At 41.1% G+C, this 126,794-nt stretch overlaps 4 protein-coding genes across 9 annotated transcripts; 3 read left to right on the forward strand and 1 right to left on the reverse strand.

Moving 5' to 3' along the window:
- The first annotated feature begins 6,823 nt into the window (after nt 1-6,823).
- On the forward strand, nt 6,824-7,503 carry LOC117439618 (leucine-rich repeat-containing protein 23-like). The gene is made up of 3 exons (XM_034075607.2): nt 6,824-6,946; nt 7,051-7,255; nt 7,352-7,503. Exons 1-3 carry the CDS (start codon nt 6,849-6,851, stop codon nt 7,379-7,381), a joined length of 333 nt encoding a protein of 110 aa, XP_033931498.2. The 5' UTR covers nt 6,824-6,848; the 3' UTR covers nt 7,382-7,503.
- A 14,567-nt stretch (nt 7,504-22,070) lies between these two features.
- On the forward strand, nt 22,071-35,242 carry gtf2a1 (general transcription factor IIA, 1). 6 transcript variants are annotated; one of them, XM_071201863.1, is made up of 11 exons: nt 22,071-22,330; nt 22,469-22,533; nt 23,903-24,004; nt 25,718-26,000; nt 27,301-27,365; nt 29,142-29,217; nt 30,089-30,231; nt 30,698-30,802; nt 31,962-32,270; nt 32,537-32,626; nt 33,757-35,242. In XM_071201863.1, the coding sequence occupies exons 2-11, from the start codon at nt 22,504-22,506 to the stop codon at nt 33,862-33,864; spliced, it is 1,311 nt and encodes a 436-aa protein (XP_071057964.1). In that variant the 5' UTR covers nt 22,071-22,330; nt 22,469-22,503; the 3' UTR covers nt 33,865-35,242. The 6 variants fall into 6 exon arrangements, with proteins under 6 accessions (XP_071057964.1, XP_071057963.1, XP_071057966.1 ...); XM_071201862.1 differs by having other exon boundaries at nt 22,071-22,287; XM_071201865.1 differs by having other exon boundaries at nt 22,071-22,533; nt 30,089-30,213.
- A 6,813-nt stretch (nt 35,243-42,055) lies between these two features.
- On the reverse strand, nt 42,056-70,665 carry tshr (thyroid stimulating hormone receptor). Its single transcript, XM_034075352.1, has 10 exons — nt 70,496-70,665; nt 60,355-60,426; nt 58,278-58,352; nt 51,923-51,997; nt 50,381-50,455; nt 49,727-49,804; nt 49,087-49,155; nt 47,591-47,668; nt 44,694-44,882; nt 42,056-44,267 (listed from the first exon to the last, which is right to left on the reverse strand). Exons 1-10 carry the CDS (start codon nt 70,663-70,665, stop codon nt 42,827-42,829), a joined length of 2,322 nt encoding a protein of 773 aa, XP_033931243.1. The 3' UTR covers nt 42,056-42,826.
- Nucleotides 70,666-71,362: 697 nt separating this feature from the next.
- On the forward strand, nt 71,363-119,983 carry LOC117439619 (centrosomal protein of 128 kDa-like). Its single transcript, XM_034075608.1, has 18 exons — nt 71,363-72,071; nt 72,191-72,277; nt 72,816-72,948; nt 73,122-73,240; nt 73,556-73,647; nt 74,514-74,586; nt 76,855-76,977; nt 79,208-79,288; nt 80,525-80,599; nt 81,732-81,864; nt 87,088-87,227; nt 92,342-92,413; nt 92,602-92,787; nt 101,865-102,053; nt 103,184-103,645; nt 114,970-115,134; nt 116,834-116,998; nt 119,852-119,983. The coding sequence occupies exons 1-18, from the start codon at nt 71,904-71,906 to the stop codon at nt 119,981-119,983; spliced, it is 2,595 nt and encodes an 864-aa protein (XP_033931499.1). The 5' UTR covers nt 71,363-71,903.
- The last annotated feature ends 6,811 nt before the right edge of the window (nt 119,984-126,794 follow it).

Below are 126,794 nucleotides of genomic sequence, written 5' to 3' on the forward strand. Positions count from 1 at the left end.
AAACGCTGTGATGAAGAGACTGCATGAGGCTAATTTAACACTCAATCTGAAGAAATGCCATTTCTTCCAGCAAGAGTTAAAGTTCCTTGGCCATATAGTGTCTGAGAAAGGGGTTCAGGTGGATCCAGAGAAAACACTGGCAGTGAAAGAATATCCTACTGCCCCAAATATCAAGTCACTGCAACGATTTCTGGGACTTGTGGGATGGGACCACAAATTCATTTCCCACTTTGCAGATATGGCAGCTCCCTTGCATCGCCTGGCAAGGAAAGCGGTGGAGTGGATATGGAGCGAAGAATGCCAGCAAAGCTTTGAACACTTGAAACAGGCTATGGTCAGCGCTCCCATCCTAACACAACCTGACCACTCAATTCCTTTTGAGGTGCACACAGACGCTAGTGACGCCGGTTTGGGTGCAGTCTTAATCCAAGCTACTGAGGAAGGGGAGCAGGTGATAGCTTATGCTTCACGGGGATTGAGAGGAGCCGAGTGTAACTACTCCACATCAGAAAAGGAATGTCTAGCTGTTGTATGGGCTGTTGAAAAGTGGCGACATTTTCTTGAGGGAAAAGAATTCACGGTATACACAGACCATGCTGCTCTGACTTGGGCCTTCATCTTCCCGGCTGACTAGGTGGATCTTACGACTCCAGCAATTTCAATTTAGGGTCCAATACAGAAAAGGCCTGCACAACATAGTGCCTGATGTTCTGTCCAGAGCGATTGCACATCCATCCACAACTGCGTATGTTGCCTCAAACACCTCTCACTGTGCTTCTGACTTACCAACCACCCTATCAGACATACGAGAGGCCCGGGAAAGGGACCCTGAAATCAGTGACATGGCAAAACAGTCTGCTGCCATTTGTAAGCCAGATAGGATAGGGTACACTGTGTTACAGGGTATTCTGTATCGGCGGTCGCCTGTGAGAGTAGGGGGAGACAAATATCAGCTAGTGGTTCCCAATAGTCTAGTAAAAACTTTTCTTAAGATCCTTGAGGTGGCTTGGTGGCAGTCTGTTAGGAAGGATGTGTGGGCCCATGTAAAGTGTTGCAACACCTGCCAGGCCTACAAAGCAGATAATCAAAAACCAGCGGGGTTCATGCAGCCTACCCCGGTGGAGGAGCCCTGGGAAAAGCTGGGGACTGATCTTATGGGACCTTTTCCCCGCAGTAAAAAAGGCAATTGCTTTCTCCTCGTGGTTGTGGATTATTTCACAAAGTGGGTTGAGATGTTTCCCCTAAAAGACAGCAAAACTCACAAAATTGTCGCCGTCTTGAAAGATGAGATCTTCACCCGTTTCGGTGTCCCAAGTGAGTTGGTTTCTGATCGGGGAGCACAGTTCACTGGCCATGAAATGGCCAACCTATGCAAATCCTGGGGAGTCACACAAAAGTTCACCACCAGCTATCATCCTCAAGCCAATCTCACGGAACGGTCCAACCGGACCATCAAAACGATGATTGCTTCTTATGTGGGGACACAACATAAGAACTGGGATCAGTGGATCAGGGAATTTCGTTTTGCCGTCAATGCTGCCTATCACGAGATAACGGGGCAAACACCTGCAGTCCTGGCACTCGGAAGATCCCTGAAAGGCCCACTAGAGAGGTTGATCAGCCCTCCACCTCCACCTCATCAACCTACATATACACTAGGGGTGTTGAAAATAATCGTTTCTACGATGCATTGTGATGCGGACGTGGACGATTCGGTCTCGATGCAGTGACGGAAGATAATCGGTTATAGAGTAGTAACGTTGCTTCCTGATTTTCCGGCCGCGGCTTTACTATAACGTTTTTTCTGTCACTTTAATATCAAATCGGTCGGAGATCAGGGAACAGACGTGACAGCGGCACAGCAACACGGAGCAGTCTGCTTTATCCACCAACACAAGAACACCAGTCCAGAACTCACAGCAGAATGACCCGCTCTGAATCACTCCCTGTGTCTCTGAGCCGCAGCGACACGGAGTGTGACAGGGATTTATGTTTTTCAAAAATAATCGTGTAACTTACAATCATGTCAGGTTTTTGGTGGATTTAATTAAGTTTTGGATTGCAGAGTATGAATGCCCTCTAGCAATTTGCAGACGATATATACGTGTTTAAAGTTTGAAGGCAGGAGGAAAAAAGCTTCCGCGATCACCGTCTCCTCTCCGTTCCTCCAAGCCCCGCCCCCTCCCTGAAAATAATGAGTGACAGGCTGACAGTGACCCGATTGAAACTTTATTATTCACTTAATCACTGAGATATAATGAAGCTAATTTAATCTCATGCATTCATGGGATTCATGTAACAGTGAGACAGAGAATGTGAGTGTGCACCCACATGCAATATTTTAGTTTGTATATGCTGTTGTACATACTCCTGTTGTCTGCTGTGTTCAGACTCAAGTCCTGTGTGTGAAGCCACATTCAGGACATTCAGTGTCCTTTCTTAACAGAAGACCGTTGCTAGAAGCTGCAGCTAGACTGCAGAAGCATTAGCTTTTTGCTTTTGAGGATGGAACAACTTCACACACGGAGGCTAGACCTATACAATTCATTTAATTTGGTTTATAAATTAATGTCAAGACATTTATGTTATTGATTTCTGAAGCACTTTCTAAATAATAAAAAGAGAGTTCATATGTATTTACTGCATGTATGCATTGATGAAAAATAAGCCATGTGCAGTAATATAGAAAATTGAGGATGCAACGCAGTGGTATGAATCGTGATGCACCGTGATATCCAACCGAATCGAATCGTTGACAGGATAATCGTAATCGAATCGAATCGTGAGACCAGTGAAGATGCACAGCCCTAATATACACTACTGGAAAGACAACAAAAGATGGTGGAACAAGTAAAAAAGAGAGTTGGAGTATGCCAAGCCAGACAAGCCAAGTATTATAATACCCACAGGAGAGGTGCACAACTCCTGCTGGGAGACCTGGTCTGGGTCCGCACTCACCCACTCTCTAAAGCATCAGAGAACTTCTCAGCAAAGCTTGCGCCTAAATGGTCGGGTCCAGCTACAGTGGTGAGAAAATTAGGCCCTATCAATTACCAAATAAAGTGGAACGGCCAAAACAAGAAAATGGACACTATCAATGTGGTCAACCTAAAGCCCTACTTCGGGGTGCAGCCCCTCATACCTCCGGTGTGGGGGGGGGGGGGGGGGGATCTGTGGAAAGGGTTAAGGCATGTAGTTTAGATTCAAATGACATGAAAATCTATGATGCATGTGTATTATCCTCGCAACTACAGTCGTTAAAATGTCCACTTTTATGTAAGGTTTGAGGGTGTGGTTCGGCAAGCCTCATTTGCATATTCACCTGTCGTGGCGCGCCCAGAGGCTTTTTAGTGGGCGCGTCAACAGGATGCCATCGGTGGTTCTCACGGGAGGAGGAAGCCTGTCTGTGGTGAATGCGGGTATTCAGCGGGATAGTTACGTGTTCTCAGCATGTATATATGTTCAAATGCAATGGGGAAGTAACTGAAAGTAACCGTATGTGGATATTGCATCGACCATTACATTACATTATTACATTACATTGCATTTAGCTGACGCTTTTATCCAAAGCGACTTACAATAAGTACATTCGACCAGGAAGACACAACCTTGAAGAAAACAGAATCATATAAGAACATCAGGTTTCAAAGAGCCAATCGTTTCAAGTGCTACTCAACTGGCTTTAGATAAGCCAGTCCTTTATTAGTATATAAGTGCTCTGTTAGCAGTTCTTTGTTAGTCATTCTATCGCTCGAAGTGGAGTCGAAAGAGATGAGTTTTCAGTCTGCGCCGGAAGGTGTGTAAGCTTTCTGCGGACCTGATTTCAATGGGGAGCTCATTCCACCATTTTGGAGCCAGGATAGCAAACCCACGTGTTTTTGCTGATGGGAACTTGGGAACGACCGACCTGGAAGCACGTCTCCTTGGAGAGGACGCGCACAGATAGAGAGAGATTCTCTCCGACACAGGGTGAGATCGCTCCTTTGTGCCACGCTGGACCTCGTGTTTCCTTTTTTTGTGGAATATCAACACACTCTCACTCCCTAAGCGTCCAATAGCGACGTTTGGTCAGTGTCCGTGGCGTCCAATTGTGACGCTCCTAGGCTCCTTCAGCGTCATAAAGGGACGCAAATAGCTTTCAACTGATTGCAATGTATTCCCATCTGCGTCGGGATTTGACGCTCATGGAAGCACGGCATTCGTTTATGCCGGCTGCCCTTAAAGGCAATGTGAGCATCCATTCCCATTGGATAACGGAGAATTTTACACCCGGAAGTAAGTACTCCTCTTACTGTCGATTGATTTTACAGTGATATCTGCACGACTCATCGACTAAAAAACACCAGATTATCCTTGTTAATTACACAACATTGATTGGTTTAAATTGTGTACAATGCTTTTGTATTTTTCCCCTTCGATTCGGAGAAACAAATATGTTTTCTGAGTAAAGGATGGCAGAAGACACTACACTACCCAGAATCCCCAGCTATCGTTTGGCCTACACCATGTGCTCTGTTTGACAAACCCCGTTTTTTTCACCATTCATTCCGATGGCTGGCGTCTATGTCACGTGATCTTCAAATGTCTCCCTGCAGAAAAAGAAAACATGGCCGAACTTCGTTTTATTCTGGGTGTAAAATGCCTATTTTAAAGTTAGTTTGGCCATTCAAATGCGTTTTGATGTCATTTGATGCGAGAAATATGAGTTGTTATTTCAGATTATGTGTGCAGTGGATGTACATGATCTTTAGTTTGCTAGTTATTACGAAGATTACTTCAGGAAATCGCGACGTTTTCATTGTTACCAAGGTGGTTGCTAGGGACGCTGCTATCGATATTATTTCTGTTATGTTGTGTAACTGTTTAATGGTGTTATCTTTATTGCTACCCCCTTCCCCGTCAATGTATAGTGTTGGTCCACAGCCTAAACATATTAGTTTAACAAAATCCGCATCTAAAGATAGCCTACGTTATTTCCCCCCTGTGCAATTCCAGTCTCACATCTCAGAGCACACCGTCATTAACAAATACCGGAAACAGACCGAAATAATAATAATACCTTATTCCGAGTGTGCTTGCTTTTCTCTTTGAAAGTCATCACATAACGGCATTGTAATACACGGTTCGGCTGCATTACATATTACATATCTGCCGTAGTTCTGTATTTATAGAGCCCTGATGAGAAGACAAACATGAGGAACTGAAAACGTGACGTGGATCATAAATATATCAGCCATTAAACAACATCTTACATTTCTTTTCACACAATGCGTCTCCTTGCAGTATCAACACTAATTCGGCTCACTTTTATATTTGATCCAATTGGTAGATAGGCTGTATTTACACCATAAAGGTGCACAGATTATATAAAGAGACACCTGGTGGTTAAAGCATGTTATTGAATTTCAATATTTTTATTATTAGATATTAATACGATCCCTATAAAGTATATTCATTACTCGTTATTCTCTACTAATTGTTAATTAAAGACCGTATGTAATGACTATTTTGCACATCCCTTTCAAGATTTCAAGATTTTCTAAGGTTTATTGACATATCATATAGGCCTACACAACTGTGGTGTAGTTCTGCACTGAATGAAAAACTTGGGTTGCAGGTTCCTCAATAGTGCATTACAAGACATCTATCAATATTTGTGCATACCTCCAGCAATGTTAACTATGTTGAAGCACTTATTGTAACTGATATTATACATAATGTATTATACTCTTATAGATGTATGTAGATATTTCATCTCCGGCCTTGTCAGGTATTGAACAATCAATAAATAAAGAACACAGAATTGTTGAATATAAAACACAGAATTTATGTGATTATACTAAATGATTTTCAAATAAACACAACTGCATATTTAACTGCTACACATGCTGATGTAACGCAAATGTTCCAACTTGGGATCAATAAAGTATATCTTATCTTAAGCTGATCGATGGCTACTGCCATATTTGCAAAATGTGCCTCTGAACCTTGACAAGTGCACAGGCTTATCAATTAATGTAATGTAATGTTATCACAGGGGTCACACACATAAGACCAGCTGTTAAATACAGCTCTTCTGACCTTAGCTGGCATGTGGGTATATATATTAATACTGCCTATAATGGGCACAAGCAATTTTCACCCATTTATTAATTATATGTTTTAAATGTGAGTGTTTCCTGTCCCCTAAACCTCCAGGGATGTACACAGTTTAATACTGGCAACTTCTTATTATGGGAAATACGAAAACGTCTTTTAAAACTACAACTCCCAGTAGAGACGTGCCATAGAGAACATGTTGCGAAACAGAATAGCCAGCATGTGTAGTTCTGGGGACGGGGTGGGGGAGGGGGGACGCGGTGGACCCGTTCAAATCCAGTTTTGGACAGTCTGCCGTGGTTCCATCCCATTTCAAGTGCTGTTCGAGAATCGCCTTAACCCTCGGAGCACACTCTCCAATCACAGAGCTTGAGGACTATCACGGGGTTTGTCAAGAGCACATGGTGTAGTCCAAACGATAGCTGGGGATTCTGGGTAGTGTAGTGTCTTCTGCCATCCTTTACTCCTGGGAATGGACGCTCACATTACCTGTGTTCAGAGTGGCTGTTTTGCCAACTTGGTAACTCTGGAGCTGAGGGGAAACCAGTTGGATACCACTGATGGCATTAACCTTCCCAACCTGCAGTAATTATATCTGGTAATAAAAAATTACCATTTGATAAATATAACAAAAACATTTGATGAGGTTAAGCCATTAACACCAATCTCATTCAGCCGACTGCCTGTAACTTGTCTTACTTTCCATTCAGGCCCAACATGTTATCAAGCATCTGGAGGGTTTAGAGAGGATGGAACGCCTCACCACACTTCACCTTCGAGACAACCAGCTAGAAACTCTGGACGGCCTCAGTCCCAACATGAAGTGTCTCCAATACCTCAATGTCAGGTACACATGTGAACAACATAGACTGTCATCAAGGCAGTAAAACACCAAGGAAATCTATATATCCAAGATTGTTTATCCTAAATGCTCCCGTCTCTCTCCCTTAGAGGCAATGCAATATTAGAAGAGAATGCCCTGAAAAGCCTCGCACTTGTGTCAAAAACTCTCCGCACTTTGGTGCTTACTGATAATCCTCTGGTGGAATCGACAGACTACAGGCTGAGTGTACTGATGCTCCTGACACAGCTGGAGCGAATAAACAAAGATCCTGTCTCCCCTGAGGAGGTGGCTCAGGCCAAGGAGAGAATCAAGGTAAAGCTAAGACACACCTTATTTCTCTATTTGGCATGGTCAGGCATACATTTCTGCTCTATTGTTTTTTTTCTTACTGCATGTATTTCATTCCAGGAACTGAAGGAGGAAATGTCTGGGACATAAGATTGCAATGAGGAAGTGTTTTACCTTGAAAACACTGGGTTGGTGTTTGTAGGTGGGTGTGTTGAAACGTATTGTAGTATACTGTATATTTTGAGTTTCTTGTATTTGTATCTGTAAATGTGTTGCCTCCATTATGGATTATTGTTGTCATGTTCTAACAGCCTATTTATTTTTTCAATAATAAACATTTGAAAACGTTTATTTCTGTGGTGTTTATTGACATAAAGTGAGAAAATGCTGACAGTCAAGCTGTGACAAAGCAACCTTTCAGTGACTAGGCAGAGAAAAAGAGTGTGTTTGAACCTTGTGCTGCCTGCGGCATCCTGAGTAAGGATGAGAGGCAGTGGCGTAGCGGAGGCCCCCACTCCCCCGCGGTGCGGGGGAGCCCCGGAGCTTAGGGGGCCCCGCCCCCACTGTAGGCTATCCTCTTAGATTTCGTAACGCGGGAACAGGGCGCAGAGGGCGGGGCCCCCCCTCCCTGCTATGTTGCTACGTCATGTGTACGCTGCCTGTAGTAGTACAACAGTGTATCATTATAATTATTTGCTCACCTGCGATAGGGCTAGCCGGCTGATAACTAATGTTCATTGGCAGGCTGGGCAGCGTTCAAAACAAAGCGGGAAGTATTGCTCATATAAATAACGTTCATTAGTTGCGTTGCCGGTAAACATGAAAAATGAAGCGCCACTACCCAAGCGGTGCTCAGAAAAGCAAAATGAGAGCGAAAGCCGAACAGGAGAGGGCAAAACTACCTAAAATAACGTCATTGTTCCGGCAGGCATCAAAGGTAGACGTAGACTCTAACGTTACTGCAGATAGACCGCTAGCAAACCCCACCGGCCCCCGGCCGTCAGCTCCGAGTCCAGGCAGACAGCCCAGCAGCCCCGTTACAGCCGAGCCAGCTAGTCGTGCCTCGCGCTTCGAGACAGGTTAGACATTAGAATAATAGAAAGTTTTATTCGCCATAACCAGTAAGAGTATGCTACAGGTTACATTGGAATTGGAATCTAATCCGTTCATTTTTGCAGGTCAGCAAGAAATCAGCTGTGCCCCCTCCGAGGCCAGTTCAGGCATAGCCAAGGCTGCCCAGCCAGCTAGCCGTGCCCCCACAGACCCCAGCAGCCCCGTTACAGCCGAGCCAGCTAGTCGTGCCTTACGCTTCGAGACAGGTTAGAATAATAGAAAGTTTTATTCACCAATCGCCATAAACAGTACGAGTCAGTATGCTACAGGTTACATTGGAATTGGAATATAATCCGTTCCTTTTTGCAGGTCAGCAAGAAGTCAGCTGTGCCCCCTCCGAGGCCAGTTCAGACATAGCCAAGGTTGCCCAGCCAGCTAGCCGTGCCCCGACAGTGACAGCAGCTCCCACCCACCCCAGGGACACGTTGGCCAGTGACAACTCTGTGACTGAATACCCTACTGATAGGGGGAAATTCCCGGTAGATTTAGAAGACGATGATGTTAAACGGTACATTCTGAATAACGGGCCATGCAAGCCTGAAGGGCCATTCAAAAGGGATGGGAAGGGAAGGTGCTTTTCAAAAGAGTTCTATAACGAAACATCCAAAATTGGATGTAGAATTCCACGCAAGTAGCTATGTTACTCGCCATCTATGGACCGGGTGTACTGTGAGCAGTGCTGGCTATTCGGTGAGAGACCGTCTGCCCATCACCTCCACCATGCGTGGAGAATAGGAATAAATGATTGGCAGGGTCTCTCTAAAAAGATTAAGGAACACGAATTCTCTCGCTCTCATTTGGCAGCATGTGTCGTGTATGATACGTGGAAAAATAATCTGACCATTGACGCGCAAATATCATCTGAGTTTAAGAGAGAGGTGGGGTTTTGGACCGACGTCCTAACCAGAATAACTGATGTTACACTAACACTGGCCTCTCGCAACTCTGCTTTCCGGGGTCACAGAGAGAAAATAGGTGATATAGATAATGGTAATTTCTTATCTACCATAGAACTTATGGCGCGTTATGATCCAGTTCTGCAAAGGCTTATTGAAAGCAAAAAGAAGGTGCACTACCTAAGTCCTCAAACTCAAAACGAAATAATTTCATTGCTATCGAAAAAAGTGCAGGACACAATCATTACAGACATACAGAATGCAGAATTCTATTCGATTATAATGGATACTACCCAGGACATTTCAAAAGTAGACCAACTGAGTCAAGTGTTCAGATATGTTACTATAGCAAATGATGAAAATGGAAACCCTACGGAGGTGAAAATAAACAAAAGTTTTTTGGGCTTCCATGCAGTCACAGACCAAACTGCTGCAGGTCTAGAGAGAGAAATTCTCGAATCGATGGAGAGAAAGGGGATACTACTTGGGAAGTGCCGCGGACAAGGATATGACGGGGCTAGCAATATGAGTGGAGTCTACTCCGGTGTACAAAAACACATAAGGGATAAAGAGCCCAACGCAGTGTACATTTTAAACCTTGTACTCTATTACGTTACCATTGACTGTTAGCAGGCTCAATGTCGAGTCAAGGCAACATAATCAAGGAGACGGTAGCCGAAGTAATCAAAAGAAGAATTTAATTAATAATTACCACCCTGGTTGAATGAAGGAAATATAAAGTAATGACAGACAAGAACACATACTGCACAGACAGGATCAGCCACAGACAAAGGGGAACACAGAATCCTTATACATGAGGTAATGACGAGACAAGACACACCTGGGTTAATTACAAATGGGTACACCTGGAGGGGAAACGATAAGGACTACAAAACCATAACAGGAAACTACAGCTAGACATGACACATCACACTAGGAGCGCCTGATCAGGGCACAAACACATAACACCCCCACACCCAACTTTATGTCCATAACCCCAAGGCGAAATGGGGGAATGAACATAAACAGAAGAAGGAAACAAGAAACAATAATACTGTCAGCATAATAAAAAATACAAATTGTACTAACAGCACCGGTATGGACGGCCATAACCCCACACCACCTCATGGATAAATAGCACCCCCCCCCCACCCTGTCGACACAGTCCTCCATTCTGGGCAATGGAAAACTATCAGGCCTAATCACGGACTCAGTGTTTGTCAACCGTCCCTCCACGACCGCCTTGGACGGAATAATGACGTCATCTTCCAGTTCTCCAACCCCCTCTGAAAAACAAAGACTGTCATTACTCTCATCAACGCTAGATGGGGACAACATACAAACTGACACCGGCACAGTGGACACACTCGCAGAGGGAACAACAATACTGTCAATAGGATTCACCAGAGGCTCCCTCACATAATATGGCTTAATCATATTAACATGACACAAGCGAGTCTTCCGCCCACGATCCGGTGTCTCGATCAGGTAGTCCAAATCCCCTACTGTCTCTCTAACCAGGTACGGCCCACTAAACCGTGCTTGTAAGCTGGAGCCTGGGACAGGCAACAGCACTAAAACCCTCTCCCCTGGCACAAACGTTCTAACCCGAGCCTTCCTGTCATACCAGCCCTTCATCCTCCCCTGTGTGTCACTCAGATTTGTCCTCGCTAGTTCACATGCCCTCTTCAGCTTCTCCCTAAAGCAGGGGTGGGGAACCTTTTTCCTCTCAAGGGCCATTTCAATTTTTACAACATCCTTCGAGGGCCGTACAAATTATTGAACTCAACGTCTGCTTAAAAAACTAAAATCACAGCCCATTCATTTCGCCTTTCTTTCATGCTGTGCAAAGAAAAAGCAACCTCTTAGTCCAGATATTTGACCATGACTCGCGCATGCATGCACCGTGGCATGACCACCAAAACAGAAATATATGGACACAAGATGTGTGCAAATGTATTTAGTTTCATATCCATGCGGACATGATTTAAGTGTGGGGGGGGGGCTCTAACCTCACCTAGCGGGGTTTGGGGGCATGCACCACCAGGAAGATTTGTTTTGAATGTTGAAGTTAAAAGCATCAATCTGGAGCACTTTGAGAGTAAAATTAATAGATCTATGGATACATCTCTCAACACCCACATGAAACAGAACTGTAAGCAGATTTTTTTCTTTATGGATATTTTACAACTTTTAAACTGTATTCTTGTTTAATAATAACTTTTTTTTACTGTCATATAGTATTTTATACCTGTTTACTTTATTCTCTTGTTTTTTGATAACTATAATGATCATATAAAGATGTGCCTTTACCTCACTGGTAGTAGAAAAAGCTTCTTGTATTCGTTAGCATAGCTAGCTAACCAGATGCTAATAACAACAAAGTTAGATGGAGCAGGCTGGACCTGTATTTTTCAGGAAAGGAGTGAGCAGAGGGTATAGTTGTCGATTCTTGTTCTGTTTTCTGTGACTATCGGCTCACCCTCTCAGACTTTCAGATGCGCGCGCTACTAAAGAGACGCGCTACCACGGAAACCAAACAATGGTGTAGCTGTATTAAAGTCTGAGTGGAAACAGTCCTGAATAAATCTGATTTAGTCAGAAATCGGGAGAAATGCGGGAGAAATATGACCCCGGGAGGAAACCGGGAGAGGGCAATGAAATCGGGAGTTTCCCGCGAAAATCGGGAGGGTTGGCAAGTATGGGCTGGAGAGATATCCTGTTTATGAATAACTCTTTGTATTCTTTCAGTGTCTGCACCTGACCTTGCTACTCTGTATTGCAGGCTAAAGACTTCTATGTATTCCAAAGTCACAGCCACATAAATGAGCACAATCTTATAATAATAAGAATCAGTCTTTCTAATGTTATATAAAAATAGCCTCCACAGTAGCTGCTGTGAAAATGTCCTCTAAAAATAATCTTGAATTAATAGAATACTCTGACAGTGATGTCCTGTTTTATGTTTGTTTAATCATTTCATTTATTTTCATTTTGTTTATTTGGCAGGGACAATGCACAGTAATGAACTCTTAAAACATTCAAATGTGTCAAGCGTAACAGTGCCAGATTTAGCTTTGAGCTACTTTCCATCCGCAGTCCCTCACATAAAACATTTAAGAAAATTACATTTTACAAACATAGCAAAAACAAAATACATGATATGCAAAAAGTGCAAAAGAGCAAGAGCAGCATACACAAGTATTTACCACATGGCAGTACAAAAGGCAGTCCTCTCAGCTGTGCAGACCCTCAGTGGGATGCAGACCTCAGCTCACCCCGGGAATAGGCAGCATGGTGAAAGACGGAGTATGCGTCCAGGGGTTAAAATACATGAAGCCTCCTGTTACTCAGGCCCGGACTGGCCATCGGGAGGACCGGGAGGTTTCCCGATGGCCTGGCCTGTTAAAGAGCCTGTGACACCATCCCAACAACTGTTGTGCAATGAAATATTGGGCTACTAGTAATCTCGAACCGTCAGTTTAAAAAAGAAAAAGCGATACCCTTCCGTTAAATATCAATAATTTCGAACATCGCGGGGAAATTCCTTCGACTCATTTTGAAGTTTTGGGGAAGCCGGAAGTGACGTCAATGCGGGAACGCTTCGAGAGCCAAACACGGACAAAGTGTGTTGTCATGCGTAGAAATGGTGAATTACTGAGATTAGGCACGTTAATAACGTTTTAATGAAGTTGACTACAGTATATTCATATTTGTCAGTGCTTTCATGTCAATTCGGCGACATAAACATAAATGATCGTGGTGAAGATGATGATTACATTAGGATTAAAAATCGGGAGTGAGAGCTGCTGAATTTCCTCCCGTCGGATGTGATATAAAAACAAATCGATTATTTTTGTGGTTGTAAACTCAAGTGGATGAAACTACATTTATTAGTGCTTTCATGTCAATTCGGCGAACATATGATACATTAAATGATCGTTTGTTTGAGACGGTCTGCATTTCCTGATGAGAAAACAAACCGATGCTTTTTGTAGTTGTAGTACACCAACAACATGGATTAAACGTGTGTTTTTTTTACCACAATGTTGGGGAAATTAATGGATAAAATGCACGGATTATTATTATTATTCCCACTCCGATCGGGACACTAGGTCCACCGTTTCCCCGCAGCGAGGCTCCCCCGTTGACAGTTTACGTGGGCTGGGTGCAGTGGCGGACTGGCCATCGGGACGAATCCCGATGGGCCGGTACCGAAGTGGGCCGGTCGGATAAGTCACCAGCACATCCCCCATAGGCGGCGCGTGAGGCTCAGGTTTGAGAAGGCTAAATAACTTCTTTTACCTGACGCTGCCCGCCTCCGGCGTCTATAGAAAAGAGATGAACTCAGTGTGCGGAGTTTAAATCTCTCAAGTCATATTACAGGATAAAGGAAATACAGTTTAAACTGCCGTATGCAGAGAAGACGCCGACGTGTCGCACTTATCATTCATATTACATCATCAATCAAATCATCGATCATATAATATCATAATATATCATATATTTCCTTATCTGAGTCAGCTTCTCCAGCCTCATCTGGCCGTGCAACACTCACAGTGTCACAGACTGGATGCAGAAGTATTATTTTAAGCAACACATTATGTTGACGAAACACTCGAGACAAATGTAATTAAAGTCAGATCCACGCGTGTCTTAGACGTGAACGCGCTCTCAGCTGGAGAGAGAAACCCTGGCTTGATTTACCGAGTTGATAACCAGCGTCGTCGGACCGCTTAGCGAGATCTCGTTTGTTAGTTTGTTGTTGTTAGTTTGTTTGTTACTCAAACATATCCAGGGTCTGTTGAACTGGCTTCGTAGTACAGGGCACAGGTGGCTAGCAGCGCTAAGGTCAAAGACACAGACATTATACATTATATTTGTATTTTACCAGGATGCAGTGACACAAATATTTACATTTACTATATACAGCACCTGCCGCCCCTGACATCCCCACTCCCCCCGTTGACAATTTACTAGCGGTACCGAAGTGGGCCGGTCGAGAGTCCCGGGATGATTTTTAGTCCCATTCCACCACTGGCTACATGACCATATGATCGCCCATATTGACGCACCTCATTCCTAAACTTCTAACAGATACAACATAAACCGATCCTTCAGCCTCATATGAGCTCTCAGACACGTTCAACATTAACCTGTCATCGCTGTCTGAGCTTGCTGCTGTGTGCGCCGTCGTGCGTTTACATCTGACTGTATATATATAAAGGTTTACATGCAGATGCTGGGATCCTGGACGGTGCAGCTGGAGCGCTGTGCCCGCAATGACGTCACCCATCATTTGGCGGGACTTGAAGAATCCGCGAGAAGATCCAGAAAATTGTCAACATTGAAGGCAGATTAATGGTTATCAAAGTACAAATATCCAAAATCAGTTCAGTAACGGTTTTCAAGGGGACAATATGTACTCAAATTGATGGGTTTGGATGATGGGGGAAAACCGTGTCACAGGCTCTTTAAGTGGCCTGCTGGTCTGGTGATCTTCTTTTAAGCCCGAGAGACCCCGGTTCCGGGGGCCTCCTGCAACATCTTGCAGAAAACAGTGTCTGAGGGCATGTTCATTTAATAACCTATGAATGTTTTATATCCATGTAACGGAAAGAAACACATCTAACTGATCATTTCAACAACAAAAAAAACACAATGCTAACGCTGAGCCTCTGAATTAGCAACGAGCGAAACATGCTAACAGATGACTGCACCGAAATTCACTCATAAAACCTTATTATTTATCTTTGCTGCACATCTCAACCCATCGTTTCACATCGTGAGGGGACACAGAATCGATGGGTACCCTCATTATCACTCAAGTATACGAATTCTCGGAGATAATGACAAGAACACACATCAAAACATATGGAGCTAGTTAGCTAAAAACGGCAAAATGGCTCATCTGTGTGGTAGTCTGGTCAAAAGTGGTCTTCAATGGCATTAAAACGATGCTGAAGTTAATCCATAGGTTAATCCAATGTGTCTGTGTCACTTTGAATGATTTCTGATAATCCATGAGCAATAAATCTGCTTTTCGGTTTTGAGATGTCAGACCTAGAGACAGCTTCACTCTGGAGCAAAACTGGGTGCACGAAGACGCCATCTTTTTTTAACATGAGTGTATGCGGGGAGATTTCCCTTCGATTCTATTGGCTCTAATGGTCAGAAAGAGATGTCACATGTCAAAATCGAAGAAGGGGGGCCAGAGATAAGGAAAATCCACCCAAATGGCCCCAGAAGAGGGTTTTTTTGCTAAATCTGTCTAAAAAGGTCATATCACTTGTTGTGCATCAATCTTGATACTGGGTACTTATTATATGTTGTACTTTGGATTCCTAAAGCTTTTAGGGTGCGTTCACACCTGCCTTGTATAGTCCGGTTGAATCGAACCCTGGTGCGTTTAGCCGCTTGGTGCGGTTCATTTGGGTCGATGTGAACGCAGTCCGAGACCTCTTAAGTGAACTAAACAACCGGACTCTGCTCCGCTAAAATAGGTGGTCTCGGAGCACTTGCTTGCGAACTCTGGAGCGGTTCATTGCTGGTGTGAACGCAGTCCGCACCAAAACATAGGAAGCGCAGTATTTACGTGTCACAAGAACCCGGATATCTTCAAAAATCTTTAGCGAAGGAGTCTTTCAAGACATCCGCAGTTGTTTAGTTAAAGAGTAAAGCAGAATTAAGTGTTGAACAGTGTCGTGTAAAGTAAAAAAATTCCGTCAGCTAGATAAAAGTAAGAACACCTGTCGTCGGTGAAACGCCCCTCCTCTGCAGAACGTCTCTCATGGATAATGCTGCACATTATCCCGCGTATTACATGGCCACATTCTCAACAAAGTAACGACATGATTCCCAATATTAATTGAAATGCTTTTGTGGATTTAGAACATGATTTTATTGATTTAAAAAATAGTTGTATTTAAATTGACATGCATCCGCTAAGAAAAATAGTCCGTTGTTACTGTTTGAACTAACGTAGCAATGGCAGGAACTGCTTCGATAGCGTTTTTGAGGAGCTTTTTGAATACAGATTTGAAAAAATCGTTGCTTGCTTTAAAAGTAGCACAATTCATTATGTCAAACCTTGAGAAGTATCTAGATATCCCTGCCCTAATGCCAAAGTAACTGGCAGCTGAATATGTGTCGCCGTCTGACCTATGTCTGGACCACTGCGTAAAAAGAAGGGTTTCTGCCCGTTACTTCTCCGCTGTTTTCTTGTCGCTCTTGTCTTGTCAGTTAGTTTCAGCCAAACTGTATACAGTTAAATCGAACAGACTTCTTTGTGCAGATGTGAGCGTCCTTAACAATGGTCAATACATCCTTGACAGCGGTCTGTCTGTTCTGGATTAAAAACGTGTCACGTGTTTTGAATTGACCAATCAGAATCGAGTATTCAACAAAGCCATGTAATAATGTTTTTTAACGGACGTTGTCTGATTATATAATCATATGCGCGGGACGCTAGTGTCTGTTGATCTCCAGACTAACAGCAGCATGAGAATAACCTGCCGAAAGTGCCGATGCTCCATGGCTTAGGCTCCGCTAGAAATTGCCGGGATTTGCGTTTGTACCCCCTTAATGTCTGACCAATGGTTGAACAGCATTTCCGAGCACATGACTTGTGTTCAAAGTTTATAGTCCGTTTGAGTTTTGCCCGTGTGAACGCAAACCGAACCTTCTGAAAAATGAAACAATATAACAAACTGTTGTCTGGTGTGAATGCACCCTTAGTCTACTAACCCATCATCCAAGGGTAGTTTTCACTATAAGTACAAAATATTTTTGTAACCCTTTTAGAAGGGAAGATATGGTCATTTGTTCTGGGAAATGTCATTTTCGAGCCTGAGACCTGAAAAGCAGGCTCAGGGCTTAACAGGTTTAATGTATTGTGAACGCAACGCTGCTTAGATGTGAGTTTGCCTCACACAGGTTGACTGTCTGCCTGTCTACATGATGTGGCCTGCCGACATGCACACTTCCATACACTCTTAGAAGTAATGTGTCATTTTTTTAACACACTGCTGTGTCAAAGGCAATTCAACACATTCAGTGTCATTTCTGAAGCATTTTACACACACATGTGTAAAATAAAATGCACATAGCCAACACATTAGTGTGTCCACTGTCCTGCCCAATCACGGTTGAGTTATTTCAAATGTATCATTTTTCAACTGTCCAACTGTACATCAAATATCCAAACTGCCCTTTTCACCTCTGGCTGCTGTGGAGGATGGATATGTCAGTGGAGGAGAGTCTAACACTAGGTAAGTTGTTACAGAAACAAAACATTTTTAACAAAGTGAGCAGATATTGTCATAATGTGAGGAAGGGGTCTAAATAAATATGTTTTAACTTAAATAAATATGTTTTGCCAATGTTGAACAGCTAAATATTGTTTGAGTTTAGCTGCCTGGATGACAATTATTTTCCTTTAGGCCCATCTTCTTTTTTTATTATATTTATTTTAACTTAATTTGGCTTACACTCTTTTCTGTGACCATCATTCTTCATTTGGCATTATATTGATAGCATTAGCAGCTATATGTTTAATGCTATCTAGCTACTTTGGCTAGGTTTCATTGTTCTGCCAGATGTGGCGGGAAAGTGAGAGTGAGAAGACCGACAGAGGCTGCGTTAATATACAGTCTCTTACAGTGCAAATAAGTAACTCGGCACTAAAGTTATTTATTAGTAGTAAGTGTACACTACAGTTTACCTGTTTCTGACTAAAAACATCAGCCACTACTCTATACTTGCAAATATTATATTGTGTAGAAGGGAGATATCAGATCTGCCTCTTGTCGCTACGGCAGTTGAGACGCAGCGTCACGCACGTCAGGCCTTCCCTTCCGACGATTTCACAAAAATGTAAACGGCATGAAATAAAATCACCTAAACATAAGAAAGTAAGGCTGAAACATAACATGTTTTCTCTCTTGTCGTCCAGCTGGAGCGGGTTTTGTTTGGGTGGGGGCTGAGGCAGTGTCTCGCTGGGTCAGTGCACCGCTGAGGTCGCACACTTCTCTCTGCAGTGGTGGGCCGACCCTTCGTCTCTCAAACACCGGATCAACACAGAGGGTGAGTCCGTGTTCTTCTGTATTCTTGAAACCTCAGTCTTATGTTCTGTGAGACTAAACCATCTGCGTTTCTCGTTCCTGTCCTCGGGATACTCCGAGCTGTGCTCCCAGCTCTCCTCGCCTTCTTTTAAAGGCGTCGACTCCTTCTACGTGCGGGTCAATCTCAACATGGAGCCTAATGGGGACCCTCCGTCTCTGGGTGTGTCCTGGGATGATATTGTACACGTCAGAGACGCAAGACACAACCCTGTCCTCAGGAAAATATTGCAAAAACTCTAGCTCAGAAACATCAGGTTCAACAGATGTATCATTTCCAGCTTGGTGACCCGTTCAGTAATAAGTGCAACGTCGACAATGCCTGCCCTGTAAATATTGGGTCTCTGAAAAAAGCTGATATTATACTGGAGGGACTGATATCAGCCCTAGATGGAAATGTCACGATGAATAGCATCATTTATGTCACACATTCGCTGACCATACAGGGCCAGACATACAGGACTGGATCTGTGCTGCCCCTTCAAACACAGCATCAAGGGGAGCACTTATTTGGGGAAATGATTCAACTTATACCCCACTGTGAGGCATTTCACTCTCTCATTAGAATAATACTGCAAGTTCAATACTTTGATGATCATTTCTTTGCATACGTTATGCAAGAAACTGAAGACTTTGAAATGATAACATTAGGCGATGTTGCACCTCTTGATCTACTTTCGGATTTTAGCACTGACAAGCTTTATCTGAATCCGAGGTATAAGATGTTTTAGGTGGGCTTTTATAAACTGATCTGTTTTAAAATTCTCATGTTTAAATTACTTTCTTAATGAAATATTGTGCAAATTAAATATGTGTATGATAACAGCTGGATGGAAACACATCGCAATGTCAAAGACTTCAAATGTTTTGGCATTTTCATAATAAAAACTCTTAAGTACTGTATATTTAATATTAATATTTAATAACATCTGCTTGTAGTGACTCTGTGATATTAAACATTTGACGATTATGTTCATACAACAATAGTTTGCTGCAGATTAAGTGTGTTTTAACCAAGGTTTTTTTAGGTGTGATTTTATGAATTATCTGTTCTGTCAACATTTGATGAATTCGAAAAATATTAATGTTTTTAAATGTTAAAAATTATTTTCTTAATGAGATATTGTGCTAATGAAATCCTTGTAAATAAATGTCCAATGAATGTATTCTTGCATTTGATTTTTAAATAAAAACCATATCTACCACCTGGTACTTCCAGTAATCGTCATTGACACACAATGTGCAGATATAACACAATCAAATGTTAATTCTGGTTAAAGAAATATAACACAAAATGTTCAGAAATAAGAAATTAGTGTGTTCATCTTGGTTACACATTTATGACACACAATGTGTGTTAGGGGCATGTAACACATGTTGTGTGTAAAATTATTTACACATAAATTAACACAACACTTGTTGTCCCTGAGCACACTCTGTAGGTGTGTTGAAATTCAACACATGTTGAGTCATTTTTGACACATCCCTTAGTGTACCGATCATGCATCAAAGCCCTCGATTGGTCTCAGAGAGAGAGAAAGAGTGAGAGAGCGAGAGAGCGAGCGAGAGAGAGCACCGGTTAGCCTACTTGTATTTTTGTTGTTAGCATCTGGTTAGCTAGCTGCTCTGATTAAGGAGCTGATATAAGGAGCTGTTTCAACAACAAGGTGGAGGGAGAGTCCTCTGCTGTCAGACTGAGAGAGATAACTACAACTCAGGGGGGTATACTACGAAGCAGGATGTTCGCTTAGCCGGCTAACTTCAGGGAAAACTCGGGGTTTCCGGTCCTACGAACCTTGTTCTCTTTTTAGCAGGCTAGATCTCCATGGTAACTTATGCTGTGCGGCTAACCTGGGGGGTATACCACGAAGCAGGATTTTCGTTTAGCAAGATAACTTCTGGGATTTCCGGTACTACGAAGCTGGTTCACTTTTTAGCGGGCTAGATCTCCATGGTGACTTATCCTGGAACCTAGTCTGTGCTCCGAAGCAGGATAGGTTCCAGGATAAGAGATCAACTCAGCGAAAGCACCACGCCTGCTGACCAATCAGAGCTCAGTGTGAGGAGGAAATACAGTTTAAACTGCCGTTGCAGGAAAGACGGCCGGCAAAAATCACCGACTGTGTCAACGTGAACATTAATAGAATATCACCTCCCATCTTCAGAGCAATCTGACTATTATAATATTAGCGTTAAGAAAGCTTACTTAAATATCTGCCACACCATAATTAACCGGATCAGAGTAACATTAACAGTCCGCGGCATATCACATCATAATGTATTATATTTCCTTATCTGAGTCAGCTGAGCCGTATCTGGCCGTGCAACACTCAGTGTCACAACATACTGTATGCAGCAGAACAGAAGTATTATTTTAAGCAACACATTAAGTTGACGAAACACTCGAGACAAATGTAATTAAAGTCAGATCCACTTGTGTCTTATGTGATATCATACACCTGTTGATGTGGGCATTCAAACATTTGTTCTTTTACCAGCTGTATTCACCTTGCAGGTGCAACTATGTGGCTTTTATCCTGGATAAAGTGTTTAAGTTATGTAAGTTTAACGTCTTCATATTTGTCTAATTATATAGTTGACTTTTCATTCAGGAAGTGTGACGCTGCGCTGTCAGTAAGCTTGTCTATGTTTGTGATTGGTCGAATGCTCCAAATACCACCCCTTTCATGTGAACGCGCACCTAACTAGATAGGACACTGCTGGCTTGAGAAATCCACTTGATAACCCGCGTCGTAGGACCGTTTAGCGAGAGCGCGTATGTTTTGGATTAGGCCAAACGGCTAACTCAAACATATCCAGGTTAGGTTGAACCAGCTTCGTAGTACAGGCCTCAGGTGAGGTTAAGGACTCTCGGAGTGTTTAGATAGCCTAACTTTAGTCTAAGTTATCTCAGTGGGTCATCATTTATTTAAACACATATTTCCATTTGAGGGGGGAGTGATTAGTAAAATATGCATAAATAAAAAGAAGAAAATGTTAAATAGGTGAAAAAAGGCAAGACAAACTTTAACAACTTGTTGAGAGCTAAACGTCTTTGCTGCTACCAACAGGAGAGGGGGAGACAGGAGAGGCTGGTTCAGGAGCACATACACACTCACAACTATAAATGAACCAAAAATAAATAAATAAACAACTTTCATTTGTTTATATTGGATATGGTATGTTATTGGTTATGGCCATGATTTTATGATTATTTAAATCTATACAGTTCTGTTTCATATGGGTGCTTCCATAGATCTAGTCTCTTTATTTTCCCCTCAAACTGCACCAGATTGATGTATTTAACTCCAAAAATAAAATAAAATCAGCAACGCTGTAAATAAAACAAAAAAAAACTGGTAGTGGCCTGGCTGGATGTATAATTCCCGGCCTGATTTATTGTACCAGTCCGGCCCTGCAATTATCTAGTGTTTGGAAAGTAGCCTACTGGAGCATTGGGATTAATTCCTCATACAATATTTACATTTGGCCTAATTCAGTAAACAAGCTCACTGGGCATTATGAAGCTAATGCGATCTGTGCACATGTGTTCACTGTTTACTGCTTCCCACTTGTAAACTACATATCCCAGCAGCAGGCGGATTTATTGGATCATAAATCCGCAGGAAGTCTCGCGCGATGTGCGATTTTGACCCTGCCCTATGTCTCGCGCACTCGCAGCTCCATCGCTCAGTATATAAAGCAGGACAACGACGGACGGAGGACGGCTGGGGAAGTCGCAGCCCGGGATTGTAAATAAGACCGCAAAAACTGTGTTTTATTTACAAAAGTAATGCCGGCTGTTTTAAGATACCGTTCCCAGTTGTTTTAAGTCGTTTTTCGTAATTTTTGGCTCTATTCTCGCCTATTTCCGTGTGGTTTTTACACTACGCGTATAATGGCGAGCTCGGCTAACTCGAACCCAGTGGTAAGGACCAATCTCTAAGGATTGTCAGCGGGGAAGAATGGGGGTAAAGATAATGGAAAGCTGTCGACGAGCTGCTAATTATTGATTTCAGTGAAATTAATTTGCTGTAACATCCACTTCACTTTTATATCTAATAAAATGAAGGCTTAATTCAGTCATTTTAATCATTTTTGGAAACTAGACTGTTCTCTGAGATAAAGCCATCTGGTAGGAGCAATGGCTAACGTAAGAGGAGCTGTACATAAAGTAAGTGAAATGAAGTAGAACTGTAGGTATGGTGATGAAATGCAATTTTGAAGTTGCGAATAATGGGCTCTTTTGTCAGGTTGAAGCTTTCATGAGTTGGTTCATGTTGGTCTTTTGAAACTACACTTATGGCTAAATTAATATCTGATTTTGATGTTTGTCCATTGCTTGGGTGGATGAGTGTTATAAAAGCAAACATGATAAGCTAAATAGTTTTTTATTTTGCATAGCTTTTAAGATGCAGATGTTTGCAAAGCACCTCGCCACCATCCACTGCGAATAATTCAGCTTTTTTTGTGTAAAATTAAAGTCTCCTTAGCCGAAAAATCTGTTACGCTCAGTCATCATTGTCCACCATTCCACGAGCAGCAGGCAGGATAGCCGTCCCAAACCACCACTTTTACCCAGCTCATAACAATCTAATAACTGCTCTCCACCGACCAAGCCATACTACGTAGTCAAAGCTGAGCACTCATAATATATAACACCGAAAATATCCTTCACATTCCGTCACATAGTGCTCAATGTACGGGGCTGGCGAGCGCGCAGTTCCCCGCTCCGTAAAATGGCCTCCACGTCTGCCCTCGCTCCGGTTCTGGCCCTCCTCCTCGCTGCTGCTGGTTTTATACCGCCATATTGGCTCTCTAATATAGACTGCCCGGGATGGGAAGGTGCTACTCGACACTACGTCACCGGCTCTACATATAAACACCAGACTGAGCTTTAAATAGTGGAGGAGCAGACAGGCCGAGGGGGAGGAAGCACAGCACAGGGACCGAGGTCCGTGCTGCGGACATTGGGGACAAAGCGGTGCAGTGCGGTGGCGCTTTTAGGCTTACATTGTACCGCTTTCTACCGGCACTGAAATGCGGCAGTATTAGACATAAACACATTGTACATTCGCTGTTTGTATGCGCCACGTATGCCACGGAATTCCTAGTGACATACTGTCGTGTTGTTTGTGACAGACGGACATTTAGACATGGGCTATATGGATTAGCATTACTTTCCACACAGTGACGGTCACACATTGTAGCTAATCCCTAAGATTATTTCGCATTGGACCAGTTTTTAGAGTTGAGTTACATATTTGACATATTCACACCAAATATTACCTGTTTACTTACTTGTTGAGGATTATTTTAATTTATATAACATGGTCTGTCGGACATGTAATGGCTAGCTGCTGTTATTGCAGCTGTGAAGCTATCTAAGTCCTAAACATATTTCTGAAAACCATGCATCATATGTTCCATGAAAGTAAGCACCAAGTGGTGGAAATGTTGTATAACAGATATGTTGTTTTTGTGGGTTTTTTGTTTCTTCTTCAAGCAACTAATGTCCTTTTCTGGTGCTTACTTCCCCATAGCCTAAGCTGTATAAGTCTGTGATCGAGGATGTGATCAACGAGGTGCGAGAGCTGTTCCTGGATGAGGGAGTGGATGAGCAAGTGCTGCTGGAGCTGAAGACGGTAACTGGCCCCTGCAGAAGCATTGTTCCTGTGTAGGACAACTATAGGGGAAATGTCACTGGTGCAGAAGTGCTGTGAGGTGTAATGCATCCTCGAGTTCATTGGAGGATATACTTTTACACACACATACGGGTATTGGGCCGAGTGCGACACCGTACTGCCGGTATCCACCATTTCACGCGAGGTGCAAGCAGAATATCATAGTCTATTGCCTTAATCAATATCTAGTCAACTCTAAAATACCACATAAATGCAATGGCATGATAATATTATTGTGACAAGTGGGGTATTCACCTGGTGTTTCCAGAAATTAGACGTAGATGCTGCCAAAATCGACGAAGGCCACTTTCAAGGTTCGTTTTTCCATACATCTGCAGGCAGTCTGTAAGGGCAATCCAACCCACACAGCTCTAGTTTACGCTGGTAACGACCTAGAGCACACCCCTCAAGTCCAGAGATGCAGCGATTTCTTCGGTCGTTAATTCAGAAAAAAAACCTAGTGCGCTCTGCCTGGCTACTTTAGCTAGCTTTTTACATTAGCACCTCCAGGATATTAGCACCTCCAGGAAAATGGCGTATTTATATATAGATATATATGGCGTGCGTTGCATTGTGGGTAGCTCGTGACGTCACTGTGTGTGAAAGAATAGGAAACTAGCTGATCCCAATCTTTTATTATGATTGGAAACTTCAGCCTCTCATTGGAGAACCATTCCAATACAATAATAAAGTATATATTAAAAAAAGTTGCTCAGAGGACAAAAATACATACATTAAAGATAAGGTAGGTAAAAATGGAGAAACCAGCTCGAGTGCGCTAGAATTTGAAAGTACGCAGCCGAGAAAAATCTGCCCCTTCCTTCAGACTTCCTTACAGAGCCCCTCCTCCAACACACACGAACGCGCACATGACCAATGAGGGCACGAGATAAGTTTGTGCACATGGATGGAAGGCTGACAGGCAGGTAGGCCATCGTGCTTTTTACAGCGCCACGGCTTCCACAGATGACATTTTTGTATGTATTTATTGTCAAAGCATTTAATGTATTCATTGCTATCGGGATGTTAAGAGCATTCTCTTAACAACAACTGCCATTAAAAAGTATTTTTCCATAGTTAAATATTTAACCAACTTCAGTCCTGATCGGCACAATCAACTCTTCATTAATTTTCTGAATTGTATCCCTTTGAATCCCAATGTTTATGGAGAAATGACACTTGAAATTATTTATTTAAATTGAATGTTAGAAGGAAGTTAAGTGTTTTCTGGGCAGCAACAACTTTTGGTGAGTTTTTATTTATTTGTGCAAGAAACCAAGAAAATGCCATATGTATTTTCCCCGTAGAGAAAGCGTAATAAATATGCTCAATATAGAAAACGGAAAAACTATTTTAAAGTCAGGGCTGTAGATTGAAAGTCGAATATTGTGTGATTTTGATCTGTAATGGCAGTTGGATTAAATTAATATTTATTTTTGCCTTTAAGGGTCTCACTATCTATATTTTGGCTACCAACCAAATAATTGACTCATTAGAGTAGCAGAGGCTAAACTTCCTTATCCTCAAAAAGAAAAAAAGCTCACACTCTTGCCAAAATGTATGCAATGTGCATTAACACAGCCAAAACATTTATTTAAAAGCCAAAAGGTCCGTAGTGAGACACAATCTTGTTAAACCTCTGACTCAGCTCTTTTCTTCTTCCCGATGCCTCAGCTATGGGAAAACAAACTGATGCAGTCCAAGGCGGTGGAGGGCTTCCACACGGAGGAGCAGGCAGCCCTGCAGGCCGCAGCGCAGCTGCAACAACAACAACAACAACAACAACATCAACAGCAGCATCAGGTGCAGCATCAGGTGCAGCATCAAGTGCAGCATCAGGTGCAGCATCAGGTGCAGCATCAGGTGCAGCATCAGGGGCAGCATCAGGTGCAGGTCCAACAGGTGCAGCAGGTGCAGCAGCAAGCTCAGGCCCAGCAGGTCATCCAGCAGCAGCAAGGTCAGTCAGCACCGTCACTAACAACAACTAATGCTAATGCATGCAACAGAGACTGCTAACACCTGTGAAGTCCATTACTATTACACACCACAACATGTCCATTTGGAGAAGTCATATTCAGCCTTCCTACTAAACACACGTTTTTTACATTGATATTCAGAAAGTGAAACAATTTTACAAAACTACAATATGATTTTAACTTTAAACTGTAAGAGCCAGTTGTAGATTAAATGACTTGACACAATTGGTATTTTATCATCCCTATTTCTCTGTTGAAGCATTTTAGTTTCAGGGTGTTATCAGAAGTTTTTGTGTTCTAACGGTATTTGGGCCAAAGGGCCTTTATTGGAGATGTTAGAGTTGAAAGGGGGAGACAGAGGGGGGGACATTGCCTGAAATGTTCTGTCGTATCAGGATTGGGACCAGCCTACTAGGCAGCGTGGACCATATATGGGCAACCAGCTCTAACAGCTGAGCTATCCGGTACCCCATTGTTAGAAGTTTTCAATGGTGTCACGATTTAAATTCCTTATTGATTGAGATTTTAATTTCAACCTTTTTTTTTCTCTCCTCCCCCACCTACTTGCTTCCGAAATAAAAGGTCATTTCACAGATGAACCAAATAGTTTACGGGTAGCTTGCCGCTGCACTTTTCAAGACTCCACAGCCATTGTTAGAGTTAGAGATAGTGGACAAAAAACAAAAGTGGAAAAGCCTTCTGCTTCCTGGAATCCAGTGGTTGGGAAACATGTTTCCTAAACAACCTGAGCGATGTAAATATGGTGGCTATATGACACTTGATAACAAGTAGCCTCGCCTGTCTTGTCAAAGAAGGGTTTGAGTAAATTACAGTTTTCATGGCATAAAGCCAGTCTTATCTTTTACAAATTAAGACTCCCAAAGAGCAAACAGTGCTGAAAAGAAAATTGAAAGTCCTTACATCGACATTTTATATTAAATTATAAACAAATTGTTCAAATGCGCTCATATGGCCTAAGTGTGTAGTACATTGCTAAAAAAACAACAACATGCTGTGTATATATATATATATATAACAAACTTAAAACACTGTAGCCATCAATTTAAACAAGATTTCTTTAAATGCAAATAATTATCTCGGCATAAAACCAAATTATCTTTGATCTTTATGAATCAATACTGTCTAGTCTAACAATAGCAAAGCTGTCGGTGCTGGAAAAAATGATTTAATGATCTAATTGCGACTAGAAAAAAAAAGTCTGGTAGAATTATGGAGAGTCGTGATGCTTATGTTGTGATTTAACCGTGTCTCTCTGCACAGCTCCCCAGCAGCAAGTCATTGTCCAGGATCCCAAGATCCTACAGCACATGAATGCAACGGGCATGGTAAGTAGATAATGCACATCGCTTATATCTAGGGTTGGGTACCGAGAACCGGTTCCAACATTTCGATTCCAACGGCATCATTTAGAAATGTGAATTTCGGTTCCGCTTTTCGATTCCTGAGGAAATGTTTCTCGCCGCTCTGCGTAGCCTACTGTATGACTGCGGCGGGGCGGGAAATGTAGCGTTGTATCTACACTTCCTACAGTGTAACCTGGGACCAGGGCCAGCCCGTAGCACTGGCGTTATAGATGTTCGCCGAGGGCGCCAGATCTGTGGAGGCGCTGCGCTGACAGCAATGGGAGGGAAAACAAATGTTTAGACCGTTGGTGCTCATCCTAATTTTCGGTCTAGATGTAACAACATTCATAATTAAGTAAATGTAACACCCTTTTCATCCCGGTTACACGTTTCATTTGCCCTGTACGATGGGCGCTGCAAGTGATGAAAATGGGGGATGTTGGCTTATCTGGCGCCCGCAGCTCACAGCCAAAGTGCGCGTGAGCGAGGGAGCGAGGGAGGGCGCTGTTTTTATTAGCATCTGGTGCTAGCTGCTCTAACGGAAGAAGATGTTTCTACAATGATGTGGAGGAGAGTCCTCTCCAGTCAGACTGAGAGGCTGATAACTTCAGCTCAGTGAGGTAAAGGACTCTGAGTGTTTAGATAGTTCACTTTAGTCTAAGTTATCTCAGTGGGTCTCAAACGTTTTGATCACAATTTATGTAAACACATATTTCCAAGGCTCTCCTTTATAATTATTGGGATAAACAGGTTTGAAATCATTCCAATGTATACTATAGAACAGTAAACCAGACATATCGTTTTAAACTGGAGAGATACAAAAATATGCATTAATAAAATAAGATATGAATGAACACAAATAAAATACGTTACATTTATTTGTTATTGGCTATGGGTTATTGGTTATGTTCACATACTTATTTAATTATGAAAATGTAAACCGATCTTTTTCATATGGGTGTTTAGAGTCCCTTCAGAGAAATGTTCTTAAAGCTAAACTCAGTACTACCTGTGTGCATTTGAAGAGGCCCTATTAAGCTTCTTTGGGGTTTCCCTGGCGTGTATTAAAGGTTTGTGTGCATGTAAATGGCCTGCAAAGGCTAAAATCCCTGTGTTCCTTCCAGAGGGAGTTTCTCTCCCACCCCCCCCCCCCCCCCCTGCCTGAAACACCTCCCTTGAACTCCTATGTTTACTTCCGTAGAGTAGTGACATCACTATTTAACACTCGTCCTTTCTAGTGGCTATCGCTCCAACACTTTGTACATGATAGACTAAGGGGCGGTAATCTCTAAGCGGTTGACCAATCACAACAGAGCCGGCCAGTTTACCAATCAGAGCAGACTGGGCTCTGGTTTCAGACAGAGGGTGAAAAAAGGTGCTGCAGTATGATAAAAACAAAGACCTTTCTGAACTTGAAAGCATGTCACAGTAGAGACACAAGATACAGATATGAACCTGACAACGAGCAGAATAGGGCCCCTTTAAAGCACCGCGACAGAGCTGTTACACCTTGAAGATCTTAAAAACTGAAACGGTCATTGTTTTTCAATCCATTTTATTTATCAAGCGCTTTATCAGGTGCTCAAAGACCCTTTACAGAGATATAAAAAGTCCATTTAAAATAGAGCAATAAAACAACATGTGTCACAAGGACACAGCGTTAACCACATTAAGTGTGCTTAATTGTGTGTCTAGATCTTTGATCATGCGAGTGTGTACCTGACTCCCTTGTGTGTGTTTCCTCCTTTTGTCCTCTAGAGTGCAGCAGCGACCGCAGCGACCCTCGCCCTGCCCACAGGGGTCACCCCGTACCAACAGCTCATCACCAGCCAAGGTGAGACGCTCACAGGTTCATCAGTGCAGCACATTGGGAAGACAAATATCCACATTCCCAAATGAATGAATTGCTACATGAATCACAAGTTGGAGCTTGGTCATGATAACGATAAAAGAACAGGAAGTTGCTAAGGTAGTGTGCTATGAGACTGTTATTTGTATTTTTTTCCTAGCTATTCACACAATTAAAATTCCAGATTTTCTCAGTCATTTTAATTTAAATTGAAATGTAATAAAATAATGAATGAATGTATTGACTCATTTGACTATTATGTGACTTTCATAGAAAATGCGCTTTTCATTTCGAAGGCAGTGTTTCAGTTACTTTGAGTTTGTATCCGCTCTTACTGTAATACCTAGACGTACCTGGGAAATGTGGAGGATAGTTTGAAGGTCTTTTCTGAAGTGGAGGCCTGCGTCTGCCATTACGTCTCTGACCTCAACACAACTCTTTTCCCGGCTTTATCTTTTATCGCCCTCGCCAGGCTCTTTCCCCGTTAATGGCTTTCCATCAGATACAAAAACACACTCTGCCTTAAACACACATCTGTGCTCATTGGTCACACACACACACACACACACACACACACACACACACACACACACACACACACACACACACACACACACACACACACACACACACACACACACTCGCGCTCAGAAAAGAGCCATAAGAGAAAACGAGATGCGAAACCCCAGATTGAGAAACTGCGGTTTAAGAAATTGGCATGACAACTTCTCCTGGTGCTTGTTTGCTGTGTAACTCACTACATCTCACATAGAAGAAGCTGTAAAACACTGTAGTCTACATATAGCCAATGCCCTCTCACAGACTACCCCTCCCCCCTCTGTTCCCCCCCCCCCAGGTCAGATCCTGCAGGTGGTCCGGGCTGCCAACGGGGCTCAGTACATCATCCAGCAGCCGCAGCAGCAGATCCTCTTGCAGCAGCAGATGCAGCCCGGGGGGGTGCAGGCACCGGTCATACAGCAGGTATGCCCCATTAGACAGGTAGGAGCACCTTTGATTTGTCAACAACACCGTTAAAGATTAAGAACAAAGGCTGTAAGGGCGACAGGGCTGCATGTATCCATTTGTCTGGCTATGGAGCCAAACAGCTTTCTTGTAATAGACTGATTATACACAGTATGTATATTTGTACATACATTATCGTTATGAAAAACACAGCCTATTACAAGAAAGCTGTTTGGCTACATAGCCTTGATGCGTAGAGTATATTGAAAAATGCAACGTATAACATAACATTAGTTTATTCAGGACACCCATGACTACTTAATGTTACCTTTTTGTTCAGTGACTTTTCAAATGAAACCAGCAGTATTCAAATGCATCACAGCAGCCAGACCCTAACATCTCAACAACAAACCTCAACTTTTGGCATTTTAAGATCGAGCTCCCTCCAAACTGTTGTATAGTTTTTTGCAGATTGTGAGTGTTTCCTGTTTCCTGTGTGCAGGTCCTGGCTCCTCTGCAGGGAGGCATCCCCCAGCAAACAGGAGTCATCATCCAGCCGCAGCAGATCGTCTTAGCTTCAGGAAACAAAGTCCAAGGCAACACACAGGTCAGCACTACTTTATTATTACATGACGTAGAGCAGCGGCTTTCAAAGTGTGAGGCGCATCCAAGACGCAGACTCATTGTTCCCTCTAAAGTAGGGGTGAGTGCAGTAAGGAGGCAAAGTTGACGTTCAGTGTGTTGCCGGGAGCATATAAAGATTTCTCCACGATGTTGAAAATGTTAATAATGTTTTAAAAAATTGTTTAAAACATAAAGATAAAAAGGTTTGAAAAAGTTATTGTTTAATGGTTAAAGGAGGTGACGCTACTCAGCCAATCAAATGGGTGCAGTCAGTGAGTCAGCACGATAGATTCAAACACAGAGACGAGACAAGAGGAGAGAAACAGTCAGGCATTTCAAATGGCGAAAGGTAGACAGCGAAAACAGAGCATTTACTGACATGCTCTCTTACTGGACCTCTTTGAAATGCAATTGAATACCCCTGCATTATAGCAGCAACAACAACAATAATAATAATAATAATAATAATAGCAATAATAATTGGGAGGGTGGGGGGGGCTGTTCTTATGTTTTCTGGGGGAGGCTCACCTTCCCACACTTTGAAACCCCTGACGTAGAGGAATACTCTATTCCGATTGGTCAATGTTGAACTTCAGCGGTCTGATATTTGTCGATAGTAGACCGTTGCTAAAGACGCTCTGATAGAGAGACCATGTGCAGTCAAATCAATCCGCAGAAAGAAGTCCGGTCAGCTGTGACATTAGTGTCAATCTAATCAAATACTTAGTGAATACGCTTATTTTATATTTGTGGAGAGCACGAGACTTGGCTGAATTGTCCCTATTAACAAGAGAAGGTAAAAGGTTAAATGCCACAGAGAGGGGAATCAGCAGCAGAAGACAGACAGGAAGTAAACACAGGAACACGGTATGGGCTCTGGCAGCGTTTGAAGACTGGTCATTGGAAGAGAAACTGTGAACAGACTTGGACATTTAAAGAAATCTTCGATCAGTGCTGCCCTCATTTTGCTATGCTAGAACAGACTATTTTTTTCCTTAGCAGGAGCAATATGATCATTTTTAAATCAGTGAAATCATGTGTAAATCCAGAGATGGTCTTAATCACTCTTATTATCCCTAACGGCTCTATTCTGGAGCTTATAAGTCTTGTGACATCCACCCCCCCTCTCTTCCTCCTGTCAGGTGATGCAGTCGGCGCAGATGGCCCAGCAGCAGCAGCAGCCGGCTCAGGCCGCTCAGGTGCAGCTGCAGCAGGCCCAGGGCGCAGCTGCACCACAGGCCCAGCAGCAGCCTCAGGCCCAGCAGCAGCCTCAGGCCCAGCAGCAGCCTCAGGCCCAGCAGCAGCCTCAGGCCCAGCAGCCTCCCATGATGCTGCAGGTGGACGGCGCCGGAGACACCTCCTCAGAAGAGGACGAGGATGAGGAGGAGTACGATGAAGATGAGGACGAGGAGAAGGACAAGGAGGGGGGAGAGGACGGCCAGGTGGAAGAGGTGGGAAACTATACGGTTTACATCTTGTATTAGACATTTTACAATTCTCACACAACTCAATTTTCCCTGGGATGAATCTCTGGTTCTTTATTGAAACTGATCAAATGCTGTAGGTTAAACGCAGCGGCACTGCAGTGTCAACTATTTGTAATGCTATAAATGATAATAATAAGACTTGCTGTAAAGACCAGACATTAATTTCCAAGAGCTTATTCGCCATAACTCGATTTAATATTTAATATTGTGTTGGTTTGTTCCCGTGTCAGGAGCCGCTGAACAGTAGTGATGATGTCAGCGATGAGGAGGACCATGAGCTGTTTGATACAGAGAATGTAGTGGTGTGCCAGTATGACAAGGTGAGAAATGATCTGTGGAGTGGAAGAATATGGTAAAACATAACTCCATCAGCCTTTCTGGAAAAATACAGTGGAAAATATTTTAAGTTTCCCTTAATCACCGCTCTATCCCTGGACTGATCACTAGTCTATAGAGCAACCCTGAAGTTAGCATTGCAAGGGCTTCTTCGACAAAATGCAATGGGATTTTTCTATTGGATTTTAGAATATTGTCGAAAATAAGATCTGTGGCGAACAGACACTTGTGATAATCTCCCATATGAACACCACTTTGTGATTTAAGTAGCATCAATGCAATCGCCAAAATTGTAAGATAAGATTAGGCTATAAACAAACTTACATCTCGTTGTCATGACTTCATGCCACCACCACCACCGCTAAATGACATTTATAGTCTCATTTAGTTTGTGTTAGAAACTGCCGTTTATGACACATTCACAAAACATACTCCTGTGGGTTATTTAAAGGACGAAACATGAACATTTCTTAAGCAAGCATGACTTAGTATTTGACCTCTTCTGGTTCCCCTAACTCATTTCCGGGTTTTCGGAGTCATTCCTTCATCACTGCACTTTAGGACTCACACACATATTGGCTAAAGTTAACACTTAAATGCAAAAACAGTTATTTACATTTGTCAATCGATGAAAAAACATTTTAACGATTTAAAACATTACTACTACTAAGAAGGACTTTGATAAAATATGAATGTAATATCAGTTTTATATAACAAATCAACTCTGGCGTTATATAATATATGTTTGCCTATATCATATAAATCCTTTGAAAAAGTGCTAAATATTTCCCCAAAAATGTGTTTGATGGCAGATTCTCCCATTTATGAATCTGTGAGCCATTTCTGTGGTACATTAGCGCTGTATTGGTTTGATGCACTGCCTTGAGTGCAGTGGTTGATGACCATTATCATACATGCAGAAATTGTATTACAAAACTTAAATTCTAGATGAGTGCCTGTTTATAAGTATTGCACGACACTGGTGAATACACAGTTTGTGTCCGACCAGTCTCATGTGTGCACAGGCTAAAGACATTAGAGACTGTGTCCACCGTAAGATGAAACATCTGTCCTTGACGCCTACAACATTAATTTCCGTCTCCATACTCCCCAGATACACAGAAGTAAGAACAAATGGAAATTCCACCTGAAGGACGGGATCATGAATCTGAACGGGAGAGACTACGTCTTCTCCAAAGCCATTGGGGACGCCGAATGGTGAAGTAAAAGACGAAGAATAAAAGAGAGAAAGACAAAGCAACAGGAGCAGAAACTCTGTACCTCCTTCTCTGCAGTTAACAGATACTTCAATATCCTTCCACATCCTGGGACTGGATTGGTTTCAGGAAACTTCTTCGGAGTCTTTGAGAACTCTGACAAACCAAAAGGATTGTGAGGTACTGTAAAAGAAAACGGGGGTGTCTTGAAACACACCCGACTGGCCTTTGCGGAAAGAGAAACCGACAGTGGAAGGTTATCTTTTTGGCTTCTTCTACATTTTTTGGAGAGTAAGCATTTCACATCGTACAGGTGTAGTGGACCAGGGTGACCTGCCCCCGCCACAGGAGGGCCATTCAATATAACCCTTGTAGATGAGAAACACCTGGATGCCGCACTGGAGGATTCAGTCCTACCTTAGTGCCACCGGTCAAGATTGCTTCCTTTCACTTATGGCTAAAAAATGTTGTTCTTGTTCCCTAAAATCATGAAAACTCAGTGTTTTAATGTAGGCAACGACCTGTTATTGTTTTAAAGTTGTTTTTTTAAACGTGTTCCATGAAGGGTTAAGGCCAAGGAATTACATTAAAAATAGTTTTTAATTATTTTAAGACATTATTTTAATCTGAGCACTCAATCCCCCCCCGCCCCCACCCAAAGATTGTTCTCATCTGCTTCTCTGGAGCTTCATTCCATCTTTATCCAAAAAACTTCACACAGAAAAAGGAACAGATCCAACACTGAATTCATTTAAGAATTGTACAAATAACGTTTGTCCTGTTGGTGTATCTTCTTTGCTCTTATTTTTAGATCCCTGCAGCCGTCTGAAAGTGTGCACTGTCAGTTTATCAATGTGTTGTCAAACCAGTTAGTTGAGTTAATCAATAGCCACAATAGCTCTCTTTGTGCGGGTCTGTGAAAGAAAGTGAGTGTGTTTATGTTGATTGGTGTTCTCACTGCTTTTTCTCGCACACCCCATCATCTCAAAATGTCTCGGTTGGATCAGTTAAATTGATTTTAATTTAACTTCTTTCGGTGGGTACATGCATCCTTTCCTAATTATTTTTTTTATTTATTCCTGAAAGTTCATGAAATGTTTTTTTCTTTTTTAAAGCTTGGCAAGCCGCACCAAACTGTGCTCTTATAATCTAATAAGTGTTCCTTTTCTTTCTCGCTGTTGGATGGACAAAGCTTGATAAACGCTATGATCCAAATCATTTCGTCCGACACATGTTCTCCTGTGCTTTCATTTTATTCATGACTTTTAAATGAGAATATTTTCTATCGAAGTGAGTTTAACTCAGGGGGCCTGTGTGTTTCTCTGCAGTTTGTTTTTAGTGCCCCTGTTGCAGCAATTTGAAATAAAGTACGTGTTTTTTGAATTTTCTGTCGATATGGTTGATGGTTGGCTCTATAGAGAATGTTTTTAAGCACTGACACATGAAGAAGTAGAAGAAGTTTCACATTTTCCAAAGATATAATGGGAATACAATCGACTTTCTATTTACCCGTTACCCCATAGACAACAAATATATTGCAATAAAGAAGTTTCCAATTAATTATACGTAGAACATTGAAAAAAACATATTTAACATTAACACAGTAAATAAATGATTAGTCACATTCAACTAATCTGCTTAGTATTTTCTTTCTTCTCATGGGTGGATCATTAGATTTTTTAACTTGATTTAATACTTCCAATAATGACAAATTACAGATAAGCTAATCTAAAGGATATCTATAAATCTGCTTTCTTGTTTTGTCGTGTGTTCTTACAATAAAGGAAATGTACGGTTGATCTTTTCTTTAAAACCAATTTTAATAATGAAATCCTGTTTGGAACAAAACTTAGGTTGTGTTTTGAATGCAGTAATTTTGTCCGCAGTATAAATAAATGATCAACTTTTAGCCCATTTTATAAATAAGGTGAACATATCGGTAGTCGAATAGTCATCAGGCTCTCCATTTGTTACCGTGCTACATGGTTCTAATTCTTCTGTCAGATTTACCCCCACGTCACTTTGAACTCCACCCTTTATTCACCCACTACCTTCCTAGTGTTGTTCAAACTGATTAAAAAGATAATGTCAGCGTTGTTCACACAGAAATCGATATTTATTTTACACAATTTATTTATCTTTATAACAATGAAATGCTAAACTACAGTGAAGTAAAGTTAACGTTTTTGCTACCATTTTGGGGCAGGGGCTGGACGTTGATCTTTTTAGCTTAATATTTTAACCATTTATCTAATATTAGCTATTGTAGCAAGCTAGTAATTTTAGCTTAAAGGTGACATGTCATGCTTTTCCGGTTATTACCCGTCCCCTTGTACAACAGCAGAGTCAAAACCCTCAAAAGTACACCATGTAGGGCGTAAAACTCTAACAAAGAAAATACCTCCCCAAAACGCCTCGTTGGAGATACGTCACTGTCCATTTGATTCTTCCGGGTACATCATGATGTCATGTGGTCCCCGGAACGAAATGGACCAATCCGTGGAGCCGTTACGTTACGTCCGCGCAGCCGTTACGTTAAGCCCCCGCTGATTGGTCCAAATTGACCAATCCACGGACTTCCTCACACACTCAGTGCAGGCAGCTCTGCGGATCTCTCCTCCCTGGCTGCAGGCTGATAACAGACAGTTGGGATCGCGGCGAAATTCTCTCTGCAGACCCATTCTCACAGCGTTTATCAACCTTTTTCTTACTCAATATCAAGCCACACTTATTGTTTTTACTTCGGCTGTGACTTTGTGTGTGCTCAGGGTGAGTTTGGCTGTGTTTTGCTGTGTATCGCTAAACAAGGAAATCACACCTCCATGGAGCTCAGCGCGATTCACAACTGGTCCCGACCAATCGGAGCACACTGGGATCACAGGGAGGAGGAGAAGTGGGGCAAGAGCTGCAACGAGCCGTTTAGTGGAGAGAGTAGGCTTGTTTGAGACAAGCAAGACCTGCGCAGACCTGCGCAGTTGCGATCAACGTCTTGCTAGTGCGTTGCATGATGGTTAGTCATTTTGTCCGACTTGCTCTGGAGGCTCGCCCACATGAGACTTTGAAATCTCGCGGGACAAAGACGCCCGCAGCCTTGAGAGCGAGGCGAGTTGGCGCAGTTGCTCTCCACGAGCTGCGGAAGCGAAATGCTTGATGAGAAACGGCTCGCTGGTATCTCGAGCTGAGCGCTCATTGGTGGTTTTTACCACGTGCTGCTGATGAAACTCTCCAATTGGCTGGCAAAAGTTTGTTATTGTTTTGTGTCAGTTTCACGTCGCCACATCCATTCCCATTTTTCATCATTGTTCCACAATGTTTATCATCATGAAATTAATATCTATATATTTTATACTATACTGCTTACCGTTTTCATACTTTATATATCTTAGCATATTCATACACACTGTTCATACTGCTCACAGGCTGATATCTAGTGTATTAATACACACTGTTTATTCATCATTCAATTCATTCTATATGTTATTCTGTAGATTGTGTACATTACTTTCCACTTCACTGCTTGTTGCACCTGGTTAGAAGCTCAACTGCATTTCGTTGTCTCAGTACCTGTAATATGTGCAATAACAATAAAGTTTCTCTTTAAGTTAAACCAAATCATTAAAATAAAATCTATTGTAATGTAATGATTTGGTTTAACCTTATTTATTGAATACATCATTTAAAATGGCAAGATTAAATCAAATTACATTCTCCATACAATACATGTGGGATTTCTATTGCATCCACTTCATCTGCAACGAAAAACGCCAACGCAATTTCCGCCATTGCAAACCCAGCCAGTCAAGCCGACTCCGAGCTGTCCGATTTAAGATGAGCTTTTTGACACCTCCCCCGGCTGTGATCGGCTACTCTCGTCTACTTTCGAGGCGAGCCGCAATGTGTCTCAAACAAGCCTAGTGAATACACATACTTTACAGAGATGCATATGCGAAACCAATGTGAGTTTGGAAAATTGCACAGTATAAATCTATTCTAGTAGACCTCAACAATGGAATTATGATCAGTGGAAATGGCCATGACATGGGACCTTTAATATTGTAACCATTTAACTTATACTATGAGCTAACCATTGATGCAATTTAGCTAGTACTTTTAGCTTGCAACAACTCACTGTTTACTTTTAGCTAACTATTGAACACCTTATCCATTAACTTAATCTTAACTATTTAACACTTTTCATTACTTTTAGCTAGCAATCGAGCTAGTACTTTTAGCTTAATATTGTAACCATTTATCTAAGACTTTGAGCTAACCATTGAAGCAATTTAGCTAGTACTTTTAGCTTAATTTTGTAAAAACTCACCGTTTACTTTTGGCTAACCATTGAACATTTCTTCATTACTTTTAGCTTTTGTTAGAAATTATCCATTACTTTTAGTTAACCGTAGGAACAATTTATCCATTACTTTTAGCTATTGTATTTGATCAATCAATTTAGCTAGCACTTGTACTTTATCCACTTGAAATGTACTTTAAGCTTATTATTGTAAAACATAATCCATAAAGTTAAAGTTACCAAACTACTTTTAACCACTTTGCTTTTAGTTTACCATTTCAACAGTTTGTTCACATAATGCAAGTGTTATAGCTGCATTAAACTTCTTCAATCCAATCTTAGTAATAATACTTCTATATTTATTTTAGTAGTTGAGTTTCTCTTATCTGTCAACATAATCTTAAAAAAGCCCCCGGTTTAGGTGAACAGGAATTCTGGTTTGAAATCACTACATCTGATGCTACATAGAAAAGTGGGCCTAAATATGCCTCAATTTGTCTTAAATTACCTGTAATCCAGTGTCTGGATGCCTTTCAGGATATGCACAGCATGGGCGTTCTCCTTGCCTTTCCTCTAAATCCTAACCAAACTGATACAATCCCTGTGTATTTCCTTTTGGATAATTATGAGATAAAGGTGTGGTGCTGCCTGGGATTAGAGCTGAATCAGAAACTACATGGAGATTTCTGCCCTTGATTGTAAATGGATTTGTGGCAAGCCGTCACATGTACAATATATCAAGCTTCACAAAGACTTATTCAGTCCTGAACAAACCTTGTGGAGGAAGAATGTATCCCTGGCTGTTTCTGACAAAGTGGGCCCTCTTGCTTCTCCTGGGCACTCAGATGTAAGAGCCTGTGCTGCTGGCGAATGAGGCTTATAATGAGGCCCAGGAGATGTCTAGCTAATACTCTATAGCTTGCTCTGCTTACCACCTAACTGACAGTGACTGCCAATCAGAAACATGGCAAAATGGAGTTTGTACGCTTCAGTGGAATAGTAGCCAGGTCTATTGGCTGTGACATGTTGAGTTTACTGTAGTCTGTGAAGCTTTTTGGGACAAAGAGCCTTTATTCGTTTTTAATGGACATACCTCCTTTCCTGGTTTTTCAGTTTCATGGTCCTGGGATAGTGCGTGCTGGCTCACTGTCACACTGTCATGACTTAAGGGACACAAATGGAACAGAGCCATCGTCAATGTTATTAGTAACACCTGTGCTTCTCCTACTACAAGGTCTCAACATGGCTGTTGTGAAAAAGACCAATTGGCTACTGATCGCTGAATTGCTCAACATCTTAAGAAGTGCATTATAATCTTTGGGCCTGGGGAAAATATGAATTCATCAAAGAAAAAGAGGCAAGAAATCCATGTGAAGTTATCTTCTGATAAATGTATTTTGTGATTTTGTCAATCGATAGTAAAGATAGCATTTACTGTAACTGAAGTGGTTGTTAGATGATGAAACAACGCCTGAATCCTCCCAAAACCGTTCGAACATCGGACAAGCATTTCCACTTCACGGATCACTGAGTAGGTGCATTGAGTGAGTACTGTTTTCTATAAATCTTGTTTATTCAATAACCTCTATCACTTCTTGTGTACAAATAATTGCTACACTTCAAATGGCTTAGTGGAAAGATGAAAGTGTAATCACATCTTGAATGTCTTTCGAGTGTGGTTAGCTATATACACATGTGGCTCTTGCCATGATCGGACGGCACACCATACCAATTACTTAAAGTCTTCAGATTCAAAGAGTCAATGATTTGGAGTCATGTGATTTCAGTCCACACATCTGTGGATACAAAGATGATGTTTGGACAGCTGTGAAATGTTCAAATAATGTGTTGTAAAGTATACAAATCTGCATAGTTATTGGACCTTGGTTACAAAAGGCCCTTTCATCTTTTGGTACTGAGTATAGGAGAATGTGATGAAACCGGTTGTGGCAAGAACAGTCCTTTGAGATGATCCGTGAGTGTAATTAGCCCAACAAATTGCAACTTAGCTTTTGTTATTGAAATACCATATTTTTGACGAGGGTCTTTAGCCAGGTACAAATGTAATCAACAATATGGCGTTTTGATTTGGTCATTTTGGTTGCGTGCAATGCACTCCACCTTGCAAATGAGTTTGTGATCACTCATGCATCTGCACAAATAGATAAAACCTTGCATAAAAGTAGATTGTTCACAGATCAAATGTAGGCTTGTGTAAAAGTGAAATGTTCAGTGAAAATATAAAGTCTGTCTTAAATGTTATGGTTTGACCACTCTTGGAACAACACGGAGACAAATGTTTTCACTGACTTCCACTCTGTGGTTCGCTCTAGCAATTTTAAAGAGCTTTCTGTAAAAGAAAGAAACGTTACTCTTCAAGAGGACCGTCCATGCGTACTGGCCCATTGAACAACGCAAGATATAACTTCATAAATGCAGGGATTTTGTGTTCCCAGCAATAAGTGCCGGATGGCTACTTAAAGACCTCTGAGTGACCAATGCTTCTCTGAACCTCCTGATAGAAACTCAATGTCTCTGTTCAGTGCTTCTCATGATTTTTTCCCACTGTATTTGATTTTAGCAACATAATCTGGTGCATCGCCGGGTCGTTCCCTGCTTATTTGAGGAAACACTGGGCGATTGGTTTATTTGAAATACCGGGAGAGGAATAATCAGGCAGGCCTGAGAACCAGCTACATGAAGAATGTCATAAATAAATACAGTCCAAGTCTCGATCGGTTTGTGCGGTCAGTTTTGTCAGATATTTTCTGTTATAATCCAGATGGCTTTGAAAAAACACTTCATGAATCCTAAATGGAGGTGTAGTTTCAAAGGACAGGTGTGTCGCCACCCCCATTCTTTTCGTGTTCACCCTGTCACCCACACAGATGTGCAGGGGTTTGATTGTTATCAAACTTGACATGCGCACACTCGTGAAAGAACTATGAAATGTGGGTTAACATTAGATGGCAGTGGAATGAGGAGGCCCCTTACAAATGCAGCCAGGCACGTCGTGCTCCGGCTCTGTGTGTTTAGCATTTGAAGGGTGGATTGTTGTTAATGGGTGATTGGAGGAGATTGACACAAAGCTGTGGAAAACATTTAGATGAAAATGATGTCTTTTAGCCTGTTTGGAAGTCTAGAACAAAGGGAGGAGATGCCACTCTTCGTTCGGTTTAGCCTCACTAATGCTTCAAGGCGGCAGTAAAGAGTTGTACACATTGTACTATATATATTTCAGTACTGAAACAAACCATTCAGCCTCGTCAAATATCTTTGACCCAACAACTTTGCAAGCAAATTAATAAAGCACTGAAATGATCCCTCTTTCTTGGAAAGTCCCCCCTGTTCATCTGTATATCTCCTTGAAAAAAATGTCACATAGCAGATGAAATGCTAACCAGATGTTAAGCTGCCATTGGCAGAGGGTGTCCTTTAACTCATAATGGCTCAATATCGCACAAGTTACAGCGCCCCAGCTCACACGTGTCTCAGCTGTATTTGCTTTAGGCTCTCCCGGTGAAGGCAAAGCTATCTCTGCTGATTGTATAAGTCACTTGTTTCCGTAAGAGGAGGGAAAAATATCACGATCATGTTAGAAAAACAACCATGACATTCCAATGGAAAGGCAGGCTTTAACAGTATACATTTGTGATTATCATACCTGTCTGTAATTTGTAGAAAATGGCTAATAATCCAAATATGTCTTGTGCTTGCTTTTGTAATGGGATGTAAGACTTGTGGTTGGGTTAAGGGCATACCTTACCTCTTTATGCAAACTGTTTTGCTGGATAAATGTGAAAATGTGAAAATATTTGGTTCCATTAACAAACAGTAACAGTTACAACAAGTACACAAATATTTTATGGATTCAAGAAAGTGATACATACATTTGGTGCAGGTACTGTATAGGCAACACAAAAGTATAATTTCAGAGTCAGGTACCATAACCATACTTGTGTGAATGTATTTTTCAGTTTACAGATGAAATACAACCGGTCCCGTTTTCATTCATAAATCCCCAAACACTGTTGTCTAATTACCTCGTATTATTACGGATAATACAATAAGAAAGACTGTGTTTTTACATTTTCAGGATAAAGTTTCCACTGTGGAACAGCACTGAGCCAGCAGGCTGTCCTTGAAGACAATAACAAAGACTGAGAAGGACGCCTCTGAAAGGTCATCATATTGCAGGATAATGAAGTGTTTCAAAAAATCTGTTTTATTTCCTTGTGCTAGACTATGCAGAGATCATTGAAATTAAACTAAATTATTAAAGATACTGAAAAAACAGATTCAATTCATAGTTATATATGTCGGTTTGAGTATTTATCTATTACTATATCTTGTGGTCAAATACAATATCTATACTATCTTTCCTTAGAATAATTGCTGTCCTTCTCTAGCCCGTCCCTCCAAATACAAAGGACTTTGAGTGAGATGAAGTCCGGCTCGCATTTCAGTGACACTTGATATTCTCCAACAACTGGAACCATAAAATCATCACAGCCGAAATGGTCAAAACAGCTGAACTTGGCCTGAAAACTGAAGCAGATAGAAAAGTAGATATTTCTATTAAATATCCAAACAGATCTGTCCACAAACACTTCAAGGCCTCTCCTCTCCCACCTGAACCTGTCTTGCTTTACTCGCTCCAGCTGGTGTTTGTCTCACGTCTTCAGGCTCTGGCTCTCTTCAGGGCTCGTCTGCTGGCAGGTATGTCCGGAGCTCTTCTTCAGGTGGATGGGCGCCTCTTCCTGGCCTCCGCTTCCACCTTTCCTAACCTTATCCTTCTCCCTACGGACCTGAGACGTCCCGCTGCTGCCCTTTGACGACACCGTCTGGCCTCTGAAAAGCTGTGCCCTTTGCTGACAAAGACCCACCTTACTGAGGAGGATGAATACATCCCCTCTGAAGGCCTTAGTGAAGATGGCATAAAGGAATGGGTTTGCACAGGAATTGAGCGGGTAGAAGAGCACCAATAAAATCTTAGAGTTGGAGACTGTGATAAGCGGTCGATCCAGAACGGCTGACATGGCGTAAAAAGAGATCGGAGCCATACATAAGAAGTCAGTAAAGATGAGGACAGCCATGCGCTTGGCAATGTTGGTATCCTTGGATCCAGACCGGTAGTGAGGGTTATGGACTGCGCAGTAGATCTTAAAATAGCATGCGCAAATGACAAGGAAGGCGAGGATGTTGAGGACCAGCACTGACAAGATGAAGATCTGAGACACTGTGGACTGAGTGTCCATTGGGAGACAAATACTGACCTTCTGGTAACTGCTCACCCCGACCAATGGGAGCAGGGCCAGAAGGAGGCAGAAGATCCAGCCGCCTAGCATCACGGCTGCAGCGTGGAGCAGACGCAGCTTACGATCCAAACGCATAGCAAAGGTGATGGCGTACCACCTCTCCAGAGTGATCACCGTCAAGGTGTAGACAGACAACTCGCTGGCGAAGACCGTAAAAAACCCTGCAAGTCCACAACCAGGGCCCGTCTGCCAGTCTATGGCGTGGTTAAAGTACTCTGCTTGCGTGTGGAGGTCTACAGAGGCGATAAGAAGCAAATAAATCCCCATACACAGATCTGCAAAGGCCAAGTGACACATGAGGAAGCGAGAGACCGAGAGCTTGTAGTGACTGGTGAGCAGAACCACGAGCACCACCACATTTCCCAGAACAGCCAGCAGACTCACAAACCACACGGACACTCGCAGGAAGCCAAACCCCATTATGTCCTCACAAGGATTGAACTCATCGGGCTCTGGTACACATTTCACCTCCACTCCCTCCTCACACATCACATAATCGTAAGGACCTTCAAAGTCTTGGCTGGTGTCCTCCTGGGGGTTCTTGAGGGTCTCTCCAAAACCCACATCATCATCTGGCTGACCCCCAAAGTAGGCGTGGTAGTGGAGGCTTCCATGGAAGTCACCTCTCCTCCAGTCCTGCTGGGAGTCTCTGTGGCTTCCGTCACTTGGCTCCTGGTCTGGGATTGTTTCCACAACACCATCCCCTTGGAGGGAAGGCATGCCGAGGGGCCCCACAGAGCGCTTGTGATGTTGGTCGTAGAAAGCAGTGAAGTTACAGAGAATGTACTCGTAAAAGCTGTAAAACACAAACAGATTGAGTCCATCAAGTAATACTCTAGTCCTGTATTAGACAGACATATACAGACCTGGCTTTAACCCTCACTCACGCTAAGTGTCAAATGAACTCATTACAATATATCCAGTTGAAGAAAAGTCTGGCTCAACCTTCTTCCTACAATAACAGCAATGAGTGACACTAATTATGCCAGCACTGTTTGAAGTTATAGGTAAACACGTCGGAGTTGATTCAATCCCTGCCAAAGTCCACACCATACAAGAGCAGCTGCCCTACTCACCGCGATGGATCATCCAAACACACAAAACATTCTATCGGATGCAGTTGGTCTTTCAAGGACAATCTTCTTGAGATGCCTCCACTTTTCTGACTTTCACAAGTACTGTACATTCAAGAACACAAAGTGAATAATTGACGAAAGCTCACCCTCGTTTCTTTTTGAAGTTTTTGAAGCCGCAGCAGTGGCTGGGGTAGGTGAGATTGGCGACGGTGAGGTGCTTAAAGGTTTCGATGGGCGGCAGTTTCTTGAGGGCCCAGGCATCGCGCGCCGTCAGCTTCCGGAGAGAATCCATACCTATGGCTGGCAGGGAGGTGATCCCAGTTAGGGACACGTCTCTTTGGGACAGCAAGGGAATGAAAGAATTAGATGCCTTATTATAGATCTTAACTTCAATGCATGCGATCATTCTTGGCAAAGCCCTATTTTAAGTTTTTCAAGGGTACTTTTTGGGCTAGGAATGATTAAAATCTTGGGGGTCAAAACTAACAGAACTATAAAATACAATATTTCCACAGACTGCAAATGTGTTGCTGTGGTTGGATATAGTGCAAATATTGGATTTCAATTCTGGTTTTTGCTCCAGTAAAACTTTCCACGCAGACATTTCTTGGATACCCTGTACCTTTTTAAATGTTTGGACTTTGCCCTTAAATTGTATTAATGAGGTCACAAATGGGGTTAAGCTGTATCCCCAATACAAGTGATAACATGGCATTTTCTGCACATCCCTCACATGTGAGAATGCACTTAATGGATGCTATTAACTAAGTTGAAATGCTATTCTTTCATCTGACTAACTGAGAGAAGAACCAGCAGTTACCACCCAGCACATCTCTTGAAAAAACGTACTATCAGAAAACCTAGAGGCATACATGATTAGACCAGAGATCTAGATGGATTAAACGACACCCTCCATCTGTTTCCTACACTCAACTGCTCACTCCTTCATCATCTTTTTACACGTGGTTTTTCTTGTAGTTGGCCATCATGCCAAAGCCAGCTCAAGCTCATCGGGCCAAAGACATGCAGGGGATTGACAATCTTATCGACATCCCATGTGATTCCATTATCCGGACATTCCACTTTTCAGCACTGGACAATCGCCCCTTCCAAAGGCCAAGTAGAGTCCAAGTTCTCTTTTGCTTTCTTTAGTTTCCTAACCCATTAAATCTCTAAGTCATTGTATCTGCTGATTAATTCGATTAAATAAAAGAAACAAAAGCCAAACCATTTAATATTTGCTAAGAGCCCCGTTGTTCTTTTTAAGTCCCATTTGCTCTCCCCACTTCTGTGCCCTCTTCTCTTTTTCCTCTCATGGGGCACATTGTGAAAGTCTTCAATAAAAGCAGCACAGACTCTGAGTGTCAGTCTGATTTTGTCATTCCCAGATGTTTAGCTCATGACCTCATGGAGCTGACCTCACTTAGGACATGTTCCCCATTGGAACGGGGGAGGAAGACCTGCACACGAACCCATTTACCTTAGCAGACACTTAACGACAAGATCCATAACAGCAACTGAATAGCCGTGGTAACGGGTTTTGACAATCAAACACCTTATAAAACGCAGACTAAGCCTTAAAATCCTTGAGAATGGCAAAAACGATGACAGTATCAGGGAAATGTCGGAAGTTACTCCGTCCCACGCTTGCACACAATGCGTTTCAGATTTCCTGGTCAAAGACACAGCTGTGGAGGAATGGTTTATACTCTTTGATGATATGCTATCCATTTCGCAGACATGGCTCATCCAGTCTGCACATGATGCGTGAGGAAATTGTTCAAATTTACCTTGACATGGTGTGAATAATGAAATTACCAAACTAGGCCTATTTACTATTAAATGGTATTCGGCTTACAATTTTATTCAAAGCGACTTCAATACTGTAGTCATGACTACGGGAGCAATTTGGGGTTACGTTTCTTGCCCAAGGACACTTCCAACATGTTGACTGATAAATACACTGTTCAAATGGTATGCTATATGTACATTTGAAATAAATAATTGAAGCAGTACTGCTTTCCTTTTTTGCCAAGATTTAAGAAGATGAATCATAGTCTGGCTCCGACAATGTATCAAAATCCACTATCCAACATCTCTGAAGCTCACTAGTTATAACATATCGTGTTCGTGCAAAACCTGATATCAATCATAATCTAACTCTGAAAAAGCAACCGTATTTCCCAAAATGCTCATAACTATTAAAGTGAGATCATAAAACAGGAGTCGCTATAGCCTTAAGAATAAATCAGAAAATCCATGTGTACCTCTAAGGTGAGTTGATCTCACTCAATTGTGCCTTACAGTCAAGATGGCGCCAACAATAACATTTATCCATCTTAAATAGTGAAATTATAAATTCCTTTTGCTACCCAAGCAGCTGTTGATCAGAGTCAGAAGTCAATGATTAAACAGTCTATAAAATAGTGTTTAAGAGGGTATGAATCACTCCTACCATGACAGAAGAGTGCCCATTGTTTTAAAGTCAAACCCAATGGTCAGAAAAATGACTCCCTGGACCAGAAGCACTTTTTTAACAGGAATGTGTTAGAAAAGCTGTAAAAAAGGCATTTTCCATTTCATCTCAGTTTTAGCTACCCTTGGAGTCCTACGCTCCAACGATAGTTGAGGCGATGTTAAAAATGGTACATGATAAAAGTATCACTAAGATTATTAGTCAATTTATTGAACATGTTAGAAACAAAACAAGCAATAATAATAATTATAACAAAGAGAAGTAAAATAGAAAAAACTTTCAAGGTATGAAAAAAAGAAAATAGTTTCCGTCATGTTCAAAAGGGGCAAGGAGATGCTTAAAAACGTTTCTGGTCCTGCCCCCTCTAGCGTACATTGTTTATGAAAAGAAAAGTTTAGGTCATCCAGATGAATCGACAGAGATCTTACAAAATTACACAAAAATGGATGTAACTGAGTTTAGACATGCTCCAGTTAAATACGTATAGGTACTATATGTGAGGTAAGGATTGTGTTTAATTACAGAGTTGCAAGCGGCTCAAATGTCCAAATATCTTCAGGTACTTACAGAAGCAAGGGGCCGCTGATGGTACCCCCAAAAGCCCTTTCATCGATCTTGGTAAGATACTTATTCCTGCGAAGGTCCCTGGACAGGAAAGCACAAATGTACGTTTATTAGGAGAAAGGGTATCCTTCACATTTCAATCAGACCGTGAGAGGTGAGGCATGGCATATTTTTCCAAGCCTCATCACCGCACATTTCTGTTTATTTTCTCTCATTTCAGAAGTGAAACATGACATGATGAAAAAGGTCTCACTCACATTGTTGATTCAAATTAGACAGTATAAGATGTGATGGCGTTTTCCTTAAACACACTGAGCACCCACACTACACCTCTCCCCAAATCCCTTAAATCTAAGACCTGTGAGGGGTGTATTTGTCTTGGTCAGGCAGTGCTGGGATCAGTTCTCCCCTCAGAGCCGAACGAGCTCCAACACAAATACACATGTGTGAAGACTCTGGTATACGACCAATGGCTTAATTAGCCTCTTAAAGGGACCTGAGATGTGTGTAGGTGTTGTAAAAGAAGAGAGGGGTCTTACATTAATAACATTAAAAGCTCATATCCTAAATATGCAGGATTCTGGGCCAGCGGTTGACAGAAAAAAGGAAAATATGTTGCAAAAAAAGAGGGAAAGGAAGCAATGCTTACCTCCACTGTTGTCATGTATCCTACTGAGGCTATTGAGTATATAAGTGTGACATTGATTTCTTCAGGTTTGACACAGATCTAGCATCCAGTGTCTCTGAGAGCATGTGGGAAGGTTACTGTTTCCTGATACCAACTTCTACCAAATCATATTTTCCTATGAAAACTCCAGTGGACTAATCAAGAGTTGGGCTTCTGTCCTTTTTGAGAACATATGAGAAGGCTTGTGGAGACCCAACTGTGATCCCACTGCTTTTGTAGTGCAATTGTGGGAAAGGAAATACACATGCCAGATGTCAGAAATGGTTTAATACAGTCATAAACACTGAGCAACATAATTGTGTGAGAAATTGAAGACCGCTAAATTGACTGAGTTTGGTGTTCCAGTGAAAAATATTTTACCAGATGAAAAAACAAATGGGAGTAAAGAGTTAAATTTTATGAAAACACAAGAGTAAAAACAAAGCAAACAGAAAAGTACCCTTGAATCTAATACACATGTAGCTACACCACTTACACGTTTTATATTATTCTGTGTGATAGTGTGTGTATTAACTAGGTTGTGTATGAAGCTGCTGGGAAAGGTACAAAATGACATTATAGGAAATACTCTAAAGCCTATTTGTTTGTTTGCTAAAAGGTGAGATGATAAGACAAGACCACTTTAATCTTTGTGTGGTTTATATTAAGCTAAAGCCAGTAGCTACTGGCGTTCTTAGCCTGACATGATCAAAGATTAGCAAGATGAATCAATAATATAATTACAAATAACAGATGAAATAGTAACCTATTGCATATCCATAAACTGTTGAGAGGAAGTCGACATAAGTAATGAGTTATGTGAAATACTTACACTTGATCCAGTTTAGTCCCATTGAAGGCATGATTATGGATTTCCCTCAAGCCGTTTCCATACAGCACCCTGGAACAAAACTAAAAAGTTCATACAGTAACATCACAACGAAACAGATATTTCAAACAAACAATCTTTTGAATTGGCATACTTTCCCATGGGCTTATGCCTTATCTGTTTCTGAGACAGATAAGTAGGAGCTGCTTATTTCACTTTCGATGTTGAGGTTTCATCTGTCTGCGCAGTTTTGTGATTTTTCATCCAACATTTTCTATAACATGCTGTTTTGTGGAGTATAATTGCAATGCATCTTCCTTTGCTCCCAAACCTAACCACTTGTATGTGATTGTCAGTGGTCTTCGAGTGTCGGTGTACTTGTTTGCGCTATCTTTGAGAGGTTCAAGTCAGTTCAGTCTTCAGAGGACATGTTTTCAAAAGTGTAATTCTTGCCAATCCACGCAAATTCTAGTGGCTATTTTAGGGTTTGGATTGGATTAGGATGTTCACAATTCATTTAACAACTACAGTTTAAATCAAGTTCACATTTCCCTTATGAATTTTTATAAAAGTGTATGACAGAAACATACATTTAAGCAGTTATTCTCTACATTGTGGATGGATGCTCTTGCAGATATCTTACACTGTCAGCACGTCGCTGGTGATGCCACGGAATGAGTTGGCCGGGATCTCAGTGATGTAGGGATGATCGGCAATTTCGCTGCAAAGGAAGAAACCGAGTAGGGAGGAAATGAAGTGGTGTTGCAAATAAATACCTTTCATTGGAAAGTGGCACAGGGAGAAATAAAGTAATGGATGAATTCTCAAGTATTACGACACAGTGGGAAAATGAATTTAGAGGGAGTTGAGAGGGTGTTGACAGAAAGACGTGAACATGTGAGTGTAGATGTTCATGTCATGCAGAAGGTTTTATACATAAAGGCAGATGTTTATTGACTCAAAAAAGACCAAATCAAATTGCTGAAGGGAAGTGGTCTGTTAGTGGTGGCAATTTCTCATAATTGAAACTACATTTCCCATAATCCCTGTGCAAAGTTGTGTTTCAATCTTGCTTCATGCCTGTCCTTAAATGTAATGCAAACGATGGTCTACATATAGTCGATGGTTGAATTCTTTATCGTTCCTTGAGCAGTATTTAGAAGCCATGTTGGTTCATGGTAACATTAGTAATGGCTTCGAATGAATGTGGCAATGTGTTTACTATGCTACACAAAGCACTTTTTAATTTGCATGAATATTGATTAGTTTGCTTAGTTTAAAAGCTAAAGCAACTCACAGCATGAAGTTCATGTCATTAGAGTGGATGTTGCTCAAGTCAGGGAGGAAGGTAAGGCCGGTATTGAAAATTCCCCTGAATAGCAAGAGGAAGGAAACAGTCAGGACATATCGTAGACACAACAGAGACAAGGTCATTTTGAGATGCAATGAAAAGTGGTATATTATTTTCTTATTAATAATCCTCTGTAGGACTCAATCAGACAACAGTGTAAAGCAAAAGCATAGTGAGTATTGCCTTTACAAAAATAGTCCTTAAGTTTAGTACGCACTACATTTTATAATATCCATCAATTCATTTCAACTATGTCTGCTAAGAAATTAAGTTCCGATAAAACAAAAACAGCTGTCTCAATTACCAGAAGTGGGAAGTAACTATATAGATTTACAAGTACTGTACTTGATACAATTTTGAGGTAAATGGTGTACTTTTACCCCACTACATTTATTTGAACCTTTAGTTACTATACAGATTTGGATTAATGATGTGAAATATAATTGACTCTTAAATCAGACTTTGGAGTAGATTCACAAGCTACCCTGCAGTATACAAAGTCATTCAAACTAGCTGCACCTTTACCAGCTTTACACTTAACACTTCAATACATCAATAATTACAGTCAAGACATGTAATATATATATATTATTCTGAAATGGACCAATCTGCAGAATGACTACTTGCTATTGGTACTTTAAGTATATTTTGATGCTGATACTTTTGTACTTCGATTTGAGTAACATTTGCAGGACTTTTACTTGTAAAAGAGTATTCCTACACGCTGGTAATTCTACTTTATACTTAAGTACAATATCTGTGTACTTCTCCCACCTCTGTCAATTACTCAATGTATTTCCCTAAAAGAAAATATGTTCCCATTATGTTACAGCTTTAAGCATGTGGTTATCATTGTAAAATGAAACAAAAGTACTTGGATAGATGTTGTAAACGATCATAGATTGGGTGAAAAGAAGTATGTTTGGTCTGTAACTTGAGTAAGTTAAGACTATACTTTAATCAGGTACATTACTTATGCAAGTTAAAATAACTCAGTGTGACTTTTCGTTACACATATGACACAAGCAATTATCTCCCGGGTGAAAAACGCGTGTTTGTTTGGCCTATTAATCCATTCACTTTGATTAAAAAGGCGCCAGAAACAAGTTTTCAAAAGCTTACATTTGGGATGAAATGTACTCCTTTGAAAGCATAATTCACAAAACAGTTTTGTTTTATCGGAACATAGTATTTAAGGTTGTTCATTTACTGGCATTTCTCTGGTTACAAGCCAGGGAGTCTCAAAGGACTTATAATAAGTAATAATGAAATCAGGCCAGTTACATTTAATATCTTCTAAAAAGGTTCAGAGTGTGCAGTCACTTCTCTTGCTGATTCTGATAAACACAAAGCTATGAATAGATCACAATGTTAAAATGATTTCCAGACTCAAGCATTTTAAATATAGATCCCTCATCTTTTACTATAATGCTGTCCATATGTGGAATTCAATGACATTCTTTAAAGCATGCAATGAAAAATACTCACAGGTATTTGAGATTTGGGAGATGTTTAAAGGCTTCTGGGTCAATGTAGGTCAGAATTTGTGCATTACGTATTTGTCTGGAGACAAGACAGAAAAAAATAGTCTTCATTAAGGACTTAGAGACATAAAACAACTCATTCAGAGAAAAAGTAAATGACAAAAGTGTGTGTGGTAGACACTATGAAATCATTAGGACACACACTCGGAAACACACTGCTTTAAAACTTGCTGACAGGACAGGGCAAGGTGCATGCCAGTGTGCAAGAGGAGGGAAACTCGGCGCAGACAGCCAGGTCCGGAAGTTGAGTCCAATTAGTGTTTCATTAGTGTGTTTACTCTGGTCCGCCCTGGGCTGGACTGAACACCTCTCTCTCCCTCTGCTGTCTGAGGCCATGGCATGCGCTGCTCTGGATCGTGTGTTCTGGCCCTTCTTCACACACCTGGCAAACCACAGTCAGCCCACCAAACAGATGTGGTCAGGTCAATGGAAGTCACTCAGTGGGAGAGGTTCTTCCTCCCAGGGCTGCTGTACAAAGACTAAAGCTTCACTGCAGGAGTTGAAGGCAGTTTTATCAGCCAATGTAACCAATGACCAATGACATAAAACTCAGAGTGGCAGAACATTAGTTGGCTGAGTTGTTGAAACCCTTTGAACCCAAGAGGGTCGGTCATTCGGTGGGGTTTAGAATTCAATTTTCTTTTACTTGGATTTTCTACTGATAAAGTTTGTGCAAATGTTAGTCATAGTAACTGGTCGGTGGCGTTAACTAAGCAGTCAGAAAAGATCTAACGGCAATGGAATGGAAACGACATATTCTATAAAACGTCCTCAATAACGCAAACATACATGTGTGCTTGTTTGAGGTGGTTTTGGCCGAAAATATTAGATGCGTTCAATGTGATATGGAAAGTCCTATGCCAAATGATTTCTGGCATGGTGAACATTGAACTCACATAGCTGATTAGCTGTTTGTGGTTGGTGATAGAAATGTAACCAAAGTAGATCTTTCTGCTTTTTTGTCTCGTAGATGGCTTTGATGGCAGAGGTGAATTGTTTTTGGTTTGCAAACTCTACTACTTCTACTCTGTTTACTGCCAAATTACAGCACTGCCTAAAGAGCAGCCTACACTGCAAACTGCTCTTCTCTCCAAACCAGTTGATGGGAGGTACCTAATTTGAATTTCTGTTTTGTAACACTTCAAAGTCTTTAGTCTTCCAAAAGACACCTGGTAACTTAACCATTAATTAAGAATGATATTTCTGGCTAATAGACAATATACTCTCTAATTTAAACTACGGTTTGGTCTCCACCAACTCCTTAACACAATATGGCTTTTAAATGGCTGGCTGCTTCACTATGTTCACTAGTCACTAACATAATTAGTTTGCTGTTTGGTGCTGAAAAGGTAGAAAACAGTGTGTTTATGGGGGAAATTAAAGTTATGGGATTAGTTTGCAGGCTGTAAAGCCAAGTCAATCAATTTAAAGACGCTCAAAAGTTCCATAAAGTTGAGGGAAACTGCAGCGTCTGCTAATGATTTGTAGCCAAAGCGACTACTTTTCCATTTGCCATCCAGTTAATTTAAAAATATTGATACAAGCAGCTTTAACTGCCACTCTATTTCAAGTAGTTGACACAAACAAAATGCTGTTCTTGCTGCTGTAAAGATCAAATACATACATTTCGTTGTGATAGGGGATCCTCAAAAATAAACGAAGATTTAAAAACCTTCTCAAACTGTTTATGCCAGCCTGTCCTCCTCCAAAAAATGACCAAATAGGTCGATTATTCAGCACCTTATTACGACCTATAGTCACGTTTTAAAGCTTAGCACCTCTAGTGGTCGTGTAAGAAACAACAATTTGCGGCATAATGCTCCCGTTGATTGCAAACGCTCCGGAGGGTTGTATATTCACTAATAACCCTCTCTGGAAAATCCTAAATTGTAGAATAGTTTGGCTATTAAAATGCTTTTTGATTTGAATTCTAGTGAGAAGTGTATATTACGGTGGCCCTGAAGTGCAAGACACCACAGCATTTCAGAAAACACTACAGCATTTCAGCAAACACCACAGCATTTCACAAAACGCTACAGCATTTCACAAAACGCCACAGCATTTCACAAAACGCTACAGCATTTCACAAAACGCCACAGCATTTCAGAAAACACAACAGCATTTCAGAAAACACAACAGCATTTCAGAAAACACAACAGCATTTCAGAAAACACAACAGCATTTCAGAAAACACAACAGCATTTCAGAAAACACAACAGCATTTCAGAAAACGCCACAGCATTTCAGAAAACACCACAGCATTTCACATTGGACGGAAAGGGTATTCCTTAGGGAGAACACTTCTTGTTTGTGATTGGACAGAGCCAGCCAGAGAAGCACTGCTGTGATTGGTTGTTTTTGCTGCCAGTCAAGAAATGACGCTTCGTGATTGGTCAACACCCGACAGCGAAATATGTCCCAACCCTATGGTCCCAACCATAGACTGTATATTCTTTCACACACACATATGGGTATTGGGCCAAGCGCGACACCGTACTTCCGGTATCCGCCGTTTTAAGCGAGGTGCAAGCAGCCGTAGACCGTCTAGGTGTTGCTAAGCTTCCTGTACTGAATATCATAGTCTATTGCCTTAATCAATATCTAGTCAACTCTAAAATACCACATAAATGCAATGGCATGATAATATTATTGTGACAAGTGGGGTATTCACCTGGTGTTTCCAGAAATTAGACGTAGATGCAGCCAAAATCGACGAAGCCCACTGTAGTTTTTCCATACATCTGCAGGCAGTCTGTAAGGGCTATCCAACCCACACAGCTCTAGTTTACACTGGTAACGACCTAAATCACACCCCTCAAGTCCAGAGATGTAATCCGAAGACATGCAGCGATTTCTTCGGTCGTTAATTCAGAAAAAAAACCTAGTGCGCTCTGCCTGGCTACGTTAGCTAGCTGTTTATATTTGCACCTCCAGGAAAATGGCGTATTTATATATATATATGGCGCATGTTGCATTGTGGGTAGCTCGTGACGTCACTGTGTGTATAAGAATATAAAACATCAAACACATCAGCCGTTAGCACACACTCAGAGCTCACAGCTCCTCATATCTGTTCAGAAACTGGACAAAAGTTAAACATGTACAAACCACAGACTGTCTATGTCATGGTGAATACAGTCGCTGCTTTATTTATGTCTGTTTGACGTTGTTGTGAGTGTGGACGGAGCAGCAACAGGTTAGTTTAGCCTGATGGATCCGATTCCATTCAGAAAACACGCATTTTAAAAGCTTTTCGCCTGCCGTCTTGTTTGCAGACTTGTTAAAGCGTTAATTCATGGTTTTTACTAACCGTTATCAGTATGTAGTTGCTTCGGCATCACTTTGAAACGTGTATTACAATTAAATTACGGTCAAATATGTTTATTTTGTTGTAGTTGGTATCTCCCATAGAATTGACATGGAGATCCGCCCCGCCCCCTCTCCAGCGCCTCTTGTTTGAATGACAGGAGCAAACACAGCTGACAGCCGCAGTGAAACTCGAGCGATTAGAGCGATGCGAATATTGGGTAGTCTACCATAGTATTTACATGGAGATAAGCCCCTTAAAAACCATGAATGAATAAAGCATTAATTCTGTGTTTACTCCTGTCTTTCAAACAAGATGCTGGAGAGGGGGCGGGCCGTATCTCCATGTAAATCCTATCGGAATCAGATCGACCAGGCTAAACTAACCTGTAGTACTTTTAGAATCCACGTCCAGTGGATGTGTAGGATCTATAATTTGATAGATATTACGAAGATGATTTGAGGTCTCGTCAGGAGAACGTTAATATAATACGTCCTTCCGCAGCGTCCATGTAAAGTTGGCGTCAACCCTCATGGGGTGAGGTACAGTATTTCCGGTCTCGACGTTTTCATAATAAAACCGGAAGTATTGCCCTCACTGTCAAATGATTACACAGTGATATATCTGCAGTACTCATCCACTAAAAAACATCAGTTTATCTTTGTTAATTACACAACATTGAATGGTTTAAATTGTGTACAATGCTTTTGTATTTTTAACCTTCGATTCGGAGAAACAAATAGTTTTTTCGGAGTTTAGGGTGGCCGAAGACACTCCACTACCCATAATTCTCAGCTATTGTTTGGGACTACAACATTCGCTTTGCTTGACAAACCCCGTGATTAGTCCTCAAGCTCTGTGATTGGATATTGGAGTGGCAGTGCGCCAAGGTTATGCCGAGCTCTTTGAAATGGAATGAATCCACGGCAGACTATCCAAAACTGGACTCAAACGGGAACCCTCCCCAGAACTACACATATTGTGTTTCACAACATGGTCTATGGCACGTCTCTACTGGGAATTGTAGTTTTAAAAAGACGTTTTCGTATTTCCCATAATTAGAAGTTGCAAGTATTAAACTGTGTACATCCCTGGAGGTTTAGGGGATACGAAACATATTGGTGTTATCAAATGTAAAGGTCCCATGTCATGGCCATATCTACTGATCATAATTCCATTGTTGAGGTATACTAAAATACATTTATATTGTGCAATTTTCCAAACTCACATTGGTTTCTCATACAGCATCTCTGTATAGTATGTGTATTCACTCTCTGTCCTAAACGGCTTGTTGGAGCTCCTGCCCCCCCCCCCCCCCCTCCATGTGAGCCTTTTATTGTGGCCAGCCTAAGGCACACCTGTGCAATAATCATGCTGTCTAATCAGCATCTTGATACCTGTGAGGTGGGATGGATTATCTCGGCAAAGGAGAAGTGCTCACGATCAGAGTTTTTCAGATTTGTGAACAATATTTGAGAGAAATGGTTATTTTGTGTATATAGAAAATGTTTTAGATCTTTGAGTTCATCTCATGAAAAATGGGAGAAAAAACAAAAGTGTTGCATTTATATTTTTGTTCAGTGTATATCAAACTATAGATCCTACACATCCACTTTTCCAGAGAGCGGTATTTGTGAATATACGACCCTCCGGAGCGTTTGCAGTCAACAGGAGCACTAGAGGTCGAAAACTTTAAAACGTTATTATAGGTTGTAATAAGCGCTTGAACAATTGACCTATTTGGTCGTAATAAGGGCTTGAACAATCGACCTTTGGTCATATGAGTTGGAGGACTTGTTGGTTTATGCATAGGTTGATCATTAGTGGACTCACATCATTTGCCATTAGATGAGCAAGACTGAGATTTAACTATATAAAAAAAGTTCACATCTTTCTAGTAAAAAAACAGGAATTCCAGACACTGCCGGTTTTACTTGGTGGTGGTATGATACAAACTTTATCCAGCCCTCTCTGAATTTCTGGGCTCAGACTGCAGTCTTTAGATCCACAGCTGCTGTCGGCCTCAAGCCTCCAACAGGAAGCAGAGCATTAATTTGTGTCTGACCCTGAAGGAAACCTGAGAGAGATGCCATTATCTGATGTATGGCACTACACCACACCAATCAGTGGCAAATAGGCCCCAGAGATCCAAAATACACCCCCAGAACACTGATACAACCCTCAGCTCGCAGCTTGAATTATTGTTTCTGTCTGTATTTCGCCGTCTGGAATTCGGCACCTAATAAGTAGAGACCAAAAGGAAGGATAATTAAGATGAAATTGACAGGCAAATGATACACACACACCCATAGAGGCATGTCAAATACATTTCTGTCGCTGTTAATCCCAGCTACCGTGTCAAACTGCTATACATGTCCACATTCGATGCTGTAATTGAAGAGTGGAAACAAATAGCATACACACAAACACTGTTGTAACTTGGAACAAATCATTCTCATGGGCAGGAAGTCTTATAATATATGAACTGCTAGGAGGTGTTCTGCTGGAAAGTGTGTGGTCCACCCGGAGACTCAGCCATAAATCTCTATCCCATAATTGAGAATAAAGTGCACCTTGCTAGCCTTTCTTTCCCCTGAGCTACCTTAACAAGAGCTGGAGCATGAGGAAGACGAGGAGAGAATCCAAATACTGGCTTTTGTTCGGCCTCTACTTCTCTGTTTATACCAAGCTCAGTAATAATGCTGCAGATCAAATCAAATTGAATTGTTTCGCATCTAATTCAGAGAAACAATTGCCACAACAGGGTCAGTGTTCGTCAATTTCTTAAATGCGAGTGAGTCTAAACAGCTCTGATAAGGAGCTAAGTGTGCAACACACCACTAAAATAAGCTTCTAATCTTTTTCCTCTTTGCTTCCATTTGCTGCTGGCATGGTTAAAAAAACAAGCATTTGTTTCTCTCCTGAGAGCAAATGAAACAGCTTAATCAACGAGGATCGATAAAAAGCGTGCCATTTTCCTTTAGTTACTCACATGTGGGTGATTTTCTTCAGGCTGTGAAACGAGTGCCTCTCCAACCTCTGCAGCGTCACGTCCACCGATATATATCTGAAAGGAATGCACAGAGCTTATACCAAATCTTAAGTACACAAGGCGTTGTAATATCAAAATTATGATGTTTTTTCAACCATCTGTCTTACATGGTGAAATATAATGTTTTTATAAATGAGTGTGTGGCTCTGATTCTACAGCCTGCAACTCTTTATATTATCAACCCGATGTGCCTAAAGCCTCGAACCTCATGGGTAATTTTTAGGAATTCACCTCACATATACATTACCTATTCATCAGTCACTCTGCTTCCATTTGTTATTACTTGGTAACAAGTATGCTTTTTAAATAAACCATGAACTTAGCACTCAACGAAACTTAGAAATGACTAGAAAAAAAACAAATATTCTGTTTATAGTTATAGGTATTACAGGCACTTAACAAAAAATACATGTTGGCAAACTAAACAGAGAAAAAATTGTGTTTGAAAATTTAGCAGCCATTTTGTTGTATATTATACTATGCACTCTGTCTGAAGAGCAAACAAAAGCCTCTTTCACACCAAGTACTTTGCCGTACTTAGTTCCCAGCACTTAGTTCCCAGCACTTAGTACCCCCATGGAACTAAGAGCCAATCGCGTTCACACCGGAATAAGTTCCCTGAGGGAAGATTACGCAAATGAAGCCGCTGACGTCACTTATTCTTCTTCTGCTTTGGGTTTACTGGCAGGCCGCAGACAACTTCACGGGGTATACTGCCACCTGAAGTCCCCGGCCGAAAGTCCCCGGAGTTGGCGACTGGCTTCAGTAGAAGCTGCTGGGACTCCCAGCAGCTTCTACTGAAGCCTTCTGAGTAAATCGCCAGAACGCCGACACCTCCTCATCACTCCACCGCTCCACCGCTCCCATGTTTTTTTGTGTGTTGCCATAAGTTATTCTCTCTCCGTTGGTGCGCAGGGCTGATGCTAATAATGCTAATGCCAGCAAATCCAAAGGCGGCTTCAAAAAACTTTTCAGAGTTTTACGGGGCGTGGTTTGCAATTCGCCCAGCCAATCAGAAATTGGTACTTTTTTTCTCTCCCACCTCTCTAGCAGGCACTAAAAATGTGGGTAAAAGTTCTCTGAACTAAGTTCTCTTTTTGGTGTGAACGCAATAGGTGGTACTATCCTGGGGAGAAAAAAGTACCAATTTCGATTGGCTGGGCGAATTGCAAACCACGCCCCGTAAAACTCTGAAAAGTTTTGTGAAGCCGCCATTGTATTTGCTGGCATTAGCATTATTAGCATTAGCCCCGCGCACCAACGGAGAGAGAATAACTTATGGCAACACCAAAAAAAACATGGGAGCGGTGGAGTGATGAGGAGGTGTTGGCATTCTGGCGATTTACTCGTCAGGTGACAGTATACGCCGTGAAGTTGTTTGCGGCCTGCCAGTAAACCCAAATCAGAAGAAGAAGTGACGTCAGCGACTTCATTTGCGTAATCTTCCCTCAAGGAACTTATTCCGGTGTGAACGCGATCTATACTTAGTTCCATGGGGGTACTAAGCGCTGGCACTAAGTGCTGGGCACTAAGTACGGCAAAGTACTTGGTGTGAAAGCGGCTCTTGTGGCTGTTTAAGGCTTACTGAAAACGTTTTATCCCTTCATGCATGACTTGGGCACAGACAACGGACTCAGCAGCTGGGGATCAAGTGTATATCTTACCTTTACACAGAGACTACACCTCTACTGGGATTATAATCACCACACACCCAAAAACGCTCTGCTGGAATATAGTAGCCAATGTCTAAGCCCAGCTGTGGTTGAAGGACCAACATTCCTATTGAAGGAAAGCATTAGCGCTTCCAGCTGTGATTAAGAGCCAGCGATGATACTAACCAGAGAGCATATCAGCTGCTTGGGTGGGAGACAGAAATTCCCATTTTTTTAAGCAAAGCAGTTGAAAAGGCAACAGGTGGATGAGAGCCAATGTGAAGGTGTTTTTTTTTAGAATAGCAGTTAATGAAAAGTGTACCAGCCTTGAATGTAATAAAGCCACTGAATAAATTGCCACTCACATCCATGAGATGTTGACCAGGTAGGCAAAGGCGTCTGCTGGCACTGATGTCAGGCGGGTCTCAAAAAGCCATCTGGTTGGAAAATAATGACGGACCTTTTAGTTGTCACAAACACATTTTACACTGATGTTATATTTGACATTTTTAAAAGGAAGTAATAGACATGCTGCCAAATATGCTTATTAGATTTCTTGCAGAGTGGCAAATGAGAAGGCCACTCTCACATCTGTGTGTACCTAGAGCCAGCTGCCAATTAGCTTAACTTAGCGTAGCATAAAAATGACCCAAAGTTTCCCCAAAGGTAACAACATTTCTTTAGCAGCACCACATTAATTATCAAAAACAACTTAAATTGTATTTTTGTTACATCTGTGATGACAATATATAATTGTTTTATGAATTGCAATGTGCCAGGCTATTTTCTGGAGTACTTCCTGGAGTCTCTGCTGGTTCCTTTGCATTGCTCTTGGCCAAGTAATAATCAGCTCCATAACTCCTCGTCAAATGACCAGTTTATGTTTTTACACCTCCGTTTTTGTAAGGACAAGACAAATTTAGATTTAGCTTTATGGATGTGGGTGTGGATGTTTTGTATTGTTGGAAAGAGCAAGGCTAGCATCTTCCTCCCATTTTAAGTCTTAATGCTAAGCTAACCGTCTCTTGGTCGTTGCTTCATATTCAGCTTGAATTGGTATATTAAGCAGCACCTTCATATAAAATAAAAAAAGTTTAATTGTGTTTGTTTTATCTTTAAAAGAAGGAAGTGTCATGCTATTTCTGGTCTGGAGCACTTCCTGAAGTCTCAACTGGTTGACTTACAATTGCTCATGGCCAATAGTCATCCCCATAACTCCAGTTGATTTTTTCACACTTGTACAAATTTAGATTTAGCTTGATGTAAGTGGATCTAGCGGTCCAGCTAGGTCGATTTTGTTATCATTGGAAAGAGCAAGGCTAACTTTTCCCTCCTGTTTCAAGTCTTTAAGCTTACCATCTCTTGGTTGTTGCTTCATATTCAACAAAAATATATTTTTTAATGTAAGTGATTTTGTTATCATAATGTAAATTGAACATTTAGAATGTCTGTCAAATGTCCAATAATTCAAGACAAAAATAAATCTAAAAGTAACAGAAGAGCAAAAGAGAAAGGCTGATAAAGTGGGTCAATTTCAGAGTCCGATCAAAGGTTTATTCAAAGCACATGGTGAAACAGACCCCCGGAACATGGGAAAAAACAAAGCCTTGGATCTGACTGGACCTGCGCTGGCAGCCAAATCAAACAATGTCTGGGTCTGTTTAGGACCATGTTTCAGAAATGAAGGTTGGGACCTTAACGTGTTATCCAAATGGACCTCCACAGTGTTGTCCCACAGTCGCACTGAAAAAGGGAATCTTTTTATATAACATGATCTATAGTCCTGCACTTGACACAAGTCAAATCTGTTAGCTTGTTGCTGTTTCTGAATGAATGGAGGAGACATTTTTGTAAGAATTAAAAAAAAATGTTTCAAGATAAATAGTTTAACCTTTTTGGAGATAGGCTCTTTCTTGCTAAGAACTAAATGAGAAGATAAATACTACCCACATAACAAAAAAGATGGTTGGCTTATTTAGCTTAGCATAAAGGCTAAAAGCATGGTAAACGGCAAATCTAGCTTTTGCCAATGAACCCTTATGTTGTGTTCGGGTCTCCCGTGATCCGTTTCAAGTCAAAATTATATAGTAACGCTCTAGTTTTTTTAATTATCGGAACAAGGCTTCATGATATCCTCCACAGCAGCTATATAAACACTACAAAACTGATTTTGACAATTTTAGCCAAGTCTGAAGGTCTCTAAAAAAGAAAGTGTATAATTTGGTGTTCGGGTCTGCGAAGACCCAGCAGAATTGTTGTGGGTGACTCAGGGTCAAATTTGGTCCAATCAAGATTAATCTTTGACTTTAGACATTTTGAGTTTTTCATCCAACTCCCACAAACTAAAGTAAGCTAGAATAGAACTCGGACCTTTGCTATGGTCGTTTCCAATGGTGAAAAATAATGTGTATTTGTAGAATGTAGCAGATCTGCTTCAAGATTAAATTGGTTATTCCTTGGCCCACACTAATCTGTTCCTTGGCTGAAGTAATAAGCGTATCTCCCAAAATGTTTTGAGAAAATTGTTGGCATTTTTACCTAGCTGGTCAAAACGTGTTATTTCTTTGCTGTGATCAAGCTACATATTTTGTTGTGTTGGATATGGGAATCACAACAGAGTAATAGAGAAAAGAGATTAAGATGGTGGTCACATGTGTTGATGTCATATTGAACTCCGGGGCCACCCCGCAGCAGAGTATACATTCAGAGCTTGTTCCATGTATACATTTGGAATCAGGTTCGTAACGGTGACTCAGCCTATATCCGTGACCGTCTTTAGGCACCTTTGGTTGATCAGGGGAACAATAGACTAATTCAGAGGCTGAGATCTGGCCCATGAGACTGAATCATGGGGGGTTTTAGTCAGTAGACATGGAAGCACAGCAACCTGAATGCATTCTGACAAACTCAAACAAACAGAGTGACACAGAGCAGACCCTGACACCAAACACCCCAGTCAGATTTGCGCTGGTTCACCACCGCACACAAACCCAAATAACCAGCAGGCATTTTCTCTAGGGAGCGCGGAGAGAACACCAACAAGCCCATCTCGAGAGCTCGAGGAGAAAATTACTCCCCCAATTTGTCATTTTGGATTGAAACCTGAGAAAATAAACGGTTGGGAATTGAGTTTGAAGTGGGGAGAAGCCACATAATTCATGATACGGCCTGCATTTGATTGACAACATAGCTGTGTTTACCATGGGCTTTTGATGTGTAAAGGTCTGTGGTGACTGGAAGAGAGGGTCATTTACATATTCTGATGCACAGTGAACCTGCAGTGTGATTCAATGTAAACTTCTATCAGTAGCAATGCTTTAATGTCTTCTCAGTCAGAATGATTGGATATGCATTATAAATCAAACAGTTGAATTACATTTTTACAAGATTATACTTGTTATTTTTATAAAAACGCAAGATAATTATAGCAGAATGTGAAGTTACAGTCACGATTTCCATTACCCAAATCATCGTACAAATGAATATGTGGGGAAACTGTCAGTATTTCCAGTAATCTCAGCTCCAGCTCATCATGTTCAACGTCCCTCTTATTTTACAATTAATCCCAGTGCTCATCTGTTAACATTCAGGAACCAGCATTGGGGTTTCTCTCTTTGGTCGGTTTTATAGATGAGAGGTCGAGGGACGACAAAAATAACCAGTTATCTCATGTTTAAACTCCAATTAAAAAATGCTGAGGTTATTGAAAGACTGAAGCTGCTGTGTTTTCCCGTCTTTCCCCTTGAAGTCTTTTTTCCTCTTAATTATTCTCAAATGGAGCTCTCCGGGTGTTTGAGAAATGTGCTGTAAAAGGTAAATATTGTATTTGAATGCATCGTCCAGACATTACATGTCACTTGTTAGACGCTTTTATCCAAAGGACCAGACGCAGTCGGGTGTCACGCTACGCAGGTTTTTAAGCGCGGCTGTGCTTTCCTTTCCACCTCTCTGACTCCCAGTGACACATGGAGTAACCTCCACAAGTACACAAAGGACTCCAATCTTTAAGTGTCCACACATGCACACATACATACAGGCGTCTGCTTTGCATTTTGTTTTTTGAATACAACACGCAGTCTCATATTTACTAAATATTTTAACGAAACTCTTATGTTAATAAAATGCTTTGCCGATGGGACATTTTCAAAAATATTGTATTGATAGAGTAGGAATATTAAAGCAATTTGAGAGCACTGACCTCTACCCATGTTGAAACAAAGTTTTAAAAGGTAGTCGTTTGGGAATAAAGCATATTTGCTTTCTGGCAGGCAGTTAGCTGAGAAGATAGCATGCTAATATTTATACGCTAAATATAGTTAAAGAGCCAGCAACCAGCTTCATTTAGCTTATCTTAGTACACAGACTGCAAACAGGTGGTAACAGCTAGCCCAGCTTTGTCCAAAGGTAGGTCATTTTGCCTTTTAACACATCAATAGGTAGCACATTAATACTTAATGGAGAGCAGCAGGTATGAGTCTTAAAACCAATACATTAGTTAGGATTTTAGCTAACGTGCAGAAAGTCATTGGTTTTTGATTGGGTTATATGTCTGAAAAAAGGTTTAAGGTTAACACAAATGTTTTTGTTCTATGACATTGATGTTGAAGTCATGCGCCTGTGATGTAATTTATTTGATAGAAAAACTATGGCTTTTACTTTATAGAACCTACAATATTGTTTTCATTTGTGAAGATTATCTTTCTGGACAAAACTTTTAAGTATCACAAACTTTGTTTTGCCACAAGACATTTTTTCTGCAATAATCAAAAATCCCCAAATCCCATAAAAAAAGACATACTCTAAACCTGCAGCACTATCTAATGTGCTTAATCCATACAGTAAGCAACGTTTAAAAACAACAAATTGGCGCTTTTACAATGCTTTCTGTACTTGACTGTGCACTCTCCAAAACAAAACCTGGAATCTTCATGGCTAAGTAAGAGACATTAATTCTGGCCTAGCTGGCATCAGTGGAACTGAACTGGGCTTCATTCCTCATTGTGTGAACAACTAAATCTCCCTCATGCCTCATTTGCTAGAAGATCCCGCTTAATACACAGTCTATGTTGGAGCTATATATCTCTTTATATTATTTAATAGTTTAACATTTATTTTCTCGCTGTTTATAGTGTTTATTGTAAATATATTCTTAGTTAGTGTCATAAGTTAAAGTAGTTTCTATGCTTTTATTTTGAAGACATGTTTGGGCACTGGGTGATTAGAGCACCTGGTGTAATTGTATTGGAGACAGGTGGGTGGTGGGCAAACGTTTTTTTTTACCAGGGTTTTCCAACCACAAGAAAGGAAAGGCTTAAAGGAACCAACCATAGGAAACCTGTTCATTGTCAATTATATTAATACATGCAAAACAGAGATTCTTGTCTGGACATGGATCATTCCCCTGCGTAAGATCTGCCAACCCAGTCTCACAAAAAAACGTGTAATAACTACGTTGGTCCACAACGTAGGACGTAGTATTTCTACAAAAACGCCTCTGAAATTGTAAGATCCCTATGGTTTTTTTCACCATTCATTCCAATGGCTGGCGTCTATGTCACGTGATCTTCACATTTCTCCCTGCAGAAAAAAAAACATGGCCGAACTTCATTTTATTCTCGGTGTAAAATGCCTATTTAAAGTTACTTTGGCCATTAAAATGCGTTTTGATGTCATTTGATGCGAGAAATATGAGTTGTTATTTCAGATTATGTGTACAGTGGATGTACATGATCTTTAGTTTTCTAGTTATTACGAAGATTACTTCAGGAAATGGTGTCAATACAACGTTTTCATTGTTACCAAGGTGGTTGCTAGAGACGCTGCTATCGATATTATTTCTGTTATGTTGTGTAACTGTTTAATGGTGTTATCTTTATTGCTACCCCATTCTCCGTCAAAGTATAGTGTTGTTCCACAGCGCAAACGTATTAGTTTAACAAAATCCGCATCTAAAATGGTGCAGAAAGGTTATTTTCTAGACAAACATGAGGAACTGCCGCCAACACTGGAAACGTGACGTGGATCATAAATATATCAGCCATTAAACAACATCTTACATTTCTTTTCACACAATAGGTCTCCTTGCAGTATCAACACTAATTCGGCTGACTTTTATATTTGATCCAATTGGTAGATAGGCTGTATTTACACCATAAAGGTGCACAGCTGATATAAAGGGACACCTAGTGGTTAAAGCATATTATTGAATTTCATTATTTTTATTATTAGATATTAATAGAATCCCTATAAAGTATGTTCATTACTCGTTATTCTCTAGTAATAGTTCATTAAAGACTGTATATAATGACTATTTTGCACATCCCTTTTAAGATTTCAAGATTTTCTAAGGTTTATTGACATATCATATTCACAAACGGTGTAGTTATGCAATTAATGTAACACTTTGTGTATACCTCCAGCAATGTTAACTATGTTGAAGCACTTATTTTAACTGATATTATACACATGTATTATACTCTTATAAGATGTATGTAGATATTATAAGAAATGTGCAGAATATGACAATTTAATGGTGGAGGTACACAAATATTGAAAGATGTCTTGTGATGCACTGTTGAGGAACCTGTGACCCAAGTTTTTCATCTCCGACCTTGTCAGGTATTGAACAATCAATAAATAAAGAACACAGAATTATGAAATATAAAACACAGAATGTGTGTGATTATACTAAATGATTTACAAATAAACACCACTGCATATTTACAACTATACACATGCTGATGTAACGCAAATGTTTCCAACTTGGGATCAATAAAGTACATCTTATCTTAAGATGATTGATGGCTACTGCCATATTTGCAAAATGTGCCTCTGAACCTTGACAAGTGCATGTTTCAGGCTCATCAATGAACAACAGGAGGGGTCACAAACATAAGACCAGCTGTTAAATAAAGCTCTTCTGACCTTAGCTGTCGTGTGGGTATATTAATGCTGCCCATTATGGGCACAAGCAATTTTCACCCATTTATTAATTATATGTTTTAAATTTGAGTGTTCCTATCCCCTAAACCTCCAGGGATGTACACAGTTTAATACTGGCAACTTCTTATTATGGGAAATACGAAAACGTCTTTTAAAACTACAACTCCCAGTAGAGACGTGCCATAGATAGAGAACATGTTGCGAAACAGAATTGCCAGCATGTGTAGTTCTGGGGACGGGGTGGGGAGGGGGGGGACGCGGTGGACCCGTTCAAATCCAGTTTTGGACAGTCTGCCGTGGTTCCATCCCATTTCAAGTGCTGTTCGACGCTCTGCACACTCTCCAATCACAGAGCTTGAGGACTATCACGGGGTTTGTCAAGCGAAGCGGAGAGAATACTTACTTCCGGGTGTAATATTCTGTAAAGCAAATGAGCTGCTCCGACCCTCGGTCCTGACGGACTCCAACTTGTGTTTATTAATCAAACAAATAAATAAACACAAGGATAAGTATGTGTTATTGTTGAGTAAATTGAGAATTGCACAGGGGAAAATAACGTATCTATTGTGGTGATTGACATTATTCACCCACGGATCTATGGGTTAGGGTATTGTTCTGCACGGACATTTTAGTGAGCCGGACTTCCTGTCTCCGCCGGTCTTCACTTCCCGGGCATGAAGCTGTTTACATGTGTTTTGAGATGCTAAATAAAAGTCTAGCTTGTACCTTTGATACCCCGCCTCCGACTCCCATCTCTCGGCACCACACTATGCCACAATTTTAGATGCGGATTTTGTTAAACTAATACGTTTGCGCTGTGGACCAACACTATACATTGACGGGGAAGGGGGTAGCAATAAAGATAACACCATTTTACACAACATAACAGAAATAATATTGATAGCAGCGTCCCTAGCAACCACCTTGGTAACAATGAAAACGTTGTATAGACACAATTTCTTGAAGTAATCTTCGTAATAACTATCAAACTAAAGATCATGTACATCCACTGCACACATAATCTGAAATAACAACTCATATTTCTCGCATCAAATGACATCAAAAGGCATTTTAATCGCCAAACTAACCTTAAAATAGGCATTTTCCACCGAGAATAAAACGAATGTCGGCCATGTTTTTTTTTTCTGCAGGGAGAAATGTGAAGATCACGTGACATAGACGCCAGCCATTGGAATGAATGGTGAAAAAAAACGTAGGGATCCTACAATTTCAGAGGCGTTTTTGTAGAAATACTACGTCCTACGTTGTGGACCAACGTAGTTATTACACGTTTTTTTATGAGACTGGGTTGGATCTGCTAACTACTGCCTCAGCTATTATTTTAAGTTAATTATCTGTTTTATTTCTATATGATTTTGGCCGCTACAGTCTATTTTGGGCTTATTTGGCAGGTATATTTTATCATTAGCTTGGTGGCATGCTTTCATGTCTATCTATCTTTCTGGAGGGCTCTGGGTAAACTGGGCAGGAATGTGAGGAAGTCTAAGGGGACATCGGGGCATGTGGTCAAGTGAATTGGGTCAGTGATCGGGAGATAATTTTATGTGATGGGTGCTTTTTGAGGCAATTCAAAGTGGATGGAGGGGTATTCTGATAAACTGTAAAAGGAATGATCATTATCATAACACAGCGCAGGACATTTGTGAGCCCCACATGAGTGATTCGGAGAAATGTTTGTGTAAGAGAATCAAAGAGAAAAGTATTTTAAATTCTAGAAAAAGCCCAATTTTTATTTAATGGAAATACCCCCTTCTACCTCCTTGAGTTCTATGTTTCCACACATGCGGTCAAGTCCCTCTAAAGGGCATGTGTTTCCATCACTCAAGGCCGCTCGCTCTCTGTTGCATCATCTTTGTCTTGGACTTGAGCAATTTAGGATTTGTAGAAGCCCTGCTACATTTTTCAGACTCGACCCCGACATATTACATAATGGCGGCTCCCAGGGAATTATGACGCATTCTTTAGTTTTAGGGTATCAAGAAGGCAGATTGCAGACTTAACAGCTGTTAGTTATACATTTTTTTTTTTACAATTCTGTTGTTTTTTTGGCCAACTGCTAACAGAATCCTAAGCATTTTAGTTATAACAAGGTTTTTTATTTAAGATTTGTCAGTTCTTTTTTTAGTATATGAGTTAAAGGTGTTAGGCCTTGGATACAATTAACTTTCTGTTATTCTCCCATTTACACCGTATATCACTGTAAATTGCACAGATTTGAATTGGATACAAATATGCAATATAAAGATGCCATATTGCACTCTTGTAAATTGCAATGCTTATCATAATTTTCGGACATTTTATAGTTTAAGCATTAATTCTAACTGATAAGTTGATCCTCAAAAAGTGCCAATTATTACGATAATCAACTTATCGTTAGAGTAATCATCAAAGCATGTCACTACTGTATATGGACATTTCCTTTTAGTTATTTTTTTACCTGAATACATAGAATGTGTGTTTTGGACTGACACAACAAGACATGTAAAGACCTCTACTTGGACTTTTATAAATTGTGATGGACATTTTTACTATTTTCTGACAATTTATCGACCAAAACTATTCTTTAAAAATTATTTTACAGATTAATGTCTAATGGAAATGATTAATTGTTCAATACCCAATTCTTATATACAATATATAACTTGCATCTCTAATGGCAACAAATTATTACCGTGCTGTCATAATGATGTTACTGCAAAGATTTATTTTTTAAGGAGTGGGCATAGTGTGATCCAGTTCACTTTATTTAGTGTGTCTGATAGCTGTCGAATAGAATGAGCCCATCATTCCAAACGTGTTATCTTTTCTATAATTTGCACATAATAGGGTTGACCAAAAAAAATAGACACTTTAAATACTCTGGAGCCTTCTGCAAATCTCCCTCCCTCCATCCTCATATTTTAACGGCTACAGTAAATGTGTAATTAAAATATTCATTGGAAATTAATAATATGATGATCATGATAAGTTAATGTTGTGTACATGTTCTATGATAATTGAACGGATGAAAAATAAATAAAACACTAAAGACTACCCCAAATAAAAAGAATATCCACAATATGTTTGAGATATTCAGGTTGTCATTTTTACCTATTGAGTTACCTGTATACCTGCTTAGTTTTTGTATGTGATTTTTTTAGATTCTGGTGGAATAATGGTTCAGTTCCTATTCAAGGTAATACAAATAGTTCAAATAAATTAATCATTACAGTCATTAAAATGTATTGTAATGTAATTTTTTTTTAAACTACACCTATCCATTATTTGGACGTTTAGTGTTCCAGCTGCACTTCAAGTAAATCATGAACCAAATCATACTTTAACATACCTTGTTAGTCATACAGATAATAGACTAAACATAATACTTTAAAATTGAATAGCTACTTAACATCACAGACAGTCTCAAAGTCCCTGCGGGAGCACTTTGAAGGATTATTCATGATATTATAATGATTTTTCCTCGGGGTTAAGAGCACTTAACATTCAAATGAAAGAAAAAGCAGCTAAATGACTTTTACAGATGCGTTTTGTACGCCTACTTACAGTGTCTCCGTGCCTGCTGGAAACCTGGGGAGAATATCAATGTCACGGCAGGAGATTGTGTGCATTTTCCACTCAGTGCACTCGCAGACAGCAGGGCAGGAGTCAGCCTCCGCCGCGGTGCTCACATGGAGAATGACGAGCGTAAACAACACGCATGTTATCACCTGCATGCTGGAGGGCTGCTTGCAGTCAGGCGGCTCAGAATAACTTCTTGACAGTCCTCTTGATGTCCACAACAAGCATTTATATAAACCTTAAAACAAAAAGAAGCCAGGATAGTCAAGGGTGTCTGTTTTTGGTATGTAATCCTCAGGTAGAGTCAGTGGAACTGGGCTGGAGTGTTATGCTCTTTACGGGGGCCCAGGAGTTTATGTGAGGTTGTGAAGGTGGGGATGATGTAGGACGGACAGCTTCAGCTCTGGTGGGTTTGGAGGTGGTCTTCTACTTTAGGGAGGGTGGACTTCTGAGGCACTCTTGTGTCAGACTCGAGAATAGTTTGTTTTTCTTTTCCCCCTTGAAACGTTAATTGTTGTATTGCAGCCTATTCTGATATACAGCAACAAGTAGTCTACTTTTCTTTAAAGCCAGGTATCCCACTTATATTTTACGTTTAATTTCAATACATTTCTTTGTTTTTTTAAAACATTTGTTTATTAAGAGTTTCGTTTTTTCATGTGTGACAACCTCTGCTTTGTTTAATTTCTTTTTTCTTTTTTTCTTCTCTTTTCTAACTGACGAGCGGCAAGACTGGCGCTAACACATTCCTTTGGACAATGTAGTTCACAAATAATGCATTCCTACACTGCTTCATGGTCAGCAGCATACATTTCCCAGCGTCCTTTGCAGCCGCTGTTTTCTGTTGTTGTTTCCGGCTCAGACGCGGCTAGTTCAAGTTGCCATAGCAAGGCTGTTCCTCTGTTAGCTATCACTCGTAAAACTAAACCAATGGCTTTGGTTGAACGTATTTCTTGAGGTAGCATTTATTTGCTCTGTTGCTGCTGGACATACGCAGTGTTTCGCAGAGTTCACAGGAGTCTCACAGGACTTTATAAGTTGGCTAACGTTTGGTCAACTAGCTAACGTTCATAGTAGTTTCCACTTGTTGCTAGCCTGGAGGAGCATCACAACAATGCCTGCTACAGTGATTGATAGGGGCAGTTTGAATTGGAGTGTGCTGCTGGTCAGATAGCTCTCTGTCTCAACGGGTTGTCACGGTAACAATGACAAAGCTCCCACGTCTGCTAAGTATGACAACAATATATATTGTAGAAAAAGTTCCTAACCAGCCCAGTTTGTTCGTTAATCTGATTAATGTAGCCGGTAACGGTTAGCGTTTTCTGCAGGAGAAGCTAGTGCTGGCTATCATCAGCCGTTTATCGTCGCCTCCACTGTAAACCTGCCCTAAACTATGGATACATCCAGTGAAACGGAGTCATACGACAGGACGAGAGTGCACCGGCGTCGGGGGCGTGAAGCCCACCACAGACCGGGCCGGGACAGGGGCAGAGCCGGTGGGAGTGAGCTTCGACCCGCAGATATGTCCGAGAAGATCAGCACACTGGCGAGCACTTTACAAGTACTGAGCTCAATAGCATTCAACACATATGCTAAACACTAGCCGTTATGTGTATTTATAACATGCATTGCAACCCAGAGTTATTTCATTGGTAACTTAACGCTGTTGTTGTCTTGCAGGATACCAGTAGAAACTTGACCAAAGTAGACCGGATGCTGGGCCATTACAGGGAGCATACAGATGATCAGGCTGAAGCCATGACACTGGTGAGACACCTGTTCTTTACATTTTGATGTAACAATAAGATGCAGGTGCTTGTCTTTCCATTGCACATATAGCCACGTTTTGATGTCAGATTTGTTCAGGTCATGTGGTTTAAAAGACCTAAACACATTATTTTAGCTATTCAAATACATTTAGATGAGATAAAGAAAGCATTTGTCAAAATGTAACTTTGTTTCAATATTTGTGGGAATGCACTAGACATTGCACTGTTCAGCTGATTGATAAAACATCTTCAGTGTATCATAACATTTTTAAGGACGATATGATACCAATCGTATACTACTAAAGATATATTTGAGTTTATCCTACTGTTAATTCTATTTCCATGCACATTTAAATAAACACTAATTCCTTTATTTCTTCTTTTCCAGATCTTTTAAGGGATTTGATTTGTCTTATTATGTTCTGGATTACTTTTCTCTTAATGTCATCATTCATTATTTACACCAGTCTTGTTTTTGCTTCCTAATGCGATGTTATTTTGTGTTTTATCTCTGATTCTTTCCCTTCCTGCACCAGCTCAGGGACAACCTGGAGGAGTCCATCAGCCAGCTGCAGACACAGAGGGTGAGCAGGACCAACGGAGCTCCGAGTGCTTCAGCTTCAGCCTCCACCCTGCACACAAGTGACCTGGAAGCTGGCTCAGGATCAGGTATGGAGTCAAATACATGATATTTACTCTCAGCTGTTCTCTCATTTACGTCTTACTTATGTATGATTTGCTTGAAGGTGTAACATAAATAGGGAAGCTACACACCACAATGACAACAACAAACATGAAAAGAACACCTTAAAATAATTTGCTTAATATCGATGTTTTTTCAGATGACCAGCGTTTCTTCCCTACTTCTCCACTGAAGGACTATACAAGCACTCCAGACAGGACGCGGAGGTCTCAGTCCGCCGGTGTTCGCTTCAAAGATGCCAGCCTGCCAGGAGAGGATGTGAGAGACAAACCGCCCAATATCAATCAGTGCTACTTACCACTATAATGTAGTGTCAGAGAGTTTCCACTAGGGGTCACACCGAGTCAGGGACAATGACATGGATTTTATAATGCTTATCTAAGGAATGGGTTTGTTAGATTTATATGATTGAATAATTGTATATATTAGTGTGTTGGCCTATAGTGTGTTGAGGAGTGCTATTTATCTACTTCCCACAGTGGTAGCATACATTAGCATCTCCATAAAGGAAATGATGACCATCTTTTTACCACACGTTATAGTTTTTGTGTGTTTTTATGTATCTTCAATTAGATTCACGTTTTGCATCAATCCTTGAGGGATCTGCACTGTGGCCAGCTGAGACTGTCTGATGACCTGGATAGAGAAATCCTCCGGAGGAATAGGTATTTAAGTCTGAATATCAAAACACTACTCTTAGGTTTTTTTTGCCTCCGCTTAGCATGTTGGCCGTACACAACTGAATTCACCAGTTATTGTTTTTTTTACAAGACAAGATGATTTTAAGTGTTTTGTTACCTGCTATGGTAACACAAATAATAAATGATCTGTTGAACTACAAAAAGAAAAACGAAAATGTTGCCAGATTTTTAAAGCGAAGAAAATGATAATAAGCGATGACATGGACATGCACAGTAGAAATGTTCATTCTCTTGTCTGAATTCAGAAAAGACAACTAATTAGAACTAGACATTTGAACTACAAAAAACATTTTGACTGGATAAATCAGTGTTTAAAGGCTGCACGTTTCTTAAAGTTTATTCAAATGTAATTTTAAATGACTGCATTTTGTACACTCTGATATAGTAATCCACAATGAGTGCAATGGGTCTCTTATGCAGTCCTTTCTTTCTTTTCTACTCTAATCTAGGCCTGACTGCTCTGACTGAATATTGATTTTCATGTTTTCATTTCCACTAAGCTTAAAAAAGAATTGCATGGTTTTCAGGTCTTTGAAATGTGATGAAAGTGTCACTGGCAACTTAAAGAGTCAAAAGCCTGTAAAGTCAAAAGGCGGCAGCTCTTTCATTAGAATTTGACATTTTCACATTATTAAAAAATCTCTCCTCCCCGGTGCTGCTGACCAGACCCAATTGATCCACCTCTATAATTCAACTTCTGAAGCTGCATATATATTATTTTTAGTGCCGTCACATTATGCATTCACATTTTGATCAATGATGCCATGGGAAGGGATTTTTCAAAATGACAGAGAGCCCTGATGTGTGAATATTTGTCTGCTTTTTTATAGGGCTGATATTGACACCCGGCGAGCGATGGAGAGCCTCACAGAGCTCACACCCGCTTCCCCGAGACAGGCCTCGGTGAGTTGTAGCTGTGTATTTCATCACCAGTACTTCAACTATGCTTTTCAGCTCTCTGGACTTGAATTTAAAGGGACAGTTCAAACTTTGTGAAGTGAGGTAAGTACAGTAGATGGCGATCAATAGCCCCCAGCTTGTTTTGCTTTTGGTCGCTAAAACCAAAAAAGCGCGATATAAATCTACTCCATTTACCATTTACTACTATGGATTGATCTGTAGGCAAAATGTACTTTAGACACTTAAAATCTATCTATTAGTTACTATTTCGAGAATATTTCTTCCTTAGTGAGGGCCCTTTTCTAACAGAAAACTAAAGCTGTTATCTATGCTCTCTTCTAATCCACCAGACTCCTTTGACGAAAACAGTCATCTTCATTTACAGAACGGGGGGTGTTGCTTTGTTTACCGCTGCCTGGATCACTTAGTTTGCCTTATTGTGTTATAACTGATCAAGGCAGCGGAAGACAAGCTACTTCTGTAAGGAGAAACCTGTGTTTTGTCAAAGGAGTCTGGTAGCTTTGAAATAAGCAAAGATGAAGTCTTCCATTTCCCACTTGAAAAGGCTGTCTGACAGCAAGGTCAGTTTGAGGAAATATGAAAAAGGTAGCTTACAGTTAAGCTAATATTGATATGTTTGTAAGTTTAGGTTACCCCTTTTAGGTGACTACAATATGTTTTGCTGCTGCCCCCCCGACATTGCTTTGCTTCTGTGCCTTCTATCTGTTTCTCCATTCGGGGCAGAATATCTATTGTAGATATACACCGGCTATGGCTAAGTACCTCCTACAACCCCACTTCAAAACGTTTGAACCTTTAAGGACATTACATCACAGTTATTGATGCACATAAATGTATAAAGCAGGACAAATGTTCCTTTTAATTTGTTTCTAAAAGCAACAACAGTAAAGTCTATCTTTATCAATATTTCATTATAATATCCAGGCACATGGCTATACAAGTATACATGTAGGGGCTGAGGACCCTGAACCCCATCTGCTCCTGTCGGGTTTCCAGTGTGAATGTTTATCACTATGAGCATACACTGGATATGTGTGTGAAACGGTTAATGCTCGCTCGGTTGCAAAGCGCCTTGAGTGGTCGCTAACTAGAAAAGCGCTATATAAATGCAGTCCATTTACCAAATCAATTTTATTTAAAGTGTACACTATTTTAAGATTATTTTCCCTTTACCATAATGATAACCCTTTTCTGACACAAAGCTGTTATTTATGCTCCTTTCAAATGAGTCCTTTGGGCAAAAACAGTCATTTTAATTGACAGAACACAGGGTTTTGCTTTGTTTTCAGATGCGTGGATCAGCTAGGATGTGTTAGTGTGACTATGGTTGTGTAAAGGCTTAGTCTGGATTCACCAAAGGCACACGAGAACACACACTTACTAACCTATCAAAGCAGCGGAAGGACAAATCTGTGTTTTTGTCAATGGAGTCTTCTGTTAAAGGGCTGTCTGATGATAGGGTGGTGGAGAAAATATTGAAAAGGTAGCTTACAAGTCAACTCATATTGATATTTGTGGAGGTTGGTCTTTTTTAGGTGGCTATTATATGATTTGCTGCAGCACCATAACTTCTGTCTGCCTCCACTAGAGAAAGAAATAACGACCAACAATCTTTGTTACTAATACAATAACAACTCCAATATGGGCCTTTAAAACTGTGGTGTAAGTAAAAAAAAAAAAAAAAAGGCTTTGCATTAATCAAATCAAAATGTATTATAGCCCCAAATCACAAAGAATGCCTCAAAGGGCTCTACAAAGCAAAGACAAACACTAAATACAAATATCATAGCGCAAACATGATAAAAACAGGACAGAAGTGATGCTAATGAAGATGGAAACTAGGTGACGAGGAAGACGGATGCAAAGATATGTGTTTTGAGTTTGCTTTTGAAGGAATCAACAGAATTAGCTTCTTTGATCTGAATGGGAAGAGGATTCCAAAGGGAAGTGCTCGGAAGGAAAAGGCTCCGCCACCTACTGAGGATTTGTGAATTCAAGGGATGGAAAGGAGACTGGCATTATGGGATCGTGGGAGCCTGGTAGATCTGCACGGGGTAATTAATGATGAGAAATAGGGAGATGCTAGTCCATGCAAGATTTGAAAGGTTAAGATCTTGGAGTCTGATCTTATTTGAATCGGGAGCCACAATTGAAATGTCCTGTTGTCTCATTCATCAAATCCTGCTGCCATCCCTGCACCGGGGGATGTGTGACCTCATGTGTCCCCGTCCCCTGTCTCACTGTCTGCAGGTGTCGTCTCGTGTGGAGCGGCGTCTGCAGGAGCTGGAGAGAGAGATGCATTGTGGGCAAGGCGGCGTGGAGCGAGAGAGAAGGCCCAAGCAGCAGGTGGCCGTGTCTGACGAGCTCCATGAGGTGACACTTCTCATCACTCATCTGCTGTTATGCTTCCATCCAACACCTCCCCGTTGACTCTCTCGTGTTCTCTCACATGCAACGAGAACGCTGACCAACAATCCAGAGATGACAGGAATTCACAAAATACAACGTGGACACATATTAATTAACATACAAATCCAATGGGCTGTTTGGAGATCGATTTCCCTGAACAGGTTCATGTTATAATAAAGAAACAAGTCATACAAAGGCAGAGAAAACAAAAAAGGAAGTAAGAGACAGCATGAATACAAGCGAACCTTGAAAGAACATATAGCCAAACATATTGCATAGGATAAAGGGTGCAAACAAAGCAAAATGAGTCATCAAATATTAGATCATATATATTGGATATATTGTTGGCGCAATCAGTGTGTTCATTCGATGATGTACATTGTAGATTTGTTCAAAAATAAATACGGTAAACAGGTGAGACGGTGTAAAAGTACAAAACACGGGGATATCCTTCTTAACGTAATTTATCTTCAAAGTGTCCATGCTAGGTCATCCAATTCAGGCATAATAACCGGCAAGTGTTAACATTTTTCTTGTGAATGTGTGACTTTAATATTTGCAAAAGTGTCTTTCCCTCAAACAGTTTTAAGAGAAAAGTGTTTCTTCGGATTCAATGACCGCCTTAATAGCTGAAACTCCGAGTTGTGTCCCCTACCCCTGCTCCTTAATATGCTGTATAGCTACAATGGCCTTGATACACCATCATATATGCAGCCATGTGACTTAAATATCCTTGCTGGTCTCATGCAGTCATTTTCTACCTAGAGTTCCGTGATTGTAAACTATATCAAACGCTTATATCTACACCAGCTAGCGAGGCAATGACTTCATTATTTGACTGTACCGTAAAGAGTACGCCATCAGAAAGACTTTCTACCCACGTCGGAAAAGCAGCATCAGCAGTAAATGCCTGTCGGTTATTCCCTGAGTAACAAAACACACCACTAACATTGAAACATTTTTGAATGCTCAATTAAAAAAATCTGGTAAGAAAAGGTTACAAAAAACAAGCTTAATGTGTTAGAAGATGGAAGCCAACGCTCCATTGATGTCTGCTAAGTGATTATGCTTGACCTTTACAAACAAGTCATCAGAGAATAAATCAACCAGAGCCACAAAATATGTCGCTGTGATTAGTAATCTTCCACACAATTAGATGTAGCTGCTTTGCCAGATCTCCAAATGTGTCTGCGTTGGCCGGGTTCACCTTGTTACACAGAATGTTATTTTCCTCTAATGCACTGCAGTCCTCCCTTGTCTGTTCGAGCAGCATTCCTGCTGTGTCACCTCACCCTCTTTGTCTGCTTTATGACACGATACAGCACACCTAGGCAATTACTTTGATGCGGTGCACATGGTCGCTAAGCAAGCAATTGCCACTTTCCCGTATTTCACGCCAGTTTTCCTTTTTTGTTGGCGTGCTTTAATAGCTGAGAGCTCTGTCATTAGGTGGACTTTAGTGACTCACAGCACTCAATGCCCACAGTCGCAGTAAATAGCACATTATCTTCTATCATTGCTGCGTTGCACTCACCCATATACATAATCAGCATAATAGTTTGAATGGTAATTCTGTTTGTTTTAACAATTTGTTTCTTGTTTTCGTGTTGTTTTGAGGTCGGCGTTTTGTTGAAGCCAATCAGTTTCAACCCTTTTTGAGACGTTTTGACGCCTACTGCAGTTCCCTAGTAGACCACAGAGAGGCACTGTGGAGCTGTATTCACCCTGCAAACCTCTTGTGAGCCAGACTTTGCAACCCACTGTGTAATGATAGTAGCTCCCAATTCATTTGCATCCCTCTTCTCCGTAGTGCCCGGTGGGAAAAAATGCATTTGTCCAACAAAAATTAAGGGTAAATAAACAGCACGAGGACATGACGAGGAAAATCATCTTTTACTACTAAAGAGCAGGAGAGGAGGGAGAGCACCGGGCACATGTATTCCCCACCGATGGGCCCGCTGTGAGTCACTTGGGTAGATGTTCTTGCTAGCAGCCGGTAATTCATCATCACAGCCCGCTCACAACGAGTGGGATCTAGGCACTGGTACAAATCCACCACCATGCCAGGGTCTTGTTCCGAGAAGCCCACACACGGAGGGGTTGCTATGATGCAATCTAGCTGCATCCTGACACTTCTCTTGAATGTGTGCTCTTGTGTTGAAACATGCTGTGGCCTGCGTCTTGTGTTTTGTAGACTTCAGGGAGACACAAAGTGCAGGGCCATGAGAGAGAGGAGGCTGTTGCAGCCAGGCTACTCAAGGCAGAGAAATCTAAGGTAATTATGTTTACTCTCAAAGGAATGTTTTGTTAAAAAAGGTCAAACAAATTTGAGCTATGAGAGTTTGCCAAATAAAAGTCCCCACCAATGTGTTACCGTATCATTTTACTGTATCGAGTGGTGCAGGAATGAGTCCTAAAATCTTGAAATGAGTCAGCATTTTAGCACATCCCATTTTCTCTTCTTGAAGTAAATGTTTTTTTTTGAAGAGTTTTTGGTTAGATTCTTGAAATAAGGTCTGTTGTTAACTTTAAAATGTTGTTCTTTGACATACAAAACAGCTAGACAATAAACAAGTGGTGCAGAAATGAGTTGGCATTTAGCCCTTCCAGGTTCCCCCGTCTGAAAGAACCCAATGTTTGTGGTTAGCATACAAGATTTTATGTTTAGTTCTAGGGCACTAAACGTCCCCCCTGCATCATTTGACTGTTTAGAGAGGTGCAGGAATGAGTCCTGAAACCTTGAATCAATGAAATAAAAGACAGCTCGGCAATCAACGGAACAATGATGGGCTAAGAGTAGGAAGTGACATCATGTGAAAATACTCAATTCAAGTTCAAGAACCTCACATTTTTACTTAAGTACAGTACTCGAGTAAAGCCACTCAGTCATCCCCCCACTTGCTCTACGACACTAAATACATCAATAAATAATCAACAATGTCTGAAGCTTCTGAAAAACAGCAATTGCTAACGAGTAACTAAACGAGACTACTCAAAGTCATCCTGCCAAACATTAGCGTCCTTTAGCTTAGCAGTTGTGATGTGACGTGTAGTTCTGTTCATTTATAGCCGATTGTTAGTTTTTTTCCGTACTGTTGTAAAAGTGGTGTTAATGTGTGGAGATCATATTAGAGTTATAAACATTTGTTTGCCAAAGAGCTTATTTATTTATTTTTGGACAATCCAATTGCTTTTTGTCTATGGAGCCTTTCCGGATTTGCCTACAAAAATAAGTTCTCTCTGCACCACTCTAATGGCAACATGTAAAGGTTTTTATCTTTATCTAGACAGTTAGTATATTAAATATGTTTCTGGAAAATGACATAAAGCTCCTTTTGAACTCTATATTTGTTCTCCTTTAACTCAAAGTGTATCTTCTAAATGCTCGAGCCCTGACCCTGCAATGATATACTGTAGGCGATGCTCATTCCGAACCTTCGAACACACAGATTTCCACCACACTTCTTCATTATATATCGTCCTGACATTGTTATTGTTGTGCTCTCCTCAGATGGAGCAGGAGCTGGACAGAGCTAGAAGACTACTTGAGCAGTCTGAGGATAGCAGAGAGTCCCTCTCTCAACAGGTTTGTTTGTGTGCTGTACCTGATTGTATATGTGGTCAACCTCAGCGGCCAAAACAATGAAGGGTGCAGGCAGGGGCGGCGAGTACTGTAGGCTAGGGAGGCTAAGCCTTCCCAAATATTTTTGTTGCATCCTGGTCAAATAAAAATATAATGTATAATGTTTGTGTCTTTGACATTAGCGCTGCTATGCAGCCACCTGTGCCCTGTACTACGAAGCCAGTTCAACAGACCCTGGATATGTTTGAGTTATCTTAACTAACCCTAACAAACGAGATCTCGCTAAGCGGTCCTACGGCGCTGGTTATCAACTCGGTAAACCAACCCAGGGTTCCTCTCTCCAGCTGAGAGCACGTTCACGTGAAAGGGGCGCGGTTAGCAACATTTGACCAATCACAAACAGGGACACGTGTACTGACAGCACAGCGTCATACTTCATTAATGAAAAGTAAACTAATATTAGACAAATATGAGCTTTAAACATCCTTGACTTAAACATATAATCCAGGATACAAGCCACATAGTTGCACCTGCAAGGAGAAGACAGAACAACTGGATAAAAAATAACTATAGAGTGTTTGAAAGCGTAACAGGTTTATGATATCACTGCCCCGTCTAAGTCACGAGTGGAACTGACTTTAATTACATTTGAGTTGAGTGTTTCGTCAACTTAATGTGTTGCTTAAAAGAATACGTGTGACAATGTGAGTGTTGCACGGCCAGATACGGCTGGAGAAGCTGACTCAGATAAGGAAATATTGTGATTATATGATCGATGTTCTGATTGATGATGTGATATCAGTGTGATATGAATGATAAGTGCGACACGTCTGCGTCTTCTCTGCATACGGCAGTTTAAACTGTATTTCCTTTATCCTGTAATATGACTTGATAGATTTAAACTCCGCACACTGAGCTCTGATTGGTCAGCAGGCGGTGCTTTCACTGAGTTGATCTCTTTTCTATAGACACCGGACGTCAGGTAAAAAAAGTTATTTATCCTTCCCAAACCTGAGCCTCACGCGCCGCCTATGAGTGCAGCGTCTTATTGGAAAATGTCAGTGTAGCTTTGCCCGTCGTCAAACAGCCAGATGTATTTTTTCTCTGTCTGCTCACATGGCCGATGATCCCTCAGGTGGAGGACATGCATGGTGAGCTGCTGAGGATGAAGAAGGAGAAGACTGAGCTTCAGAGGGCCCGGCTGGAGACTTTTCAGCCCGTCGCTCCGCCACATGGCACACACGCTGACAGGGAGCGAGGGCCAGCAGGTACTGAGTTTAAGTGGTTTTTGGAGGGACGGGTGGCGCAGTGGTCTGTGCGTTTGATCATCAGATCAAGGGTGCTTTGGGGAACTCCAGTTCGAAACCCGCTCCCGCCCCACTGCGTCAGGCCGTTGTGTCCTTGGGCAAAACACTTCACCTGAATTTGCTCCTGTGGGTATTGTCCACAGTAGATGACCATTACATGTATGTATGATCTGTATGTGTAATGTGTATTAGTAAAGCGCTTTGAGAGTCATTGATAAAGCGCTATAATAAATATAAGGATTATTATTATTAAGTCAGGGAGGCTGTGACTCAGTGGGTTAGTGCGCTCATCTTCGAATCAGAGGATAGCAAGTTCGAGTCCCACTGCAGTCAGCATGTCGTTGTGTCCCTGGGCAAGACACTTCACCCCAAATGGCTCCTGTGGGGATTGCCCACAGAGTCTTTCCTCAATAACCCTCTAATTAGTGCTTATTTATTGCACGTAAGGAAGGTGTTGTACATGAGTTTTGGTCTTAATATGCGCTGCCCTAATAAGGCAGTAGCACAAGAATAGTAATTCTCCCATAACTAGAAAATGCATTTCTTGCAGAAAATGCGTGCGAATGCTGGAAACTGTGAACATTTATGGCTGAATTTAGCTGAAAATGCAGAAAAAGCTGAATATGTTATTAGCTGAATAGTAGCTGCTTTTAGCTAAAAAAATGCAGAAAAAGCTTAATATTTAAAAGAAAAGGTTTAAAAAAAAGGTGTAAACAACTACTTATAGCCCCAATGTCCTGAAATAGCTGAATAATGTAATAGTTGAATGGTTTATAGCTGAAATTAGGCTGAAGGAGTTAGATATTAGCTGTAAGTAGTAGTGAATGAATGTTTACAAACACCTGTGTGTGTAAACCCAGAGATCAAAGTTTAACATGATGACGACTTAAGACCATTTACCAAATGCAGAGAGAGAGAGAGAGAAATTCAGTGTGTGTGGTAGATAGCTGTTCAGTGTGTGTGGTAGATAGCTGTTCAGTGTGTGTGGTAGAGAGAGAGAGTGTGTGTGTGTGTGTGTGTGTGTGTGTGTGTGTGTGTGTGTGTGTGTGGTGTGTGTGTGTGTGTGTGTGTGTGTGTGTGTGTGTGTGTGTGTGTGTGTGTGTGTGTGTGTGTGTGTGTGTGTGTGTGTGTGTGTGTGTGTGGTGTGTGTGTGTGTGTGTGTGTGTGTGTGTGTGTGTGTGTGTGTGTGTGTGTGTGTCTCTGTCTGTCTGTCTGTCTGTCTGTCTGTGTTTGAAAGAGTTGCCTTGCCCCTAAAATGACGAAATTCCAAGCCTTGTGTGTGTCTGTCTGTCTGTCTGTCTGTCTAAGAGTTGCCTTGCCCCTAAAATGATGAAATTCCAAGCCTAGTGTGTGCCTGTGTTTGAGAGAGAGAGAGAGAGAGTGTGTGTGTGTGAGAGAGAGTGTGTGTCTGTCTGTTAGTGTGTGTGTGTGTTTGAAAGAGTGTGTGTCTGTCTGTGTGTGTGTCTCTGTGTTTGAGAGAGAGAAAGTGTGTGTGTGTCTGTGTTTGAGTGAGAGAGAGAGAGAGAGAGAGAGAGAGAGAGAGAGAGAGAGAGAGAGAGAGAGGAGAGAGAGAGAGTTCGAGCGATCTATGCTCTGCTTATAGAGTATCGCTCGGGAAGAGAGAGAGAGAGTCGATAATCATGAGATGTCTCACATCTGGAATGTTGAAGTCTGCTGCATGTCAGTTGGAGTGATGACATCATCGTGTTCCATGACACAGGTGTTTCTATTTGAGCTAACGAGCTCTGTAGAGATCACAGGTTTCCATTGTTCTGAATGAGAGATGAACCTCTTACATGTGAACGTTTTGTGGAAGAACCGTAACAGATATCTGTGAAATTTCAAAACGTGAAGCATGTCAAGGAAGTTCAGTATCTGAAGTGTAATTTTGTGTAGTTTTGGGTTAATAATGTGGCCTTTTTGGCAGTTTAACTAAAGGTGTGCGGCTGCTACCGTGAGGAAATATCTGCCTGAAATTACAATGGGCTTCAATGGAGGAATGTTGAACGTTTTTGTCACTTAATGCCCTCAAGAGGCATTTTGTTTAATATGTTTTCTTAATGTTTTCTTATTTTCCAAGCTAGGAGAGGTTTTCCTACGTTTTCCATGAAAAAATATGTCTGAGGAGTGTAGGGTTTGGGAATTATGGCAAGTTTAAAACATTTTTGGGGGAGAATTTCAGGCACCGCTGCACTCTGTTTTGAGATCAAAGCACTCTAGAGTTAATGAGCTGCTCCATCCACTCCAATGTTAAGATCTGGAAAAAGCCTCTCTGCTAAGCTCCAAACTAATTCCAATATCTGAAAAAGTTGAAAAGATATCAAAATTATTTTATACAAGTTTTATAGCTGAAGGTATTGTGATCATTTGAAAGTTGGAATGAAGTGTCTGGCTGAAATTATGTGGAAGGAGATGCATTTGGTGCAAAGTGTAGGAAAAGTGGATTTGAAGGCATCTCCCATTGACTTCAATGTTACAAAAATAGTTTAAAAAGCTGAATATTTCAAAAAGTATGAAATATTTTTGAAAAAGTTGAATGTTTCTTATCAATTGCTGAAAAGGCTGAATAGTTTAATATTTGAATGGTTTCTGTAGCTGAAAGTAAGCTGAAGTTATGGAGAGCTAAAGTATTGGCTGATTTGAAGGCTCTTCCCATTGACTTCAATGTTAAAAAAAGAGTTTAAAAAGCTGAATATTTCAAAAAGTATAAAATATTTTGAAAAAGTTGAAGATTTCCCATCGATTCCTGAACAGGCTGAATAGTTTAATATTTGAATGGTTTCTGTAGCTGAAAATAAGCTGAAGTTATGGAGAGCCAAAGTATTGGCTGAAATAAGAGGAAGAATAAAGTTTTGAAGTACTATAGTGGAATGCTGTATACAGCATTCGCACTAATTACATGTAAGTAGTAGTGATTGAATGTTTACAAACACCTGTGTGTGTAAACCAGAGATCAGAGGGTTCCATGGTGTCTGCTCTGATTGGATGATGTGACTCACGTGTGTGTGGCTCCAATCTGCCAACACCAACACCAACAACCATCTGCAGCACTGAGTCCCATAAGAATGCATTGAGGATTATATCTGACAATTTTGCCACCTGTTCAAAAACTATGGCTCCTATAAAAAAAAATGACCAGACCGTGAGCATCAGGGGACCCCAATGAACTGAAATATGTTGTTTTTTTTGGTTTTGTGTGTAAAATGTGGAGATGGGAGCAGTTTGTCTAAAGTGTACTTCTCCCTGCTCTGAAGAAAGTTCCGGAACAATTTAACATGGCAATCAATTGGGAGCTAGCTGGACTTTTTCTCTCTTCATGCCCTCAAGAGGCATTTTGTTTAATATGTTTTCTTAATGTTTTCTTATTTTCCAAGCTAGGAGAGGTTTTCCTACGTTTTCCATGAAAAAATATGTCTGAGGAGTGTAGGGTTTGGGAATTATGGCAAGTTTAAAACATTTTTTGGGGGAGAATTTCAGGCACCGCTGCACTCTGTTTTGAGATCAAAGCACTCTAGAGTTAATGAGCTGCTCCATCCACTCCAATGTTAAGATCTGGAAAAAGCCTCTCTGCTAATCTCCAAACTAATTGCAATATCTGAAAAAGTTGAAAAGATATCAAAATTATTTTATACAAGTTTTATAGCTGAAGGTATTGTGATCATTTGAAAGTTGGAATGAAGTGTCTGGCTGAAATTATGTGGAAGGAGATGCATTTGGCGCAAAGTGTAGGAAAAGTGGATTTGAAGGCATCTCCCATTGACTTCAATGTTACAAAAATAGTTTAAAAAGCTGAATATTTCAAAAGTATGAAATATTTTTGAAAAAGTTGAATGTTTCTTATCAATTGCTGAAAAGGCTGAATAGTTTAATATTGAATGGTTTCTGTAGCTGAAAGTAAGCTGAAGTTATGGAGAGCTAAAGTATTGGCTGATTTGAAGGCTCTTCCCATTGACTTCAATGTTAAAAAAAGAGTTTAAAAAGCTGAATATTTCAAAAAGTATAAAATATTTTGAAAAAGTTGAAGATTTCCCATCGATTCCTGAACAGGCTGAATAGTTTAATATTTGAATGGTTTCTGTAGCTGAAAATAAGCTGAAGTTATGGAGAGCCAAAGTATTGGCTGAAATAAGAGGAAGAATAAAGTTTTGAAGTACTATAGTGGAATGCTGTATACAGCATTCGCACTAATTACATGTAAGTAGTAGTGATTGAATGTTTACAAACACCTGTGTGTGTAAACCCAGAGATCAGAGGGTTCCATGGTGTCTGCTCTGATTGGATGATGTGACTCACGTGTGTGTGGCTCCAATCTGCCAACACCAACACCAACAACCATCTGCAGCACTGAGTCCCATAAGAATGCATTGAGGAGTATATCTGACAATGTTGCCACCTGTTCAAAAACTATGGCTCCTATAAAAAAAAATGACCAGACCGTGAGCATCAGGGGACCCCAATGAACTGAAATATGTTGTTTTTTTTGGTTTTGTGTGTAAAATGTGGAGATGGGAGCAGTTTGTCTAAAGTGTACTTCTCCCTGCTCTGAAGAAAGTTCCGGAACAATTTAACATGGCAATCAATTGGGAGCTAGCTGGACTTTTTCTCTCTTCATGCACTTAACAAATGATCTATTCTGAGGTAACAAGACATGTACAACACCTTCCTTACGTGCAATAAATAAGCACTAATTAGAGGCTTAGAGGAAAAACTCTCAACTAATGGCTTATTACTTGTAGAATATGGTCATGTAGAATAAGGCATCAATAAGTGTTTTATAATGACTAATAAAGGCCAATATACTGCTAATATGCATGTTAATGAACTAAAACACGGTTATAAAATTCCAAGACACGTTTGCATGTTTACATCATACTGGCATATTGCCAATATTCTACTCTCATATTAAACGAGTAACTAAAGCTGTCAGATAAATGTAAGGGAGTAGAAATGACAGAATGTTGTGGAGAAGAAGTATAAAATAACAAAGAATAATGTACAAGTACCTCACATTGTATTTAAGTACAGTACTTGAGTACATGTACTATTCCACTGCTAACATACAGTGTATTTCCTGTTTTCTCCAATCCATCTGCCACCTCGGGTTCCTTGGCACTGTGTTCTACATGTCTTGCCTTCACATGTAGAAAGGAACTCTAACAACACTAATGATGTGCTTGTGTGTAGATTATTTGAGCCTGGAGAAAGAAGTGGTGGAGCTGCGGACCCAGCTGCGCACGGCCTCTGTTCGCGGTGAGGTGGAGGAACTGAAAAGGACTCTGGACCGCAAGGAGAAGGAGAGGCTCCACCTCAGCATACAGGTGGAGGTGTGTATCAGTGTTACAAAGGGTAATGGATATGTTATTATATATAGACAGCTTGAAAACTGTTCCAAAACTTTAATTGTGCCCGGAGGGGCGGGGATCAAGGAGCGAGGAACCTCCTTTGTGAAATCCTTTACGGCCAACACGCCTGCTCACTGTGTATCCGTTACTGATTGGATGCTGCAGCAGATCCACTGATCTGATACATCTCAACACCACAGCAACCAAAGTGAAGAAAGATCATTTCTTAAGTGCATAACTCACAACATTCCTCATTTGTTATCTTTTTCGTTTCATGATCTGTAGTTTAGAGTAGGAGAGTTTGTAAGCAACAAAGGGTTATTTATTTTCATTTTCATTCATGCTAATAATTTTTGAGCTGTGGTGTGACTTTGTTAGTAATAGAACATTGGGGGAGGGGGGGGGGAGAGAAAATCCCACCATTTACATGCACCAAACAGAACACACGACAGGAAAGGGAAAGCCCAACAAGTGAAAACCCCTAAAAGCATAAAAGGGACTCTTTAAAGCACAGCAGAAGCTTTGGTCTTAGCCCGTGTGGGCGCCCCGACGCCAGTGCAGGGTTATATCAGTTTGTCGGTTTCCTCTCATCCGTAGTCACACCCTCCGCCAGCTCTGCGCCACTTGATCCTCTTAAAATCGCCACAGGACAGTCGGAGTAGCAGATCAGAAGTCAGCCAGCAGTCATCTGTCCTTCACAAACCCATGCAATGTGTCACTTCCATCGCTGTAACAACACATACAAAGAATGATCTTTAAATAAAATGAACTTGCTTAGCAGTGGGTATACATCAATACAATGTCAGAAGCAATAGCTGCTCTTTAAGCATTGGCACATTCCTCTGATCTCGAATGCTTCCCGAACTGAAAATGTGTTTAAATTCCCACGTTTCCCCGATCGCAGAGTAGGTGTTAAAAGATGTATCACCTGGGGCGTCTCGTATGGTTTTCATGTCGAGATCAAAACAGACGTCGGATGTTTTTTTATTTAATCGGTAAATGAGCAAAAATGAAGTATAATGAGGAGAATGCAGCAGAAGATTCAATTTGTCAGTGACTGAATATATAGACAGTCATTAGGCCTATGACTAATGACTCCTGACTGGCAGTCTTACTCTGCATCAATACCTTAAACCACACCAGGCTGACCTTACTGGCCCTGCACAACTTCAATCAAACCTCAAAGCGATTTCCTGCTGCATACGAAGTGAATCGGCTCCTTTCAGACTTCCCTCAGACCAGCCGTGCAGATAATCCATTTGTAGGCAGAATGTAAACGCAGCCTCCACCTTCTTTGACCTTTTTGTCTTCGCCCTCTGCCACCTTCTTAGCCGGCTATACACCTGACCTTTGCTGTTGATCTTTTCTAAAGATCTCTCAAACTTTTCTTCCTTTTTACAACATTAATTCTCTTTTTGTCTTTTCTCTCTTTCAATCTTTCAAGGGTACACTCCAGACGTTTTAATATAAAATGTTACCTTTTTGAGTTTATTTTTGAAATACACATACATATTAGGCGGAGGGTCTAATGGCATATTTTGGTGAAAGCATGCCCATTCAATTCAAGTGTAATGTTAATTCTTTAATAAATGTTCCAAAATGTGTTCACTTTAAAAGTTTGCACACATCCCATACCGTTAGCTCGACTATTTAAAGAGCCTGTGACAGCATCCCACCAACTGTTGTGCAATGAAATATTGGGCTACTAGTAATCTCGAACCGTCAGTTTAAAAAGGAAAAAGCGATACCGTTCCGTTAAATATCAATAATTTCGAACATCGCGGGAAATTACTTCGACTCATTTTGAAGTTTTGGGGGAAGCCGGAAGTGACGTCAATGCGGGAACGCTTCACTGTGCGGCGAGAGAGCCAAACACGGACAAAGTGTGTTGTCATGCGTAGAAATGGTGAATTACTGAGATTAGGCACGTTAATAACGTTTTAATGAAGTTGACTACAGTATATTCATATTTGTCAGTGCTTTCATGTCAATTCGGCGACATAAACATAGATGATCGTGGTGAAGATGATGATTACATTAGGATTACAAATCGGGAGTGAGAGCTGCTGAATTTCCTCCCGTCGGATGTGATATAAAAACAAATCGATTATTTTTGTGGTTATAAACTCAATTGGATGAAACTACATTTATTAGTGCTTTCATGTCAATTCAGCGAACATATGATACATTAAATGATCGTGAGGATGATGATTAAAAATCGTTTGTTTGAGCCGGTCTGCATTTCCTGATGAGAAAACAAACCGATGCTTTTTGTAGTTGTAGTACACCAACAACATGGATTAAACGTGTGGTTTTTTTACCACAATGTTGGGGAAATTAATGGATAAAATGCACGGATTATTATTATTATTCCCACTCCGATCGGGACACTAGGTCCACCGTTTCCCCGCAGCGAGGCTCCCCCCGTTGACAGTTTACGTGGGCTGGGTGCAGTGGCGGACTGGCCATCGGGACGAATCCCGATGGGCCGGTACCGAAGTGGGCCGGTCGGATAAGTAACTAGCACATCCCCCGAAGGCGGCGCGTGAGGCTCAGGTTTAGGAAGGCTAAATAACTTCTTTTACCTGACGCTGCCCGCCTCCGGCGTCTATAGAAAAGAGATTAACTCAGTGTGCGGAGTTTAAATCTCTCAAGTCATATTACAGGATAAAGAAAATACAGTTTAAACTGCCGTATGCAGAGAAGACGCCGACGTGTCGCACTTATCATTCATATTACATCATCAATCAGATCATCGATCATATAATATCATAATATATCATATATTTCCTTATCTGAGTCAGCTTCTCCAGCCTCATCTGGCCGTGCAACACTCACAGTGTCACAGACTGGATGCAGAAGTATTATTTAACACATTATGTTGACGAAACACTCGAGACAAATGTAATTAAAGTCAGATCCACGCGGGTCTTAGACGTGAACGCGCTCTCAGCTGGAGAGAGAAACCCTGGCTTGATTTACCGAGTTGATAACCAGCGTCGTCGGACCGCTTAGCGAGATCTCGTTTGTTAGTTTGTTGTTAGTTTGTTTGTTACTCAAACATATCCAGGGTCTGTTGAACTGGCTTCGTAGTACAGGGCACAGGTGGCTAGCAGCGCTAAGGTCAAAGACACAGACATTATACATTATATTTGTATTTTACCAGGATGCAGTGACACACATATTTACATTTACTATATACAGCACCTGCCGCCCCTGACATCCCCACTCCCCCCGTTGACAGCTTACTAGCGGTACCGAAGTGGGCCGGTCGAGAGTCCCGGGATGATTTTTAGTCCCATTCCACCACTGGCTACATGACCATATGATCGCCCATATTGACGCACCTCATTCCTAAACTTCTAACAGATACTACAACATAAACCGATCCTTCAGCCTCATATGAGCTCTCAGACACGTTCAACATTAACCTGTCATCGCTGTCTGAGCTTGCTGCTGTGTGCGCCGTCGTGCGTTTACATCTGACTGTATATATATAAAGGTTTCCATGCAGATGCTGGGATCCTGGACGGTGCAGCTGGAGCGCTGTGCCCGCAATGACGTCACCCATCATTTGGCGGGACTTGAAGAATCCGCGAGAAGATCCAGAAAATTGTCAACATCGAAGGGCAGATTAATGGTTATCAAAGTACAAATATCCAAAATCAGTTCAGTAACGGTTTTCAAGGGGACAATATGTACTCAAATTGATGGGTTTGGATGATGGGGGAAAACCGTGTCACAGGCTCTTTAAAGTACTGTGTATATGGATGTAAAAGAACATCTGTCACTCCATCTACTTTTAATCGTTGGTTTACATGCAGGGATATTACATGTGTCAGACGGTGGCTCTGATTGTAAAAAGAAAAGCACTATGATGTTAAATATTACACAGGCTGTGATAAATGCAGATTCAGATTCCACACTGATTGTATTAAAATGTACGATTCAGATCAGTAGTGTGTTTTTTTTATACTATCTCAATATAATGCCTGGCTTATAGTTTTGCAATATATTGAATTATTATTATAAACAAATCCCAATACACAGATATACATATGTTGGCAAGCTTCTTCACACATGGCACATTGAACTAGTATTCGTCAATTTAACGGGGTATATCTGTTCACGATATAGTAAAGGTTTGTTTCTGTTCTCATATGACTTGGTACAATACAGCTTGAGAAAAATGACCTCCATATTTAAATATTATTCTTTGTCGCTACTACTCGTTATTACCATTTAGGTTTCAACTGAATATTTCCAGAATTTAAACTCATTGCTCCACAGCCCAATGTCTCTCTTTCTCTCACACACACACACACACACACACACACACACACACACACACACACACACACACACACACACACACACACACACACACACACACACACACACACACACACACACACACACACACACACACACACACACACACACATACACATACACATACACATACACACACACACACACACCATGTATACATCACTTCAGGGGACATTACATTGACTTACATGCATTTCCTAGAGACTTATCCTAACCTTAACCATAACCAACACATGCCTAACCCTCACCCTTAGCCTTAACCTTCCCCTTAACCGTACCCTAAACCTAACCAAGTCTTCACCCTAAAATGAATGATTCCCCTCATGGGGACCTCCATTTTGTCCCCATAAGGGAGGCGAGTCCCACATGTGACTGTGTAAACAGATGTAGGTCCCCACAAGTATAGTAATGCTAGGCCACACACACTAGGGATGCTCAATTAATCGTATTTTAATCGCAATTACGATTATGGCTTGCAACGATTACGAAAACAACGTAATCGAAATAAAACGATTATTTTTTGTATTATTAATTTTTTCAGTTGAATCATACTTAAAGTTCAGGGTAATCAACTGTTAAAAACATACTGTTAAAAACAATTTAGTAAATAATAATGGATAATGGATAATCGTTATATCAATTATTGAGCCAAATAATCGAGATTATGATTTTTGCCATAATCGAGCAGCCCTAACACTCACTCACTCACTCACTCACTCACTCACACACACACACCCTTGACCTTTCTATTTCCTTTATACCAGGAATTGTCATCAGACCTGCCGCGGCGGGAACAGCAGCAGCTCCGAATGCTGGATCAGTTAAAAGAAACGCAGGTAATTCTTTTTGTTGATTAATGCCTCTCATCTGATAATTAAAATCAATTCCTAGTGGCACATTAAATTGGAAGCAATTTGTGTGTAGTTGATTTCTCTATCAACATGTAAATGTCTGAGACATTTGAAGATCAGCCCAATACACATATTGCAAATGTGTTTTTTTGTACATGTCTTCATCCTTTCAGAGCCGAGGACAGGCAGAGAGGAGGGAGACGGAGGCTCTACTCCAGGAGAGCACGAGGAGCAGAGAGGAATTAAAGAGCAGGGCCCAGGAGGCTGTGCGCCAGTGGAGGGCAAAGTGCAGGAGACTGCAGAAGGAACTGGAGGAGGCGAGCTCCCAGGCTCAATTTCACACCGACAAGGCCTCGCAGGTCAGTTCAGGCAGACGCATTCATTACACGACTTTTGACACCACCGTCTCCTGTAGCAGTAAGTAACTGCTGGTCTATAGAAGTATGTATTTCCAAATTGAAATAAAAAACACATTTCATTCTAGTCAACTCATCTGCCCTATTTTTCAGACATTGCTAGTGCTTTAGGGGAATTGACAAAGTCATTTTCATGTGCTTATAAGGGACAATCCACTATTTTTACTCATGAAAATGACTTTACTGTCCCAAGGAGAGCCTGTGAAGACTGTTGGATTAAGTCTTCTGTGGTTTTGCTTGGAGCTTTCATAAATAACCCTGATGATGTGAACATGGTTATCTCAGCTTAGCCTTGAGAGTAATTAAAACAAAAATATAAAAGTTACACTCAAGATGCAGGGTTTGAAATAAGTGGGCATCTTGGAAGCAGGGGAGATATAATAAAAGGAGCTTTTTAGTTGCATTATGTGAAATGTAGGGTTTTTGGACTTTGAATGATACTAGGGACATGTCTCAGTGTTCACTGCTTCCATTTTGATCATTAAATCCCCTACATTTTAGGTAGTGCAGTAATACGAATTGTCTCTCTAAAGCACCATTTTGCATCAGATTATTTTGATGTCCAGTCTGTGTACAAAGTAGGTTGACACTAGTGTTAATTTCGTCAGCTATTTTTTTATTTAGTTTTAGTCTTAGTCCTGTGTTAAATTTTCTTTTTAGTTTTAGTCATATTTAGTCACCTTCATCCTGTTTTTATTTAGCCAAGTTTTAGTCGACTAAAAGTCTGAGCATTTTAGTCTTATTTGAGTCAAAGAAAACTAATTATTTTAGTCTCCTTTTTGTCAATGAAAACTGTTGAGTCTTTTTTAGTCATCAGATTATATAGAACATTTCAGTCAAACTAGTCTAGCCAAAACCAATAATTTGTCATTTTAGTATATATAAATAAATAAGATTATATATTGTCCTTATTTGATGAAAAACACAGGTTGAATGATTAAGCAGCTTTGCAGAGAGTATCTGCTCAGGTTTGTGGTGTTTGTACCAGCTGGGTTTTGGCCACATTGCTTCCCTTCTGATAAAACAATGCATTCGCTTTTTCTCTCCGCCTCATTGGAGCGAAAATGGGCCCAAATATCACATCGTTTCTTTCTCCCAAGCAGTAGTGGCCTTAGACTTTTTCGTCGTCAGTCATTTTGACGGACAGGATCGTAACATTTCCGTCATAATCCATTATTATCCGTCGAGTGCACAATTTATCACTCACTCGCGCTGACGGGGGGGTATTCGGTTAACGCGAGTGCGACCACTGCTCCCAAGCCCTGTTGTTGCCATTTTATTTTCTGTTAAATAAGGTTAGTTAGACCATGAGCACAGTGTGCCGCTGCCCGGTGTAATTAAAATCTACCGCCGCGCGCAGCACAGACACACAGCTGCTGCCCTGCCGCAATGGAACTGCTGGGAGAAAAACTGACTATCAGAGATGTAACGTTATCTTTGATGATATTTCGTCAACGAAAGTAAAGAGAGATTTTGGCATAGTTTTTATTTAGTAAACTACATTTTCGTCTCGTCACTTTTCGTCAACGATATTGCATGACGATTTCGTTAGTTATTGTTTACTGCCGTCGGTGCCGTCTCGTCATCGTCTCGTTTTCGTCATGGAAAAAAAGGTCGTTGACGAACATATTTCGTCATAGTTTTAGTCAACGAAATTAACACTAGTTGACACAAAAAAAAAAGGACATATTAAAGTTCAAGAGTACATGTGCACTTTTTGAAAGTTTCATATCTGTATATTGCGCTTCTTCCGACATGTTTACATGCTTCAATGTTCAAAAAGTGCTTTATTTTTCTCATACTGCCTGTGCTGCGTCGCCTCTTTTCCCCTCTCTCTGAAACCAGAGCCTGCTCTTAGAGATGTTAGCCTTTGCAGACCATTTACACACTATAGGAAAGGGAAAACCCCTCCAAAACATAATAGAGGTACAGATATGTCCCACCACTCACATGTATGCCTATCACGTACAATGTGAGTGCTAGCCATTAGAAGCATGAATGTTACATAGTTATGTCACCTTGTTATGAAAAAAGGAATCTAATCGAGGCATTTCAGGCCTTTTCTTAAACCAAAACCAATTTAGCACCATTCATATAGACAAAGAAAGTGCCATTCGTCTGTTAAGAAACGTTGTCCTACAGTGCAGATAAGCTTATGTTTCTATGATGGTAAAGCCTCTAAGGAAGCTGCAGGAACACTGTACAGTATACTTTGTAGATCCAATAAACAGAGTTATGGCACTGCAGGCAAGAACTACTATTATTGTCAAACTAGCACTTTGTCTGGAACCACTATAGTCAGAAAAGCATTTAACATCGCCACGTTATCAGCTGCTTTTCTGTCCCTGTTGGCAATATTTGTTCCTTTTTAGTTTATCTTTGAACGAAGTAGAAACTCTCAGAGGTTGCACAGAATCCAGACCGTGGTAACTGTCACTGTTTTATTGACCAGATATCAGTTTGTGCTGGTGGGCAACTGCAGTTCATATACGTCAACTTTACTCATGGGCTCCCAGCAGCAGTGTATCAAATGTTCCGGATCATTCTGCTGCTGCTGGCTGAGCTTGTAGCTAGCCAGCCATCTGTTGGCACTGTCAACAACAACTGACTCTTCTTCTGTGTTACGTTTTCTGAGCAGTGGCTCATGCATACCTTCTTTGCCTTTTTGTGTTGTGATCAAAGATGTACTGAAATGCATTTCCCTACTCCAGTTGAAGACAGATTTGTAGTGACGCTCCAGGCAAACGGCATGAAACAAACCTCATCTCAGCCCAACTCTGTAGTTCTGCACTGACGTCAGAATACATCAGTGGAAGCAAACTTAGAGCACTACAACTAGCTCCAGGAATACACAATCATTTTAGAATTTGCAATATTTATTAGCAACTTTGTGTTGTAGGCAATGGTTCTCCTTCCTTTGTTGCATATTATATTACTGTTTTTGAGAAAATACATCAACACCTTCCTATCATGGGGGGAAATTCTCCAAAAGTATAATATTTAAGTCCATTTGCATCAAGTAGAAATTGACCGCAGCACCTTCTGTACTTCTATTATGCTTTTTTTCCCTTTCTTGTAGTGTTTTATATAGGTTTTAGTGCATGTTAATGGTCTGCAAAGAATACAACCCCCATGTTCCCTCCTGAGGGAGTTTCTCTCCCACACCCCCGACCCTTGAACTTCTATTGGCTAGCACTCCAACACATTGTACTTGATATGCTAAGGGCCTGGACATCCCTAAGCGGTTGACCAATCACAACAGAGCCGGCCAGCTAACCAATCAGAGCAGACTGGGCTCTGGTTTCAGACAGAGGGTGAAAAGAGGTGCTGCAGCATAGGTAGTATGAGAAAAATAAAGAAATACCTTTTTGAACCTTAAGACGTGGAAACAGTAAAGACACTAAATACAAACATGAACCTTTAAATGAGCATCTTCAAGAGCAGGAGATAAAAACACATTTATTGCTGCAATCCATATTCATCCATGAAAAGAAGGTCTCAGTTTGAAAGGAAACTATGGTGTGCTTTTTAGAACTACTCAAAACAGAATAAGGCAGACCATTGTAAGTGATACAGCAAGCGTTTTTCAGTCCACGAGTGAACCAGGGTTTTGAGTCATTATTATTCCTGTTGCCAATCTTAATTGTAATATATGGACAACATTCGTTCATGTTTTGCATGAAAATCCTTACAAACTCATAGGATTTGTTTACATCTTTAATCTCAAATACTTCTTGCCATTTTTCATTTTTTAAGTTAATATTTAATTTATTTAGAGAACTGTCATTTAATGTCCGCTTAGTTATGTATGTATTTTGTTCTTTGTTATTTACAAGTTCTTTTCAGCAAATTATGAATATTGGCAGGTGATCACTGACATCAGTGGGGCCCCACTATGATGTTCCGTTTCAAGGACGTTAGTGAAAATGTTATCAATTAACGTTTCAGTAGTGCTAGTTAACCTGGTTGGTTTGGTTATTAGAGGGAGAAGCCCGAGAGAAGAAAACATATCCATGAAGTGTCTCGCCTGTTGGAGCGCGTTGTATTTGAATAAATTAACGTTGAAATCTCCACACACATAAAGGTTTTTAATTCTATGAGGTCTGAGCATTTTTTCTACTTGTTCATTAAATTCCTCAAGATTACTTCCAGGCTTTCTATACATGCATGAGACGAGTATATGTTTGTTCTGTTTTAGCTCAATGTCTACGGTGACAGATTCAAGGAGGTTGTTGCAGCAGAGGGAAAGCCTTTCTACCAATCTCGCAGAAAGTGTGTTTTTAACAAACAGTGAAACCCCTCCACCTCTTTGGAGTTTGCGATTCATATGAAAAGCCACATAATTGGGTAAGAAATTGTCAACAGTGTTTGAGTCAGTTTGCCAGGTCTCTGAGATTGCAATGATGTCAAAAGATCTATTTATGAGTTGAAGATATAGTTTGATTTTGTTACTATTTACATTAAGGCTACGGGCATTAAAGTGTATTAATGAAAAGCCATTAATAGCTTTAAGTTCTAAGTTAAAAAGTGTTTCACTATAGTAGCAATATGTTGGTAAGATTCCTGAAGAAATTAGAGTCTGGGTCAATGTGGGAGTCGAAACAGTTATGTCTTATTAGATTTTCATCAAAGAAATTTAAATCCTTAGAGTTTACTCCGGTCACTGTGGTCACTGGGACCGGGTGATTTGAGTCCATGGTGCATACACAGAGGTAAGTTCATGACTGATCATACAACACAGAGTATTTATTTTAACACACAGGACAAAATACAAAACTGAATATAACGGATTATTATCGAGTGGTCGATGTAACTTTTGACTCACGCTTAATGAATGAAGTGAGGGAAAATAGTGCATAGATGTAATTGCATTATTTGTCAATACTTTACCAATAGCGGGAGTAATATTCTTATCCTCAGAGTTCATTAAAATATAGATGGATCCTCACTGTCCTTCACAATCGATACTTATCCTTCGTTTGTTTTGATGAATATTTTACAGTCCCTGGTCCAGGTAGCTTCGATTTTGTTCCTCTTCCTCAGGTCTCTCGCAGTTCTTGCGATATCCGCGTTCCTTTTCGTGAGGTGCTCGTTAATGTAGATTCCGGTCCCTTTCAGTTTCTTGGCGTTTATCAACATACAAACTTTTGTCTTTCTGCTCACAAGTTTTATGATCACCCTTTGGAATCCACTTTCCGACGGCTTCCCAAGTGTGTGGCAGATCTCAATCTCCTCAGACTTCAGGTACACGCCACGATCGTTAAGTGCCTCGAGCACCTGTGTTTCGACTGAATCATGTCCGTCTCTGTCTGTAGAAGGCGCAGAATCTCCTTTCACTACCTGGGAATATGGTTTTATGATTTTTAACCCGGTCACGATAACATCCTCTTTTCGGGTGTGTTGTTCAAGCTCCTCGATCCTTCTCTCCAGCATGATAATCTTCTCGTCTTTTTCCTTCATTATCCTCTCCATGCTTCCAATCGTTTCCAGCAGTTTTTTAATTGTTATGCTGTCATCTTTTCGGGTCTTATTTAAGTCACTTATATCCTTGGTAATACTGGATAAAGCGCCCTTAATTTCTAGGAGATCAGCGTTCGCTGGGTTCGCAGCATTCGCAGCATTCGCTCGTGTCGCCACCTCTTTGAACTCGTTATAAAAGACACCTGTCCACAACCTCAAACAGTCACACTCCAAATTCCACTATGGCCAAGACCAAAGAGCTGTCAAAGGACACCAGAAACAAAATGGTAGACCTGCACCAGGCTGGGAAGACTGAATCTGCAATAGGTAAGCAGCTTGGTGTGAAGAAATCAACTGTGGGAGCAATTATTAGAAAATGGAAGACATACAAGACCACTGATAATCTCCCTCGATCTGGGGCTCCACGCAAGATCTCACCCCGTGGGGTCAAAATGATCACAAGAACGGTGAGCAAAAATCCCAGACCCACACGGGGGGACCTAGTCAATGACCTGCAGAGAGCTGGGACCAAAGTAACAAAGGCTACCATCAGTAACACACTACGCCGCCAGGGACTCAAATCCTGCAGTGCCAGACGTGTCCCCCTGCTTAAGCCAGTACATGTCCAGGCCCGTCTGAAGTTTGCTAGAGAGCATTTAGATCAGTGTTTCTCAAACTTTTTCATACCAAGGACCACTTAACCAATAAAAAAACACTCGCGGACCACCTAACTCCACAAATATCCCAAAACACATCGTTTTTCTAGAACAGATTATAAATCGCCTGAAAATGGTACAAACAAGTGGCAATGTGTGTGACGAAGGGCTTTATGTTTCCCTGGGCTTTATCATGCAATAGAAAGTGAAACTTAAGCTCGTTCCATTGCGGAGATATTCCCGCGAGAGTGCGGAAAACTTAAATGTATTTATTTATTTCAAATGTGAAATGTTACCAATATACTCACGGACCACTAGGGGGCGCTCACGGACCACCAGTGGTCCGCGGACCACACTTTGAGAAGCACTGATTAAGATGATCCAGAAGAAGATTGGGAGAATGTCTCTCTACATCTCCACAAAAACCATCACTGCCACAACTCACTCCACACTCACCAACTGTCTCTCAGAAATTAAATCCTGGATGCAAACAAACTACCTTCAACTGAACAGCGACAAATCTGACATCATCATAATCGGACCCCCATCCCGCACCAACACCACTCAGAACTTCAACCTCACCCTTGACAGCACCACTCTAACCCCCTCTCCTCACATTCGCAACCTTGGAGTAATCTTTGACAGCCAGCTCAAATTTGACAAACACACAAACCACATCACCAGGACCGCCTTCTTCCATCTGAAAAACATTGCCCGCCTCCGTCCCTCACTCACCTTCCCGGCTGCTGAAACCCTCATCCACGCATTTGTCACTTCAAGACTGGACTACTGCAACAGCATCCTGTATGGTTCATCATCCAAAATCCTAAATAAACTACAATACATCCAGAACTGCGCTGCCCGCCTCCTCACCCACACCCGCTCCAGAGACCACATCACCCCCGTCCTTCAAAACCTGCACTGGCTCCCTGTCCGTCAACGAATACACTTCAAAATCCTTCTGCTAACACACAAAGCTCTCAATAACCAGCCCCCCCCCTACCTCTCCGACCTGATCCACCACTACACCCCCTCCCGCAGCCTTCGCTCATCAGAAGCGAACCTCCTCTCTATCCCCACACGAACCAAGCTCCGAACCTGGGGCGACAGAGCCTTCTCCATCGCTGCCCCCACCCTCTGGAACTCCCTCCCCCAACACATCAGAGACTGCACTGACCCCCCCACTTTCAAAACACTGACCAAGACACACCTCTTCAGACTGGCTTTTAATCTGTGAATTATGCTGTGTTGCTGTTTTAATAACTTTTAAATGTTATTTTATCATGTTCTTATACATTTTTAAATTCTATTTTATCATGTTTTATCACCACTGTAAAGCGTCTTTGAGCACCTGGAAAAGCGCTTCGAAATGAAATGTATTATTATTATTAATGTCATATGGTCAGATGAAACCAAAATAGAACTTTTTGGTAAAAACTCAACTTGACGTGTTTGGAGGAGAAAGAATGCTGAGTTGCATCCAAAGAACACCATACCTACTGTGAAACATGGGGGTGGAAACATCATGCTTTGGGGCTGATTTCTGCAAAGGGACCAGGACGACTGATCCGTGTAAAGGAAAGAATGAATGGGGCCATGTATCATGAGATTTTGAGTGACAACCTCCCTCCATCAGCAAGAGCATTGAAGATGAAACGTGGCTGGGTCTTTCAGCATGACAATGATCCCAAATACACCGCCCGGGCAACGAAGGAGTGGCTTCGTAAGAAGCATTTCAAGGTCCTGGAGTGGCCTAGCCAGTCTCCAGATCTCAACACCATAGAAAATCTTTGAAAGTTGAAAGTCCGTGTTGCCCAGCAACAGCCCCAAAACATCGCTGCTCTAGAGGAGATCTGCATGGAGGAATGGGCCAAAATACCAGCAACAGTGTGTGAAAACCTTGTGAAGACTTACAGAAAACGTTTTACCTCTGTCATTGCCAACAAAGGGTATATAACAAAGTATTGATATGAACTTTTGTTATTGACCAAATACTTATTTTCCACCATCATTTGCAAATAAATTCTTTAAAAATCAGACAATGTGATTTTCTGGATTTTTTTTTTTTTCTCATTTTGTCTCTCATAGTTAAGGTATACCTAGGATGAAAATTACAGGCCTCTCTCAACTTTTTAAGTGGGAGAACTTGCACAATTGGTGGCTGACTAAATACTTTTTTGCCCCACTGTATCCCAGGCCTTTCTCTGTTCATTTTGTACTTTTGTTTCATCTGTAAAGCATAGAGGGTTTTATATCAAAGGTCAGATTAATTCTCTTGAATAATGTATTCTGAATTAATTGAATGAGAATATAACAAAATATAAAATGAAGTAGTACCTTTTGTAAGGTGTGTTTAAACAGCTGTGCTTGGTTGAATAATTACCGGCTGACAATTATTATCGTCTTGAAAGTCACCTCCTAGTTATTTCCATTCCATTTGAACTGAGTGAGTCACCTCCAAACTCGCAGTCAGCAGCTTCACCGACATGACAGACAGGCTGACACACTCCCACCTGGCATACTCGACGCAAATTCATTACAAAATCATTTCTACCCCCTTAATGAATTAGGGGAGAGAATCAAGTGCTCAATTAAATGATTAGGTTCTGAGCTTTAGCAAAGTCTTTGCAAATTCCAGTCAAAGCCAGAGTATTAGAAGCAATCTGCCTTGAACAGACCTGACCATTGTCCCTTATCAGAGAGCTGAGTGCTAGGATTTTCCTATCAGTGCCAAAAGCTGGTACGGCATATGTTTCTCTGCCTCTGTCTCTCTGTCACTCTTTCTCTCGCTCTCCTCGTTATTGTCAGAGCTCCTTTTTGTACACCATATTCCGCCTCCTCTTCATTTGTCATTCTTCATTTACCGTCTCTTCTCCCACCCCCTCTCCCTCTTTCTCCCTCCAGGCAGCTAGGGAAAAAGAGAGCTCTCAGGCTCAGCTGAAGGCGCTGAGCCAGCAGACTGAGGCAGCCCGCAGGGAGCTCGCCGAAATCCTAGGCCGCTTGGCTCAGCGCGAGGAAGAGCTCCACCGCAAGGACGTGGAGCTGTCTGAAGCCCGCCAGCGCCAGCTGTCCCTGGAGCAGGACAACCGGGAGGTACTAGGCTGAACACCTGGAAATCCAAAACACCTATCCAACTCACTAGGGACCAAACATTATTCATTTTTAATTTAACTATAGGACCTTCAGCAATATGATACTATTTGTCTGAGCAGCTCCATTTATAACACCAACAAGGACACATATTAAAGTCCTTTTACTTTACATTCAATCACTTCATTTGGGATTGAACTCCATATTTTAGTTTCAGATTGACTGGTGCACAAAAGATAAGATAAAGATAAGATATACTTTATTGATCCCAAATTGGGAAATGTTTTCGTTGAGTGCTTCAGTCTAACCTTATTAAATCGTGTGACCCTGAATCTCCGATTTGACGGTAAGAATTTACATTTACTGTTCAGGGATGTGAATCCAGTATATTATTAAAAGTGAGATCTTTCAGCCGTTCGACCCTCAAACTATGAAATAACACAACCCTGTTGCTTTTTGTGGCTACATCTATCAAAAAACATGGGATTCAACAAGCCAATCACATTCGGGATCCCCTAACTAAATCACATTAAGGCTCATTAGAATATACCGCAAGACATTGCTCTTTAGGAGTCGGCCTTAAAGAGACAGTGCTTAAACCGAGCATTTCATACAGACAGTTAATACAAATATATTCAAACAGACAGAAGAGGACAAATAAAGTGTGTTTGAACATTAAGGCATTTAAACTTGTTCTAGAAAGAAAACCATATACAAATATGAACCCATAAATGAGCGTCATGTGTCCCCTTTAAATGTTGACTTTAGCAGGTTACAAGTCTAATTTATTGATATGTTACGAGTTTCAAAAGCCTAAAGGTTGAATCAAACTTTGAAGTACGCTTTTTAGATGTAATGCAATGGTAACACCTTTTAGCTGTCAGCAAATATTGAAGTCGTGCCAAAGTTGACATATATCAATTATTTTCTGAAATACTTAGAAATGATTCTGTTTGTTTAGGCAAATCCCGCTCTGGCCTCAGACGCAGCTTAAACTTTGATTTTAATTTATTTGGCAGACCAATTTGTCATGTCATGTTTAGTTTGAGGTGCTGTACGTAAAAAAGTATTAAAGCTCAGCTAAAGAGTCATTTAAAGAGCTTTGATCAGATTCTAACAGATCCTAACCCTAGGTGCGGGAGGCCTCTGCCGCCCTGGAGGAGGAGACTCAGCGTCTGGCTGCTGTCCAGACACGGCTGAAGGAAGAGAACCAGAGTCTGGAAGAAAAAGCTCACAGCCTAGCCCGTCGTTGTCAGAGAGACCAGGACACGCAGGCCGAGCTCCAGGCCTCAATGAAGCAGATGACTTCGGCCCATTCTCGGCTAGTCCAGCTATTGGCCGAGGAGGAGAGCTCCAAGAAGGCGCTCCAGAAAGGCTTGTTGGAGCTCCAGGCCAAGCTGACAGCCGTGCAGGAGGAGCGGGCCGCACTGGGGCAGCAGCTGCAGCTGGAGAGAGAGGTGCATCAGACAGAACTGGACAATACGAGGGCCATGATCGAGGACACCAGGACCAAGAAGTATCGTGAAGTGCAGGACAATCTCACTCTCTGCCGTCAAGAGCGGGAGGAAATACAGGCACACCTGGAGGAGGTTAAGGTAAGCCCTTTCTATAAATATCTCGACGTATGTGTTTTTTAAAGGACATAGAAAGTAATAAAAAAAAGTGTCATTTTGGGAAATTCACATATTTATCTTTTTGCACAGTTGGATGATACCACTCTCTTAGCTTAAAATGAAGCCTGGAAACAGCCAGCTTGACTCAAATAATGCTACATAGTCATTTCAGTTTTTCCATATATTGAACAAACAATATATCATTTCATTAATTGTTTATTGATAAGCTTCAGAGAGGTGGGTAAGCGGAAATTGCGGTGTACAGATTACAGTGGAGTGGTCCACCAAATGATGCTTGAGCCGCTCCACTAGCAACACATTTTGAGATTGGGTTGGTTTGTCTCTAATAACTGAGAAATAACCATCAATATTTCTAGTGCTATAACAAATACATAATATCTAAATACAATCGATGCCATCGGTCATTTTTAGTGTGTGTTTGAAACTCTGCTCAATGCAGCTTACTTTATCTTGTGTCCCATGATTGATGGGGACATGGCTAGAGTTATTTTATATATCATGGGCATCTGTGGTTGTCTTACTTTTGTAAATGTATGACTATGCATAATTATTGAGTATCAATCAACCATCAGTCATGGTGGTGAGTTAATCTAAGAAACTCTTAAAGCGATTTTTTCCACCAAAGTTATACCTTTGTTGGTACCACTTTACAATAAGACTACCCTTATTAAGGGTTTACGAATAGTTTGTAATTAATTTATTAATTACGTTGTGAACACTTTATAAATCATTAATAAGCTTTTATAAGACATGAGATAAACAGGGCAACTGTGACCGGTTGCTTGCCAAATAGTGAGCCCACATTTATCTGTACTGCTAAGCCTTATATTGACTACCTAGCTTACTTCGTCTTTTTCCTCAGCCAGCATCCTTGGTATCTGTTGTTCACTGAGTTGATTCTCCCCCCATCCATCTTGATGTTTCTTGGCATCTCTTATGACCATTTATTTATGAGTTACTACCATTTATAACTGGTAAAAGGGAGCCTTATTGTAAAGTGTGAAACACATCACCATCTATTGATGAGTCACTAACATTTATAACTACTGAAAGGGTGCGTTGTTTTTAAGTTTAATACACATGTCCATGTATGAATGAGTTGTAACATTCACGCTAACCTAATACACATTTTTCACATGAAATGCAAAGTAAGATGCAACAGAACCAAGCAAAACATTTTCTTCACACATGAAGAAAATCAGGACTCAAAGTAATGACTGATATACATATTTAAACATAAAAGCTTTTCTCAGACATAAATGAAAGACTTGGTAAGACATACAGTAATGGTACTCAGACTGGAAAGGCTTTGTGTATATCCTTGAACAAGCATCCAAGCAGTCCATCAGGGTGAGCAGAGCCAAGCCAAGATGACCATTCAAGAACCTTGAGGTGTTCCTCCAACAAACTCTCTGTACTGTTTCCTCTCAGTCTACGGGCATGTCCTTTGACGGTCGACCTAGCTCTTTCTATATGTTGAATACTGCTGTGGTTTATGGTGTAGTGGTTGTACCCCATGTTACTCAGTACTCTCATGTATGCCCTCCACTCATCACTAATAATGCTACTTCCTGACTTAACAAGCCGTCTAATCAGAGGGACAAGGTGGCATCTTGATCGTTCCTCCACTAGTTTCAACACTAGTCTCCGCTTTCTGTCTTTAACTCCCATCTTTCCGAAGACCCATTTCTTCCTTCTCCAGGTATGTCCAAAGCGTCCACGTGCATAGTAACAACAAATAAATCATAACATCATCTTAATTAACAACAACATGCACACAAATTACAGTAACAATTGTTGCACATCTTGTTTCAAAATGCCATACTTGTTTATTAGGTGCATTGTATAACATCATTTAAGGATAATTATACAGTAATGGTCCATATTGATTTTTTTTGTGTACAAGAAAGCCCAGTCTATAACTGCCGAACGTAGGAACTGCCGCAACTGGGTACAGTACCTTCTCCCAGACACAAATACTCAAATAAAGTTTATAATAGTTTACTTTATCAGCATTGGTATTACCAATGCTTACTATTTATTCAATACCAATTTGGTAATACAATTAATAAAAACAACAAGGTTTGGGTTCGTTCTTCAGATATGACTGTGACGTTAACGTGTAACCTCAATAATGAACTCCAGCTCAACCAACCATATTGTATATCTAAGTAATCAACTTGAAATATGACTGAATATTTGTAATATACACACATCTTATGGTGACGTTGATTTCACATACACTAACCCCCTGATCCCACCGGAAGCGTCTGCGCTGCGTCTGCGCCGCGCTGCGCCTCCTCCTGCGTCATAACCCACCAGGCGCGTTTCAAAACGTTGCGGAAGCGGAGCGTCTTGTGTGCAGCCTCGCAGTTGTTGGATGCAGGGATGCAAACTTGTCACCTTTCGGCGAAATCCGCCGTTTTGAACCCAAAATAGGTCGTTTGTGTGATTCATGTAGATCTGCAATAAAAATATTTTTGGGGTGCGTTCGTTAATATTAACTGTGTGGTCCGGAGTCACTGTGGCACAGACTGGGCCGCTGGTGAACAGCTGTTAGAACGGGCCGTTCAGGTGTTCAGAGCAGAGCTCCCTGTCGGAGCGCAGAGCGTGATGTGCACTGAAAAGTTTTACATTGTCACTATGTGCTAACGTTAGCTTTAGCCTTCGTTTTCTAATAGTTTTTTTCATAGGCTATAAACGGAGGTGGTATAAGTATAGATCTTGTACTTGAGTAAAAGTAGAAGTACTCGGATCTTGTACTTGAGTAAAAGTAGAAGTACTCAGATCTTGTACTTGAGTAAAAGTAGAAGTACTCAGATCTTGTACTTGAGTAAAAGTAGAAGTACTCAGATCTTGTACTTGAGTAAAAGTAGAAGTACTCAGATCTTCTACTTGATTAAAAGTAGAAGTACTCAGATCTTGTACTATAGTGAAAGTAGAAGTACTCAGATCTTGTACTTGAGTAAAAGTAGAAGTACTCAAATCTTGTACTTGAGTAAAAGTAGAAGTACTCAAATCTTGTACTAGAGTAAAAGTAGAAGTAGCCTACTCAGATCTTGTACTAGAGTAGAAGTACTCAGATCTTCTACTTCAGTAAAAGTAGAAGTACTCAGGTCTTGTACTTGAGTAAAAGTAGTAGTACCAGAATGTAGGAACAATCTTGCAATCAAAATGTTCCTCAAGTAAAAGTAGAAAAGTATTCTCATCAAAATATAGTGAAAGTAGCGACAGTAAAAGTAGTCATTGTGCAGATTGGTCCATTTCAGAATAATATATATGATATGTTTTATAATGATTGATCATGAAAGTGTTCTCAAAGCTGGTAAAGGTGCAGCTAGTTTGAATGACTCTGTATTCTGCAGGGTAGCTTGTGAATTTACTCCAGGTGGAACTAAAGTCTGATTTAACACTTGATTATATTTCACATCATTCATCCACATCTGTGAAGTCACTTAAGGGATTAAATACCATTTACCTCTGAACTGTAGAGGAGAAGAAGAACGAAGTAGCAAAACATTGAAATACTTAAATAAAGTACAAGTATCTCAAAATTGTACCCAAGTATAGTACTTGAGTTTATGAACTTACCACTGGCTATACAGATAGAAAGACTAAGCCTTGCACAGAGGCATGCTGAAAGCAAAATGCTCAACAGTGCTGCCAAAATTATAAACTGACTGCTACACAATTAAAATAAATGCTTTTATATACTTTTATTAGATGTGACTCTTTGGCATTTCTGTTATTAACACTGCTGCTTTAGTTGTTCTGACTGCTAAAATCCTCTGTAATTCCTCATTTTAAAGCCGATATTCCGTGGGGTAGGGGGGCTCGGATCCTTGTCACCTTTTTCATGCCTGATGAGTTTGCATCCCTGTGGATGAACGTTCCTCTTCCTGCCTGCGCTGCGCTGTGCCGTGTCAAAAATAGGATTCATCCTATATTTTAGAAATTCCTTGCGGCGAGGAGCTTCTGGGACGCTTCGAGCCGCGGCACAGCGGGTCTGGTGGAATAGCACCCATTGACTAGAGTGGCCGCGATCGCTAAAAACGCCGCAACGCAGCGCAGACGCTCCTGGTGGGATTAGGGGGTAAGCCACTCTTCAACACTACTTTGACGTTAGCTTGTCTACATAATCAATCATAGCAAATTTAAAGGTGGGGTAGGTAATTTTGGAGAACCCAGCTCGAGTGCGCTAGAATAAGAAAATACACCACCGGACAAAATCTGCGTCTTCCTTACAGAGCCCCTCCTCCAACACACACGAACGCGCACATGACCAATGAGGGCACGAGATAAGTTTGTGCACAGATGGAAGGCTGACAGGCAGGTAGGCCATCCAGTTATTTTAGCCGGGCCGGCTCAGATGATTGGTCGTGCTTTTTACAGCACTACGGCTTCCAGAGATGACATTTTATAATGGATTTTTTGTCAAAGAACTTAAGATATTCATTGCTATCGGGATGTTAAGAGCATTCCATGGAATATAACAAAAAGTGTATCTCGAGCCGGTTTCTCAAACGTACCTACCCCACCTTTAAATGTCCTTATCGATGCATAAAGTTACCTACCTAATAAAATATCTCTAACTTACAAGGTTGATGTTATTTTACCAACCTCAAACAGAAGCCGTTTGTTCTACAGTATTATCCCACTTAATGCTAGTGCTTAACACTTCTCTATTTCGTTTGAACTTGGAGGCTACTATTAGCATCGTTAGCACAGATGTCGCTACCACTTGCTTACTACATGCTAAACCAAGCCTTAACAATCATTAACGTTAGCTGACTAAAAACATAAGCAACACATAAATAAAGTACTCAAATTTCACTTACCGCAAAACCGCATTCATGCACCCTCTGTTTTAACCGCAAAGCGAGTCACAATAGTCGGTCAACAAGGTACCAGCACAACAAACATGGCAGAGTTCAAGTTATGTTCCCCGGAGGAGCTAGCAGAAAGCTTACAGCAGTACTGGACTACGACGGAGTATTAGGGGCCACACTTAGGAAAAAAAAAACAGAGATTTGGAGAATAAAGTCATAGTTACGAGAATAAAGTCATAATTACGAGATTAAAGTCGTAGTTTCATAAGTGACTTGAGAAGGAGACATGAGCGTCCTGCAATAAAATGAAGAATGTGGAGCATCTTGTGGGCAGTACTTTAGTTTAGGTTTCTCAAATAACGAAATACGGACTTGGAGGAGATTGTCTCCTTTCTGCAGGAGGAAATGGCTGGTTCTGGCCGACTACATTACATTACATTGCATTTAGCTGACGCTTTTATCGAAAGCGAATTACAATAAGTGCATTAGACCAACATGATACAAACTTGAAGAAAATAGAATCATATAAGTACATCAGGTTTCATAGAGCTAAAACATTTCAAGTGCTACTCAACTGCTTTAGATAAGCCAGTCCTTTGTTAGTATATAAGTCCTTTGTTAGCAATTCTTTGTTCGTAGTAATTCTATCGCTCGAAGTGGAGTCGAAAGAGATGAGTTTTCAGTCTGCGCCGGAAGATGTGTAAGCTTTCTGCTGTCCTGATTTCAATGGGGAGCTCATTCCGATTCCACTACAAGGCTATCGTTCGACTCCTTCTGGATCCAAACAAAGCCTTGATTACAAGTCTCATTGTTTCTTGTGAAACAACAAATCCCGTTTGAACAGCTCGTAGATGTAGCCTTGTAGTCGGCCAGAACCAGCCATTTCCTCCGGCAGAAAGGAGACAATCTCCTCCAAGTCCGTTTGGTTCTTTTTTCGAAATAATAGACATAGTTTCTTGCACAACCTTTTCAAAGTTTTCAAAATACTTATGATAATCTGATGCTGATGTGCCAAAAGATTAAGTATTTCGTTATTTGAGAAACCTAAACTAAAGTACTGCTTCACAAGATGCTCCACATTCCTCATTTTATTGCAGGACGCTCATGTCTCCTTCTCAAGTCACTTATGAAACTACCACTTTAATCTCGTAATATTACGACTTTATTCTCGTATTAATACGACTTTATTCTCGAAATCTCTCTGTTTTTTTTCCCTAAGTGTGGCCCTAATACTGGACAGACAAACAAATATAACTTAAACAAATTATAAATGGTTGTAACTCATCAATAAATGGGAATGTGTTTTACACTTTACAAGGCTCCCTTTTGGCAGTTATAAATGTTAGTAACTCATAAATAAATGGTCATAAAGAGATGCCAAAAAACATCAAGATGGAAGGGGGAGAATCAACTCAGTGAACAACAGATATAAGGATGCTGGCTGATGAAGAAGACGAAGTACGCTAGGTAGCCAAGATAACGCTTAGTCATCTTGCCAAATAGTGAGCCTGTGTTGATGTATGAAAACTGTTAGAACTGCTTTATAAATGGTTCTTCCATCCATCCATCCATCTCCTCCCGCTTATCCGTGGTCGGGTCGCGGGGGTAGCAGTTCCAGCAGAGAGCCCCAAACGTTCTTTTCCCTGGCGACATCAACCAGCTCTGACTGGGGGATCCCAAGGCGCTCCCAGGCCAGCGAAGAGATATCATCCCTCCACCTGGTCCTAGGTCTACCCCTTGGTCTCTTCCCAGCTAGACGTGCCTGGAACACCTCCCTAGGGAGGCGCCCAGGTGGCATCCTAACTAGGTGCCCGAACCACCTCAACTGGCTCCTTTCGACGCGAAGGAGGAGCGGTTCAACTTAATGATTCATAAAGTGTTTACAACCTAATTAATAACTTAATTATAAAAACTTTATGAATCATTTATAAGGGTAGTCTTATTGTAAAGTGGTACCCATTTATTTTATTGAAGCAGGCTGAAATGTTTCAACACTTAAGGAGTTTATTTTTCTTTGTAATATGTAATATTAGTGTCTGGGATTGGTCAAAATAGGTTCTCTTTCCCCTCTTAATGCTGTCCATGATCGGCATAATGATTGATTTATTGCAATGAAATAAGCCATCCTTTGAGCTTTATCTAAATGTGTTATATCTTTTTATCGCCGTGATGCAAAAAACATCCCATCTACAGAGTTGTTCAAACACTTGGATATTTGTATCTTTCTATAGAGTCATGCCAGCTGTTTGTATCCTCTATAGCAGGCATGGGCAACTTTGATGGTGGTGGGGGCCACATCATTGATGTACTGGCCACCAGGGGGCTGCAGATTCACTTGGAACACACACACACACACAAAAATTCCATGTGTTGTATGTCATTATTAACAAATATACTAAGTCTGACATCTTCATTGACATTTTACAATCAAAGGGAACATCCTCTAATAAGCTCACTAAACAAATATCAGTTCACAGAAATGTTATTTCATTTTTACAAGTGGCATGTTTGTATTGAACAGGTTATTAAACAGTGGAATACAACTATTTTAAACTATTGGAAAGCACGGAAAATGTGTGTGTATTGAGATTAACCATTAAGATGACATAAACATGAAGTCATGAACACTAACCCAGACAATAGTTGTCTAACTTGAACCTAAAACACTTGTAGCCAGTCTCTGCAACACAGACACCTGTCAGCCCGCACTCTGCTGTTCCTCAGCGCCACTCCCCCTCCCTCCCGCTGAAATTATGAATGAAAAGCGTAGTAATCATAGATAACACGGCAGGGTCCGGGACAGTTTGTTTTCATCTGATTTCAAATAAACAAAGTCTTGGTTTTAAGAATATTAAACTTGTTTTGCCAAATTCAGATGATAAATACAACTTTTAAGCTTGTAAAGGCATAATTACAAGAGGCAACTTAACGTCACAGCAGGCATAACAACAGCCGGTGTTTCTTGTGAGGGTTTCCCTGGGAAACAAACACAATACTGCGTCACAGATTATTTTGCGGTATTTGAAATCATGTACGGAGCTCGCGACGTAACTAGGAGTCTAGTGGACGGTATCAGAACTACAAGTAAAACAAATAAAAAATATATTTAAAAAACATTTTAAATTTTTTTTTTGATTAATTACGTTGTTTATAAATTAATCTGAGGGCCGCAAAAAGAGGAGGTGGGGGCCCCATGCGGCCCGCGGGCCGCCATTTGCCCATCCCTGCTCTATAGTGAGCTAATCAACTGTTTCAAGCTAGGTATTTATGACACAGAAATGAGAGGGGTATCAACTAAACCCTTTGCAAAAACATTTTGTACTATTCCTTTGACCTTTAACGGTACCCATTTAAAATGCTGTGCTGATCCCTGGATTGTGCAACAGAAGTGACAAAAATACATAAATCATAAATCCTTTGAGATGTCAAGGTCAAAATAACCCCAAAAAAATATATTTTTCTGTGCACCTGGGTATGGATCACAGAGCGCCGCACTCTAATTGACATTTAGAGTCTCATTGGCACGCACTTTTAAATTCAGCGCGGGGTAACATGCCTCAGCCACTAAACATCTGGCATATTTCCGACTCAGCGAGACACAGACAAAATCCTCATTTGGGGTAATTTCCTTCATTGGTCGGGCCTCTGTCCTCTGAGTACGGGTGAATCGAGGATAGCTGAGTTCTTAATGGTGTGTGGAGCCCCCTGGATCCTCACGGCCATTCCAAAGCCCAAAGCGTGAATATTTAAAAACCCCGATATAAGACCTCAGAAGTCTCATCAAGGCAGCGCTGCAGATAGGGGACTCCACTTTGGCATACTCCCCCAGTGCCCTACGCGCCTCCCTGCCTTTCGATATCTCCAATGATGAGCCCTCATGGGTACATTGTTTCTTAAGGGGCATGGTCCTCCCTGATATGGTTGAGTTTAGCCCATTAGCAGTGCAGAATGGCATTAATATCTGACATAGCTCATTGTAATGGTGTCATTTCTGAGCACTGTAAGGACAAGGGCGTTTGCTAGAATGTTTTAAAGTACTAGCCCACGGGTGCTGCAGATGTCCCTAAGAAGCCCACCCATAGTCACATCACCAGAGGCCTGCATTTTACGATTTTGATACAGTCAACTGTCAGAAGAAAGCTTTAAATATTCTTACTTTCTAATACTTGTCCTTTCACTCTTGATTTCTCCTCCACTCGCTCTGTCTTAATCCCCCTCTTACTGCCTCCCTCTAGTTGAAATGTAGCTTTTTCCATCTATTTTTCCTCTCTTCTCACTTCCAGTTTTTTTCTTTTTTTCCTAGTCATTGCTGTCTCTCGCAGTCTATCCATTTGTTCATTCCACTTTACTATATCTTCAGCCCTGTGTGATAAAGTGATCACTCTAGATAGAAAGCTTATGTCTGAGCTGAGGCTGGATTGTCTTCTACAAGCATAAGCCCGACTGAGAAACATATTAAGGACTTAGGCTGCGGCCACACGAGGATGAATTTGGTCGTTTGCGTTACTGTTTAGTGTCATATAGACCGTTCGGCCACACGAGGACGACCGAATACGGCACTAAACGACTGAGGAAACGATAACGGGTCCCAAGGTGGATAGAACGGCATACGCAACTCTCTGGGGGGTCAAACGGCTCTGTGTGTGCGCCCTATCCGAACATTTTCACATCACTGATAGTGATTGCGCAATAGTCCCGCCTCTCCCCACCTCTTCTGCTCACCTCCGCTTACCCCGCGCCAGTGCTGAAGTGTTTCGCCACCAACAACAACAACAATGGCGGATCGCAGAGTTGCTATCGTGCTCCGGACGCTATTGACCATGCTACAGTTGTTTGTGCAACATCTACAGCAGATCCTCCATCAGCAAAACACACACTTCAAGTCAGATCATCACCCTTAGCTATTTTAATTACCTCTCAAACTCCCTAAACTAGTTATAAATATGTTTATTTTTACAGTCGGCCGGGTCACTGATTACTGGATGAGCTGCTGCATGAGACAGACACTGACGCTGTCCGAAGAGAGGAAGGAAAAAGAGAGGCTCCGTGTATTTTATCATTATATTATATAGAGTCGTTATTCATTTGTTTTAAAGCTCAATAAAGAACAAAGAAGACCTTTGACCGGCACTTTTATAATTTTGTCCGGAAGATTTTAACTTTAATACACGTTGACTGGTGAAAAACTCTGCCCGGTTCCCTCGGCCCCCACCGCGGAGAATAAACAGAAGGGCAACCATGACAACCATGCTTCTTCGCTGCTTTTGTGGAGGAAGTTACAGCGCCACGTACAGGCTCAGCATATGTACTGCAGCTTCTCCAGCGGTTGGAGCTAAACGGAGCGGTCTCGTGTGGGCAGACACTATCCGGATAACTATTGCGTGTGGACGGAAGCTTGTTTGCGTTTGTGTTAATCCTATGCGTTTAGCCGTTTTCGTCCTCGTGTGGCTGGGGCCTTAGACCATGATTTTGATAGGGGATGTCATTTACTCATTCTCTTGACCCAACAAACAATAATAATGCTATGTCAGACTTTTTGGATGTTTCACCCTGTACCTGCAATACGTGACTTTAGAGATCTTTTTTGTGTTAACTATATCAATTGTAATACTGACAATTAATACAGATATGGTACAAGAAAACCACATTAGTTGAAGTGGGAGGGCAGAAAGCATAGCTATTGAGGAAAAAGCCCTCCTGTAAGTCATCCAATTTCTATGTCAAGGACCTAATGGCATAGTAACTACAAACTTTATAAAAGACATGTTTCATAACATTTAGAAATAAAGATAGAAATATTTTATATAATAAACTCAACATAATAAAGTGGCCCTTATGTGCTTTTTGGGGTTTTCCATTCCCTGTAGTGTGTTTATAGGTGTTTGTGTGTGTAAATGGTATGCAAAGGCTAAAATCCTAAAGTTCCCTCCAGAGAGAATTTCTGCACGCTCCAAAGGGGGGGGCAGCAGCAGCTAGAATCTGCAGTTCTCTAACAGGGTTGAAATAGAGGGATATGAGGGATGTCTGAAATGCATGATCTGTTTGGTATTTTGAGCAAAACACACCACATGTTTTTTATATATTTGTATATATCTGAAACCCATAATATATGCCTAAAAATAGCATGATGGGAGACCTTTAAGAAAATAGATCGTAGAGAAAACATATCAATACAAATATATATATATATATATTTAGAAAAGTTTCAAGGTAGGATTTTAACTAATTTGGCATGATGTATGAAGAGGCAGAATTGATATCAATGCTAATGCGACTTGGAAAACCTATTTACACTTTATAATCATACTCCCAGTATATCTCAAGGCTTGAATATCACAGAAATACAAACTGCAGCCTGCTTTATGTAGATAAATTCGCAGCAGATAAACATCAGTCCTCATTATCTCAAAGTATTGCCTGTGTATCATGCCTTAAACACCCCCCCTTCTCCACTAGGCAGATACAGCGTCAGACAAGGAGCTGTGTGCGGCTCTGCGCATCAAGCTGGACAGGATGAAGGATGAGTGTGATAAGCTGGCAGCACAGCTGAGCACAAAAGACGAGGCACATGCACTTCTCCGCAGAAAGTACCAGCTACTCAAACAGGATCTGGATGACAAAGTAAGCCCCGCCTCCTGGTCTTTTCCTAACGTTATATCAGGTGACGTGAAACTTCCAATGAGTGAGTATCAGAAAGTTTGAAGTATTTGTGCTGATTCTAATTACTCGTGGCAGCTGAAGACCAAGGACGTTGAAATGAAAGATATCTAAATGGTTCGGCAAATTGTACAGACGTGAGTCATCCGCAGCGGTTATAGCGCTGTCAATCATTTTGACGGACATGTTCGTAGAAATTTCGTCATAATCTGTTAATACCCATCATTTTAATTTACATTTTTGAATGATAAAGTATGATTCATTTCGGGTTTTTTTTTGAAAAATTAATATACATACAGCACAATCTTATAGATATGCGTTTATAGCATGGAGAGAATGTGCAGACACTGATGTGACCTGTTCTAATAGAGTGCACATTGTTACCTTGAAGCCTTTTTTGATATCCCTTCCAAGCGCACTCAGACTTTTTTTAAAGATAGTGCAATACAATTAACCACGTTCTTTTTTTATATATTTATGAATGTCTACCATCAAGGACATAGCTTTCCTACCTTCCTTCTCTGCATGAAGATTTATTATATCTGCTTAGGCCACGTGATCATACAGACTTAAGTATGGTTCAAAAGGTGAAGTGCTTCCAGATCAGCACTATTTTTAAAGGGGATTTATCAATACGTCCTCAGGTGTTTTACAACAGCAGATGGAGTATTGAACCCCTGTTCACTTCTCTGACAGGCCCCTGATAAGTTGTATGGGGCTCTTTGGGGATCCATGTATTGATTGTAAATCGGGTGAATGAAGAAAAAGCGGCTCTTATTAATATAACATAGGCGGTTTATTATCCCAGAGACAGGGTAATGGTCCCCGGGTAGCACTGATCAGTTGGTTCCTGTGCCTCAGACTTATCGATCGCTGTGTCCTGCTGGGAAACTATTGACAGTGAGGGCGAGGGAAGGAAAGTTAACTAGGTTTCTTTGTGAAGGAGTACACTGAATGGCCCAAGGGTTATCTGTTTTTATCTGTGTATACAGTGGTGAAATGTAAACACATTTCTGTAGGCTGTCCCGGAGGTTAGCATTCTAAGGGCTCGCTCAATAAAAAGCAATGTCATTTGTCCATTGGATTTTGGAATAATTGCAGAAAATAAGATAAAATGTACTTTATTAATCCCAATTTGGGATTTTTTGTTGTTGCAGCAACATAAAACAAAACAAGGCATTGCGCATAATAACAAATTAAAAGAGTAGACATTTGTGGCAAAACAAATGTTTATGAAAGTGAGCAGCAGGATCATCTCCAGGTATTAACACCACTTTTATAATGGTTGAAGAGTAAATGCAATTGCCAGTAGTAATAAGCCGACGTTAGGGTAGAACAGAACTACATCACGGTTTCATGACTTCATGTCACTACCGCTAAGCTAAAGGCGGTTCATCATTTGGCGTGATGACGTTTAGAATTCTCATTTAGTCACTTGTTTCTGGGTATATGACTCATTCCTGCACCATCCTTTTAATCCTTTAATCTTACATCTACTGGAATTGATCTTCTAATAATCAAACCTGGATTTTTCAAAGTGATCTTCAAAAAAATCAACTGCAATACTTCTGTCTTGTAAGATTCAGATGACAGAACTCCTGACGGCGGTTGCACATGTTCACCCACAATACCCCACTCGGCTCTCTCTCGCCCCCTAACACAGGTCAGGTCGGGTGAGCGGAGGCGCGCTTCAGAGTCGGAGCGTGTTAGGCTGGAGGAGAAGGTGTTGCTGATGGAAGCAGAGCAAGAGGCAGTCCTTACCTGCATGGGTGAGGAACTGGATGCAGCCTGTCGCAGCCTGGCTAGGAACGGTGAAGACAAACTACAGGTCATTTATTTTATTACATTGTATTTAATTACCTCGAGTTTGTTTAAAGCTGCAATTAGCAATTTCAGCCACTGCAGGGCTTCAAAAGTACCATATTGACTTGCCGTTTAGCTCCAATAGTCCACAAACTCATTAGAAAACTCAGGTGCTTACTTCATTATTTGTCCGGTCATGCTACGCCAGTTCATTTGTATTCAGTGTGGCTGGAGAAGCGGGACAGTGTGGTAAAGGTGCTGCAGTTTGGTACTATGTGCAACTCTTTTACATGCAGTCATTTCATACAATGTTAAAGTCAATATCCAGTGTCATATGGCATTTCAATTCATGTGGACAGTTTGAGATGAATAAGATGAAGCAAAGATAATAGACAAAAGAGATAACAGTCTAAAGTACGTTGTCAGGTGTGTAGTTGTTAAAAAAATAATAATTATTTGTATGTTCAGCACACACAGCCATATTTTGATTTAAGAGTTAAAGTTAAAAACATATCCCTTAAAATGTACGTCATTATTATTAATTTGCAGTGTATATTTTGAATGTATCCTTTGGTCTATTAAACATCAAAGAAAAGTAAATATATTTCCATTTTAACTTTAAATATCTTGTTTTGGGCAGTCAAAACCCCAAAATTAAATCACTTAAAGGTGGGGTAGGTAAGTTTGAGAAACCGGCTCGAGATACACTTTTTGTTATATTCCATGGAATGCTCTTAACATCCCGATAGCAATGAATATCTTAAGTGCTTTGACAAAAAATCCATGACAACATTTCATCTGTGGAAGCCGTAGTCTACTGTAAAAAGCACGACCAATCATCTGAGCCGGCCCGGCTAAAGTAACTGGATGGCCTACCTGCCTGTCAGCCTTCCATCTGTGCACAAACTTACCTCGTGCCCTCATTGGTCATGTGCGCGTTCGTGTGTGTTGGAGGAGGGGCTCTGTAAGGAAGTGGCAGATTTTTTACGGTTGTGTATTTTCAAATTCTAGCGCACTCGAGCTGGTTCCTCCAAAATTACCTACCCCACTTTTAAATGTCCCACAATGTAAGAAAATAAAATATAGCAAATTATTTATGAGAACGATCACATTTGAATACTTTTTTATGGAAAATTATGATAATCAATCTGAATATGATCATCTAATCTCATCAGCTCTATATGACTATATGATGCATACACCCTACCTCATCAAGGCCCACTTATCTTGCACAAACTGCACATGCTGGGATGAAGGCTGTGTGGTGGATTGCACTCAATCTGAAATTCTTCCATCTCTTATTGATTGAAAGATGTTTGTTCCTTAATAGGGTGAATGTGTTAGAATCAGATAGAGTAGAGGTGCACTGATTGCAATTTTCATGTCTGATTACAATGTTTTTAGTCTGTCATGCTTATGCATTTTTTTTCTTTCTGAATACTCTTAATTGACAGTTTACACAAACTTTGTTATACATTTCCTCATGAAAAAATAAGTTACATTTTTTCTTCATATTAAAAAGGGACAGTACCTTTTTCTCCCTAAGGTTAATCCGCCAGTCTATTTTCTGTGTGTGGCTTTAAGGTACTCTCTGTGTTGCATTGTGCGTTACATAAAACCATCAGGTAGGTACATTTGACGGTAACACATTGGATATACAAGACTGATTGGCCGCTGTGGCTCAGGAGGTAGCTCTGTTGTCAACCAATCCGAAGGTCTGTGGTCCTTGGGGCAACACACTTCAGCCCAAAAAGCCCCCGGTGGCAAGGGCCAACGGTATGTGAGTGTATGTTAGTTGCCCTTAGAACCTTGTATTAGAGTCCCTGCCATAATGTGTGTGAATGGGAGAATGCTGTACTATGTATGTATGTATGTATGTATGTATGTATGTATGTATGTATGTATGTATGTATGTATGTATGTATGTATGTATAAGTGCAGTCCATTAACTGTGCATCAGTGCATCTCTAGGTGAAGGGTTTTTGTGGGATAGTTTATGTAATTTATGAGTGTTTTTATGTTTCTGCGTGTATGAACTGGGCAAAGTGCACCATAGCATTTGCTATCCAATGTAAGAAAGGTTGTGCTATTTCTTCAAGTTGAATTGACCAATCAATTACAGCTATATATATATTCTAATCACAGGGTAAGGTATGTTTTCCTCCCCCTGTGCTTTCAGTGGCTCCTTAAATGCTTTCCCCTTTCCTGTAGTGCATAATATAGGTTCTGTGCATGTAAATGGTCTGCAAAGGCTAAAATCTTAAAGTCCCCTCAAGAGGGAGTTTCTCTACCACCCACCCCCACCTGAAACACCTCCACATTGTGACTAAATAACACCAAGCTTCTATTGGTCAGCACTCCAACAGGTTGTACGTGATAGGCTAAGGGGCGGGACATCTCTAAGCGGTTGACCAATCTCAACAGAGCCGGCCAGCTAACCAATCAGAGCAGAGTGGGCTCTGGTTTCAGACAGAGGGTGAAAAGAGGTGCTGCTGCACAGGCAGTATGAGAAACATAATGCACCTTTTGAACATTAAAGCATGTAAACATGTCACAGTAGAGGGTACAAATATGAAGCTGAACATGACCATGGCCAGGGCCCATGACCATGGCCATGGCCATGACCCATGACCCCAACCCATGACCATGGCCCCTTTAATGGGGCAAAAAGCCATGTAAAAAAGTATTCTTATCCGATTGTTATTGTATTTTGTAGATTAAATCGATGTGAGATAATACAAATGACACATCAAAGCCAATTATGCCCAGTAAAGTTTCTACATTACTTCTGACAAATGCTAATATTTGACGCATATTGCCGACAGGAAATACCCACACACTAATAGACACATGGTTCACACTCTCTCCTCCCTACAAGCTTGCAGCTAGTTTTACTCTGCTGCCCCAAGCTAATGAACCCAGCCTGCTCTTATCTGCTCGTATAGATTTCACTATCGGGCCCGCAGTGCTGCAGCCAGAGCTGCCAGCCAATGCCTCGCCTCATCTGTAATCTGTCATGTTGGGAAGAAGTCAAACTCAGGAGTGATTGGCCTAATGAGGGGAATCATTAACAGTTAAGGGGTATATTAGGTTTCAGTTACCTCATGATACCTATCTTCCTTCTCTTAAGAGGCACTAATGCAAGAAGTTGTAAGACAGTGTAGTGAAGTTAATACTTAATAGGGTAGTACGCTGTCATAAAGGCCTGGGTGAATGGCCAAAGTCTTCGTAAAATATATACATATCTCATAATATAGGTAACATTATATCACGTTAACTGTATATATTACCATGGATTCTTTTATAAATGTAATTTAAGAAATGGTTTAAAACAAACATACATTACTTCATCGCGTGAAGTTCTTTTCTTTTGTCTGCTTCACATGACACAATGCTTGAGTTAAAATACTGACAAGTGTACCATTCCCAAGAACAATCCATTTCAAGTGTTACAGGTTTAAAGGTTACCATGTGCATAGAATGACTCCACTTTTTGCTTCTCTCTAAACTTTGCCATCTTTGCCATTTTCTCAGCAGTAGGGAAGCAAACCAACTGTAATCAAAGACACACAGTAGTAGTCGCACTCTGAAGTAGACATATACACCACACAGTCACACATTTAAATGAGCAGTGGCAGACATTTGGATTTCACGGCGGTGCTGCTGAGAAAATAGTGTAATTCCTCTCTTCAACCCCACAGACAGCACTTTAAACTCCCAGCCTACTTGTTCAGTTTCTCCGCCTTGTTGTCTGCCACTGAGCGCAGCTGCCTTTGATGGTTGGTGAAAACAGGAGAAAATAAATATGGAGAAGCATATACTCATGTTTTAACCTCCGACACATTCACACGCTCTGCCATGCCGGTGTACACTCCCTGAGATGGGGGACCTCTGCCGTGGAAACAACTTGGGAAATTCATTTTGCTTGGATCTTGGTTTTGAATGGCAGCATGAAAAAGTTGCCTGACACCTCTGCTGTGATATGTTCAGGGTCAAAGAAGTCCTGCTGTGTGCTTTCCATGTGTGTTGATCACGCGTAAACACCTTGCCATAAGCGTGCACCTGGGGAAATGATACAAACTGTTGTACTTTTTGTTGACTGTGTGTGATTTAGTACATGGGAATGTGTGTTTGTTGGAGCTGTTTACCTTTATGTAGTAGCATGGGAGTTATGCGTCTGCTCTTGTCTCTTTGTATGTTAGCAGGGTGGCAGGAAGTCTCTTGCAAATGTATTTGAAACTAAAGATTTGTCGTTGGGCAAAGATCAATTATTTACTTTTTTTATTTTAGCTCTTTTATGAACACCACATTCGTGTTTTTTGAGCCATCAGTAAACATTGGACATAATAAACCTTCCATTACTGACGGAATTGAAGAAGTGGAGCATCAGAAAGTTTTTTTCAGATAAAGCTGCCACTTTAGGATGACCTGGAAGTCCATTGGTAAATACACACATCATCTAACCGCAATGTGTTTTCTTGTCATATCCATGGTAACCCATGTTTGTTTCTGTTTCGACATTATTAATATATAGTAACGATGACCTGCTCCTTCGGTCGGTGCATTGGTTAAAGTGCAACCATAAGGACACCTGAACAGACCTGATTGTGTACATGCGGTTACGCTAATAAACTACAAAGCCTAAAAGTACGATTGGATTATAAATATTCCATGTGTTCATCTCCTCATGTAACACAAACAGGGTTTTTTGGGTTGTTTTTTTACCACGGTTTTGTACATATTTGATCTTATTTGTGTCGATGCCTCTTCATTGCCTTTTTATCTGCTGTTATAAAAAGGTTCGATGAAAAAACTAGGAATTAAATAAGATGGCTAGAGTCACCAAAAATGTATCCTTAGGTGCTTTTATTAACACCAACATGCTTTAAAAACACAAAGTAACAAGGATTGTACAGGAATAAATCAAAACCCTCCTATATACATACAGGTCGAGGACACATAACTGGTACCTCTCTGCTCTACAGCCACAGTCAGACTCCCCCAAAACACTTGTGGCCAGGGTTTTATACATGTTAAGCCCCTCCCCATAGGATAATCCACTATTTGTACCCCTAACCAATGTCATTCTAATCTACAAACACATTCACAATGCAAGACAAATTACCCAAACACACCACATCAAAATAGGTCAACATATTATCTCTTTGACCACAGAAGCCCCAAACAATAACATTGTTATACTTGCAAGAAAAGTGCCACCCGCGCCCATGCACTACATGGTATGCTCCAATTGCGCACAGGTGTTCCCACTGATTGCGCCTCTACCTAAGGCCGCTTCTTTCTGTGGCTCTGTTTGGCCTTCACAACCTTGAAGGAGAGGGTAAGCAGGTTACTTGCAAAAAGACTTCCAATGAATTAGTTTTGAACAAACAATGACTTGGGTTTTATTTTATCAAATGTGTGTAACCCTCAGTGCGCCTTTTACCATGCCCCTATGCCAACTGTGATGAAGGCTTCTTCTTCACATTACCACCCTCCTCTCCTACATCAACGATGTTTGGCAGCCTTGACAGGTAGTCTGCGGTGACGTTTTCCTTGCCTGCTTTGTGCCACACACAGAACTTGAATGGTTGTAGTTCAAGATACCATCTAGTCACCCTGGCGTTCCGGTCCTTCATGGTCTGAATCCACGTCAAGGCTCTATGGTCCGTCTGTAGGTCGAATTCCCTCCCGAGTAGGTAGTACCTTAGGCTGTCCAATGCCCACTTGATTGCCAGACACTCCTTCTCGATGGTGGAGTACCGGGTTTCACGGGGCAGAAGTTTCCTGCTGAGATACAACACTGGACGTTCCTCTCCTGGTTCTCCCTGAGCCAGCACTGCACCGATGCCCACTCCAGAGGCATCCACCTGAACCAGGAAGCGTCTTTTGAAGTCAGGACTCTGCAGTACCGGAGACGAGCACAGTTTTTTCTTCAACTCCTGGAAAGCCCTTTCACACTCCTCATTCCATTCCACAGGATTCCGAGCAGCCTTGCACGTGAGGTTGGTCAATGGAACTGCTAGAGTGGCAAACTGAGGAATGAAACGTCGATACCATCCAACCAGGCCAAGAAAGGACCGTACTTGTTTCTTGGTACGAGGTCTCGGACTGTTCAGGACGGCCTCAACTTTGTCCACCTGTGGCCTGACTTCACCGTTCCCCAGCTGATACCCAAGGTAACGAGTCTCCTGCTTAGCCCACTCACATTTCTGTAGATTGAGTGTGAGTCCTGCGGCATGGATTGCACCTAGGACCCGACGAAGGTGATCGAGATGTTCCTCCCAGGTCCTGCTGTAAATGACCACGTCATCCAGGTAGGCAGCACTGCAGTCCTCGCACCCCAGAAGAACTTTGTCCATTAACCTCTGGAAGGTTGCTGGCGCACCATGTAGACCAAACGGCATCACAGTAAACTGGAAGAGGCCTAGTGGGCTTCTGAACGCGGTGAGGTGCCGGGACTGGCTTTCCAAGGGGACCTGCCAATACCCCTTGCAGAGGTCCAAGGTAGTGATGTAGTTGGCTCGACCAATCCTCTCCAGCAGGTCCTCAATCCGGGGCATTGGGTAGGCATCAAAGAAGGAGATGGCATTCAGCTTCCTGAAGTCAATGCAAATGCGGAGAGAGCCATCCTTCTTGGGTACAATGACAATAGGGCTACTACACTCACTGGTTGATGGTTCAATTACTCCCAGCTCGAGCATCAAGCGGATTTCTTCCTTCAACGCCTCCACTAAACGTTCCGGTACTCTGTAGCATGCCTGCCGAACTGTGTTCTGCCCCGGTTTTACTCGGATTACATGCTGCAACACACCTGTCCGGCCTGGTTTCTGTGTGAACAAGTGGGGAAGGGTATCAAAAATAACTTGCAAGTCAACTGGCTTCTTACCATCCAGGTGGGAGAGATCGACCTTCGCTGGCTGCTGATTCCAGGCACCAACTACCCCTTCGGAGTCATCCTCTTCAACCACCCTGCGGGCCAGTAGTGAGGTGATGGGAGGAGGGCTGCTTCTTTCCTCCCATGCTTTAAGGAGATTGACATGATAAGTCTGCTTTTTTTTTCTTTTCTCCGGGTGCAAGATCTCATAAGTCGTAGGCCCCATCTTCCTTAACACTTCAAACGGTCCCTGCCATTTGGCCAGTAGCTTGCTAGAGGAAGAAGGCAAGAGTAACAAAATCTTTTGACCTGGTTTGAACTCACGGTTGCGTGCTTGCTGGTCGTACCATCGTTTTTGAGTCTTCTGGGCATCCATTAGATTGAGCCTGGCCTCCTCTCGGTACTGATCCAACCTGTCCCTGATCTGGAGGACATACTGCAAAATACCCTGCCCTTCTGCCTTTTTGTCTGTTACCTTTTCCTCCCAGTTACGTTTCAACAGATCCAAGGGCCCTTGGACTGGCCAGCCGTAGAGTAGCTCGAACGGGGAAAATCCGGTGGACGCTTGAGGCACTTCCCTGTAGGCAAAGAGTAGAAAGGGTAACCACTTATCCCAGTCTTTTCCAGTATCAGATACGAACTTCTTTAGCATCCTCTTGAGGGTTTGGTTAAACCTTTCAACAAGTCCGTCAGTCTCTGGGTGGTAAGGAGTCGTCTTGATAGCTTTTATCCCCAACTCCTTATGCAGTTGACCCATCAGGCGTGATGTGAAGTTAGTTCCCTGGTCCGTCAGAATTTCCTCAGGGATTCCTACACGAGAAAACAGCTGAACAAGAGCACTGATCAACTTTGGGGTGGTTATAGACCGGAGAGGAAAAGCTTCAGGAAACCGAGTAGCATAGTCACATACCACAAGAATGTACTGGTATCCTGTTGAGCTTTTTTCCAGGGGCCCCACAATGTCCATGGCAATCCGCCTGAATGGGGTTGTTATCACCGGCATGGTTTGGAGGGGTGCTCGGTTTGATTTGCGGAGAGGACAAGTTTTCTGACACTCTGGGCATGTTTTACAATATTTCTGCACATCAGTGTACATTGAAGGCCAAAAGAACCTAGAGGCAAGTCTGAGATAAGTCTTATAGTGACCTAGATGTCCTGCCCATGGAAGTGTGTGTGCAAGGTGTAGTACTAGGGATCTACAGCTACCTGGCACAACTAATCTCCTGCCGTCTTGCTCTTCCCCCTCATAAAGCAGGTCATTGTGGAGAAAGTATGCTGCACCACCTACTAGAGCGGTTTGATTGGCGGAGTTTAACACCTTGGTTAGCAAAGACTTTAACAAGGGATCAGACTGTTGCAACATGGTCATATTCTCTGGTATTTCCCACTTCTGACACCATATGTTATAAAAAGGTTCGATGAAAAAACTAGGAATTAAATAAGATGGCTAGAGTCACCAAAAATGTATCCTTAGGTGCTTTTATTAACACCAACATGCTTTAAAAACACAAAGTAACAAGGATTGTACAGGAATAAATCAAAACCCTCCTATATACATACAGGTCGAGGACACATAACTGGTACCTCTCTGCTCTACAGCCACAGTCAGACTCCCCCAAAACACTTGTGGCCAGGGTTTTATACATGTTAAGCCCCTCCCCATAGGATAATCCACTATTTATACCCCTAACCAATGTCATTCTAATCTACAAACACATTCACAATGCAAGACAAATTACCCAAACACACCACATCAAAATAGGTCAACATATTATCTCTTTGACCACAGAAGCCCCAAACAATAACATTGTTATACTTGCAAGAAAAGTGCCACCCGCGCCCATGCACTACATGGTATGCTCCAATTGCGCACAGGTGTTCCCACTGATTGCGCCTCTACCTAAGGCCGCTTCTTTCTGTGGCTCTGTTTGGCCTTCACAACCTTGAAGGAGAGGGTAAGCAGGTTACTTGCAAAAAGACTTCCAATGAATTAGTTTTGAACAAACAATGACTTGGGTTTTAATTTATCAAATGTGTGTAACCCTCAGTGCGCCTTTTACCATGCCCCTATGCCAACTGTGATGAAGGCTTCTTCTTCACAGACATTATTAATATATAGTAACGATGACCTGCTCCTTCGGTCGGTGCATTGGTTAAAGTGCAACCATAAGGACACCTGAACAGACCTGATTGTGTACATGCGGTTACGCTAATAAACTACAAAGCCTAAAAGTACGATTGGATTATAAATATTCCATGTGTTCATCTCCTCATGTAACACAAACAGGGTTTTTTGGGTTGTTTTTTTACCACGGTTTTGTACATATTTGATCTTATTTGTGTCGATGCCTCTTCATTGCCTTTTTATCTGCACTTTCCATTTCTGTTAACAAGGCAAATATCCCAGCATCGGGACACAGGGATTTCTTATTCGATTCTAAGTGTACTATTTGTTAACCCTAAACATTTTAAATGTAGCATAGTGTGTTGTGCTCTGAACAAAGTGCCATCTAGTGTGTGTGTGTGTGTGTGTGTGTGTGTGTGTGTGTGTGTGTGTGTGTGTGTGTGTGTGTGTGTGTGTGTGTGTGTGTGTGTTGTGTGCTCTGAACAAAGTGTGTGTGTGTGTGTGTGTGTGTGTGTGTGTGTGTGTGTGTGTACAGAGACAACAATATACAGTAGATTTGGTTTACAGCAAGTCGCAGTTTTCACCTCATATCTTTCTCTTTTTCTCTCACTCCCTCATTCCAAACTCATACACAATCTTACATATTATACCTCCTTATACCTTGTGTGTGTGTGAGTGATTGTGTGTGAGAATGAGACAGGAGTAAGTGTGCTCATGTCGTTTTGCATTTGTGCTGTTTCATGTGTCTTTGAGGTAAACGGATGTATGATCTTGACCCTGCTTGACCTCGATGTTTTGAATTGTTTGAACTTCAAAGTC

Source organism: Pseudochaenichthys georgianus, chromosome 24, assembly GCF_902827115.2.
Source record: "Pseudochaenichthys georgianus chromosome 24, fPseGeo1.2, whole genome shotgun sequence".
NCBI lineage: Eukaryota > Metazoa > Chordata > Actinopteri > Perciformes > Channichthyidae > Pseudochaenichthys > Pseudochaenichthys georgianus.

What these genes read in the sequence shown, in the direction of transcription:
- LOC117439619 (XM_034075608.1), top strand. Translation starts at nt 71,904, where the DNA reads ATGGATACATCCAGTGAAACGGAGTCATACGACAGGACGAGAGTGCAC. An exon ending in GAAATCCTCCGGAGGAATAG is followed by an intron (nt 73,648 to 74,513) that starts GTATTTAAGTCT and finishes GCTTTTTTATAG; the next exon opens with GGCTGATATTGACACCCGGC. An exon ending in ACACCGACAAGGCCTCGCAG is followed by an intron (nt 92,788 to 101,864) that starts GTCAGTTCAGGC and finishes TTCTCCCTCCAG; the next exon opens with GCAGCTAGGGAAAAAGAGAG.
- gtf2a1 (XM_071201863.1), top strand. Translation starts at nt 22,504, where the DNA reads ATGGCTAACGTAAGAGGAGCTGTACATAAA. An exon ending in GGTCATCCAGCAGCAGCAAG is followed by an intron (nt 26,001 to 27,300) that starts GTCAGTCAGCAC and finishes CTCTCTGCACAG; the next exon opens with CTCCCCAGCAGCAAGTCATT. An exon ending in AAGTCCAAGGCAACACACAG is followed by an intron (nt 30,803 to 31,961) that starts GTCAGCACTACT and finishes TCCTCCTGTCAG; the next exon opens with GTGATGCAGTCGGCGCAGAT.
- tshr (XM_034075352.1), bottom strand. Translation starts at nt 70,665, where the DNA reads ATGCAGGTGATAACATGCGTGTTGTTTACGCTCGTCATTCTCCATGTG. An exon ending in CCAGCAGGCACGGAGACACT is followed by an intron (nt 60,427 to 70,495) that starts GTAAGTAGGCGT and finishes TTTTCCAACCAG; the next exon opens with ATGGCTTTTTGAGACCCGCC. An exon ending in ACCAGCGACGTGCTGACAGT is followed by an intron (nt 49,156 to 49,726) that starts GTAAGATATCTG and finishes GTTTTGTTCCAG; the next exon opens with GGTGCTGTATGGAAACGGCT.
- LOC117439618 (XM_034075607.2), top strand. Translation starts at nt 6,849, where the DNA reads ATGGAACGCCTCACCACACTTCACCTTCGAGACAACCAGCTAGAAACT. An exon ending in CTCCAATACCTCAATGTCAG is followed by an intron (nt 6,947 to 7,050) that starts GTACACATGTGA and finishes TCTCTCCCTTAG; the next exon opens with AGGCAATGCAATATTAGAAG. An exon ending in AGGCCAAGGAGAGAATCAAG is followed by an intron (nt 7,256 to 7,351) that starts GTAAAGCTAAGA and finishes ATTTCATTCCAG; the next exon opens with GAACTGAAGGAGGAAATGTC.